Source organism: Typopeltis vanoorti, chromosome 7, assembly GCF_054136105.1.
Source record: "Typopeltis vanoorti isolate ZY-2024b chromosome 7, IOZ_Tvanoo_1.0, whole genome shotgun sequence".
In the NCBI taxonomy this organism is placed as follows: Eukaryota; Metazoa; Arthropoda; class Arachnida; order Uropygi; family Thelyphonidae; genus Typopeltis; species Typopeltis vanoorti.
The window spans coordinates 1,573,962-1,718,140 of record NC_143555.1 but is presented as its reverse complement, the minus strand read 5'-3'; the positions used below and the strand labels follow the sequence as shown (position 1 = coordinate 1,718,140).

General features: G+C 38.9%; 1 protein-coding gene across 1 annotated transcript; it reads right to left on the bottom strand.

Annotated features, from left to right (window-relative positions):
* Nucleotides 1–42,141: 42,141 nt before the first annotated feature.
* On the bottom strand, nucleotides 42,142–139,952 carry LOC150104444 (pituitary homeobox 2-like). Its single transcript, XM_090395620.1, has 3 exons — nucleotides 138,947–139,952; nucleotides 118,756–118,979; nucleotides 42,142–43,744 (listed from the first exon to the last, which is right to left on the bottom strand). Exons 1-3 carry the CDS (start codon nucleotides 139,215–139,217, stop codon nucleotides 43,196–43,198), a joined length of 1,044 nt encoding a protein of 347 aa, XP_090251746.1. The 5' UTR covers nucleotides 139,218–139,952; the 3' UTR covers nucleotides 42,142–43,195.
* Nucleotides 139,953–144,179: the final 4,227 nt, after the last annotated feature.

Here is a 144,179-nt window from a genome sequence, read left to right as displayed (position 1 = left end):
GGGAGCACGTGAGCCAAGTTTCGCTTCAGATAGCGCAATATTTTCAGGAATTTTTCTCCTGAAAATTTTCTACATTTTAATAAGATTGTCATTTTTATCTCATCAGATGGCTTTTTTAAAATGAAATGCAAATACAGTAGAAGGACCCTTCTGATGTTTGAGTAGACGACAGTTTTGAGTATTCGTCATCATCCCAACCCGAGTTCGAATAGAATTGTTTAAAAAAACTTGTCTTCTTTTGGAGATGCGATTAATTGCTGTTAGCGCAGTGGTACCCAAAGCTGACTTGACTTAATGAATCGATAAATGAGGCCGTGGTGAGCTTTTCTGTATACAACTTAATATTCCTATTATGACGGATACATATGTAAGAGACAGCGAAAGGACTAATCTTTTGTTCATAACCAATTAATATTGTTGTTGGATGTAATTTATTATTTTTATTTTCGATGTTAAGACATCTTTTCGTGAGTGTGGTGCAGGCAAAAGGGAAGATTAAGATGTAATTACTTGAGAACTGTAGAGGAATTCTATCTTTTTTTGCACGAACTCGGATTTATCACTTTAATTATAAGAAAAACTGCGCGCGTCATTAATGACATCCGGTGATAAAGAAACTCAAATAATGTCAAGAAAATAAGATTTTCTTAATTGTAATCTGTGGTCCTTAGGGACATCCTTGCCGTTCTGGACAAAATAATTTACTTAGCATGGGCACGTGTAATCAACTTTGTTGGAAAGTTTTGCGCTTAATGAAATTGATAAAAGAAATATTAATACCCTAAATGAAAAATAATTCCACACCTTCTCACAATAAATTGGTTTGAAGAAAAACTAAATTATAGACGCTATTTTTCTGTAGCGTCTTCATTTTCCTTGTAATTAAATTTTAAATATTTAATATCTGCACGGTGTAGAGAACAGAACAACGCGCATTAAAAATCACGCACACTCCACCCAACCACGTCTCCCCCTTTGCCGCCCCTCCCCAAATTACGACAAAGATACACGCAGCCATAAAGACAGTGAGGGAAGAAGAAGAAAAAAAAAAGAAGCGAATATTTACGTCAATGCTTAAACAAACTTGACTGGAGTCATTTCGTTTAGATTTTCATTTGTTTGACAGCTGATGACACATTTCCGGTTTTATGTGGCTTCAAGATTCATGACTTCCTTCATCGAAACAGACGTATATAAATAGTTGAAGTTATACTGATGCTATTTCTGTAACACTTGTTTTTTCTTACTACTTTCCCTCTGCTTTATTTCGTCATTAATTTTCTACCAATGTTCATTTGCAGAGAAAGAAAAAAAAAACTTAAAGAAATACTTAAAAGTAGAGTAACCTGTCAAAACTTTCGTTGCGGAACTTATGCGTTCCCTTGGAAGACGAGGTAGTTGCATTCTGCGGTTAACCGCACGGCGAACGAAACATAAACAGATTATTATTTACATTAAAGTGTAATCGGAAATGTGGAAGTGTTCGTAGAGCTCATTTGGGCCGCAGCACTTTGTAAGTAAACATAACGAAATGTTTGGTTATGTACTGTATAATAAGAAATACAATATTACATACGCACGCATCAGGGTATGCGCGCGCACGCACGCACGCACACATTCTTCATAAAATTAGATAAAAGCTAGTTTTGTTATTCAAGGAAATTTGACCATGCATTGCGCTAATTTGCATTCTTATCGAAACAACAACAACAAATGTTTGTTTTTTTTAATAAATATCAGAGAATGTGCATTCTGTTAACTAATTGTAAATCATAATTGATCAATCGTTTGTATCGATTTTTCTCTATACTATAAAAGTGGGAATGAAATGGACAAGATGACCATGAGGGGTCGCGCTCCTGTCAACTCCCGTGTCTACACCACATCCTCAACATTGCTATGGTAATCACCTTCTAACAAGCGCACTGCGTGGAACCGCAGTTAGGAAATAAGTTTCAAAAGAGGTAAACCGTGAGTAGACATATCGATACAAAATTAATAACGGAAAAAGCTCACGTACAAAGATTATTTAATAGTATAGTTTTCGCCTGCGTGTCACAGGCATCTTCAGTACATTAAGCTCAAATTAAACAATAACTGACAATTCCAAAAAGCGCCACCTAAGTAGCTGGTGTAAGATAACTAAAAAGGTCAATAACTTTCCTAAAATAAATAAAAATAAAAAATTAAAAAAATAAGTAAAAATAAATAAAAAAATCAATACAATAAAAAGTTAGGAAAGATTAACTGATTTGTAAAGTACTATCTCCCATAAAGGGGACAGACGTAAGCCGTCGGATCTGTTTAAGTTAGGAGAATGAAGTAGAGGTTCACATGCTTCTTTATAAAGGCGTTCCATGAGAAACTGACTTTTGTGAAGAACTTTTGTCTTTCTCCAATGAACTCTGTGTCTAGTGAAGATGACATGTTCTGCAAGTCCAGACTTTTCAGGTTTAAAGTATTCAATATAAGATTGGTGTTCTTATAGCCGAATAAAGGCAGATCTTCCCGTTTGTCCGAAATAAGATAATCCACAAGAGCACGGAATTTGGTAGACACCTGGATGATTAAGATGTGGAAGCTTGTCCTTAGGAGAAGTGAGAAAGGTGGAGATTTTTCTAAACGGTCGAAAGGCGAAAATGATACTATTAAATAATCTTTGTACGCGAGTTTTTTCCATTATTAATTTTGTATCGGCAGTTAGGAAATATTTCGCAAGTTTTAGTGTTCTGATTTTATCAATCGAACTCGGTTTAGAAAAATGGAATAACAAAATAAAGAAACCGAAAAGCTTTTTAAAAACTGGTCGGTATTCGTGAGAGAATGCACAAGAAAATATAAAAGACAAAGAAACAACAAGAAATGCCGAAAAGCTAACGTCTGCCATTATTTCTATTCTCCAATATGGTCTTCTGGTAAATGCAATAAGTGACGGAGTTGTATTTAAGGAAGAATTCCAAATGTTATTCCACACCACCACCACCGTGCCTACAGGAATTGGCAGATAAGGAACGCAAGCCAGGAACCCTTCCGTATAAATTCCATGACGTCATGGTACTCGCCGATTCTTGATAAGTTTTGGAACAGAATATCCAGCAATAAATCATAATAAGCAATAATATTTGAAAGGCTTCGATTTAGCGTACCGAAATTATAGAAATACAGGATGTTATAAATCCATCATTATTTCCTAGTCGCATAATTGAATACGAAACAGTTTCAAAACTGACCATAGAGCTTATAAAATACGTCGTCCTCATCGGATTTGCCTTTTGGTGTTTAAAAGACAAGAACTTTGTCCAGGAACCCATAGATTCGCCTGTTATTACTTCTGATTAGTTTTTGGAGTGGAAGTTGTTTCGAAAAAATTTTTTTCTAGTTCTCATCAACGACCAAAGGGAATCCCTTCAGTTCCTCCATAAGCTCTCTTGTCAGTTTTGAAACTCTTTTTTTTTGTTTCAAAACGGACAACGTTTCATATCGAAGGGTTTCATTTTGACCACGTGAGGTTCCCATCCATGGAATCGATATTCAAACCCCGAAATTATTAGGCACACACGAATTCATAGATTGCAAAAGTGAAAGATTTTAAAGTTGGTGGCTCTGCACTACAAGTTTTATAGAAATAAGATTTTGCGCGTATCTAATCTGTAATCAGAGGTTTCCATTGTGGTTTCCGTCTAGTCAGGAAAACGTTTTCTTATCGAAATTTTGAAGTAAACAAATTATAAATAAAATAAATTATAAATTGCCGGTGTGAGATCATTGCCGGACGCACTGGAGGCGTCTGAATTGGCTCGAGAAAGTTCCATGTTTGGATTATTCAAATATAATAAAAATTCCCAAAAAATAATAAATGAGTAAAAGATAGAAAAAAAAATAGACACCCTTTGTACTTTATCTTTCATGGTGAGTCGCATAAAATTATTAAAACGATTAATGATTTATTTAGTACATTATAAATCGGGCAGTACGATGTTAGCTAATTAAATTGAAATTATAATTATCCTTTTTTTTTTTTTTCCCCCGGAAAGTCCACTCTTTTCCTCTCTTGTGTTGTGGAAGAGAGTGTGCGCAGATGAGTCCATCGTTTTGCTTCTACAGCATCTTTGCTATCACGAGTTGAGAAACGTGTTTGCAATATATGTGAAGACATTCGCAAGCATTTACACATCACTGGGATCCCCACGCGCTGTCTGTTAATTGGGGAGCTGAAACGATGTCCACTCGGCCAACTATCATAGGAGGGATGTAGTCACTTGTATAAACGTATTTTCCTCTGGTTTGGTCTATTTTGTCTCTTTTTTCCCTGTACACACATTTTACCAGGAAAAATTAATTTATATGACATAGAGAAAATAAATATTCCCATTGATGGTAACATGCTGTTTCTTGTGATAGTATAATTAAGACCACATAAAGTAAAATTTGAAATATTTTAAAGCTCTTTCCATATTTATAATTTTTCACCATAAGTTAGTAAGCAGAAGATGCACCCACCTACTAGTATTAGATCTTTTTATCATTCCTCATACTATTTCAAGATTGCCATCTCCTGTTTGGGAGAGCCTAAAGTTTATTGAAATTAAGAAAAAGAGCTGTCGTTAACTTTATTCATTTAAATAACTGAAGTCATACATCAAGTTACAAAGGTACGCGTTTGAAAGTTTCATATAAAATGAGAGGAAGATTACAAAAGTCGGGTGCATTAATCGTTATTATGAATGATTTGATTCCAAGCTAAAATATAAAACTGTTTCGTTTGTTTTAGTTTTCACAAAATGAGCTGCAGGGAGGTCGTTTGCGAGAGGGGGTTGTTCTCAGTTTTTCCGCGTTCTTCAACTTACAGAACGAATGTTCGCTATTCCTGCGCAAACACCGGGGATTTTAAGAAGTCGCGAGTTGGGCATAACTGACCACTAGACAGCCACCCACCCGTGAACTATTACGGAGTTATTTGTAATCTGCAAGCATTTTTAACGTCTGCTAACGGAGGGAGGGAGGGAGGCAGTGAAGCCGACAACAGTGTACAATGGTAGACTGACGGTTTCATATTCGTAAAACTTCCATCTCGGCTTTTGTGGTTGGAAGGTGAGTGTGCCGCGTGAGTGGGCTGCCCAGCTGATATCCCTTGCAACAACACTGTTTTAAATTTTTTTTTTTTTTACGTATAATGATGGAATATTGCGGGGATTCATCGCTATAGCCTTGTCATTATAAGCTTTGCCGATTCTTCACTGGAGTAAATAAAGGAACGTGGATTTTACTATTTTATTAGTTTAAATAAAATTAGTTCCGACGTCAGGAATTCCGTTCTCCGTCTCCTAGCAGTGGCTGTCAGTTTTCGTCAATCCTAAAAAAGTTTGTGAAGTCATCATCATGTGGTTCACAATTCAGAATGTCAGTTTAGAAGTGTTAAAGTGAAACTTGGCATATCTTAAAATGAATTTCACTTTAAACCCAATTTGAAGACAGCGTTGTTGTCATCATCTTCTTGTGCATGCCAAATTTTTATCATCATCATCATCATCAAATTCCTGATGTGTACAGGATATGATAGTACTATATGAAAAACTTACATCTCTACTAACTTCCTATCTACAATTTTCCTCCAAATCAGTCTGTTACCTGTCAAGACTCCAACATTATCAGATCTTATATTTCTGTCTTCCAAAGCACTTTGTACCGTATCAATCCACTTCTATCTTGGCCCTGGGTCGTTCTCCTGCCAACCTGGCAGAGAACACTTGTTTTGCTAATCTTTCTTCGCCCATTCTGTTAGAGTGACCATACCACCTGAGATTAGCTCTGCTAACGCATTCTTGGATGCTGACAGTGTCAAGTTCTTTCCTACTATCCTCGTTTTTAATATGATATTGCCATTGATGCCATCTGTTTTCGCCTATAATCTTTCTCAGGACTCTCATATCTGCAGTCTCTAGCCTTTGGTCAAGTGTTTTATTTCTGACCCAGCTCTCAGATCCATAAGTTAAAACTGGTTTGAACACTGTCTCGTATACAGCTAATTTAGTGTTCCGACTAATTTCTCTCTTATTCCATATGAATTTATTCAGTTGACTTCCTACCATATCATCTTTGTTAATTCTGTTGTCTATTTTTAATTTACCATCTTCACTAAAATCGTGCCCAAGTAACTGAAATGTTTTACTTGTTCCATAAGTTCTCCATTCACAATGCAGTTGATATTTTCAATTCTTCTGCCTGTTTTCATTGCATTTGTCTTGTTATTACTGATCTTCATACCAAATCTATTAGAACAGTTATTCAATTCAGTCAGGGAATCATGCAGACTTGTAGCGGATTTATTTAGAAGTATAACATCATCCGCATAAAGTAAAGCGCTGAGATTAATATCTCCAATTTTGATCTCAAGTTTAATACCGCTTTGCTTCTATAAGGATCATAATGTGATCCTTACAGATAATGAATAACAGAGGAGATAAAGTACATCCATGTCTGACACAAGATTTAAATGAAACCATATTTCTGTATACTTTAATTCTAACTGCTGACTTACAACTCAAAGACTAAGTATTGCTTGATATACTGCCCCATTGACACCATACAACTGTAGCATGTTGAATAGCTTCTCTCTTGGCACCTTGTCATATGCCTTTTCCAGATCGACAAAATTCAAATACAGATCTTTGTTATTTTCCCATGATTTCTCAACTATTTGTCAAGTGAACATCTGATCCAGACAGCCTCTATTTGGCCTGAATCCAGCTTATTCCTCACCAAGTTTGCCTTCCACAATTCTTCTCAACCGTTTCTCAAGCATAAATCTTACCAGGAACACTCATTAGGGAAATACCTCTGTAATTCTCGCATTCATTTTTATTTCCCTTTTAATATATGGGTACTATGAGGGCTTGACTCGAATCATCTGGAATTCATCCCTCTGTCCAGGCCTACTGAATTATGTGAAGCCACTGTAAGATTTTTTTTTACCTCCATTCTTGAGCATTTCTGGTCGAATATCATTTACTCCTGCTGCCTTTCCACATTTCAAGCCTTTGATCGCATTTTTCTACTTCAAGTATGGATATGTATTCCTGACTGCTTGCCTATTGAGTGTTTTTTACCACTGTGCTATCACTGATTGTTTCATTTAGCAATTTTTCCAAGTAATTACTCTATACATTAAGGATATTTTTTCTCCATTTTTTGTGTTCCTTTTATCACCTCTAACTCCTTTTACAGCACTCTTTCCTCCATTTCTGAGCTTCTTCAACAACCTCCAGAATATCTTATCACCGACTTGATATTTATTTTCTTTTATTTTTACTTTACTTTTGTTTAACGAGTTTTACACAGTGTTTAGCATTCTTACATTCGTCTCTGTATGCTCTAAGAGCACAAGCTGACGTATTCGCAAGGGACTTTTGATGTAATTTATTCTTTTCCTTCCCTGCCTCTTTAACTTCCTGTGTCCACCATGGAGTTCTGATTTTTCTATCCTTTCAGAAACCTCACCTCATGCCTCTCGAGCTGAATCAATCGATGTTTTCTTCAGGATTTTCCACTGAATCGCCAAGGTTTTGCCTCTTCTTTTGAAGGTGTGGTTCCTTTTCTCAAAGTTTCATTTTTTTTTTCTCGAATAATGTTTGTGTATTTTCGTCTACAGTTCACATATGAGAGCTGCTCAACTTTTATTTTCTTTAGAACTTTCTTACATGTTATTCTTTTCAATATGAAATTCAATTTTATTCTGCTCAAGACTAAATAGTGATCACTTCCAATTTCAAATCCTCTGGACACTCTGCTATCCTGCACCTCGGAGAAAACATTACTATCAGCAATAACATAGTCAATGAGACTTTTCTTATTCCTTGCGTCTTCTCTCCATGTGAATTTGTGCACGTTTTTATGTTGGATCATGGTGTTAGTAATAACCAGTCCATGTCCTGAGTAGGAATCCAACAGGTTTGCCATTATTATTAGCTTTGCTTCTTTCTGCAAATTTTCCCAAAATATTTTTGTATGTCTTTTAGCTTCCACGTTTGATTTGCACACGTGTTTTACTAATCTTTCATATCCCATGAGCGATCATGCTCTCTATTTACATCAACTTTTTCTCTGCGCCAGCATAGCATATGTGCAAGCCACGATGTGTTCTGGGCAGGTCAGGAAAGTGAATTTCAAAAAATGTTAAAACATACTTAACATTGATAAGCTCCCAAAATTAAAAATAGAATAAACATTGGGAAAGTAATTTTTATTATACTGAAAATGTAACCGCACATAAAATACACATATCTCAGCTTCAATTAATTCACTTCGCCATGATAGCGTAAAACTTCCCTGGGCGTTAAGTTTCTTAATGTCATCGTGATTGGCTTGCGTAGTTCTTTGTAGTGTACGCTATGACATGTTTATGACTTAAAAGTCACGTGTTGTTGATCTATTACCTCGTTAACACTGCGTTACACTTCGTTAACGATTCATCTTTGATAGTGTGCTGGAGACTGAGTCCTGTGAGCTCGCGTACGATAGGAGAATCACGTGTGTTATTCTCTCATTGATGCCATCCGCTTACAAGTGAGAATTTCTGTACCTGGTTGACCAAGTAGTTAGCGTATCTACTATTCAACGAATAAGCTGCGGGTTCAAATCCCGTCGGAGGCATGTATGTTCGTTGTGTTTAGGTGGGAGATGAATTTCATCGGCGTCAGTTTATCCCCACATTTTGGAAGCTCGAAGTGGCTAAAAGTTACATGTTTGGTCTCTACAGCAAGCCTTTCTCATTATGGAAGCGATTAAAAAAAAACACGCATCATTGTTTCTTCGTATGAATGTAAGATAGGTTTACCAAAAAGCGATTTCTGCAGAATTTTGTTTAAAATCTAACTGAACACTGAGATCCATAAATTGAAACTACCATGAATGCAGTCTTGCTTTATTATTATAATAATTAAGCCTTCATGGAGTCCGAAGACCTATCCCGGGAGATCCAATCTGTCGTGCCTCTCCTTCGACCGATCAACACACAAAGCACTGGCAACCTATCCCACTCATTCACAGCTCTCTAGTCCTCACACCTCTACGACCTACACCTTTATTCATCTTCCAGGGATGACCCCATTGTTCTGGTCCCTCTAACCAAGTCCTGAAGCAGTTCTCTTTCATCTATCCTATAAAACCCTACAGGCAACTTAAACATTTCTATCATATCCCCTCTTTTTCTCCTATCAACCAACTTATGCAATTCACACACCTTCAATTTATAGGGAACATTTCACAGGCCACTCACTATCTTGGTCACTCGCCTCTGAATCCTCTACTCCACTTTCTCATCCCCAAGAAACCCAGGGGACCAGAAGTGAGCACAGTAATCAGGTGTGGGCGATTCAAGGCCTTATAATGAGGAATAACAACTTCCAACAACAACCACCACCACCACCACCCTGAATCTCTAGCTTCGTGTATTTGCTGGAGCACAGTGCCATCAATATGATACACGGCTGGTAATATGTTTTCCAAAAAATGCATAACTTTACATTTATCCACATTAAACTGACACCTATTAACTTTGACCCATACTGACAGCCTATTTAACTCTTCCTACAAGCTCTCCACATTGCCTTGATTAACTGTTACTCTACTTAATTTCGCATCATCAGCAAACAACTGAATATTTCCTTTCAGGTCATTTCCTACATTATTTAGGTACAAATTAAACAGAAATGGTTTCAGCACCAAATCTTGCGGCACACCACTAGTCACCTGTTTTTGCCTAGATATACCATTTCATATACCACTTTTTGATATCTGTCCAGCAGCCATCTCTCTTAACCAGTGTGATATCCATCCCCATTTGTTCTAATTTGCGTAACAGAGTTCCATGTGGTATTCTGTCAAATACTTTGCAAAAGCCAGCAAAATCATCTTGTAGCTATTTTCTTTATCCAATTCAGCTGTTATTTTATTATAAAAAGTTAGTAAATTAATAAGGAATGACCAACCCTTCACAAATTTATGTTGACCCTCATACAGCATCGTATTTTTATCTACCCATTCTTGAATTCTCTTTTTTACCAATTTTTCTAGTACTTTTACCACCACGCTAGAGATACTGATTGATCTAAAATTTAGTAATATAGTCTTACAAACTTCCCTTATGCAAGGGAATTATTTTACCCTCTTTCCACTCCTTTGGAACTCTGCCGAGCTGACGCTTAAAAAGCCTAGTCAGAAGCATTGCCCATTCTCGCAAAATCCACACCGATATCCCATCTAATCCCACAGTTGTATTTACATTGCGATTCTGTAATATCCTAAGAACTTCCAGTTGATTCCTATGTTCGCACATTAGCGTCTGTCATACAGGTTAAAGCAGTAACCTCACTAGGATGATATACACTTGCAAAGTGGTCACTCAATAACTCAACTATTTTATCTGCTTCTGTCCCCCCTCGTGACCATCACTGAATAAGGTTAATCTTCCATAGTCATTCTTCCTCTTCTTTCTTGCCACATAACGAAAGAACTTTGCGATTTCCTTTTGGTTAAATCGCAGATTTAACCAAAAGGAAATGTAGTCTTGAAATTTAACCTAGGTTCAATTCTTCTCATAATCTGATTTTGCCATCCTTCCCATGCTGGTCATCTTTCTTCTTATATACCCTCCACAGCATTTTCTTCTTCTGCACCTCGTTCGTAATGATATCCATTCATCCATCCCATCTAACTCCTGCATGATTAACCCTCCTTACATTAGGTATACAGTTTTCTTTACATGACCCTTATATCCCATGCACTACTAACGTCCTCACCCTGCAGTGTTTTATGGCATTGCGCAGATTTAAGCTTCTTTCTAAGCTTGTCATAATCACCTATCTTTTAGTTCCACATATACTCCTTCTTGATGGAATATTCCTCACGTTTTATAGTCTCCGAAGTTAAGACCGTATGGTCACTTTCACCAATCGTAGGCAAAATGGTCGCTTTGGTTATGGATAGCTCTTCTGATCATGTGATCAGGTCTAATACTCTCCCACTCCAAGTCCCCTCCATCACATGCTGACTTAAGTATCTCTCAGTAGGTGTATAAATTCCCTTTGATACCTGCCATATGCTCTTTCTTCCCTCCAGTCCATATCTCCATAGTTGAAGACCCCCAAAATAATCACCCGACCTGTACTCATTGTTCTAATCTGGCGATGCATGTCCTCCAGATCATCTGTGGAACTCCCTGGCCTACAGCAACAACAAACTGTATATTTTGTGGTACTGGTCTTAATCTCACACCAGATTGCTTCGAACGTACAACCATCCTCCTGCCTATCTCCTATTATTTTTGGCTGCAATTCATCATCTATCATCAGTAGTAATCCTCCCCCATCGTATCTTCTCCATTCTTCCTTAAAAATTCTAAACCCTTCACATTCTATCCTTGTAACTACATCGTCTGCTGTTAGCCAAGTCTCACTAGTGCCTCTATCTTTTGGCGAGGTTGCACTAACACGCGAGAAATCTTCTCCCTCTTGTTCCTGATACTTCTGGCATTAGGATATTAGAAACTGCAGCATCCCTTTATCCCCCCACCCCATCCACCTTTACTTTCTGAATTGACTATCCTATTCAATATTTTTGCTTGAGAGACTAGATTCCTCATTGGTCATTCTCACACTCAGTCGCTTCATGGGTACCTTCCCACAAACTCACTTGCTTCCACCTTAATTGCTTAGGTTTCCCTGAATTTGCACATCAGCATGCTCATTGGAAAAATCTCTCTCCAGAAACTCCTAACAACAAAAGCATTTGGATGCATTCATCAGTATTGTACAAATCTTTCATTCCGTCAAACAGTGACCACATATCCATAAATTCTACATCATTCCTTCTGCACAATCTACGTGTAGACTCATTGGCTACCAACGGCCTCCTCCTCAGTTCGCCTCTATCATAGCGTGGTAGGAGACTGACAATCTTCACCTGTTTTTGCATTGATGCTAGTTTTCGGTAGCTCTCTCATTCCATAAAAATGATTCGATTTGCTGCCAGTCATACTAGTTTGGCTTATTGTCATTTATTTTTATATTTAATTTGAAATTCACTAAAATTTGTGCTTTATTAGCTAAATGCGCTATTTTTGTTTGCGTAGGTTTATCCAAAGCTTGCATTTTATGCGAATCGTACTCATACAAGGTTGGAAACTTGAAGTGCATCAGATACCGTGGGTAAGCGATGATGTTTATTACTTTCCTACAGGTTTCTATAGATTTTTTTATTGCTAATTTTTATGTTATTAATTTGGAATGGCTTTATTAATTGTTTATTAATTTGGAATAGCTCAGTTAATTAAGAGGAGAATAAACACCTGCACAAAGAAATAAAGTTAACATCACTTTACTTTCTAATTCGCATAGATCAGAAAACATCACCACCCTGCTATTGGAGGCCTGAAGCGAGGGGGGGGGGTGAGGATGCCATGCCTACTCTTGGGAGTGATGATTCCCTTCAATGGTATCGTCAGAAATATATCATAATAAATGGTATCACCAAGCGTACTTGGGGACGAAACCTCCATTTCGAAGGTGCTAAAGACTGCCCACCAGGTAGCACGCGAGTCGGAACCTGTCAACAACTAGTCAGGCTTTCAGCAATTGTCATATTATACCGCTCATGTCGTGCCTGGAAGAAGTGTCCGAGTAGCGGTATGTGGGAAGCATTGTGGTGGTCTCGTTACGGCAAGGAGACTGATTGCTTATTTAATGGGCGTCAAGTCAAGTCAAATCAAATCAAATTGCTTCTCTCTGCATATCCCCAATCTTTCAACTTCGTAAAAAATGAAACGTATAACGAACAGTGATAGCGTGACTGAGATTAATGTACGAAACATGCTAAAAAATCACTTTTGCATTCACTTTACCAACCTCCGTGACATAAACGCCAAAATGATCTCCTCCATATCACTTACAGACCAGACCCCCCCCCCCCCTATTTCTGACAGAAACACAAAATTGAGCTGCACTGCAGTCCACTTTCATGATCATATTGCGTGCTCATTTTCTCTACAAAGTGACTTGTGTCTAAAGGAATCACCTGAGATCAGACCTTTCTTACTCGAGAATTCCAAATTTATAATCCTCTGTTTGTAACCTCAACCGGTTCATGATTTTCCTACCTCATTTAGTAACATTCGTCTCCTGCGTGTACTGCTCTCAAAATTCCAGCAACACTCTGACCTCTTCATGTTCTTATCCATAAAGATGCAATCCAAATAAATAGTGAAGTCAACTTCGTAGGTGACCTTAACGATTTCCATTCCAACTAGTTCCCCGTTTTCAACATCACTGACCAAGGTGAGCGAATGATATAAGCAATACCTTGAAGCAAGTGTCATACATCTATTTCCACGAATTCCTGACAACCCTCTTCTCTGTTTCAATATACTTAATTTATTTTTAGCCAGTTTTCTTCCAGGTATACATCTCTCTTCTCGGTAACTCGAATAACAATCTTGTGCGAGTTTCCTCTGCCACAGAATGCCTTCCTGTAGCCACTCCGAACCTCGTATCCTTTAGCACGATAAATGTACCAAATAGAATGACCTACACTACTTTTCCTTTCCGTGGTGTCACCCATATATCTGTTCTTAATGAGTCACTGAAATGATTTTCACCGGCATGAAGGCCTTCATTACCCATTCTATCCAAAATTCCGTCCATCTTCCAAACCATGGGAAGATAACCTTCGCATGTCCGATGCACTAAAAATCGACAAGCTGTAAGATGTACTAGCAGAAAGCTCCCCTCTTGTCCATGCCGAATTCCTGCCGTCTGGCTCCTTGAAAAGGCCATCGGATGTATAATCTCTCCACCTCTGCTTATATCATCTCCATCCGGATGACACAGTTGTTTTAGGTGCCATCTAGATCAAGCTAACTTCTTGGCATCACTATTCTTCACAGATAATAAAGGGGAATCTCCTCCTGCCATACCAAAAATTGAATGCCATATTCCTCTTGCAGTTTCTCGCCAAAAAGATAGAAGAAATAGAAGAATATTATATAGATTAGAGTACTTAAAGCGTTTTCCTGTGCCAATGGCATTTCTCCAATTGTACGCAAATGTTGGATATATGTATGGAATCAAGCGTATATCCAACCATTCTAAAAAGCAACATAATGATCTGCCATCAAACTGTCGACTGATCTCCGTCACCTAAATTCTCTATACAGTAAAGCAGATGTCATCAAACGTCAACGTTAATCGGCGGTCACCAAGTGACTTTTCGTTATTCACATTCACGGCTGATCTCGACTTATATCGCCCACCACTGGACAAATGATATGGAACGACTTGGAGAAATAAGTGCTCTTGACTTTGTCCAGAGCATTTGATGGTCTGGCATCGAGAGGCCTCCATTGCATCTTTCTGTGTATCTACCTGTCTCTGGTAGTTCATTCCACGGAATTATGGATGAACTCTCTTCGAACTTCTCCACAGACTCTGACCTGCGATGTTTGCCATATACATAAATGACCTATTACCGATCACCATAATCCTGTTCACATGCTCTTCATTCCTTCTACTCTTTCGATAAATATCACATCTCACGCTTAAAGTTCGTCTGCAGCCAGTCACGTAAACGCTGATCTCCATACCATCTTTCAGTGAGACAAAGATAACCTGGTCCTTCTCTGAGTGCTAACAAAAAGCAATCGCGCCATTTTTTAAAAAGGGATCTCAGGCCACCTCCACTTGTTCTTGGGCTGATCAAATCCTCCTTGGGCTGATTCGTAGCCTCTCTCTAGGCATAGAAACATCATATCAACATGTTTTCGTCCTTTAAAAAACAGACATTATTTTCCTGAAGAGCTACTTTTCATCTCTAGTTCCTCGCCCTACAAATCCCGATTCGTCCATTCTTAGAATACTCTTCACGTGTTTAGGGTGATGAACATAAAATCTCCCAAAAGTTCTTAACTGTGTGCAGAGGAGAGCGATTCGGCTGATCCTTCATTTACTGATTCACTTCACAGTCGCGCTGTTTCATTCTGCCTTTTTCACAATTACTTCCACAGTCACCGATCCACTGAAGTGACAACCAAGATTCCTTCGCTTTCTGTTGGACATCTTAAAGCAAGAGCAGCAGCTGCTTAATATTATTTTCCAGTCCAACTGCAAACGCATCAAACTTGTTTCTCTTCTTCCTAATAAATTCTGCCTACTTTATCTCTATCCTCCGAAAGAGCCTTCCTCACGAAGTGTTTCCCAAAAATCAACTACAATCTCGAACTCTTCGTAAAATCAACTACAAACTCGAACACGCAGTACCGATTTGATGTTGTTTTGCCCACCTCTCGATAAAACAGTGCGGATAGTGTGCAACTGTACCCTGCACCTGATTATGGCATCGATCTTCTTCCGGTACGTCCTTCGCTGTAATAAGTCTCTTACGCCATATGGGCACATTTCAAAATAAATTGGAACCCTTAGATATAATTTATAATTGCCATGAATTTCGTCTATTTTGTTTCAATACACTTTTTTTCTCCAGTGTACACGCTGAAATAGTTTCAAGATACACTCACTAAGGAAATTCGTCTAAGTCTCGCATTCAATTTTCAAGAACCCTACTCCATCTCGAATTCGATTGTTGACCAAGTTTTCCACATTATGCCTTTGTAGTCACTGCATAACTCAGTACCATTTTTCGACACTCATTTCAGCTCACTTATCTTCTGTCTCTTCCTGTTACCTTTCCCGCTTCCGGGTATTTAATGTTTCTTGCCCAAGTTCATGTATTCGAAGCAGCAATTCTGAATTTCATTCCTCCTGGAGATCATCTACCGCTGTGCCTTTTGTTATTATTTCCATAATTTCCTTACCTTTTAAGTTTTTATATCCCCTTTAAAGGGGCGGCTCGTGCATAGGCACTGTGGAACTGCGGCACCCCCAATTCTTCTCGATATATAAACATATTTATTTATATTTGCTTGTAATATTTAATTTTATCATCAACAATCCTATACAATTCTCTTACTTTCTATAAAAAATAATAAAAATCCATCTTGTAGCACTTAGGAGGGCGCTAGCAGCACTGTGTTTTCCACAGTGTCATATTGCTACGCGCGCAAGCATATGCACGTGATAGTGAGATGCGAGCTATTAGCGTAATACGGTACTGTCCGTCGCGCAGTTCCACTGTTGTTTATATGCAGTTTGCGCCAGTAGAAGAGTGTTCGTAGTGCTTATCGTGTTTACTCCGTCTCTTTAAAAATTTGGACATTACAATTAAAGACATTTGTTATAGTTTTTATTTTAGAACATTATTGGGGTTTGGATAATGGATTTTATTTTTAAGTAATTTTGAATTATACCAAACTGTATAATATTATCGATAATAAACAATATTGTTTAATTTTTTTAAAATTTTTACCATCAATTTGATATTTTATCCAAACATGTATATACACTGTACTTACAGTGTGTATGTGTATTTCGAAGGTTGTAGCACCCCCACGATTTCAAGCCACGAGCCGCCAATGTCCCCTTTATCATCTTTGATTATTTGTATTGTGCTCTTTCCTCCATTTATAATATTTTTCCCACCAAAATTTCCACTTTCATAGTGTTTTATTTTCTAGATTCTAACAAAAATTTTCACATGATTTTTGATCGCCACCTTAGTTTTTCTGCCATTTTTCTCTCTTGTTGGAAAGATGATGCTGATTTATCAGCTAGGAACTCTGATTTCTGTTCAATGACTTCTTGAAAATCTTCTCTCCACCTACTTTTTCTATTTCTGCAGGTCCCATGTTTCTTTGGATGATTCCATGAACTCTTTCTTCATTATTACTTGCTCTCTAAGGTGTTGTATCTTACTTTCAAACTCCGTTGCTCCCCTCTCCACAGAATAATGAGTTTGAAGTTGACACCTAAGAATAGTTGGAACTTTTAATCCTTCAAGACTTTGTACATATTTTCTTTTCAGTGGAATATTCATTTTAATCCTACTCAGCGCTAGATAATCATTTCCTGTTGCAAATTTACGTACACTCTTACATCCTGAACCAACTTGAAGACGTCCTTATCTGAAATAGCTTGACACTTTTTCTTATGCGTTTTATCTGTCTGCATGAACTGCACACATCTCTCTCCATTGAAGAATTCTATTCGGTATTTAATGAATTTCGTTTGTGCTTGAAAACAGGACAGTCGACCAGTAGAATACACGCAGTTTATAGACATATCTCCTTTTCTTCATTTTCTTAGTTGCTTTGGCCCTAATTCCAAACGACAATGCTTTCGTTAGATCCCACGTTATTTCTCGAAGAACGAGATCTGCTTTCTTCCTTTGTTTTTTAGGATTTTGAGAACTATCTTTTAGTTTTGTCAACAATTCTGTCTTCTAACTCAAAGATTTCTCATACTTTTTTTCTTACTGGCGTCTTTAGGGGAGCAATATGCACACGTCTCAGTTTGACACATCACTATTTGAAATTGAATAGTATACTTCCTTTTTTCTTATTTCTACTGTCTGTTTACATCTTCTTGCACTGATTTAGGTTCTCCGTGTTTTAGTAAACACCAGGCCTACATAACACTAGTTTCGTAAGCACGATGTTTCTATAAATCTTTCTTTCTTTCAGACCCACTTCTTTTCATCGACGATTCTCACGTTGTCTTCATTTTCTTTTACATTTCTTTAGCTTTTTCACGGTTTTTGAAGGAAATAGTTGTTTACTCGGGCTACGTTCCAGCGATATAATATTGGATTATACCATCGATATTTGCGTGTAGATTCAGCTTCATCGGCTAATTACCACATGGCAGATCCATCCTCCTCTGTTCGGCGTCGGAGTTGGACCCTAGTGATAGTGAGCACCACAGGAAGTTGAGGATTGCATACCGGGTCCGAATCCACAGTCGATTCTCAGAGGTGTTTTCGTGTTTCTACCATCTTTACTGTTATGTTTTTAAAGGTCGGAGTTATCAGGTGCAGCATCACATGACTCATCTGGTTAGTCTCGTGCACCGAGTGGGCAATTTACTAGTACATCCTGTTATCCATGGAAGTTGCTGCTGTTCGAAAGATAGGTGTCAAATTCTCCTTGCAACTATATAAAAGAAGTAAATAGATACTGAGGAACAGCGTGTACTCTATTACAATATTATGGAACGGCAAGGCATAAGTAGTTTTGGGCGTTGCGTGGTTTGTTGCGGATGTATCTTGCCCAGCATTGCTAGAAGGTGCTGAGAATGGTCAACCAGAAGACATCCATCAAAAGGCAGTCATATTACTGAAGATAGTTTGGTTATGTGACCGTCGAGGAATGATTCGTGTAAGTGGCTATTTTGCTCAGTGAAACCCTACTTCTATCGGAAAATGGCCGCTTGCCACAACACTAGTCTGGAAAAAGAATATATCGGAAAGAACGCACAGTGCGTCGCACCTGTGTCGATGTGGAATAGCACCTCGCCAAGTTCAACGCTTGTTACGTAAAACGCAAACAGTAGTTTTAGGTAGAGTTGACACGAAATACCCACCGGACACTTGAACTTCAAAAAAAAAATGACATAGTTCTACCGATCCTGTGTTTCAGCTATTCTTGCTGACATCAGAAATCATTGGATCTGTCGTGCAATGTGTCGCAGAACTTCAGATAGCAGTGATATGATGTGAGGTGTATCCTTGGCGTATAACATCTTGTGAGACTCGGGGGAGCGAATCGGAATGTGCATCAACCCACTCAGATATTCTTGCCGATGAGAAGATGCATCCCTTCGTGCTCGCACCTCATCCACCTGGTAACAGTTCCTTCCAGAAGGATGATGTGCCATGCCAAAGGCACATATGATTCTATATGTGACAGATCACATTATTGGAACTTGCACGAGAATGATCTCGGGATCACGTTCCGCTGCTCTACCGAGTCACCAGATCTAAGTTCTGTGAAGTGATTGCATGCAGGACGAGCTGCTGCTCTTCTGAGAGCTGAGATTTAATTTACCAGAAAAATACAAATGAGAGACCTTCCGTTTTTCGAAGGTTCATTTCTGTGCTTATTCAGAAGAACGTGCATCAAAATAATTGGATCAAATGAAAACCATACCGGAGTAGAGTTGAGATCCCGTATTTTCGAAGAGCATCTGTGATTACTTTCGGTCAGTCGTGATAATGGATGACATAATGAACTGGAACGTTGAAATGTTTTTTGTCTCAAAAGTGAAGCAATGCTGCTATTTATTCAGACTAATACATGTTTTTATCTCATTGGGTTTGTCGTTCACTGTTACTCAGTAGGTTTCTTTGATGTTAGTGAGGAAAACAGACTACGTGGTCATTAGAGTAAAGGGAATATGAAAGCAATGCAAAGAAAGGCGACACATCGCTTATGATATCGAGACGATGTTTCCAGTACTTCAATCATAGTTGATATTAGCCCAACATGTGAACCTTCGCTACTTTAAAGTGAAATAGTCGAGATATACACGCATATTATCCAAGCGTTATCTATTTTTTTTTTAAGCGAGGGAGTTGAGATGGACTTGCTATGAACAAATCCAGAGCCGATCATCACAGGTGTTCTACTTGCTTCTAAATCCGAATGCGTGTAACAAAAGAGTCAGTTTTTATAGATTGACCAGACAATTCAGTTAATTTGCAGAGAAGCACTGTCGTTAAGTGAAAAATGTGACCTCACTTTCCAGAAATCTGAACAATAATACCACAGAGATTCCGTCTATATATTTTCCTCGGCACTTCGTTTTTAATTAGTCACAGAATATGAATTATTGATGTAGCAAGCCAAATGTGTAACTTAGAAGAGTTCATATCATTGAATTGCTGAATGTTGTTAGAGAAATGTTTCTGATTCTCTAGCAAAAAAACACACTTAGTTTAGTTCACACTAAGGGAGACTATAGATCACCCGCTGAAGGAGTAAAATGAGACTGTGTTTTTACCGTTTTATGAAGTTTTGATATCGTTCTTCCGAGAATGCGTGTTTTTAAATCGATGACAAATTCGATTTCATATTTTCGCACAGATTGTTAAAAACAAATTTACGGTATTGAGTTCTGTCCCCATCAGACATTTATACATAGACTATTTGGAAAATCTTTTAGGCATATTAATACCAGAGAAGTGAAGCTTACATATGTACTGGATATGGTGTGTGTGAGAGAGATCAGAATCATCATTTCTATGTAAATAAATGTAAGCCTACAATTATCCAATTCGTTTTTAAGTTTATTGTGCATGGTGGCTAATATTTATTTTCAAGTATTTTTATGTGTATTTTTTATTATGGCCAGCATCATGCTGGAATGTATGCAGCGGCGATGCAAACTCTAAGTCTGAAAGTGGAATGTTGGGCAGGCACAGGTTGTAATAGGAATCAGGTGTTGGAGTAATGGGGTAATAATACTCAAATACAGCAGACGTGTACTTTTTCTAGGCATGTAATAAAAAGTTGGCAGGGATCCAAATGGACGGAGTTTTTGTGACCCAACTACGACGATGTATCGACCGACTGCAATCAGAAAAGAAGATAAAAATGTGGAGCAACGTTGCAGATAGGAGTAACCCTTCCCCGTACGCTAATGTCGAGCACAAACATCTTAATGATGGTAATCTGCATCACAAAACTTTCTCCTCTTTAGATAAATGAGATAAAATGGCTGATTAGTTCCGTCACGAAACACGCAGGAGGAGACTTTTGCGAATGATCACGTGACGAACATAACGAGATGTGCAGAAGGATGTAAAACGGAAGATGAGAGAATTTTTATATCTAGTTAAGGGATTGCTTACGCGCCATTCGACTTTATCGGAATACAAAACCGACTACAGACGCTGTCACAAGTGCTGCATCATTCACTCACTAAGTTTTGTACTCGTATTGTAATCACGTTCTACTTTTCCGAAATGCGCTCAGCAAAATACAAAACCACTTTTGAAATTTTAATGCCATCCTCGGAAGAAAAACGGAGTGGAGGTGTTCTTTTAATAAGAGTACACTGTCTTGTGCGTTAGGAACTGTTGCTCTCATATCGCGAAGTAAAAATGGTGGCGAACCAATATTTAAGTAATTGGCAAAATCTCAATCCTCTAAAGAAACAAACTCCTACTGAAGCAGTTCTGCAACATGTTGTTGTTGCCATCATTCGAGTTAGTCGTGTGGAGAGACAGGGCCATGAGAGGCGAGTTGGCGTTATTGAATGCTTGAGCTTCAAACGAGGAAAAAAAACACGTGTTTAAAACACGTGTTTTTGTAAAACACGTTTTTACAAAAATAAACTTTTGATTTTCATCATTATTAGGATTTTTGTTTACTACTGATTGTGTTCGGATTAAAAACCTTTCAGCGATGCCGATGTTATTGCAGCAGAGCATTGGATCTGGACACACCTCGTTTTGGAAAATCAGTCGCAGGCTCTGTGGTGTGACGTCTAGTTCTTAGTTAAATATTCTCGATCCACCACGTTTATTCGACGGATAAATTCAATCAACAGTATACTGTGTGCCAAATTCATTAAGAAAAGAAACCTGGAGCACCAGCGAGAAAGTCTCAAAAAGCCCTAATTTTTTTTTACCCGTCTTTTTAACCTCATCCTGCACAGTGGTCGAACTGTTTATTTGAATATATTCTTATGCAGCCCTTTCGGTCCAGTCACTCATCAGTGTGCGAAAGATTTGTAATGGGGATGTTGAAGAAGGACCCCTGATGACTTTCATTCAAATAAAAGAGATAAGATTATTCTTCCAGAAGTGACCCCCCTCCCCTTCACGTGCCTCTTTCGAGCAATTCAATTCAGTTCACTTCAGAATATCATCTTCTCTTTCGTTTTATAAGGTCTGCGGAGAAATTTGATTACCAATCGTGGCATGTTACGTACACGTCCTAAAAAAGGAGAGAATAAGTTCCTTCAATATCAGGATTTCCTGAATCTTCGATATACTCAGCTGAAATATCTGCTGTACGCTGGAATCTACAGAACAAACGAATGTGGTTAATGTATTAATGATGGAAATGTGGGTGTGGATGCTTGCTTGGAATATTAGTTATTATAGTAAGACTAGTTGTGTCCATAAGCTGACAGGTCATCTAAACAAAAGGTTTAGATGAACATACATCTGCCAGAACTTCAGTCCAACACGGTTACACTTAAGAGATTTACATACTCTGTTATGGTGATTTTTATGAGGGCTCTTTCAGTTAAAGGCAAGTTAGCCGGTCTCCTACTGTGATCGCAAGAATTTTTCCCTCCGTGAGCTCGGGTATGATTACAAAATTCAGTCGTTCGTTTTTATTTCTAACCACTCAGACAAGAATTGCAAACTTCGGTTATTACAGCAGTGTATTTGGTAATATGCTTGGGCGAAAAATAGGACTGTTTATTGAACTGGTTGCCCCAAGATTAAAGGAGAAGAACTATTGCAACATCAGTGTGAAACAGTGGCTTTTCAAGGATAAAGAATGGTAAGGTTTGATCATAAAGAATTGGTCCACCCTCTCGATAAGTGTAGACATGCCAGTGGTGTTTATCTGTGCTCATTAAGAGGGCAGACCGTTTTTTAATGTTACATTATTGTCCAAGCTTAGTTACCTAGGGCTACTCTCCCCTCCCATATCAAAGATCGTTACATAAGAAGAATAGAGGAATATGTTCGGCGTTAGCATGAACACTGCACGTAAACTGCTCAATTTAAAGCGATAGGTGGCATAAGCAGGTTACCCCATTGCCTGTGCTTTGTTGCAGACATGTTTCCACGGTAGCTGGATGTCGCCATTTTTCATCGCTACTTGCTTAATGATTTATTTCTGACTTCGTAATGCCCCCTAGTTTTGCACCCGGAATTTGAACCTTTTCGAGCACTTGCTGAAGAAGTCTCTTTCCCAGTATACAAGCAATGGGATGAAAGGGAATTGACATAAGCAGATTTGGTTAAATTGAGTGTGTGTGAAGCTCCTGTTTAGGCTTACGAAAACAGGCGCTGCCCATTCAGTAGCCCATGAGAAATGCATCGTCTGTGAGATGACGTTTGGAGAGAGGGAACATCGGTTAGCAAAATTCCCTCTTCTGGAGGGCATAAAATGTTTAGCCAAGTACCGGAAAGGTGAAAACAGTAAAGTCGGATTGACTTGTAATTTGCACAGAGTTAACATCTACACAGATGAGTGGTAACATCTTTATGGACAACGCACCCCATTCTTATCCCGTAATGCTTTGTGTCACCGGCCAAAGATTACGTCTGTGTATTATATCCATTCATTTTGTGTGCTTGCCAATTTTGCGAGAGGAAAAACGCTGCCCCATTCTTATAAAACTCGCCTTCAGTCGAAGAAAGGTTCCTGCTTTCCTACAAGTGATTCGAACTCGCGCGTTTCCAAAAGAAAACTGACATGCCTGGAATTGCGGTGAACCTCTGTAGATAGGATTTCAGGGAACAGAAAGAAGTTCTTTTATGGGCAGACACAAATTAAATGGAAAATCTAAGAAAACATAAGTCAGGTATGAAAAAAAAGAGACTACCCATCCAATTTCAAAGGTCGAAATCGGACCCCAAGAAAAAAAAAAGGAATTTATTGAGAAGGCCTCAGACTAGAGCCAATAAATACTTGGAAACGTGAATGAAGTAGCTTCGCTAAACTTAAAGACTTAAAAAAAAAACACACTCAAAGACTGCTTCCGTTTAACCGCTGCAGGGAACAGAAATGAAATCAAAAATTACAGCCCAATATCTATACTATCCACAATCTCAAAGGTTATCGAAATCCTGATAAAAAAAAAAAAACGCTTAAATAGCTATTTAAATACATCATCCTTTTACGCACTTAATCAATGTGGGTTTAGATCCGGATACAGTACTAAAATAAGCGCTATTCGAGTTTCTTAAAACGGTCTGTTTATAGTGGAATAAATGGAGGATTGCACACAGCAGCCGTTTTTCTCGATATATCTAAAGCGTTCGACTGTGTTCATCATGACCTATTGCTATTGAAAATGTGCAAATACGGCATTAGGGGAATTGCCAATGACTGGTTCAGATCCTGTCTGAATAATAGAAAACAGTGTACCAGCTATGATATATTTAAAAGCACAACAAACATAAAATACGGAGTCCCACAAGGGTCGGTACTAAGGTCCATCCTATTCATAATATATGTTAATGATCTATGTAAATACAAACGTTTTGGCCAAATGATATCCTTTGCTGACGATACAGCTTTAGCATACACCGAAACAACCCTTGAAAATCTTAAACAGGGGTGGGGAACCTTCTTAGTATCAAGGGCGAAAATTGCTAATTTATAAACTGACGCGGGCGACTGGTAAATTTTAACTCTTATATAGTGTTTGTAGTGTGCAATATATATCTTACCAGACGTATGACGATCATATTATGTGTAATATAGCTATTTTTGGTTTTGTATATTTAATTATTTAAATTATTTTAAAATTTTATTTACATGTACATACGAGTTCATCAGCAAAGGGGCGAATTGAAATAGACTCGCGGGTGAAATTTCGCCCGCGGGCGAGGGGTACCCCACCCCTGATGAAACATCGGATTAATGATATATTAAAAGTAAGTATGTGGTTTAGCAACAATGGGCTTAAAATTAATACCGAAAAAACGAGATCTACGTACTTCACATTAACAGACAAGTTGGACCAATATAACAATAAAAATTCAGGTTCATAATTAACAGAATATATTACGTTAAGAAATGTGTAAATTCAGCACTCTTAAGACATTTATACTATTTCTGGGTAAATTCCTCATTGCAATATGGCATCACCTGTTGGGGCGGAGACTATTATAACAATCTGATCCCATTAATAAGAATACAAAACAGAATAATTAGAGCCATAACTACTACCGACTTCGCACATTCAACCAACGATCTGTATGTCGTTCATAATATTCTACCACTACAGAAACTCTATCTCTACGGTGTTGTCTATTATACGTAAAAAGGAACGCTGAAAGTTTCTTGGCATGTAATGTAGATTATGGATTACGCTGTGGTCGAAACATGCTGATAGTACCCAAGGCAAACAAAGAAATTTTTCATAAATCTTTCGAGCACCTAGCGACAAGCAGCTGCGATAACCTCCCAAATGAAATCAAATCTATAACCTCAGAATATGCATTCAGAAAAAGATCGAGAAACTATCTCATGGGGTTAAACAACGTTGACATTTATTTTAAACGTATAGTATAAGAGATCAGTGGAACTCACCTATCATAGCCAATTAAGGCATTGATATACTAATTAGTTCATTCAATTAGGTATTCATATATTAACATGTACATCATCATTATAACCGGTAAGGTACCCCTCATAGATGCTGTCCCTGGACTCTCAGTGACTGTCTTTGAGCTAATCACTTCTCTAGTAACCAGTATGGCTACGGTCCTTGGTTACACATAAATACTTTATCACTAAAACCAGTGACTTATTATGAACTACGAAACCATTCGAAATATATGATACTTTACTTGCATATGAGAAAACGTTTTATTAACTATAATAAAATAATGGCCAAAATAAGTGTTAGTACCAATAGAATATGTTCGTAATACTTGAATTTGTATTCTATAATACTGTACGTTGAATTGTATTGTGAAATATTGTACACTGAATTATACAACTGGAATAGAATAATATCTTGTATACGTGATGTGAATAAACTGTTAAAAAAAACTTTTTAAGACGCGTTAGGAGGTGGAGAATACAGGCCAGGAGATCCACTTTGAACGTGGAGTGTTATTGATTTAACTGGTAGATTTTCAAACGGGAAAAGGTTGAGGCCTTCTCTTATATTTTGGCAACTGAATTGAAATCAAAGAGTTGATCTAGGATGACACGCTTTTCTTTCCCTCTTATGAATGGACCAGATATAGGCTTTCTATATTTAGCCCATTAGGAGTGGAGTAAGCAAGCCTATATTCAATCCTTTCCGTGGGGATATGAATGTCTGTAGAAAGGACATAATTAGGAGGTACTGTTGGAACAGAGTTTTTTGGTGTCATAACTTTTTCTTCAGACGCATGAACCTTCTTATGTTCCGACGAAAGACCAAAAGAATCATACAATAGAAGGTCATCATGCAGGAATTAGAGAAGAGAATGTTGCGAGGAGGTCAGCTTGCTGATGTCACGATAGCATTATCTAGTTGGCAGATAGGGTAGAAACATAGAAAGGTAGATGCGATTTTGAAACTGTGCCGAACTTCAATGTAGGTTAAGAATCGAGTAGTTTTATGTCGCAGTTACTCGGAATATGCAGTCTGTTTTTTTATCGCTTTAGTACACGATTTGGAATGAGGATCGAAGCAAGGCTGAGGGAGTATATTGTTTCTTTTAATTGCGTGCGTTCTTCTGGCTGGTCTGCCTCTTTTGTGAGTCGTTGCGTCCTGGATGGGATGGATTCGAACCCTTTAGTAAGGGCATCTTCGATAACGAGTGATGCAAGGAGGTTCCCACAACCTGAATAGTAAGTGAAAATCTGAATCAGTGCAGAACGAAAGCCGCAAGAAATAATGGATCAGAACAATAGAAACATAAAGTAGATGTCACCGTTCCGCTTTGGAGCCATGTTGTTGCTAAAGGTTGAGATAGTGAATTGCTGAAGTTCCTTAAGCAGTGAACTCATGCGTCTCCTCTCTTAAGTTATGCAGAGAGAGAAGACTATTGAAATAGGGAAAAAAGTTCCCTAGTATATTTTGGTAGGATGATTAGCGTTAGCTCTTGCTTACAACAAATTCTTCAGCATCAGTTCATCGTCCAATCGGACTGGTACTGGATACTGGGGGGGGGGGGTCCAACTATCTAATCAAGGTCAGTGGAATTGATAAAAGGAAGTCCGTTAAAGTTCTAGAGAGGAAAATAAACTCCTCACTGTTTGGATAAGTTAGATCACAAAATATCAGATTTCATCCTGATAGTCAATGAAAACTAAGGTGACAGAGATTTTCAGCATTTGGAGAGGGTTAGCGATAGCAAATAAATGTTTCAGAATGAGGTTCGGAAAGTTAGAGAAGACAATGAGGGGATTCTGAGTTTAGTATTTTCTGACATGGAATATCCGATTGACCAACTGCACCTTTCGAAGATAATCATATAGAGCGTGTGATTCCTTCCCCCAATCGAGATGTTGAGGTGGTGTAGCTAAGCAGTGGAATGTAAAGAGGTTTTTTGAAAATCGGTTAAACAGATGAGATCCGTATGTCAGAAGCGAACATTATTTCTAACTGCGTTTAGGCCAGTAATGTTGGTCAAGCGGATTTCTTTTGAAAACGCGCTGATATTATAATTATTTATTTTCATTTTCTGCCACTTCAGATTCTAATCCAGAGCTTTAAGTCTGAAAGTGGAGGCCCACTCGATCAGTTGTGTTTAGCGGAGCAATGCTGGTACGTGGCTCTCTTTTAGACATACAAAAGGCGTGCCGTCTTTTGTATGTATGTAGTTGGTTGCAATGTCTGTTGTGGCCGTGTTCTGAGGAGGAGGATAAGATCCTGCTCTTTATCAAAGTTGCAGTAATATTGTTCCCAATTGAAGCATAATGAAATGTTCAACGAAGAATTGGATAACGGAAATGCTTCAGAGATGTCTTGCTACACCCATAACTTTGTGTTATTAAATCACTTTATAGTCAAGGATCTAAAAATCTCTACCAGTGCACTGGACAAGTATTCTGTAAACATACAAAGTAGACAGTGTCTTTGAAGCTATGCAGAAACTGTTTATTTTTTAGCTTGTGCAATTCATGAAAACCCAATGGTAGAGGATCTCATGTATGGTTCTCGGTCTGTGTTGCTTTTTACGAATCCACCACTATGGCGAGTGGAAAGTTTTGCAAATCACTTTCTGACAGGAATGATGTTTTATTTTGATATTTAAAATTTCGATTTTTAGCGGTCTGCTGCTATGCATTCCATCAAATGTATGCGTTTAGGCTGCTGTTTATTCTAGAAACAAAATAAATCTCGAGTGTGTGTGTGTTTCCCGCTTGTGCTGAATGAAATCAATTAATCACCAATCTCTCACTTTTTCAAACCCTCAGTTATGGATTGTACACATCATGGCATGGAATATGAAATTATAACTCTTTGTTGATTACTTGGGTTTACTATTTGTCTAATTTATTATTTCAATTGGAAGTGCTCATTTTTAAGGTTTAGCCCATAAGTCTGTTTTGTCAACTAAAGTTATATTCTCATTCTGTGTATCCTTTTATATTTATTTCTTTTTCTTTCATTTCATCTTCCATTCGCTGTATGTGTTCTTTCTTATTTTATAATTTACTGAATTTATTTGCGATTATCTTTTTATTTTGCATTCTTTCCATTTTCGTATGCATCCTTTTGTTGAGGGATTTCATCTTCAACTGCTTATCTTCCACTTTCGCCTATTTTTCGCTTTCTTTTGTTCTTGGTCGCCACATCGCTTGAAAAAGGCCTAATTTACTATCGTTTGTTGATGATATTGAAAACGTGTCGCTTATTCGAAATATTAGTCAAACTGCGCGTGTTCATCCTTTCAGTATTAAGCATAATATATTCAGAGCTGGACAACTCGTGTCACGTAACACAAATTCACCATCGCTTTCGAAATAGATGCGATTGTTTGAGAAGTCCATGCGTTGAATTATCTTGTCCATTAGCTTATGCTCCTCTGTAATCCAAAATATTTTAATCGAAATTAATGAGTTCTGCATAATACGAAGAAGACTCTGGGAAAGTCCCCGCAATTTTATTTGTGAGTGCGGAGCCGAAAGCGCAGTGAAAAAAGAGTTAAATATAAGAAAAACTGAAGAAATGCGAATGCGTTTTTTTCCTTCTTTGTTAATCTAATAGCCACGTCTCATTTATGCAAAAGAGTACCACATGAGTTTGTTGACTCGTTTTTGTGAAAAAAGTCCAAATAAACAATTCGTGAAATTCACGAACTGCTATGCGTTTTCCAAAGACTGTTCGTAGCATACGTTCAGCTCCGAAGCATTAGCTCTTATCTACTAAAAGCGAAAATTAGTGTTGCCATGGAAATATCACATTACAATCGAAACTGTGCGGTGAGACCAAGAACAGAAGAATAAGAATATGGGAAAATAATTCTGAATATCTTCTCATGAAAGAACGTGCGGATCTCTCATTGGGCTGATTAATTATGGACCACAATCGACTCATTCGCCAATGATATCGCATCGCTTTGGCTTAACGGAGTTGTTTTATTCTATAATGAGAGAGTTAAACGTGCGGTATAACTGCTGATGAAAACTTTGACCCAGCCGACTGAGACAGGGAAAATTTGGTTAAACATAGCAAGAGTTTTGAAAGGTGCCACATCAGAAGGATACAATGCATGCCGACAGGGATGTTTTCAATGGGACCGTGATTAGTAACCATACATGCACTATTCGTTTAACTTCGCTGTAGCGTTGTTGAAATGTGTGCTTCGCATGGCTAGAATGATGTGATTGTAATCTTTTTTTTTTTTAGTCAAAGCTGAGATAACGTGCGGCACACAATAGGCCTTTTTTTTTTTTGCCAGGAGAGTGATTTTTATTCAAACAAAGCAACTTGCTTCCGCTGGCTCTGATTGTCTGTGTACTTATTCGATCTTACCCTTGTTTACCATAATTTGAGTGGTTAGTGTGAGTGGAGGGGAGAGAGCGAATAATAACCCCGTCAAAGGAGAGGAGTTGGAAAATGAATAGTGGTGTTGGGAGCATCGTTAGTCAAAAATGGAGAAATTACTGTTATAATAGTTAGCTGCAGAGGCGTTGTTCCTTTGACTTTTCTTTCTGTAAGCATGCCAGATTCGACTTCCCTTATTTCAGTCGATAACGGTGGTGCCCATTAACTGAAAAGAAAGACTGCTATTCAGATTCTGTCTAAGGCGTAAAAAAAGTCTATGAAGGCCTTTCAACTGAAGGTGTCATGAGTAGAAGGATTTTTCATCCCGCAAACGGCAAGAACAACACCATACACACTTGAGAGACACAGCACACTGGTCTCTTGCTTAGTTGGGTAGTAATTCCAAATAACGGCGGCAGTAGTCCCTTTGAAGCTCCAGCTTATCCTCTGTCTATAACTAAGCCAAGTTTTGTATTCATGGAAATGATGTCAAAGGCCTTTGATATTATTCTGCTGTTAAAGGTAAGCTGTAATAATGTGAGTTTAACTACCTAACAGCGTGAATAGTGTGTTTAGTTTTGATTCTGATGTGAATTAACTTCCGCTTAAGAAACTCTTTTACATCCACCTATCCTTAGAATATTGTTCACACATTTGAGGTGGTGCCCCTAAAATTCTTGCTGTCCTGAGGAGAAGGAGGAATTCAGCTCATATATAATTTTTTTTCCTCACACGGACGCAGTGCGTCAACTGTGTGTCTTTTCCATGTGAATTGACTTCATTACTACACGTGCAGTTAAAACAAGAGCAACCATCATCTCTTTACAGTGAAACTGCAAACTCATTGAACATGCTTCTCCTCTTCCTCATTTATTCCATCTACCTCTGCCCTTCTAAACTGCCTTCCTCGTGATGTGTTTCCCAACAATTCAACCTACAGCTCTTGAAGAAGAATATCAATAGTTTTTTTTTCTTTCTCAATTCTTATCTGCACCTCCCACACACAGCACTGATGTGCTATAGTTCTTGTACCTCTCGCGTGATGGATAAATAAATCAATAAATATAATTTATCAATCTGCAATATTTATATTGCCTTATAAAGACATTATATGAAGGAGAAAAAAATTTCTTTTATGTTTTTTGCGGAATAAACGATATTCTATGATTGTTGAAACGGTGGAAATAGTTGACTCATTATACTAACCAAGCTGGTTTATTTTGATATAGCTTATCAACACGTAGGATTTTATTTCGAATTATTTAAAGGACTCTTTTTGCTGTGATGGGAAAATTGATGGCATTTCATTGCCATAACTAATAGTAATGATAAAAACACAAAACGGTCTATAAATTATTGTCGGTGTCTTTACGCTGGTTCAGAACACAAGCTGATTTGAAATAGATTTAATTTAAAATAGGATGAAATTGAATATCATATGGAAAGGAAATTTTAAAAAGAATCAAAGACGAGCAGCTTTCAGAAGTGAACTGCAGACTCAAATATTATTCGAGAAAAAGAAATTAAAGAATTCAAAAACTAGCGAGCAGACCTCGGAGATTCAGTGGCAGATCCTGAAGAAAACATTGATTGATTGATTCACCCAGAGAGCCATGGGGTAAGGTCGCCTGGGAGGAAAAGAAGAAACAGGATCAAAAGTTCTTGGAAAGACTACAGGTGCTCTAAGAGAATAATAAAAAATGTAAGTCAGCTAAACAAATGTAATGGAAAGACTTCTTACAACGGAGACGAGAAATAAGAAAGGTGGCAAAATATTCTGAAGGCTATCGAAACATCTTAGAAATGAAGTAAAGATTACTGTAAAAGGAAACTGATTATAAAGATTCTAGATATCGGGAATATTTACTTTGTAAAGTTGCTAAATGAAACAAGCAGTGACAATACGGTAGAAAACATTCAAGAGGAATGTAATTGTAATCAGAAGTGCATATCAGTAATTGAGGTAGAAAAAGCCATCAAAATTGAAATGTGGAGACGGGAGGATATTCGACCGGCTATTGAGGTACGAAGGTTTTGCAGTGGCTACACTGCATGCTTATGGTCTAGGGAAATAAACCTGAAAGTGAAAATGACAGTGGATTTTCTGTAAGTGTTCCAGATAAGATTTACGCAAGAAATCTTAAACAAGCCGAGGTAAGGCGTACTAAACGTTGTCGGAATCAGACATTTGCTTTTTGATCAAACAGTGGATATAACAAGGATCCGGATTCAAGTTTTGTAGATCTGAAAAGAGTTAAGCTGTTCAAAATACTATGATTATATGGTGTAAATGGAACATTATATCAAATACATGGTCTGTATTTGAGTTGTAAGTTAATTGAAGGAGGTACCGTAAGATAGTTTGATGTTAAATGAGATGCAAGACGATGGTGCACATAATTATGTCCGTTATTCATCTATCGGGATCGAATTTGTGAAGGAAAGTGACCTTTAGATAATCAACTGATCTGTTTCCTTTGATGAAGATGACTTTATGCTGTTGGGGAATCCTACAGACTTGTGGATTTCGTTTACTAAACTGTAGAACTGCTTTAATAAATTCGGTATGAAAATAGGCAATAACATTTGAAAGCTTTAACTGTATCCTGAATGGAGAACCTGTGGAACAAGTAAAACATTTCAGCTACTTAGACACAATTTTAGTGAAGATGGTAAATTAAATATGGAATTAGTAAAACTGATAGGATAGGAAATCAAGTGAATAAATGTTTATGGATAAGAGAAATTTTTCAAAACATAAAACGTATGCAAGACAATGTCAAAAACCCATTTTAACTTATGATTCTGGGCACCTAGAAATAAAACAGTTGATCAAAGACTGGAGACCATAGATATAGTATAAGAAAGTTCAGGAGATGCCATCGATGAAGATATTAGTAAGAAACTTGGGAGTGAGAAATATGTGAGTAGAGCCAATCTCAGGGAGTTAAATAGAAGAGGAAAGGTTAGAAAACCGGTATTTGCTGCCAGAATGGCAAGAAAAAGAGCCAGAGAAAGACTAAGATATCTTGAACGAAACGAGTACAATTCTGTACTCGTTTTGTTTACTTCTTTGGGAGAGTTTCTTACATATATATCAGTTTAGTAACAGAAGACATTTATTGTATCAAAGTAGAATGGAATCGACTGCTCAAATAAGCCTCGCGTGGCACTTAGCAGATTTATCGTTAAAAACAAGGGCTGTGTTCGCCAAATGTTTGGCGTAAGATGCCTTGATATATAATAAATTGAGTAGATGTTCCTAACATTTATGAAGCTTTCTTTCTTGAAAGGGGCTGGTTCCGCACCCGATTTCCTGAAAACTTTATAAATACGGAATTTCATTTCTTTTCTGCCAAAGCACAGTTGGTCATCTTGTGCTTCTGGCTGGCTTTGAGGGATGAAAAATCCTTTACCTTCGCATTAGACAGGTCAATTCACCTTCTCTTGGAAAGCTTTGAAAGTTCTTAGATTCCCAGACGTGATTCGAACTCTCTAACCTTTTTAATTAAAAGGCATTGTCGATACTAATTGAGTTACGGAGGTTCCATCTCTGAAAGGTTTAAAGCTCATCCTCATAGCTTTAAACACAAAATGACACAATATCGTGAATAAACTATGTACGTAAATTAGTGCCGTGAATGGGCTGGTATATGATTTAGTATACATTATGATCATACCAGGTAGGCATTGAGTAGTTTCTGTTTAGACTTACATCTTTTTGGGTCGAAATCTTTAGGAGAAAAGTTGCGACGAGTAGTCAGATGCCAATCATCCCCTGTGTGATTTTGGGTTATGTTGATTCTTTGTTTTATCAGAGAATTTTTATTTTTTCACAAAAGGTCCGGTTCGCGACAGTGTTTCTATCTCTGATAATCGACTTTCTGACGTGCCCATAACTGTAATGAATCAGGGTGAACGTTTTGGAGAAGGGAAAGACATCATGATGCCTTAATTCACGAAAACGTCCATATGTTAAATGAAGTTGAGGTATGCGTTGAGCACATCGGAGCAGGAAGGATGTATGAAGCTCTTAATGTGTGGTGCGATGAGTTATGTAGCATTATCATACGATATCAGCTATGTTAGACGTGGTTGATTCAACTGCTGGGTCAATCATGCCTAACACAGCGTTTGGTTTTGTTCACACCTCTCAGCATTTATCCCCCCCCCCTTCATCAATATCTTTTAAACCATCCAAATTCTAATAGCGAGCAAGAAGTCGAAAATGGTCGCTCGTTTCTAAACCAAAATTCTGCAGCATTTATCAAGGCAGAGTTCGTCTTCATTTAGATGGGTTCCGAAACACGAGGAATGCATTCAGGGGGTGCTTAGTAATATGAAAAATAGATGGCTGAACGAGGACGATTTAGTCGGTTTATCAGTTATACGAAATTCATGAGAGAGAAGCGACTCTTCAACTGCGTTAGTTTAGAGGAAATTATTAAGTATTACTATATTTGTCGTTTTATTCGTCTTCGATGGATAGGAAACCTTCAAATTAGAGGCAGTTAATTTCGAAGAATTTGAGCAGAATGGTCTGTTCCATAGTAATTGTCCAGAGGCCGTGCTGATCATTTGAAGTGAGAAGAAGATAATAATTAGGTTTATTTTTAATCGCTGCTTCGAATCAAAGCAAATAATCCAGATCGCATTATGTTTAGTAATAAAAGTCGGAATTTCTTTAGGCACTGAAGGTAATTCGAGTATCTTAGTAGATCACGGAATATTAAATACAGAAACTAGTTCGCTGAAGAGAATTGCTTGGAAGCACACAGTTGCATCGCTGTGTATACTAGGGAATTGATACTTTTAAAGCAACCAACTGGGAATGTAAAATTCGTATGATAATATCTGGCCTCTGGTGGACGAATCCACTGCTGAAGCGGATATTTATAAGCAGGATTCCTTGTTCGTCTAAAACACATTTCATTCTGCTTGATGTCCAGACTTTCGAAACCAGAGTGGGGATTTTGTGGTAAGATTTATGTGAGTTAGATCGCGTAGAATTTTCCGAGTGTGTTTACTTGGAGCTAGATTCCGTCATTTAAACCAATCTAATGAAAAACGAGAGAAATTCTGATGATTTTGTTAGTGAGGTGCGAAAAATATCTTCTTTTAGTTTTCTAAATAACCGAAGGGTTATTTTGAAGAAGACTACAAGAGAAATTTTTGATGGTGTCAGGTATGGACATTTGACAATATTATAATTATCATTATAAAAAAAAAAGAGATAAACGATCGCGTGCATTACTTGTCAGGAAAATTTCGATAGTGAATGATCAGGTCGATGAGGTATTGAACTTCTCTTACGAGGAGTGCATTTACAGTGCATCATAACTATAGAGTGTGCACAGTTAACGGTGGGTTAGACTAGTGGAGGAAGTGGTAATGATATGGCCTTACTTAAAGAAATATTAAGAAAGTAAATGATTCTTTAAGGGATATTTCCATACGACTTAGAGAATGAAAGAGTTGATAATACAAGTGGTAGTGACGTTGTCGGATTGCGTGGCTCGAGAGGAATTAGAGATGGATCAGTAATTGGTTAATACCATTCCCTTCTGTTGACAGCATTCATTTGCCTCGGGAGGGAGAACAATTCGCTTTGTTTGCCATTCCACCCTCTTTCTCTGAGAGTATAAAGAGGACTAAGAAGTGTTAAATGGATGACTTTGTTTGATGCAAAATTGTTAACACAGAGGAGTATCTTGCATAATTAAGGTAACTTTATCCACTGAAATGTTTGCAGCCCTTTTGTTGGTGCTTACAGAACGGAGTTTTTCTTTTCTTATTCTTCAAAGCGATTCGTTATCAAAAATTATGCCACTTATTCGCGTAAGCCCAGTATATAATGTCTTTCTGCAGTGTATGATTGTACAGAAGAAAGGAAAATGCTGCCCGCATCACCCGCACGATCTCGACCAGTGCCTTCTTTTACCTGCTTCATCTTAAAAAAACGAATAATTTAAGAAATGGGGAAAGTAATGAGAACTGGTTTGGTAGGTTCGTTGGAATTATGCCCTAAAAAATTGAGGCTACGAAATCAGCATGTTATGCCCATTTCTCGTTGATTTGTATTGTGGGACGAAAAACCCTACGACCTCCGCCTGACACCCGCTAACTCGACTGTCCCTGGTCCTGAAGAAGCTGGAGGTTGGCTGCTCTTTAGAAGAGGCGACTTCTTCTTTTAATCGTTGGAAATAAATCTCCCTTCTGAAATTAGAATCATAATGGTGGCAACGGTAGTACGACTCGCTGACACACACAATTAGTCTCCTGCAGAGCTCATAAGATTTTTCTCCCCAGAAAACTCCGCCTTTTCATCCCCCGAAGCAGTCATAAGAATATTCAGTTCATACACAGTTGCATGGCCTCACTGCCATTCCAAACACCACTTCTTGTTAAGCAGTAATAAGGTGTGGTGTCGTTAAGTATGCGCTTGTGAAATGTTGCCAACGTCCCGTTTTCTCATTTCATCGCATTTTTTTCGCTGAAATAAACGACGTATTTTACCAGCCGGAGTAATTTCAGTCACGCTTACTAGAGGGCGCTGATGATCTCTCCATGACTGAAGTGTCGCATAATGCAATCTTTTGTTTGTCTTTTAACTTTGTTAGAAGGATGTGTTGTACACTTGAAACAAAGTTGAACTTTCATAATATTTATATATATACACACACGAAATTTAATAACAATACTGCAAGAGTAAACAATAAAATCACAACTTAATTCATTCTCAATATTTATTAATTTGAGGCGTATAAGTGTTCGGATAGACAAGTCATTCTAAATGCGGTAATTACTTACTAGGCGTAATTTTCTCTTTGCTGTAGTTAGCAGTTTTTTTTAAAAATATTTTCAGCAAGTTCATTCAATCATGAAAGACAGTTCCCTTAGAAAATATACCTTTTGTACACAATCATTCCGTCGTAAATATTCTGATAAGGTTTATGTTTATATTTGTGCAAGAAGACTGTCGTGTTGCACGCGCTGTGAACATTTCATTATATCGGTAAAAACAATTTATACACAATGTATTTATTTTAGACATTTGTCGGCAGCCATCAACCATTGTGTAGATGTGATGATAAAAGACTGAATGCCCCACGTATAATGGAAACACGAGACTGAGAGCTCTACTCAGTTTATGCTTTCAATTGCGAGTTTTATGAAATCGCTCATTGGAATAACAAATATTTCCAAATGAATTTTTTTATTTATATCAGAAGCTTGGTGTATTTTAAATCAACAGCTCAGACGGAGAATTCTTAGATCAGGAAGAGTTGCCTTCGAAGAGCATAGGACAAAACGAACCATCATGTTTAATGTTATATATGGTCTTAATAAGACTTCGCCTACCCCTGAAACCATCCGCAGTATAGAGCGCAGGGCACCTACAATCTTTGCGTCATCCCCTAAGAAGAACAATCGTTCATCTCGGGCTTATATTTAATTCTCCGAATATTCTGCTTAATGATGCGATGACTTCTATCCCGTAATGATATTTGCGCACGGAATCGACGTATTTTCTCGTTTGTGGCTGAGATTATTCTGGCAGTGGATGTAGGCGACTCCGCCTAAGGGTACAAAATATCGGTATCACTAAATTACGGTTAAAGTGAAAAGAAGCGAGGAGATTTTACACAAAGCTATTTAAATGATAACGAAGATCATCGTGCACAACAATTAGCTGGAGCCAGGATGGCATCATTTTTAAAATGGTTTTAAACCTTTTAGTAAGTGAGAGTGAAATGTCAGTTAATAGACACTCGTGGCCGAGTGTCATTCGTGGTAATTTGATTTTTGTGATGCCCCATCTGAGCACTATCGCTTTAAGTTGTGCTTAGGATAGTTGTATACCCAGTTTCACTGTAAATAATTATATTAAAATGACAAACAAAAATCGCATTAAAGATGGAATTGGAGGCCAATTTAAAAATAGAAAATGTAAATATAATTTTAATTATTAATTAAATGCATATGCTTGAAAATCTGACAGCTAAAATTTAAGTAAGTTCTGTTTCGAGATATTTTGCGTGGGGTTACTAACCCTTTTCGTGTTTGCATGCGAACATACATAAAATACGACGCTCCTGTGCGATATTGGAATTAATTTATTCGCAAGCATGTGGCAAAGAGAGCTTCCTTTCGATTGTTTACATATCTGGTAAGCTCGTTAAAAACAGCATATACTAGATGGAAATACGTTTATATCCAGCGAAATAAAAAAGCAATTGTAAGTGTTAAGAAGTAGTCATGTTTCAAATATTTTATTTTCCCAGATCGAAAAGTTGACAGGGAATACTTTTTACTGGAATGGGCTTCATCCCCGACCCCTATCCGAGGGACAGTTCAAGAAGTTTATTAATGCAGCACATCGCAAGTGGCTCGAGACCAAAATTACAGCTCATCTTGGACTGCAACAATTTAAACAAATTTCGAAGGCCACATACTGAAAATTCGCTTCCTTTCCAAATGCCAGTGGAGCATGCGAGGCCATTGAAAGCGACTTTCGCTTATCCACGTTTCCACCTCTCTCTCAAATCCAAATGGCCCCGGTGTAACATCACCCAAATACAATGCTGACTTGCATTTCTACTCTCCCCCAACTCTTGCACGGATGACCTCGTCAAGAATTGCTCGCCTGTGGTCTTTCACCAGAAAGAAAGCAACAGAATTCCAAAGTAACTTCGACACCAAAAAGTCATCTAGTATTGAAGAAATCTTCGTCCTGTGTTGTCCTAAAACTGCTTTTAATTCTGGAGCACATTTCATCATCTTCTGTTCGAATTAAAAGGGGCGTAAGTCAACAACTACTGTCCAACTGACCTGATTTCAGTCATCTCGAAATTGTTGTCTTCAGCTGGACGTAGCAGCTAATTATTGACTAGAAATACCGCTTGATCACAGCTGAACTTCTCGCCTTCGCCACCAACCGCTGGCCAGAAGCCATAGATAATCTGGAGAAACTTGCGAGGCTTCTGTTGACGTTTCTACGATATTTAATGGTGTCTGCTAAGGAAACGACTACTCTATGGCGTGCCCCCTATCCTATGTAATTGGGTCGCCAGCTTTCTTCCTCTCTGGCCACTCACTACTTGTCAGATGGATTTCTTTCCTCAGATTTTCATTAGGGAGGGGGGGGGGTACCCCAGGGCTCTAGATAAATGATTTCTCACTGATTTCAGTTCTAATAAGAACTGAATCAATAGCTTTGCTAATAAAATAATCGTGCATTTCATTCTTCTTCCATCTGCAATTCCCTAAACCTTCAGCAGTTCAAAAAAGATAATGGGAAGAATTTCTTTCAAATTATTTGTTTGGTTATTGGAAAGTTAATTTTATTATTAATAAAACAGCGGAAAAACATTTTATCTAACTTAAATTTTTTAGAGGAATTAAAACAAATATCTCATATCGGTGATCAGAAGGTAAGTCTAAGACACCTAAGTGAACGGATGGTAAAAGCTTGACTTCACTATGCTAGTTACTTTTATTTTTTTTTTTGTATAGGTAATTCCATTTGTGATTTAGGAATCGTCCTTCCCCTCCCTCTGATTATATAGGAGCTGAGCTATTTTTATGTGATCCTGCTTACAAAAAGATGAACTGTGGCTCATATAAATAATGAATAATCTAGGAAGCCGCTGCTCCAGAGATATGACATCCCACCTAAAGGCATTCAACCTGTAAGTTGACGACCGACCATCTTATACATTCGGCCATGTCCGAGAAGGTCAGCAAGAAGTACTGCATTAATATAACCACTGAGAATGGCTATTTCTTGAACCGTGCATATTACTTATTTTGCGCATCACAGTCTTATGTGATTGCTTGATTTGGCTGGACTAGAAATGCTGCTATAACCAAACTTGGAACTCTCTAAACTACTAGCGAGGCCTCTAGTAACTAAGTAGGGTGCTCTTACTGCGTGAAATGAACATTTATTTACAGCTTCTGTTTTCCACATCTCAGATTGAGTTAATTGCGGTGAGACAAGAATTACCCTTCAGTATCAGTCACACTGTTTAGTGGACAGTCAGCGAAATTCCGTGCTAGAAACATGTGACCATGTATACATAACTTCGGGAAGAAAGGCTACGCCTATCGATTGAATGATATTATATTTTAAAAATAAAAATATTTTAATTATTTTTGTTTTACCATTGCTTAGCCTGCGTTACTTCGCCCGCTCAAACGACTACAATCGTTTTCCATCGCTGTGTTTTCACACTGTTGAGATATTCAAACCTACAAACGGAGAAAGTTAGTGGGCACGATTGCTCTCCCAAACGTAGTGAAATAGTTTGAAGCACACTTGTAATTACAAAATTGAAATGCGCGTTACTAAATATCGATGAGAATTCAATGTAAAATATTTGAATGCTTCACGAACGGACACATATACGCCACCGATCAAAATGCTGAACTTCAGTTTTACGGCATTAAGGAAGGTGTCTGTCAAAGCCGCTGATTCTCTGGCTTCTGATAGTTGAGATAATCGATGTTATTTGACTCAAATACCGAAACTTTGGAAATTTCCAGTACTGTAAGGTGCACTATACACGTCACCAGATGTTTGTGTGTTATCATGACCTGTAACAGTGCGATGCGCATTTATTTTAAGGTTGATAAATGGAGACAATAAATTGCCACGAAACTCCAGAACGTTCAGTAATTTCCAAACAAGCCCCTGAAATAGTTAAAAGGTTTACGAGTTTCCAGAGAAAATATCGCGGCAGAAACATCAGTTCTGCGATGACAGATTTCAGGAAGACGTCGAACTAACTTTCTCAGGCATCTCGATTGAGCGATAGTTTATGAAGCAAAGTTCGCGCTATGCGACAGAATAAATCTTGAGGGATTATTGCGAGAATAAGGTGTACTGGAGGATGGAAATGATCTAAGGTGCTAGTCGTGTCGATTAAAGTTGATCGATGCATTCAGTCTTGGTTTAAGTTAGATAATCCAGAAATTTTAATCAGGATCGTAAAATTAAATTTCAGACAAAAAGTGACTTAAGAAGTGTGCTTATGCATTTTGTGAAACAGATCAAGATTGCCCTAATATAAATGAATACGTTATTAAGTGAGCCAGAAGACAAAAGTCTTTTTCTGTCTTCTCCACAAAACGCGACTATTTTTTTAAAAAGGTAAAAATTCTCCGTAAAACAAATCCTAGTGGTATTTGCAGTACTTACTTTTTAACAAGTTGCTGGGGCTCACTTTAGTTAATGAAAGGCTGATCGTATTACCAACACATGCGCGCAACCTTTCGTATACAATACAAAGATTACCCGTTGAGTGGCGCTGCTATCTCCCGGAATATGCAGAACTGTGTGAAACACGACAAAGAGTATCTGAAAGTTAATTCAAGTAAAAAGATTATTTTTGAATCGTGTAAGGAGAGAAATTTAGATTGTAAATGTTTTATTTCACAGATACGAAAAGCATAATTTTTAGTGCGCTTTTATAAATCAGTCCGACAATTGGCTTAATTGCAGAGAGAGATTCTCATTGCGGGCATCTACTGCTGGTGAGGATAAATTTTACCCAATGGAACTCTTTTTGTTTTGTTTTTATTTGGTATGTCCATAGCGTTTCAAGGTGCATTCATTTTTTTTTTTTTTTTTTTGGAAGACAAAAACTGAATAAAATAAGTTGACCCGCAGCAATCGGTTTTGATTCAAAACCAACACCTGATGTTATTTAGAATTGAATCTGTGTCGTGAAATGGATTTTGCCTCCAGAATAGTTCACTATTTTAGAGATAAAAAAAATAAAATGCGTAGAAATCTTACACCCGCCCAAAGAAGCCGTAGGATTCTTCCATTGAAGACTGAATACATGTGGAATTGGTGCTTAAAACCCGTTTATTTATTGGACTACATAAAAATAAATCTAAATGGTGTCAGTGTCTATTAACAAGTCCGAGAATGATTTATGATCGTTATGTTAGGGAGCCTCGGCATTGCGTTAGAAATCAATAAAAATAATTACGCAGAATACTAATACATATGAGACGAGTAAAATCCGATGTATGCACAACGTCCTCTGAATCTGCGTGAAATGCTTTCTATAGGCGGGATTTCAGAGAAGAAAACAGTTCGCCAACTATTTTGATGGAATTGCAACTCATTTCAATGAGAAACTTCAGATATTTATGCCTCTTACGAGTTGGGTTAATTCTTTCTTTTGCTTATAAAAACTGATTAAATGCTGAGCCTTTCAGATGAAGTGAGTATCTTGATTCCGGAAAGTGGATAAGCATTGAAGGCGCTAATTAATTTCGTACTTCCTTCAAAATTTTACACGGATCCTAATTATCGCTTTTGTGGCATGTTTTCGGAAATTTCAGACGCCATCTGTTACATTAGGAATACTATTAGCTCGTAAGTGAAGTAGAAATGCGAATGCCTTCTCCTCACCAACCGCAGCTTTGAATGAATCTCGCGTGTTGGGTTTGTGTGGCCGAGTAGAAATGATTTCTTGTGAGAAATAGCCAGGAGTGATTCTATTTGTCATAATATATATTACACACATGTACACTGTGAACATTGCATTGACAAAGGAGCAGTGCTTTGACAAACATAACACTGTAATAACTCATACCTTTCACCAGAACAAAATTTACAGAAATAAACTAAACATGGCGCCCGCTCAGATATATACACACATACGAAATATGTAAATGTATATATACCAGATATGCATGTGTACATACAGAATATATTACATACTAAAATGTGGGATTAGAGACATCAGGAGAAGACTTTCCTCCTCTAAATCCATTTGACATATAAATACACCGAGTCACCTACAACCACAGAATGCCATTTAGGAACGATAGAATTCACCACGGTGCTTGTCCATCCACAGTGGAGAATGTCAGTTCATCCACTTCCATAAACACGGTTCATCGTTCTGGTTTTATATGATGGCCAGCACAGCACTGATGTGTTCTGGCGCTTTCTTCATCGCGAATCTGCTGCATATTCCTCCGCCTCTTTGTAGAGTTCTTCATTCTTCTGCTGGTCTTTCTAGTCGAACTATATTGCTTGCATCATCGGGTTATTTGGTATCTTAAAGTAGAATATATAATCTATATTTTATGTATATATGGCACCTTATTGACTTTGTACATGACTGCCGATCTGGTTTTTCATAAGTTCTGTGCTCATATGCGAGTTGCAGTTCATTCCGTGTTTCGTTGGGAGAGGGTAAGGGGGGGTGAAATTAATGCTCGTTCTCATTGGATGAAGCACGCTCTGTACATTTGGATTCTTTTCTTTAGGATCGCAGACTCATTATTGCGCTAACTTCGGCTGCTTCAGTTGCTACCGAGCGACGTTAGGATACTCGAAGTGGTCCCCCTCGTCGTGTCGGATTACTAAATACAAAGTCACGTGGTTTATACATACACAAAAAAGGTTACGGTTTGCTCATCCAGCTTTTCTTTTTTTTTTTTTTTTACTGATTTTTTTTCTCTTTTTTTTGGGGGGGAGGAGGTTTCTGTAAGCACCCTTCAATATGGGGGTTGCACGGATTCCTTAGGAACCTCTTCTAAACCGTCGACCTGTCGACGGTAGCGTACTGACACGGGGAAAGTGTCGGTGTCTGTCGAGGTGACATCGGAGCATAAGTTCCAAAGCTGGCTGCGGTGTGCTGCTTCGCCTTCAGTCGGAGCGATGCGATGCTTGACGTCATAGTGGAACACTGCTCCCGATACACATAGGGCGGGGTCGGCGTTGCATATGGGCACGGTGGTGCCGGGTTGCTCAGGGTGTTTACGGGCATGTTGACGTTCGGCATGATGCTCGAGCTGGTGATGCCGGGCGACGACGTGTTGAAACAACTCATCCCTTGGCTGGGAACCACCGACGTCAGGGGATTCACGTTCACCGAGTTGAGACCGGGCCACGGGAAGCTCTTCGCTCCGAGGGGACTCGGCACCTTGGAGGCCCAGTTGTTGTACGACGAGTAGCCGGAGTAAAGACTGTCGTCGAACGGCTGCATCAGTCCGTTGAACTGAGTGCTGAAACCATTCTTCAGTTCCGCCGCAGCGTTGCGCTCCCGTTTCCTCCACTTGGCCCTTCGGTTCTTGAACCAGACCTGTGCAAAGAAAGAAAAAGAGCATTATCGATTTTTGTAGCGTCTGAACGTAGAAGAAAACGCGAATTTTGCGACGTATTTATGTCAAGATAGCATTACAGCATTTGGAGACACACAACTGGATGGCCAACCTGGGAAATGGTAGAAATAGGGGAGGAATTTGCCAGGGGAACTGGAAGACAAAAAATAAAGGAGAACGTATCACCACCTCGTACATAAAAGGATATCGATCGGCGTGTCACCCGGAAAACTTCTTTCGAAAATAGATCTGTTCGAACGGAATTCGCAGAACTTGATGAGATCTCGAGTAATAACGTAATTCCGTCGCTTCTTTCGTCTCAAATAACAAAATGCCGGATCTTTAAAATTCAAACAGATTAGCATATTCGAACACCCCTCCGTGCATCGGTTTTTCTGCGACCTGGCCAATCCTGATCTCGTTTACTCGGTCTGTTTAGCAGGCGCTAAGCAATGAAGGAGATATCAACGGAACTGTTATTTCGTCAAAAGAATTCTTTTCGGATATTTATTTATTGCGAATAAAGGAACTTATTAAATCGAAGATGGGGGAGGACGCCTGCACATCAAAGAAAAACGAACTTTGTTTGAATAAGAAAGAGAAACACAGAGGAAAAAAAAAAAGAGCGGTCTTAATGAGAAAACTACGAAATTTCAGCTCCTTGTTTATCTCTTGCGGTAGCTCGTGCAGCGGTTTGGTGCGCGTGCAAAATAAATCATTTAGGGGAAGCTCTTTGTAGTGCACTTTTGCAGCGTTCTCGTGAATAACAATATGTTAGTGAAATGGCATCTTTAAGTATGCATTACAACCGAGAGGGATAAAAGTAAACGAGTACAATGCATCACAGCTGGTTAAACTATCGGGTTTTGTGTCGCCCAAACACCATATTGCTATCTTATTATGCATTACACAGCCACCGGGGAAGCAGCCCATTTCTCAACGTTCACTTTTATTACTGTTTAAAATTTTACAGCGGACATACTCGTTGAGGAGAAGAGCGAGAGAAAAAAACGACGCAAGAGCGAGGCGGCACCTTCGAGTGTTCGATAAAATATTATTAGTGCGTGATTAATATTCGCTTTGTGAATGATTTAACAGATGTGGGCCGCTCGCTCTTTTTTTGTTCGATATTATTATTTCTCTTGGCGACTTCGGCTAGCGTTTGAATTATGCTATATTTCACCTGTGAACGGAGCCGCGAGGAAATTGAAGCCGCCACATATTGTTTCGGTGTCATATTGTGGCACGTGGGGGAGACGTGCTAATGAATTTATGCGGTAATTTCATGACGAGGCAGGTTTACCACGGATAATACTCCGTTTCTCACTCACTCCGTTTGCTCTAGTAAATTATGATTATGGGAAGTCTGTTTCCCAATGCGAGCGATAAAAACGATGCGTTTAATTTAACTGGATCGCTCCTCAGATCGACAGAATTAAATTACATGATTTAATGCGAAAACTTGGGGAAAAAAAAAAAAATCCACCGTCTGTCACCGCCGAAATCCGTTTGACAGTAAGTTAGATGCGTCGAAACCAATTAAAAAAGAAATCTTCCTCACCCAACTATCTCGCTTTACAAAATGATAAAGATTGTGACAATGCCTGCGATGCGATTAGAATTGGCATTTGCGAGTCGACTTTTTCTTAAAACTGCCCTTCGAGTATAGTTTCACCAACAGTAATCCCGCTGCTTCTGAAAGTATCGTATTGAATGATTATATGAGGCAAAAGGTACCGAATGTTGTCTCCGCTTACTGCCTGGAGTTCAACCTGTTTCTGTTGTCCAAGCATCACGCCTGAAGCTGAGAGCAAAACGGGCATTTTCCCAGTTATTTACAACTGAACTGCAGGCGTCTTCCGAGTTCAGATAATGGCCTTCCGAGAATAGAAATGATCGCGCATTTTTAATAATCTTTTAGGAAAAACAGGTGGAGTCATTTGGAAGGTCAACAGCGTGGCAGAGCACTAATGACTGATTTTTTAATTCAAACGCGCCTATTTTAAACGGATATTCCTTTCATATTTTTTGTTCTTGGGAAAATTACGTCACAAGCTAATTTTGTCTCTTCGCACGTTTGAAATGGTGCACTGAATCCTAAATGCTATTCATTTAATTGGTGATCTGTCTCTCCGAATTACTCGCCCACAGATCTTACGAAAGATGCCTATTTCAGATAATCGTGTACGGCCGGTCAAATCAATTAATACTCCAACTTCTCGTAGTCCTCCTTTTTCGGAAGAGTATGCCATACTGTTTTTACCCAAGGATTAAAAGGAACTGTTCCAAAATCACACCAGAAGGTTCTTTTCCAAGCTTGGTTGCTCACTTGTTAACAACCTCTCTGGCGTGTTGTTAATTTCGATCCATTACTGAGCTAGATGCCCTTACATTTGTTAATTAGCACTTGCTTTTTCAAGTTTGGAGATTTAAAATAATGAAACTGGGACGTGGAATATAACAAAAGCTTTATTTTAGGATTTCTGAGAAGCTACACTTGAAGGATGCTGATATGACACGAAAATGTTACGCAGTCCGTCGAATATATATAAAGATGAAATGTATACTGTGGTTCGTTAGTTGAATAAACAAACATTCCTTTGGCAAATGATCGGAGACTGTGGCCTGTTTAGCTGAATGAAATTTAGCGGGAAATTACTAAGGTGAAAAAAAAAGTTTGCCATCTTTTGTCGACTTTCTTAGCACCCTGGTTTCCGTTTGTGACATGACTAAGCGACGCAAATGAAATTTTCCAAACATATATTTTAAGAGATGAGGAATAAGCAAACAGTTTTTATCCTAAATTAAAAAAAATAAAATAAACGCGTGATATTACCTGCGTCATAAAAATCATCTCGCTTTTGCCATCGGATTATTTTATTCCCATTTCATTTTGAGAGTTCGAACTGCAGGCTGATTTAAGCCATTAAACAAACAAATTCCGCTTCGTACTTTATTGATTCTCGAAAGAGTGCGACATAATAAGGGTGCAGGAGAAGTTGGTGAGAGGTAAGAAAGCTGGTATTAAACGATAAATCTTTAAGCCTAATTTAAAGTCATTAAAGCCTAGTACGGCTGATTTAATGAATTGGAGTGCAGGAAACAGACAGAGTTCTCATAATGAATACCAAGAGTGAAGGCGAAAGAAGGGAAAAAAAAGGATCATTTCTAAATTACTAGTGCTTTGCAAGTGTGGCTTTTGGTTCACTAGTAGTGATAATCTGGTTTTGTGGATGCCACAAGACTTTAACAAAAAAGCGCAATCATTTAACTTGGAGACGGTTTCTTTCTCGTTCGCATAAAAACAATTTTAAGTGATCTGTGAATTTTAATCTAATATGCGCATATTGCGTCGATTTGACACGCGGATAAGGAAGTTACGTGTAAGAGTACAAGAAGCAAAATTGTCACTTTTAGTTCGAGGGTTGAAATTTTGCAGCGCCAAATTGGTTGGCGTATTCCAATTCACATTACCATGATGGTTAATTTTTTTTTTTTTTGGGGGGGGGGGAGAGGCTCTCTTCTCCAGATAGCTGTTTTTTTTATCATAGAGTTAGCTCAGGATGAGATAAAATATGAGCTGCATCTCATCATAGAAACAAGCAGTTTTCTCATGAATTAGGACACACAAAGTCATCGTTCATAGTTTTTATTACTGCCTCACTTGAGATACAAGCAAACCAATATCGTCTTGAATGAGCTGTTCAAAGAAATTACGCATTATCGCTGGTCGACTTTTTTTTTTAAAGCGTATATTCAAAACTTGCTTGGCAAACATTTACTGGATTTTTTGTTGTGTGTCTTGCGCATCCTAAATATGTAATGTTAGCAAGCTTGCATGACTGCCTGTAACATGAAAAACAAGATTTCTTTCGTGTCGAAAAAACAGATCAGCTTTTTCTCTACCTTATACTTCATCATTCGATGGTACCTCTTGCACGCAATTCTTTGTTTGATCATGGATGTGCCGAGATATGAAAGATAAAAACACTCTTGTTGTAACGAGCAACGTTACGGTCATATTTTCCACGCGTCTAGTTCCTTCATCACTTTAATAGTTACACGTGCCTGTTGATCAGTAGCTCGAGAATGCTCATCATAATTAAGCCTTTCACCCAATCAAAAATAAAATCAGCTATATTATGACGCTGATTTCACAAAATTGGCAACGTAGGCTTCTTCTAGAAACTTAATTCTGTCTGCAAATAAAGTCCGGAAAAAATGTTTGGAAGCATTTCATTAATCAAATGAGCCTTACGGAGATAGGTTATGTGTTTGTTACGAGATTTTCCACGTCATGTGAAAGAATATCGTGAAACAAAAATCAAGTTTTTTTTTTTTTTTGTTTATCAGTAATCTCCTAACGATAAAGCCCATGGAGATGTTTTCCAACAATACTAACATGACAATGTTGCACTGCTCGATATTTCCGAACATCCACCACCAGTTTCTCGACTACTCATCTTAAGGATCTTTTGCAATAGGACGACATATGCAGTTACTGCTATCACATTTCTCCAAAAATCAATTTTATGATATTCCGGTGTATAAACAATCAAGTTCTCTTTAAGGAGGGGGGGGGGTTGCTTCTTTTCGCGTAAGAGTGATACGACCCATCTTCAAAAATGAATGGTAAACACTGAGCGACTCTAACCGAGCTAATGGCTTGCGAACACCTTTTAATCTTATGCAAACCAGCCTTGCCGTTCTGTGCTCTTCTCTCGTGTGGAGAAGTATACTCAGGATGCCTTCTTAATGACTCTCCCATCTCGTAGTATTTAAGAGTATTATTTTGCCGATTTTTACCCTCAAACCCGAATGCAAGTTAATCTATGAAGTATAACAATAGAAACCATTTTGCTGGTTATTTATTATACCAAAGGACTGTTTATATGTCAGTAGTGTGGTTTATAAAACACTCACTTTATTGAAATCTCTTACACAACTGTCTCCATGAGTCATCCAAACACATTGCTTAAGTAATTTCCCAGCATGCAAAGCTTACAAGAATTAAAAACTTCACGCGAGTTACTTGGAAGCGATTTCTACGCCAGCTCTTGCGCATCCCACATTGGAGTAGATGTTTTGAAATTCTTTAGGTGCAGAAATCTCGACGCGAATTCTCCGAGGATTACATTTAATTATGCGTGAAAGGGTTTGTTTGTTCCTGACCAGACGCAAAATCACGCATTCTCTTCCATCGCTTTGAAGTTGTGGGCTCGATCAGCTTTACTCTGAATTGAGGTTCGTTCTTACCAATTGCGCTTATTAATCCCTTCTCAAGTGTTTGGCCAACAAAGGTCTGTTACGCAAATTAAGCGAACCGATTTTATTCAATAGAGCCGCTTTGGTTTTCTTGCTGCGTTGTGGGATGAGTTTCATCAAATCTCCATTGTGCTATCAAACCGACTGTTTCGATTACTGGGAAGAATTCCACAAGTCGCCCTGCTTAGTGCAGAAGAACGAACTATTTCTGCTTACTAAATCTCGCAGAATAGCAGGAGGTAAAGTAATAAAACTCATCGCGTTAAAATAGGGGAGGGACATCACTGAATTAACTTCACGTAATTATCAAATGACTGTTTCAGTAATAGCTTTTCATCCTCCGCAAGAGACTGGAATCAGTGGTTGAAAAGTATAAACACGAATTTTATGTGAAGGAACCATCTTTGTACCCAAACCTCATGGCCATGTAGAAATGTTTTCTCAACCTCGTGCAGACCAAAACAACAATAAAATTAAATTCCGTATTCATTTGTTAACTGAACTGACTGTGTATTAATTTCTTACGTTGGAATCCAGCTTTATCAATAAATCCTACTAGGAGGGTACGTTTCTCTTTTTTTGTGAGGGATTTCTTTCAAATATGTAAATTCACAGCAATGAAGAAACCTACTACCAACATTGCAGGAGTACAAAATGTTACAGCACGATTCTAATTCTTCGCTTTTTATTACGTTAAGACTTTTATCCACTACTTGATCAGTAACCTAGTGTCACATGGATTTTTGCGAGGTGCAGATGATTTTCATTGCCTAATGTAACACCGGCCTTGTCTGAAGTGACAATATTTAGTATCCAGAGCAAGATCGCATATCTGAGCCTTTCCCTCCCCAGAGTTCTTGTGTTATAGGGAGCCCAACCGCTTGGTGGTTGGATTAGTCAGAAAAATTTAATTCCATAAACCGCCTACTTTTTTTTTTAACATGCTAAAGGAAGCACATATTTTGGAATGTAATGATTTTAATGGCTGCTTCTGTTGAACTGATGGGGGAGATATTTATTAATATCAACCGCATACCGCATAAGTCGAACCGTTAGCGGATAACGAGCCTATTGATTATTTTATAGAAGTAAAGGATGTTGCCTTTTGGGAACATCATGCAACAAGATGTTGTAGGGGGGGTTAGTTGAGTGGAGGGACCAGCAGATGTTCGCGTTATTCTATGGGCATAGTCTATGAGAAAGTGGTTAGAGTGAAGACGATGAACTGGACTCTATCAATTCAGGTGTTCTCCCCCAAATGTGAGAAGAGCATTCTAAGGCTGGACAAATTTCGAATTTGTGTCTTCACCTGGAACAGGCCAAGAATTGTGTACGATGTGCTTACGGCAGGTAAGGCTGCGGGAATAATTTATCGTAAGACAAATCCGATCTTTACTGTTGATAATGTTCAGGTATCTAGTCAAGGGAAGTGTAGTAAGATCTTTCTCACGAGAAAGAAAAAGAATTTGTGTTTTGGAAGCTTAAGCTCAACGTATAAGAAAACTTTGAAACATTGCATGGCTTGTCGAATGAAGTAATGTCGACTGCGTCAACAAAAGTATAGATGGCATTTTGAATTCAGTAAGACAAAATCATGTATTGTGTAGGAGGACGTGGCAAAAATGCGGTATGGCACACAGTGGAGAGAACGACTGGAGAGAACAGCGATCACTCTTGGAACTGTTACGGGCGCTTGTTCTAGTTTCTCTATCCGGATGCATGCGGTTTGGACTAGAAAATCCACCAACTGGTCAAATTGGAAGGAACCCTTGCGGCGAAGAAATTGGCAGCCATTGCTGACATTTTTGGTGAGCTTTTATACGGAATGGGTTGAACAGCGTGTAAATGATATAATAAGGCATTTGGAAGGGAGAGGACAGTACAGAACACGCTAGACTTGGAATTTAAGCTGCATTCAAGATTAATTTCTTGCAAAAGAGTAGAATTGATGCAGTGTGAGGTGATCTGCCTCTGTTATCGATTTAGACGATCAGCTTTATGATTTAATTGTACCATGTCTGCAAGAGCGAAGTTTTACTTCGAGTTGATTCGAATTCTAATAAATTCCACACACTGAGTGGGAGATTAACAAAAGAGCTCCTCGCTTAACCTTTGTCACACTTTCATAAACCGTACTCGTCGAAGTTTCGGACAATACCATCGGTAAGGTCTACTTTCTCATCTGAAGTAGTTTCTTGCGGAAGACTAGAACGATGTGTGCGAGGCAAAATCACAAAAAAATTTTTCTTTACACCATCAGTTAATTCTTGATAAGGTTATTAAAAATAATACAATTTTGAATAGTTTTGCATTCATCCTGAAATGGCGCGTGTGACGCTCTCTACAAGTAGATGTAAACAGTGTGTGAAATACTTTCCCAACGGTCGCCATTGATTAGTACACAAGGCGAGTACCAAACAGGATTAACTTTGCAGTGGATTCCCATTTCGCGCTAAGTATGGGAAGAGGTATTTCACATAAGAAATGTAATAATTTTTACTCTGCAGGTCTCAGTGAAGCCAGTTTACAAATCGTCAAAGAAAGCCGAACTGGAGGTGCACTTCATGCAAATTAGGCGACGAAGTCCAGCTCAATGTTTAATTTCTTCATCCCAAAACAGATGACGCGTGCATTCCACACATCAGTAATGTGAACAATATCTTCGCGGCCGAATTAACGAACTAAAAACAGATCCGATAATGACTTTAGAAGTTTGAGAAATTCAAAACTTAACTAGAAAACGTAAATTTGGACCGGTGTGGAAAAAAAAAAATATTAATGAAATAGTGGACGTCAGTCTCTTCATCCAAAGGCAAATAAATTCAAATCTAGAAAAAAATTTCTTCCCTTGATTCACGTGAAGATTAACCTTTATTTTATATGCAAGTTTCTTTTCTATTTCATGATAATTTAATGCCAATGCTATTGAGGCTGTGTCTCTTGCTTCTAGTGGGTCGAGAATCAAGGCAGTGCATGTAATGATGAAATCAGGGACGAGACAAATGATTAAAAGGACACTGGAATATTAGTAATTCTTGGTCTATATGACTATTTCAAACATATCTGAGTGAACAGAAATCTTAGACGTCTACAGTTTGTGAAGAGATATAAGCAAGAAGTACACTACAAATATCTGAGTGAAAGAAGGGCGCAAACTTTTCATAAAAAGAAACGATACATCCGAAATTTGGAGGATCAGTTGCGCTAAAGATCTCTGTAACCAAAGAGTGTGCTGAAACTGACTTACAAACAATAACGACTGATGGAAATACCAACAAGTATGATAACGTTTACCATATATTTATGAAACTGTCACAATCTAGTAGAGTTAAGGAAATTCTTAGTATCTAAATACTCGAAAAAAATGTGATTATAACAAACCTGAAAGTGTAATCGTATGTATTCAAAATTGTTTCTTTTAATAATATCGGTAATCTAAACACAATTTGACCTTTTGGGGTATCTATAAGTTCTGGCATGGCAAACCCGAGATACCCAAGCTATACCTGATCTCACTTCGTATATCATATCTGGAGATTGGTCTTCTACTCTCTCTTACTCCCCCCCCCCCCAGTGCTATTAGAGCAATTCGAGGGCGTGACGCTTTCCTCTCAAACTGCAGTATCTACTAAAAAAGGTAAGCCTAGTTATCTTAAGGTGGCAATCTTAAGATAACGATAGGTATTTACTTGGATACCTTATCGTATGCTAGTCACTTGACATAGGGAAACACATGTTGCTTTCAACGACATCCAAACAGGACAGAAAACATGGGAAACGACCGCAAATTTGAAAAGGTCAAGAAACACGTGGTGAAATATGCTGCATGGAACGAAAATATTGAAATTGTAGTTCTTACAGGAAAAAAAGAAACAGCCTAACTACAATATCATATAGAGTGGAGTGCACAAACAAATACATGCAAAAGCTGGTGTAATGATTTGGATCCGTAAATCAATTAAAGCAAAAATAACTCATTATACATACTGGAAGTGCGATTAAAATTAAATAAAGAAAATTTAACGCTTGTTGGAGTGTATGCCCTTGAAAAAAAAGAAGAAAATGATTACTTTTACAAAGAGTTACAAGGAATATATGAAAAATTAAATAAAACAGACAATATAATTATAGCCAGAGATCTTAATGCCAGAATAGGAATGAAAAAATTAACAATAATATACAAAAATTTGGAGAACCAACAGTAAACAAAGATGGAAAGAGACTCAGTGATCATACAATATATAATAATTTAAAAATAATGAATACATTTTACAAACATAAAAATATACACAAATATACGTGGTGCGCAATAGGGCAAAATCAATATTTAGAGCAAATGAAAAGAGCAGCAAACCTTTTCTTGACGTTAAAGTTAGAAGAGAGCTAGAAATTGACACAGATCACTATTTAGTACAGGCAAAACTAAAATTTCCACCAAACTGGCTACAAAATAAACTGCAGAAACATAATACAATTACAAAGTAAGACTACTAAATGATTCAAGTATAAGAAATTTATACCAGCAGAGGATTAATAACTACTTAGACATTGAGGAAGAATGGAATAATATAAAAATGTATCGCATCCGCAGCATATGAAAGTCTAGGAACACAGAACAAATATCATAAAAATAAAAAAAATACATATATGGGACAATGAAATAAAAAGCTGGCTAAGTAGGAAAAAAACAAGATGAAATTGAATATAAAAAAGACGAGCAATAGCTAAAAGAGAGATAGAGAAAGCTGGGAAAAATTTGTATCATATCTAGAAAATGACATTTACAAAATAAGACCCAATGCGTACAAAATACTGAAACACAGGAATGCAAATATAAATTGTGAAGTACATGTAAAAGAATTCTTGGATTACTTTCAAAAATAATTACACCAGAAACTTACAAAATATCTTAAATGATATGATAACAATGAAAGAATTAAAGGACGACCTAAATAAAATAAAAAATGGCAAATCAGCAGGAGAAGATGGATAAACTCCGAACTGTATAAATTTGCTGGAAAAAATTTCATCAAAGATTATTAAAATTTTAAAATAAAATATATACAAATGGACAAATACCAATAGAATGAAATGCAAGCATAGTACTACTTATATTTTAAAAAAAAGAGGATAAAACTAAACCTGCTAACTACAGAGCTATTAGTTTATTGAATACTTAATGAAAAACTAAAAATATTATTAGAATGTTAAAATGGATTTAAAAAAGGACGCTCTACGATGGATGCAGCTTTCTGTTTAAAACTACTTACAGAAAAAAGAAGAGAATTTAATTTGGAAACTCATCTTTTGTTTATAGATTACGAAAAAGTAAAAAGAATAAATATACCTAATATTTTACTACATGCAATGTTGATTATATATAAAGATAATGAAAAGATGTCTGAAAAACAATCTATAAACCAAGGAGTAAGACAGGGTTTCTCTCTGTCTCCAACACTTTAATATAAATATTGAAATGAAATATTAATACAGTGGAACATCTTAAACAATCAAGGTATAGAAATTTCCCGAAATAACAAAATAAATACGCTATTATTTGCAGAAGATCGGATAAGGAAGACAAAGAGCAATATATAACTTAAACATTAATAGTAGAACAGTTTGGAATGAAAAAATCCATAGATAAAACAAACAATGACATTTTGTGGACTAACTCCAGTTAGAAGCAAAACAGTTATTAATAATAAAATATTAGAACAGCTAATTACTTTGTTATCTTGGATGTGAAAGATCATATGAAGGAGAAAAAGACAAAATTAAAAACTTCAAAATGTTTACAGATTATAGCCCTTATAAATAAATAGAACACTCAACCCAAATATAGTACAAAAAGAAACACGCTTGAAAATATACAATACTTGGGCAGTGAAATTTGGGCAATAAATAAAGAATAAAGCAAATGAAATGAGATTTATGAGAAGAACTGCAAAATACACATTATTAAATCAAAAAGGGAACGAAGACATTTTAAAAGAACTGAAAACTAAACAATTATAAACAAAAATGGATTGAACATTTAAAGCAAATGGCCGACATCCTAAACAAATACTGAAAGAGAAGGCAGGGTAGACCTCAGAAATGGATAATGAGACCGGATCAGACCAATATGGTCTATACCCGTAATTAGTGTTATGATGATAACTCGCAGTATTTAACAGAGTACAACTTGATAGAGGAAGTGGAGAGGGTTGTAGATGAGATGGAAATTGACAAAGTTCATGTGAGTGGGGGATTGCCGGAGAATTGTAATTCCTTTCAAGATTCTATGGATTTATTTTGCTATACATGGAAAAACATCGAAAGATACATTAATGTTCTCACGAGATAATTCGCTGGTAAGTATATCGTGAGTAGATTGAGGAAAAACTGTGAAGCAACGGTTTCAGCTAAAAATCTGGAGGATCACTTTCCAATCGGTATTAAGCTATAATCGCAGGTAGAACCAACATACGTACAATACAATAGAAAGCATCTATGCATTATTCAACTATTATTAAACAAAATTTAACACTGCCTCTCTTGGAAATAAAGGATGAAAAATCGTGCTATGTTGCACTAATTTACAAAAATAGTTAAATCCTGGACTAAACAGGAGAAGGCGTGATATGGAATTAGAGATTAAGTGTATAAGAAAGTTAAAAAGAATACCCAAACAATCAAAATCGAATACATATTGATTAAACTTAAAACGAATACTCCAGGAATGAATTCTTGAAATGCTAACGCCTTCGAATTTTAGCCGACGAAATCATTCTGTCGGTCATCACAAGCCGTCGAAGGAATGTTAAGCCAAACTAGTGAATTACATCCTCAAAAGAATTGAAAACTGCATGTTTCGCTTTTGAAAATGAAACCGAAAGTGTCACAATTAGTCTAAAAACAACTAAAACACCAAGATACGATCGCATTAATAATATCTGCACTGTCAAAGAATTATGTTAGATGTACATCATAGAATCATTTTTCTACATTTTTAACCATCACTAATAGTACCGGTTTATGTAAAGGGAAACAAAATAATTTTAAACCGAGACCAATTTCTCTTCTCGGTTTTAGTGACAATTACGCTAACGAACTTGTTGGATAAAAACAGCTTTCTTTCGAAGTATCAATTTGAGTTCGGATACCCAGTTTCTAGTCATCTGCGGAGGTATAAATTAACCTTAGCAGATTTTTTTAGATCTACATAATCCGTTGCAATTGATAACGAAATTGCAAGTAATAGGAATACGATATGCTCCACAATTGGTTTAAAATTATTTAAATACTAGATCTCAAAATGTAGAAACAAACAACAGATTGTATCGAGGATCTGTTCTAGCACCTCTTTTATTAGCATCATCGAGAAGAAAATAGTAAAATAAACGTTTTTCCGGATGATACCGTCCTAATTTTCTCTTCGCACACGGCCGTAGAAATGTAACAACTTGGTTCGCTCGCATCCAAAATGAAAATGATTTATACTAACGTATGAAATGCAGTCCGTAAAATGAACTTCATGTAATTATTCCTACACGAATTATAGAGCGAATTTAAATTACCGCTGTTTGGAATGAGAAAAACTTATTTTGTGATTAGACTGTAATTTATCATATTAAGTGTAGACATCACTAATACTATAATCAGAGTTATGTTAAGAAGACTAATACATGAACAGTGTGTTAACATAATTTAGAATTCCATCCTGTAGTGTGCGTTGCGCATTAGAGGATGGAATTCTAAGTTGAGGAGGAACCTTAGCATACTACGTTCAAATCTCTAGTTACAGCAGAATGGAGATTTTGCGATGTAAGGTACGTGTACCATATTTAATATGTTCCCTCTTAGATATTCATACGTTTGCATGCTATCGTTATTTGTAAATATTAAATTAAACAATACAGCAGCGACATTGCACTACACAAAGTTAGTGCAGTTGGACTCTTTCCTTTGTCTAGTAACATTATTTGTTGGCCTGGTTTAACCGAGTGGTCAGTGTGTCCGCTCTCGAACCAAGTACGAATCCCGTTGTCGCATGGATGTTCGTAATGGTCTTTAAGTTGGAAATGAATTTCATAGCCTGGTGTTCGAACACTCCCCTGCTTATTGGAGACCTGAAGTGACTTGAAAACAGTTCCATGTTTGGCCTTTTCAGCAGCTTTCCCCGACTATGTAAGAAATCAAGAAAAGTTTCTTAGCCCACTCACGGTGCTACTGTAGCTATGAGGGAAAGTTGTGATAATCACCGAAGGAATTGACATGTCTTCTTATATATCCTAAAAGAAAAGAAATATTGCAATTTGACGAAACACGGAGATTCAAGGATTTTAAGATATAACCAGAAGAAAGAACATATCAGTTGCTTTAATATCATTTGTGTTGTAGCTGTTTATCACAACTTTTCAGCTCTCCCCTCGTATATGCTTACAATTCCTAATTGGGAGTCATAGAAAGAACATGGCTAGCCCTTAGGGTACAGGTATGATTTTATGATTAGGAAAGAACCCTTCAAAATATCCTGAACATATTACAGACACCACGTTGGTCTTTTTTTTTGCAATAATGATAGAAATTCAAATTGTACAACCTGCTATGCTCAGCGTTAGTCCTCTCCTCGACGGCACTCAATCAAGCCTACATTCAGCACATCACATAAAAGAGAGAGAGAGAGAGAAAACTATGGTAACCTGTTACTCTTGCACTGGTTTCATCGAGGATAGTAGAGAAGACAACACGCTGGTGTTGTCTTCGTTGAACACGGGTTTACTGAATAGCATTTGATAGCTGTGGTGTACTTTGCGGTCTCCCATCTTTTGCAATTCAATCGCTGATTCCTTCTCTTCAACTTTCTCCACCCACGGTTGTGTGCTTTGACGCACTATCTTTGCTTTTCTACATCAAAATATCATCCACAGTTTGCTGATGAGATCACACTCCAAACCTCTTTTCATTTGACCAACATCGTAGTGTCCCATAGCCGATGTCGTGGTGCTCTGATCTCCTTCGCATTCTGTCCTAGGCAGAGAAAAATTTTAGTGCTGTCTTATATCTCGCAAGAAAGATCTCCCTTTTGACTCATCGTGATTCACATTTGTTTTTGCGCTGACTTGCATCGTTCTCTGTCACAAGCGAATCGCACGCATCCATACCTCCCCGATTTCCGAAATACTTGGTGTGTCCTCCTTCCGTTCCGGACACCGCTCTTTACGTGTGCAACTTACGACACGATGTGAATCCCATGTTCATCCACTCTCGGAGGATTGGGTGCATCGGGAATCTCAATGTTTGAAGCTTGTTGAAACACGAGCAGCTGCTATGCTGGTCAACACCTAAATACTGAACTAACTTCTCATCTTGCTCTTTTCCTCAAAACAGCTCTCTTCGCGTTGCTATCGCTAACCTCCTGATGGTGTCTTCCTCGTTACTTGCACAAGGCGTTGTTGTGTTATAAGCTTGACGATCTCTCGTGTGTGCTGAATTGAATTGTCAATAATCTTCATTTTGGTTGTAGATTATTGACAAAAATATTTGTTCTAATTCAAAGAATTATTTCCGTTTCGGTATGAATCGACCTTTGTTTTTCGAAAACAGCGTGCAGTATTGTGCTGGGAGAATGAATGGTGTCGCTATACAGACTGCTGTTTCATGATTGCGCAATATTACCAAACGGCACTTAGGCTATCATTGGATGATTGCGTTGTCAGAAAATGTTTTTTTTTAGCTTTAGGATTTGATTGTCAACTGGTTTCCGTGTACATATTTCAGTGCTGGCATTCATAATGATTGTCACTTTTGAAACAGTGGAAAAGGGGAGGGTGTTCCTACGAACAATCTCTCCTTTTACGCTATTATTTCTCTGAAGAATACCGCTTAGAGAAAGTTTGGAGCGAGCAAATAAACGAAATCGAGGAGCAGCCCGCAATTTAAAGTCATCTGCTCGTGCATCGAACTGAACCCGTGCGGGATTAGTAAGGAGAACTAACATTGCTTTCAGTTTCAGCAGTGGCGGCATGTTTATTGTCACGCGCATTTTTTCCCTTTCTGTCCGGCATTAGCAAGTGACGCTCTCGGTCAAAAATCGACTTCCCGTCAAGCACATTTTTACGCTGACTAATGGGATGGAATGTGCAAGCGAAGCCCTCTTAACACAACGAGGACTGACGCACTCACCAATACAAAGGATTTCTTTCCGTCAGAATTAGCCATATTTACTCTCAACGAGACAGCCGAGGATCGTTTGCGTCTCATTTCCACTCGCACTGCCGAGTCTTTTGCTTGTGCAAGATTGCGACAGGGCGGCTGTTCTTAAACACACAGCGCTGGTCCTCGGCTGCATATTCATGCAAAGGTTACATTAATCAATTTGTCGGCGATGTGCTGGTCCATGACACGCACACTGACACCAATACGGCGAAACCTAATCCCTCTTTCTTTCCTTCTCCCCGTCGTTCCGTGACAGATTTCCAAGTACTCCGGAAAAGCGAACATATTCTCGGAATAACCGTTTTAAGCAACGCATATTTTACATCGGGATTTTTAAACTAGTAGACGCACATGCGCAGAACTTGTTGATTTAGCAGGAGAGAGATTTATAAAATGTAGAAGGGTTTGAAGCAACATTAACGTGGCATAATCGGAATGGAAACGAGTGCACCCTTAAGAGGAAAATGTCCGTTTGTTTCTTAATGTACGTCAAGAGGATTACGCTGAAAATTCTTCCGAAGAGGTTTATAGAAATGTTGAGATCACCTTAAGAAAAACCCCGCGTAGCGCAAGCTCCATTCCCCACTAATATTAATTTGCTGATGAAGCGAATTCCATCTCGATGGTGAAGAACGGAAAACGAATCCAAAGTGTCAGTTTCTTCTGCAACACGACAAATTAGCGGAAGCGAATTGTGAGGAACCCCACTTCCTTGTAATTAATCCACGCGAGATGAGGGCGAATTAGCCTTGTAGCATCGCTTACACCCTGTAAGAGAACGCGAACCTCAGAATGGTGGCGGCAGCCGCTGCTTTCAGCCAGATAAAAGAAAACCGAAAATCCGTAATTATAGAAACTAAATTTGGGAGAAATTATTGATCCGGGGTGCTTTATAAGCGAGCGCCGTAAGTCGATGTTTTTATCATTTTTCCTTCTGATCCCGTGCTCTAATGTAGATAAAAGGGTGAGGTATTGACGGAGCCACACATGCTCGCTTTAGTATGACATCAGGACGAAGAAGAAACGGCCAGGCCTCGAGATAAAAGCAACTAATGCTCTGAGCCGCTGACGCTGTATAAGCGCGTGCACGAATGCTAAGAGAAGGAGACCTATTTATCATGATGGGGACGATGTCATGCCTGAGATGTGTCGAGAAGGCTCTTCGTGTTAAGTCGTCCTCTGACGGGACTCTTGGCTTCCGGATTGGGTAATAATCGTCATAAAGACCAGGCGTCTTTTAGTTTAATGAGGTTTTAAGACCTTTTTCTTCACTCTCCTGTCTGTCATTTATACTGTTGTGGCTAAAGGGAAACACGTTTTTAGAGAGGATTTAAAGTATTTGTGATCCGCCTCGATGCGGAAGTTGCGAAAAAATGTCCTCCAAAGAAATTATCACTCTCGCGAGCCATAAATATTAAACACGGATAAGTTAGTGCAGCAACAATGCCATCTGCCGGTGACAAATGGATTTTACTCAGCAGGACGCAGTTTGCACTGAAAAAGAGCGATGTGCAGTAGATCACCGCGGATCGTCACCATCTTTTGTTCAATCACTCCGCAAAGAGATATTAATTATCTCTGGTCCTTAGCGCCCAGCTGCTTTCCGAGTCACCAGCTGATTCGCGAAATTCTACCGAATATTTTATTGAGAACTGCAAGGCAAACATTAAACAGATTCAAATCACTTTCTTTCAAGGTACCTCCCATCCGCTGGAGCTCGACGTCTTATTTGGATCATTGAAAAGTTCCTCCCCCCAGCTTTTGGTATTTTACAAGTTCACAGTAACGACATCAATGCAACATATTCCATTTGTCTGTCCGTTGGCATATAACTCCTCTCTGGCTGCACTGAATCATATAGCATTGGAGAATCTCCGGGTCATCGCTATTTTTCTCGAATTATTTTGCTACCAAAATTGATTCCAGACAGTCACCAAAAACGTCGAGCTTTGTAATAGCGTTCTCCTACAATTGAATCACACCCGTTATCAAACCAACTGAAATGATCCCATCGAAATAACAGGATAAATTGCATTAAATCTTTTATTGTGATATTTCCTGACATATCTGTGAGCAACTTTTTCTGTACTGTGCGGCGGACAAGGGAGGGAGCAAAAGTTCGAGCGCATTTATGAAATGTCTGCCAGTTTGGCCAATGCAAATGGTCCGGTTGAAACAACTTCGTAGATCTTAAATATTCTATTCATTCCGATTTGAATTATTAATCTAATCCTATAGTTTATGAAAATCACTTATTCGATTCAAACTGAAACGGATTGAAAATATTTGTACAACTCCAGTTTGGTTAAATTCTGTCCAGCCAAAGCGACGGCGTAACGACATTCCTTGCAGTGGTTCTTAACCTGGGGGCGTTGTAAACGCTGAGGGGGGGGGGCGGTATGCATTATAATACTAATATAAAAGCAAACAATTCTGTATTTAATCTAGCATCCCTATTTATATTGTATGTGTGGCAATACTGTTCAAATTTGTTCGCTACTTATTTTTTAGAATTTTTACATTGAAAGTAATTGGGCTACTTTTCGGTCTGAATTTTCTACGTTGAAAATCATTCATTTGGACTATTATAATGAGTGAAAACAGAATGCGTTGTCAATATTCAAGTGAATATTTAAAATATGGAGTTATTCCATCTATAAATAATGAGCTCAAAAACTTTCTCAAACGAAGCCTTCAAGAACAAAGCAAAAAAGGATACGGAGTACTTTTGCGAATAAAGACTAAATTTAAAAATCGTCCTGGACTTAACGGGTTGGACAAAGTTGTGTCTTACAAAATTAATTGCCAAATGTGGAAAGCCACAACACTATTGGCGAAACTGCAATCTTACCAGCTATAAATGAAGTTTTAGATACGACGATTGGCCCAGGTAAAAGCAATATGACATCGTCAATTCCTCTCAGCAATAGTTGAGTATTGACGAAATAGACATTGAAAACACTCCGTGATTATTTACAAGCCAGAATTTTCTTTGCGCCTCGATTTGACAATTTTACGTGACAACGAAGCTTTGTGAATGGCCTACGTGCGTTATATAAATACTAATGAATAAATTATTGAAGAGTTTCTATTTGCTGAAAACTGACACAAACGGTTCTACAATTTCTAAGGTTGTTCGAGACTTTTTAATACTAAAAACATTCCTCTCCCAAATATTATTGCGTGTGCAACAGCTGATGGAGCACCAGCTATGATTGGTCGTCACAGTGGATTTGTAGCACATTTAAAAGAAGCAGTTCCAAATATCTTGACAATTCTCTGCATTCTTCATAGACAGCTCTTAGCGGTAGACTACAAAAGACTTTGGATGATGTTATTAAAGCAGTGAATAAAATAAAATCCCGCTCATTGAATACCGTATTTTTCGGGTATTCAATGACTACCATGAAAACGAAGAAGAATTTGGGCTCTCAAATGGAAACTGTTTGCAACGCTTTGATTATCACTACGATACTGTTTTGGAAAAACGTGACGATAACGTGTAATAAAAGGGAAAAGGTGGATATTGCATATCTTTCCGATATTTTCATCAAATTGCAGGGAAGTAACATGACTCTTATCGAAGTAAAGGGAATTATAAATGCTTTTATCAGTGAATTAACATTCTACAAGAAGACCATTGCAAGACGAGATTTTCTGAAGTTCCCAAATAATAGATGGTGATTTAATATTAAGTATTGATTTGGATTGTTCTTGTTCCCATCTTCTGACACTGAAAGAAGACTTTATGATCAGATTCAAAGACTTTGATGAGCTTAAAATATCCGATTGGGTCATAAATCCATTTCTTTCTGATGCCACGTCTGTTCATCCAAATTTGTTTGAAGAATTTATTGACTTAAAAATGATTTTGAAGCTCAAATACATACATTTTCAACAGCATGAATATGAAAGATTCTGGCAAACATGCAATGCAAATATCCTCAGCTTTGGCAAGAAATAAAATTGTTGCTCATTTCTTTTCCTTCTTCATACTTGATCGAGAAAGGATTCAGCGTCATGTTGCAATTGTTAGCTAAGCAGTGAAAGAGGAGACTTCGAACCTGATATTGAAAAATTAGCAGGATCTCAGCAGGCTCGGGGTAATCATTAATGCTTTGCTTATTAAATACAGTAAAGTTACATTTTTTGAGTAAAAATTAATGACTGATACAAATCAGTTCAAATATATTGATGATAATTTAGGTTTGTCTAATAAATATTATAATTAACCTAGTGTAAAATTGAAAATGGGACGCCAGCAAAAAAAAAATGTTAAAAACCACTGCTCAAGTGTGTCTCATTCACAACTACGGGAAAAACTATGAACCTGCGAGTTCAAATCCCTTCATGGTGGATAGATGCTTGCGAATGAATTTTTAACTTTCCTGCATACCTTATGTTTTTGGTGATTTGTAGTTGGGATTCTAATTTTTTTTTTTTATGTCGAAATTATATCCGACACGTTTTGGTGCTGCAGATGTTTCGATTGAAATGGATGGAGAAGGATTCGAATACGAAGAAAAACCTTTCTGAGACAGATTCCGCGAATAATTTCCTTATGGTGGGATAAAACAAAAGGCACCTGAAAAGGCTTTGGTTCAATTGATTCATAATAAACGATTTTGTCAGGCAGAAATGACATAGAAACGCTCTCTCCCCCATTCTCCGGTTAACAATCATAGGAAGGATCCGAGCCAATGATTCTTATATATTTAAATGACGCTTACCAGAGTTGTTTTTAAAAGTGGATGCAATGTTCACATTTAAGAATATTCAGTAATTACTTGGGGGGTTTCCGGAGGTTCATATCAAATGCAAAACACCATGATCAGTGGATCATATTTGGGGATAATTCAAGACTGCTAAATTTACTCTGAGCAAAAACTAAGCAGCATCTCTGCTTTTTTAACCTGCAAGCCGTGGATTTCAATTGATTGCATCGCTTGCTAAATCCCATATTTCGTTCCTTTAACGTGGTTGAAATGAAGATTGACAACTTTTGTGAGTCGGATAACCCTAAATAGCTAAAATTAGTAAATTTACCTTTTTCCAGGGATTATATTTACTTAATATACACGAATCCATTGAGTATCATAAACATACGGATGAAACTTTTACAGAGTTCAATGCACGCTGATTTCCAATTTGGGGAACAACCCAGATTAACCAAATACTGTTGCAATCAGCATTCCAGCTATGTCCATTAACCCCAAAATTGTTAAGTGAAAAGCAAGTTGAAAATGTGTTTAAATTCTTTTTTTTTTTTTTTTCCCGGAAAAGCCTTGCTAGACTGAGAAGAATAAAAATCACGTAACAAGTACAAAATTACATTTACGAGTGGCCTTCCTCGTCATATAAACGAGTATTGCTGCGCACAATTAAAGTATGGCGTTTAATGATAAGCATTACAATAACCAATGTAAGTTAAGTTGCAGCTTCAAAATGTCTTTATTTTTCAGATAGTTGGAACAGTGTTTTCATCTATTTATTTCCGTAATAAATTGTTGCCTTCCTTGACAGACTTTTTTTTGTTTTTTAAACTTCTTGTATTCGAGAAAGAGAAATAAAGGAGACCATCTCGGTGCATATTACTTTGGAAGATTCTCGGCAGAGCGGGCCGCTCGGCTTTGATGCCACGCGAAGGCAGCAAAATACATCTGCATACTAATTTAATGAAGAAGTCAAGAGCGTCGAAGAAATGTGTAAACAAAGCGGCACTCGTCTTCGAACTGCTTTTATCTCACTATCAGAACGAAGAAAAATAAATTTAATTACCGTTTTATAATTATTTCCTATTTCATCAAGGGCGCGCCAGATACGTTGATCAGATTTTTATTGCTTGCACTAATTAACATTTTAAACTCATTCACGTGTTCGGGGAGAGGGTGGGGCGAATCGTGTTCGAGGCAGTTTCTTACATGACAGCGCTGCAAACCGGCTTCGTCTTAATGGAAGAGCAGCGCAGTTGTCTTTATTTTGCGCAACATTCCCCGAAAACTAAAGAACGCACGAGCTGCGGCCTGGCCTCATCTGCATATCGCACGTGAGCGCTTCAAAACCGAGCGAGACATGCAGCCCCAAAATGCGAGTTTCCGTCTCCCTTTTCGCTCCGAATGAGCCAACCCCGGAGGATCCCGGATGTCACTTTATCTGCGATACCTTGCAGGTTCTGAAGATCAATGATTTACGGCATTTTCGATAGACAGCGTAAACTCGCACTCTCTCTGTGCGTACGGGGTGGCTATAAATCTCTTGTTGACCGCGGCGGTTGGACTCCCAATCCACAAACAAAATATTTTCGCAGTTAGATGAACTCGCATTTCTTTTTTCATCCTTTGATGAGGTTACAGACGATAAGGAGGCGGCGCTAATTTACGAAGCTCGCCTTTTTTATTTATAAGCTTCTGTTTTGTTTCTTTGCAACCGCGATATTTATGACGGAGAAAAGGGCAGAGTTTATAGTCCGAAGACAGATTTACGCCACCTGCACTGCTCGGATGTCTCAATGGAAAACAAATTATGGCCTGATAATTACTTCTGCATTCTCGACGCTCGTTTCCATGGAGAAAAACGGCAAAGACTTAATTGAACGAAGTGGGCAGAACACCTGTATTGACCTTAGGAGACTGCATTTCAATTACGATGCCGAAACTATTTTCCTACAATCGGCTTTTGGGTAGTAGTCAAAAATAGAAGAAAATGTTCTAAAAGAAGAGACAATTTTTTTCTAACAAAAATAAACAAATTTTACTGGAATAAAAGCAAGAGCATTTCCAACGCACCCCCCCCCCCCGTGGTGTGTGTGCACCGAAATTCAAGGAATTGTTACAAAGTATTTTTCCCTGCTTAAACAAAACCAAGTTGGGATTCGTATACCCATCGTGTTGCGTACGCCGACATGTTAATAAAAACTAAATTATTCGTAATGATGGATTTAAAAATACTAACAAACAGCAAGTTAAAGAAATCTCTTCGAACATATTGCTTTCTTTTGAAACTGTTGGCGAAAGAAGTTAAAACAGCCAAGGTCTTAAATAACAAGAAAACTCGAGTGTTTCCATGTAAAATGTATTTTTTAGGAAGGAGTGAATGCTTTTTGTTAGCTGGTGTTGCACCAATTTTCGAAGGCTCAGAAATATAGGATAACATGAGTTAAATTGCTTTCCCAAACAGCAGTGCAAACCCGACTTGTTGTGGTTATTATGCAAGTACTTAAAGAGGCTGGCGGATCTCAATCGCTTAAAACGTGGCATCAAGCAAATTTATGTAAATTTCTTAGCTAAGAGTAATATATTACTGTAGTGATAAAGTGTACGGACTGTTGCAAGCTTGTGAAGCACATTTTGACTTCAAACTGTTTCTAAACAGGTCCACCTGTACAAATGAAATTTTGCATTCTTGGCCACCAAAATGTTATGAAGGCAGCTCATTCAAAAACACAACATTGGTTCGCAATCTTTTAAGGTGTCGAGGAAACATCTTTATGTAGCAGAGTAACGGTTGATTCTTATCGGTTCGCACCTTAAGGTGCAAGTGCTGCTTCCCCTGAATATCATTTGAAAACACGGACGAGTACAAATAGAAATGCAATGCAAACACTTTTATTTCATGAAAAATTGCTTCTCATTCGGTGTACCTGAAGCGCTTGTGTTTTTCAGCATCTCCTCTTACTTGAGCCTTCGTTCGAGGGGGGCGCGGTGGATCGTACATAAAAGATTACCACCTAAAGGCAGACTCTTAATTCTCGAGTGACGTCAGCATATATTTCAATCGGCGTTTACTTTCGCACAGCAGGCCCGATTTTTTCGTAACGCTCGCTGTTTTGCCAATCACACTTGGCCCGTCTTTCCCCTCGTATCATCGCACGTGCTACCTGTAATTTTGTCATCCGAGCGTTCGAAAATGAGCCGCCCCCACGGTAGGAGTCAGGCTAATGATTTCATCCGCCGTTAGTGGTCAGAGTCGAAGTGCCGCATGGTCGTGATTTACTGGCGGGAGTCCATTATTTATTGTTCCACACCCGCTGGGCTGCGAAGCCGTTAGCGCTTCCTCCTCGGGCTGTGACCCCACTCCCTTCGCACGATATATCACTGCCGTTTGGGGGCTGTCACCGGAGGCCCTTTTGTTTTGGGCAAAACAGTCAGTGGACCATTTTATGGAAGCGCTCAGGTAATGGAATTAACACTTTTCAGGGGGCGGGTAGGGAGCGATATTGTGGTGCATGCAACAGGGTTTTCCTGATCACCCTCTCCGGACATTTTATTAAGCAAACAGAAGTTTCCGTGTGTGGATTTGAAGCGATGCATTCGTTCGTACTTCGGATTTCGAAGAGCGGTGCAGCAAAAATGCGGCCTTAATTAGAGATTTGTGTTCCGCTTTCGAACCTGATGATTTCGCTCGTGCGATCGATTGGTTTTGTTCCATCTTTGAGGTATCGACTTGTGTCTCCTTCAAGCGGAAACCTTGCACGCGAGGATCTGTCTGTCTGTCTGTAATTACCTTTATCGGCAGAAGTAATTGCGACACTGAGAAGATTGCTTTTGTCAACAGCGCCCGCATATGGACAGTTAGTGAACCCTCAGTCGGGTGGACGCCACGCTTTAAAACCCTCAACTCGTTTCTGCAAAAAGGAAATAGCGGCGTCTTAGCATTCTTTCTTTCTGTTCACTTTCTTAAATGACGAGAGCATGCACATCATATGAGAGCCGAAGTCGAAGGCAACCCTTTATTGGGTTGCATTTACATTGGATCATACAAGTTGTCATCGCGTTGCAAGGTATCCTCCCCCCCCCCCCCTTTCGCCCAACAATTTGCGTGTTGTGAGATTTCTTTTGTGAAATCGGGCCCTTTTCTATCTTTTTTTTTTTCTTAAAAGAGCGATTGGTAGCACGAGTATTAATTTTTTTTTTCCTTCATTCCTTAGGGAGATGGGGACCACATCGAAAACGCAATATCCCCTTGTGCTGATTGAACCACCGACATTTTCCGAACGAGCAGGTTCAAGCGTGCGCCAATGCAAACGCCTGCGTAATATTCCATCGCCGAAACAATATGCCCAAGCGAGTGTCTGCAGCCATCTCAGACATTTCAGGGGTCTTTTGTCATCTCGGCAACTTTGTCAGTGTGTCTAGTGTCCAAATCTTCGGCTGGATCCCAGAGGACATTACGACCAGATTACGTCAGACCCTGACCTCTTGAATATAACTCCTCGCCGTCCTAAAGTTTCCGATAATCCTACTGCGCGAACTTACGGCCCACCGCCGGGGACGAGTTGTAATTATCCCCTGTCGAGAACTGTGTGTTCGTCGACCGTGATCCCGGCACCGTAGGCGTCATACGGGTGGAGTGCAGCAGCCAGGGCGTGCGCCGTAGGGTTGGCCGTTGATGCGAGCCTTCAGAGTAGCGAACCTTGCGAGAAAATATTAACTTTTGATTGGAGCTGACGTGTATGCGTGATAAATGCAGCCTCGGCAGCCCGCGTTATTGTCTTGTGCCCGGTGATTCCCGCCTGATCTAGGCAGATGCCGTGCACCAGTAACGCACCACGTGCCGCAGGCCGCGGGGGAGCTTGCGGAGACAAACTCACTGCCCACTCCGCGACATCGTAACGTCTTTCTCATTTGGCGTCCTCGACATAATAGCTCTGCTATGGCGCCTTGCTCGTTACGGAACAGTCTGCGAAGACGGCTTTGCTTTGCAAACTGTCCCCCATACTGTCGAGCGCTCCTGCCGAGGATGTTATTGAAACGCCGACACCCGAATCGGCCGGCCAGATAAATATGGCAATAAAATCATCGCCTTATCAGGACCAGCATCAGATGTGCGTAAACCTGCAGAACCGACGTTATCAGAGGCCCTTCCGTAGCGGGGGGGGAAGGGGGGGATCTCTCGGGGCAGGAAGGCAACAGACGTGTCAACACCGATAACGACCGATGGCAAGGTGGTCGAGTAAGGTCGATTACGGAACAACCTGTGGTGTCAGATTCCCAGCTAGGTACGAAGGATGCCCTGCTCTGCTCGTGCCGTAAAAAGTTCCCTTTTATTACGGCCTGTTCACTGAATCCGAAAGTAAAGCGGAGAGAAAATTGGAAAAGTTTAGTAAATCCTAGAATTTGAACGACTCGGCGGGCATCACCGCATTTACAGACAAGGTCGGCTTCACTTTCATTTAATATATTATGGAAAGCAGCATCTGCTTTTGTCTCGGCTGCCCTTCAGCTCAATTCTTTAATTGCATAAGAAAAGCGCTTATTAAGGGGCAGGAAAAGCTACCGAATAGCGCTTCATAACAAGAGCCGTCTGTATCTCCCCAACACCCGAACGACAGAGTTATTTGGCTCTTTCTTCACCAGCCACTACCAAGATTACGACCATCGCGCTGCGCTAAAAATACGAAGGTGAATACTGAAATGAGGGGGTGAAGAAGGTGGCTCAATAGCAGGAATTACAAATCGAAAAAGGATTCGAGACTTCATCGGATCAGTTATTTTGGTACTCTGTGGAAGTCAAGCATCGTCGCAAAGATGGAAACATGAAGATTTCCACCAGTATTTGATGAGAAAGCGATTAGAACATCATAAAGAAATGGACGCAAGGTGGGATCTGAACGGGGACTTGCATTTGTTATGATGGCGCTGACAGCTACTCCAATCTGATACCGAGGGCTAACACAGGAGGACCCAACTGAGAAATAAAACAATTCATCCAACGCATGATTAACAATAAACTTTCTTTCCAAAATGAAATGTCGCGCATACGAGCAACGTTCTTGCTCATCAGCTAATGATGTCGTCTGAGCAATTCAGGTATAGGCTTTTTCTGTCCTGTTCCTGCTCTGCAGATGAGGTTGATCTTTCCATCTTAATCTTGGACGTCCATGGTCTCTTCTTCCTGTAGGTTTATATTCTAGTGTGGGGATCCTATTGTTATTCACCCTTTCCATGTGGTGCAGCCAATTTTGCTGATATTCTTCTACGATGTTCTTTGTATCTAATCGTTCTCTTATTTCTGTGTTTTTCTTTTTATCTAATCTAGTGAGTCCCAGGAGAGGTCTTAGAAACTTCATCTGTTCTGTTTCTTTGTTCGACTTCTTGGTAATTATGCAAGAGTCGTGTCTTCAGTTGCTCAGCACCTGAATAACTTAAACAACCTTGTTTTCACAAAGTCTGCCACGGCTCTAATAAGCACAGCAAGCGAGTTGAAGTAATGATAAAGTGTTTTATTATCATTCATCCAACGAACTTGTGTCAGATCATGCTTTAGTCGCAGAGGTGTATACAGGAATTGAAAACCAAACGTTTACTTTTTTTTTTCAATGACCAGTACAATATTTACCGCTACGGAAAGAGCGATAGAATTACGTTTTAAAAATATTCCTAACACGCAGTAGGCTTCCCCCATGGCACATACACGAATGGTTGGATATTTTGCCATCGAACAATAAATAATGCTATAAATATATTTACTCGTTCAAACCAAATACACTTAATTTTTTGATTCTTCGGGAGAAACAACGTAAGTCGCATTTTCTAGCAGAAACGTTTCATTCCAGATTCGCTTCTATAAAATTAAGAGAACATGCATTCTGTTTTGTACCCGATGTCTGACGAGGCAAAAATTTCCACACACGCATCCCCCTCCCCTGCCTTCCTCCCAAGTGACGGGAACTGTCACTATCGCTTTGTATCAAGCAGCACCAATTTTCCGAGTTCATCTCGCACCCCGGCTCATAATTGAAGTATTTTTTGCCACCTCGTCCAGGTATCTGCAAGAGTAACGTAAAATCTAAGCCCATATGCGATGCAACATGAAAAAAAAAATATCCGTTGCTTAGGACGTCCGTGCCGAAAGAATATTTGCCTAAGAAAGATATCCAGTCGGGTTTAAAGCAAAAGGTTTCAAATTCATCGTGTGGAAGAGACATTTAAAGAATGGAAATACTTCTCTGAATTTTGTGAACGAGTCCAAAAATAATTTTTAAAAATACGAGGTCCGCTTGTTTCATAAAAAATGACATTTCTATTGTCGTCTGTTCTATGCAAAGTTGATTACCTTTTAAAAGAATTGATCAGGACATCAACATCCCATACTTTTTGTTTTATCAGATGCAAAACTGAACTCCATCAAGGGCGAGACATTTCCAAAAACAATTTTATATAATACTTGATATCCATTTAAAGTCAAGCTAGAAAAACAGGTTCTTTTAATTTCGGGAAAATGAATTGCTCTTCTCAGAGTCGTTTATGAGATTTCATCCATAAGAGTGGAAGTTGGGTCTGCTGTTAGGTGTTTGTCTTTAAGCAGGAGATGAATTTCGATGTGAGACCGCTTCCCCGTTTAGTTTGTAGTTTACACTGTAGAAATACAAAAAATCCTTAGCCCGCCTACGGTACAAAATGTATTATACGTTTACTAATAACCTTTGGCGGACTGGAGCCACATCAAAAAAGTATCTATTCTTTTGTACTATAAAAACTCTCTTTGGGGCAAAGGAAATTGTAAACTACAGTCTTATTTGAGATCCGTGTGAGTAAAATTTCGCTTCAAGGTGCCCGAGGTGTTTGAGTTCCACAAAGGCCTTAATCACGTGATTCTGGGACACCAGTATTTTTCAAAGGCCATGCACAAACGTAAAGAAAACAAAAGATGCATTTGCGGAAGTAGCAACCGTGGCAGAAATAAGATACGAGCGAAGTTTAAAGAGAGCATTCAGGTTCTACCCGTTTTCCTTCATTGACCACAGCCTAAGGATAGTCGATCAGTCGAATGTCTTCTCAAACCAGTGATTACCAAAAAGCAATAATTATCTCATGTTTAATAGAAATGCTGTCAAATGAAATTTCTTTGTCAATCAAAACTGCTGGCCTGGCGCAATTCCTCTCAGTTTTGTATTTGACCACCGCATTTTCGGTAGAAGATGAAACGGGCCCCTCCCTCCCCCACCCCACGCACGCATAAAACGATAACTTAAAGAACGGGTTGGGCGAAGTCAGATTTTCTAAGTTCCATCGTTTCAAATTTATTCGTTACAGACACGAAGAAGAAAAAAATCAGCAAGGAAACCCTCGTGCGAATAGTTGAAGAAAATTAAAAGTTAGTAAAGTCTCTACAAATACCATAAGTATAGATAATTTGACTGAGATACGTTTAAATAATCCACGAATTTGTTTCTCCGTTTCGCGTTCCTGATTAAGGCGTCATAATTTGCTACCCTGACAGTAATGGGCTTACTACCCTTCCTGCGAACACGCTCAAGTTAAACAAAGTGAGGTAATTATACTGCGCGTGACACTCTCCCAATATTGTTCGCACCTTAAGACGAGACGAGAACGAACGGATGGCGAAGTAATGAGACTCGGGGCGATTAAACTTTTTTTTTATTTTTTCCCTGAAAATAAACATTTATGAGATCAGTGTGGGGTATACATTACGAAGTCCCGTGAAAAGAGTGTCGCGCTGCTGCGCGAACAGACACGCTACGGAGGAGCGGGTGGTTGCAACGCGATATTAACGCCTTCTACGCTGCATCATTAATAGTTCATTAGTAATAGTTTCCTGTAGCGGATCGCATGTTAACGAGACACGCTAACTACTGAAACAATGTCCGTCTTACGAAACACTGACGAATACAATAAGAACAACCGCACACTTTTCGATGATACTCAATCACGCCACTAATCCTGCAGAAATCTCTTTTTTTTTTTTTGGAAGATGAAGTTTTATGCTAAGAGTAAGGAGACAACTTGTGGGTAGTAGTAAATGATATAAAATGCTGCCGTTGATTTGAATAGAAATTAAAAAAAAATGCGGTTAGTAGGAAATTGGTTAGCTTGTTCTAAACATGGCGTACAACAACATTAGCTTAAATTTACGGTCGGTTTTTTTTTATTTTATTCGTGTGTACACGGGGCAGGTTTGCCTGCTTGTGGGATGAAAAACCCCAGATAAACTAAGGGGGGGGGGGCCCTGCTGTCCATGCCCAAGACCGGCTAACTTGGCTGAGGAAGCTCCTCACGTCGTCGACGGGAATCGAACCCAGGACACTCCTTCCCCAGACATAGGGTTGCGAAGCGCGGACTACGGTCAGTTACATGGGCCGAAACGCATCCCCTACTTCATTATTTTCAACAAAACGAATTGCGTGTTTTTTTACAATTTAAGAAAGAACTTTGCTGTAGCGCACCGACATCTTGGAACTCTCTTAAGAAGTTTAATAGGAATGTGAGCATGATGCTGCTAAGAACAACCGACTGCCTCAGGATCGCCGATGCTCTGTGTAGCTTATTACAGGGCGAAATGATTGCACATCCTTCGGTTGCCTTTCGGAGGCAAAGCAGGCCTTATGGCTTAAGCATGAACTCACATGCGTGCGTTTCTGCTTAAAGGAATCAGCGAGATGAAGATGACCCCAATTTCGGACATTCTGAGTCAACATGTTCCATCTTCGAAACAGGGCTGCAACCCAACCCGCGTGTTGCTACGAAAATAATTCGCCATGCGCGACCGTTCCGAGTTTCACAATTTTGGAAAATTTGAGAGTCACGCGAATGATCTCCGAGTTATTTTAAAAATCGAAATCGTCGCTGGCCAACTAATTTGAAAGTAAACAGCGGCTTAAGGGTTGAAACGTGAATAGAACTTAACTGCACTATCAGGGATACTCACGTTTAATTTAAGTTTTTGTTCGGTAGAAGTGCCACGGGTGGATGGCGTTGCTTTGTATTGTCTCGTCTTCATTTTTCGTCCAACATCACGCTTGATTTCCGCATTGCAAACAGCTTCAAAAAATTCATTTTTTGATATTAAATCCAAAAAAGCTTCGAAGCTTCCCCGCCCTCACATCAGATGATTACGGAATATAACCAACTCTTTACGACTGCCTTGCTCAAACTGACTTTTCACCTTTACTTAATTAAACTCAGAATAGGCGATTCCAAAAGGCGAATGCTGAGGAATTAGTTGGAAAACTCCGTTAGTATCCTTGCCATAAACCCGACTGAGTCCGTTCTGAAAAAAAAAAAAAAAAAAAGCAGGGATTCGTCATCAATTTCTGAGTCTCTTGCTAATGAAGATGGCGTCTTTGATCGAGGCTCACTGTGTCGTCTGCTGCTAAGAAATAATTTTGGAGGTCACTCAACTTGTGAAACTAAGCAATAAATTTGTTTGTCTTCTACTTAACCTGTGTGAAGGGAATCAATAAAAGCGAAAGAGCCACAAATGCTTTTCCCTTATGCTATTTGCAGAAGTAAAAAATAGAAATGTTTACATCCACGAGTATTTAAAAAAAACGAAACGCGCTCCCAAGGATGCTAGTTGCAATGGAGAAGTACAAACAGGCGTAACGTTAACACATACTATTTGGATTACAAGACCATTGGTTTAATACACAAATATAGAAAAACGTCTACTAGTTTCGCTAGCGATAACTGACTAGCTTTGTCAAGACAAGCAGGTAAAAAAACAACAACAAAGGAATGCAGAAACGGTTAACAACAGTTAGACAAAGAAAATAACTTCCATCAAGGTGTAATGTTAATAAGACAAAAAAAGCGTGGAAGGATAAAAGGTATTTTCTGTCTATTCTGGTTCATTCCACGCCATCACTGAGTCAGAATGGATAGCAGAGGTATTAATCTTTAACTGGAAATAAAAATCAATTTTTTTTTGTCGAACTCTTGTTTTAAAATATTGATGCAATATAGAAATATCACTTGAAAGAAATAGGAACAGACTTTCAGAAGGCCTTCGACAGCACAAAATATTAAATAAATTAGATCACGTACTTAAGATTATAAAAATGATTTACACCAAACACGAAATGCAGCTGTTTAACTCTGAGGCTTCTGAAGTGAAAATAAATAGGGAAGTTAGACAAAGTTGTATCCTTTCACCAAATCTGTTTATTATCTGTAGCGAGACAGCGATGAAAAAGATTGAAAAACAAAAAATAGGAATTGGTATCAATGGTATAAAATACAACAATCTTAGATACGCTGATGATGCCATTCTAATAGCAGAAAACAGAAACAAATTAATCAAATTACTGCAGCTACTAATTGCAGAAGGTAAAGAGTTTGGATTAGATATAACCAACTTTATGAAAATCTCAAAAGAAAGCAGATCCGAGCCAGAAATATTCATAAACAATATGAAAATTGAACGTACAACGGAACACAAATATTTAGGCACCTACTTTACTGCAGATGGAAAGCAAGATAAAGAAATAAAAATAAGAACAGCCATAGCTAAAGATGCATTCTGGAAAAATAAAGATCTGCTCAGAAGTTCTGTGAGTATCGAGACGAAGAAAAGAATGATAAGAACATTAGTGTGGCCAATTTTCACATACGGAAATGAGACCTGGATGTTCAAGAAGAGAGTAAGGCAACAGAGAATAAGGCCTTTGGAATGTGGTGCTACAGAAGAACCTTGAAAATCTCATGGACAGAACCTGTGACCACATAATCTTTATTACAGGAAATGATTCGGAGAAAGATGAGATTAGGAGGACATGTCGAGAGGTTCACCAGGACAAAGTATACTAAAAATTATGGGAAAAGGAGCAAGAGGCAAAAAACGAAGGACATGGCTTGAAGATACAAGATCACGTGACTATGCAGAAACAAAAAAGAAAGCCACCAACGGAGAGAACATGTGCTGAATCCTCTCACTGAGGAAGCTACATGACGATGTGATAGGAAATATCTGCGAAAATATGATTTCTGAACGCCCCCATAAATTGGAAATTGTTGCTTTTTATTTTCTCGTCTTTTATACCGCTAATGTGTCAGTTCAGCATACCAACAACATCGATGAACAGGACAGAACTTACTTCTTCTCTCTATTAAAGCGAATTCCTTGGATCATTTCCTTCCCACTTTTCATAAATAAACGAAGTGCATATATTTCAACTCCCACAAAACGGTGGGAGGAAAGGTTGCTTTACTCGTAAGGCTAAAGCAACCAAGATGACGATGCCAGTGTTTGTTTTGTGGGAGGAACGCGTCCAGATGCTAGACGTGATTCGCATCCACGTCTTTCCAACCAAATAACATTCGTCACCTTTACCTTCTACGGTTGTTGAATTGTTTATCGACTTACAACACATCGGAGAATAACTCGAATTATGTCCGAGGAATTTTGACGAGGGTCACGAAGAGATGGAACAAAATAATTTTGGGTACTCTGTTCATTACTGTTTTATACAGCGTTTAGTAGCATAGATGCGTGTGTGTGTGGGGGGGGGGGGGGGAGTACGATGTGCTTGTAGATCACAGCAACAAGAATAATAATAGGTGTTGACTAGCAAACATACATGCCAGTCCGTCTGCCAAATTCAGTACACCTGAAATTTGTAAACGGTGGACTCTTGGAAACCACTACACATGGGCTAGCATGGAAATTCATCGTAAATGATCAAGTAAAAAAAGAACTCGACATTTCCCTGAAACATATCGCGCTGTCAAAACGTCGATTCCTGCGTCTTTCTACGACCTCGAACTTTTGAATGATCAAGCTTTCCACTTGTATTCGTTCGCTGACAAGAAAGAGAGTCAAATCACGTTTACCATGTTCTGCCATTTAATACGACCCATCAAGTCAGTATTGGGTTGACCCCGGAAGGGACAACGTCTGTCTAATAAACATCTCAGCGAATGCTTCAGAAGTCGGATGGTAGTGCGTTAAACAAGTTTAGAAAATACTGAACTGCTCTTATGCTGTCGGCATTAAACAAATATCCCCCCCCCCCCCTCGAGGTTGTGTGTTCCGCATCACGAAAACCGACATCGCATCAGCCCTCTAAGTGCCTGCACGACTATATGAATGCATAATAATGAAAGTTATTTTAATGAAATCAGTTGAAATAATAAACTCTTTGTAAGTTTAGAAAGATCTTTATTATCACTGGATAGAGGGAAAATCTACCGATTAACTCACCAGGAGTACGAGGAGAATTCCAGCGCTTGCACAAATGCGATTTTTTTTTTTTTTACATTTTGAAAATTAGGAAGTAGAGTTTAAGAATTAAATCGTGTAACTATTTCAGTCCATTAGGAAACGGCTGCATTCGGCTTAATATAGTCATATTTTAAGGAAAGTAAGAGCACAGCGATCGCTTATGACTCAAACATGTAAAGAACGTGAGAACTGAGAATGTTAGCTGGCCTTCGTTACAACCAAACGGAGTCTTATCCTTGCTATTCAACGAAACATAGCGAACTGCTTTAAAAAAAAAAAAAACGGGGGGGGGGGGGGAGTTTGACAGAACGAATGCTGCGTTGCCGTGAATTACTGTACCAATGCACGCAGATCTCGCGTGCCAGGTCAGCGTTGGCCTGTCGCAAGTTTCCATTATTGTTATTCGTTTAGGTAAACACTTCACGCAGATAAGCGATCTTTCTGTTTTCGAATTTACGGCCGAAGCAACAATACGAGATTCGAACCCAGGTCTTCCCAGCTGAAGGTCGATATCGAATGCGCTACGGAAGCTCGGGGAGGATACGTGTTCTCTATACTTTATCCCAATTGTCATAAAAAGAAGGTATACTGCGAATTATCAACTAATTCGTAGTCGGGGAAACAAGAAACGTCCCCAACAAAATGAAATGAACCAAGCGGACAGTTTTGTTGGACTCCAGAAATAAGACTGAGAGAAAACGAAACTTCAGTGCCTAAAAAGAACTCTACGTTTATATCGCAGGAGCTTCCAAATTGTTACTGATTATAAACAAGAAACATTGAAAGAGGAACCTCTTTCAATCCTTCCCTTTCATAAATGAATCCCTTTGTTAGTAGGAATTTCTGCATGTCCGTGCCTCACCACGTTCGTATTTTATAGTAACCAGCATGACTACGACCCTTGGTTACACGCATTGTACAGTTCCTTTCAATCTATTTTCTGTTCTTTATTCCCACGTTATTTCTTCAACTGTCAATCTCCTGTCTACAATACCACTTGAACTGTAATAGTAGGATGAGTTTTACTATCTACTATTGTTCTAAATACGTGTTGCATTGGTCAGTGTTAATAAAATTTCAATTTATAGATAGTTTTAATTCAGCTGGTTGCCCGTCCTGTTCTAAACCCCCTTCATCGCGGTGCGTTTTCACGGGTTCGGACTGTTTCTTTGCTTGTGGAATTAAAAAATAAATAAATCCTCCCTATGAGAGATGCTACTTTACTTTCAGTTAAAAGCACTTCTCAAGTTTTTCTTCGTGTCCAAGACAGCATTTGGGCCCGGGCCTTTCCATCCACGTGGCTGAAGAAATAGCGGTCATATGATTCCGAATCGCGTTAGCTTTAAGAAAGAACAGCAATTATTATAATCTCACTTGAAACCACTGAAGGAATTTGTTTCGTTCCTTTTCCGTGCGAAAATGACAATAGAAAGAAAAAGGCTTAAAATCTGTTTGATCTTCAAGTGATGCATTTCAGATGAAAGGCGCGCAAAAAAGAAATGAGCGAAAGTAAATAATTTAAAGAGCAATATGAAGGTGAGGTTTGAATGACTAGTCTGACTCCTTGACCTTAACGGAGCTTGCACAAAGACACAGATTCCTAATGAAGCAAGTAGCCTCTTTTTCGATAGAGGGTATACGATATGTCATGGTGTTGTCGTCCAGTTGATCATTCACCTTAATATGCAAATAGGAATATATTTCATGCCTAATGAACGTAATTTGGCTGCAACGAAATCCTTCGAAGTAGTATGTTTATTTCGATTTAAATGAAAATCAAACATCCTCTGAGTGCTTTTGTTGTGTTATGTGCGAACAGACAGGGCCAGTAAAGCGATCAGAAGACGTAAGTGCTTCTTGAAACAGACAACGATTATCATGAAAATGATGACGCCGGTCAGGAGGGCTAACCAGAGCTGAAAAGAAGAATAGTTATGTAAAATGAATATGAACAAGGCTAATGAGGCCCCCAAAAAGTTGAAGGAAGCTCTATAACGTGAAGTGCTGTTTTGGATTGGGCTAATAGGAACGTCTTGTGTTATTAATTAGATTTAACGTTTCAAATCACCACACTTTTCAATGTCTACGTCGAATGAAAAAAATTTTAATTCAGAACTGGTAATAACTCGAGTCCAATTTTGGTTCTAATAATTCTTAAAATAAAAGTAGTGAGTGATTCGCGGTAACTGAATGAATGATAACATCCCCCTGACATTTGAAGAAGGAATCAACCAGCAGTTGGGTTAAAATAAAAACGCATTTAAATGTAGCGTTATTGGAAGAGAAGGTTGCATTTCATGGAACAAACATCACCTTTAAAAGTACGATGAATAGGAAGTACACAGCAAATACAGAAATAATGCTAAATACTTACTCAAACAACAAGTAATGCATGAAAGTAATATAAGAAAATGTTTTACTAATCTTTGAGAGTCAAGATAGGATAAATCTGTTACAAAGACTGAAGAAATACAAGTGATAATATGAATATAGTAGCGATGCAATACCAGAAGATAATACAACAAGTGATAATACAGACTGATGAGATTTTTAACCCCAATATAAAGAACGGAAAAGGGGATAGCGAACTGTAACGAAGGGCCAAAAGCCATACTGGTTACTTGGGGATTTAAATTCAGGCGATTCATTTACAAGACAAGTATAGACTTGAGGCATAATATGCATCGCTAAAACTGTTATAATATAGTTTCTAAAATAAAAAAGATAAGTCAACCTCATTCAGTGCTGATCTTTCACAAAATGCTCTGAGGTTGTGGACTATTTCTTTCGAACAAGAAGCTTCGGTAATTTGCGTGAGTATTCAAAGATTTCGCCAATTATTCGCCGATTTATAAGGATGTCAAAGTAGAAAAACAAAAGAAATAGCTACCGCGAATAATATTTAAAATGAATCGTCTGTGTATGGAGGTGAAGAACCCACCTTACAATTGCGTAATTATTCTGTTCTTACGGAAATAAAAACACAAAAGCTGAACGTCACAGAAAGTGCCGAGGGGGACGAATTCATTTTTATACACTAATAAATACCTTGAAACAGTATTTGCATTTTATCGATCTAAGGAAAGCACGCCACAGAATACATTTAAGAAATATGCTTAAGACACGAAGAACACGTGGCAAAAATATCCGTATGCCTGTTTTCGTCAAGCGCACTGCAGAGATGACCTTTTAACCCAAAGACTGCAATGATTCGAAGTTTTCAAGAGGACACAGTGGGGGGGGGGGCATATTTCTAGCGCCTTTCTGTGATTGAACACTCTGAAACAAAAGTGCACCCCCCCACTGGAAAATCATCCCAGCAACACTAATATTACCGATTTTAACGGATGACAGTTTAGTTCTTGCTTTCCGCGGAAGTGGGCCATATCACCACCGATCTAAAATGGTACGGAGTGAAGCGATAATATGTTACATTATCAGTAGAAAGTTTTCTATCGATGAATAAATTCATTGAGATTCTAATTTGAAAAGAAATACTAAGATATCACATGGAAAATCTTATCCTTGAACATTAATTGATGCAGAAAGAATTAAGACGTTCCCCCCCCATCAGATTATGCACATAAAAGGAAACAGAATAATAATTCAGAGAGATCCCCTCACAAAAGGGAAAACTCATAGAAAAAGACATAAAATATCTTTTTTAAGATATTAAAAAAAATCGCGAGACAGGAAGATCATACACAAAAGTAAATATTTTCTTAGCCATTACAATACTCACATTTCTTTAATTAAGAAGATTGTAAATGTAGCAATGCAATCTATAAAGTTCCCTCCCCCCCCCAAAGAAAGAAGAATATTTTCTGAAGAGTTTTAGAGTGGATGAAACATTTTTTGAGAAGTGGAACGCCGAAATAAGTAATATCCAAGGGGGGGGGGGTGTTTAGCTCATGTCACAGATCTCCTTAGGTTGGGTGTCAAGAACTTGACATATTAAAAGGAAAGAAACGACAGCGCCTGTTAGCCAACAAGCAAGTTGATGTGTTTCTTGCCCAAAAACTGAAAGTTGCATTTGCAAAGGCAATTCGTGAGGAGAATCCTCTATGGGTGGGCTGAACATGCAGTAAGATTACAGGACGCCAAAATCTGTTGAAAAAAAATTTAAATACAGGACGATAATTACAGATCGATTGTGTCCTAAACAAGAGGTGCCAATAACCCAAGACTGTGCATTGAAATATTTCACATCCGAACGTTTATAAGTGTTAGCCTAAACGAGTCGTAAACGAAACATAATCGTGCTGTCGGTTTTATTTATTCTCTGCAAAAAGACAAGTAATGATTTAACAGAGCGAGTGAATGCATACTCGCGAGATACTTTCGAAGGCAGCAATCGCATTACGTCATTGGTCATGTCATCAGATGTATAAGCGATACTTAATGCCATCTGAGCAGCGGTCCACGGTGGCACATGCGTTGCGTGCTTGCTCGTCGAGTGGAGAGACCTGGGTTCAAATCCACTCGGGAGGATTTAGGAATTTTTCCGCGCTTCTCCCATTCGACGCTAAGTTAGTCGGTCTTAGGCCGTGGACGTGAGGTTTTTCTCCGGGTACTCCGGTTTCTCCTCACGCACAGACAAACCGACCCTGGAACACACGGAATGCAGACAAGTACACACCTTGAAAATTCAATCCACCGTTTTTCGGTGGATTGAATTTCCAAGGAACTACTCCCGGGGGTAGAGGGGGGATATCCTCCCTCCTTATATTTTTAAAGCAATTATCTTTCCACACTTAATTGTTGGAAAAACGGTATCTAAAATAAATTTTTTAGATTCAATTCTTCTATCATCACCCCAACTGAACCAGCCGTTTACGGAGTTAACAAAAAATCCGGCTTTCACTATAGAAAAATATTTAGGAATTTTTTAGTTTGTTGACGAGCCGACAGATGGAGGTGCAGTGATCGCTCAGTAAGCGTGATGGTAGAGGAAAGAAGTGCCTTATCGAAACGCTGCCCCGTGCAACAGCCAATTTGTTTGCAATTAAGGAAACGGGTTCGCCACACAAGTAAAAAGTACTGAAAATGGAAATTGATTCGTTTTAATAAAAAGATGACCTTGAACAGTACCGGCAGAGTGGACAACCTCTTCTAACTTACCGAGGTTGGGAAGGAGTGAAGAGATTCAAACATCCATTCCACAATCGATTCCTGCAACGATATCGTCATCGCCAGAGTGCAGTCCGTCACTGCTTGTTTGAGGCACGAAAAGCAGTTTTTGTGGTCTCCAAAGCACCTTCTTTGTTATTGCTTACCCACATTTCATACCGGAAGTGCCTTAAAAATCCACTCCCTCATAATTTTCTACAATTTTGAGGAGACTCAAAATCCTCTTCTCAAACTAATAAAGTTCTACCACACTCTGATATTTACTCGCATGTGTGAATCTCTCTCTCTCGCTTTACATGTTCGGATACTTGAACCTGCGCCAACCATACGGCCGCATTGTTTTTAATTCAAGCAAGATATGAGCGGTGTTCTTCCTATTATACATACGGAAGGGAATCATTTATTGTGATACGAGATAAAGCCAAGAGGCGCGGATGAATTAATGCATCATGCCGATAAATAATTGGGGGAATGAAAGAAATGTGATTAACCTGTTAAAATCTTAAAGTTATGTAAGGTTTGATTTCCATTTCACTTAGCTGAAAACACTTTTTACACCTTCTGACATGCACGGAGAGGTAGACATTTTTTTTCCAGCTAAGTGTTTGCATCCAAACTTAGGGACTGTATTTGAAGTGAGAAAAATATCTGAAATGTAGTCGAGATAATAATTACTAAAAACTCCATCGATGAAGGGCAAACGTTGCTTGTCTTGACACTTAAAAGTCAGAATCGTCCAGTGACCCCTAATCCGAACAGAAGCTCGCTTTGGATTATCGGTGGGATGGAATAAGTGATGATGATTCAGAAAAAAGTGTAGGAGGAAGGGCATGGAAAGCAATCAAGTTTTTCACTGCTGATTTAAATGGCCTGTGCCACGAAAAATTTGCAATGATATAAAGAAGGATAAACACACTCGCTGAAGATGAAAAAAAAGCGAACGAACGAATAAGGATTACACATAACAGTGGAAAAGTGATGTGATCCAGTTTTATTTTTTTTATAATCGTGCAGCAGTAGGCTAATAATTCGAGATTTAGCATAATCTGGGCAACACCATTTCGTTGCTCGATGCGACCTCACACCAACGCTTCAAAAATGTGCACTTTCGGTGTCTAGCGGAGAGGTACCAGATTAGCTGACCATTCGTACCTTAATCCTACCACATACCTTCTGTGGCTGGATTAACATAAAAAAAGCTTCATAAGAAAAGCTGTAAGCATAGTGAAAGACTCTTCGTTTGGATTCAGAAGAAAACTCTCTTTTGTATACATTTGAGGAAGTGGGAATAGAAAGATTCGAATTTCGAGTTGTTTTACGCTGCCTTCTTAAAAGCAACAGCTGATCAGGAAACTCTTTAGAGAATGCAGGGAATATTGAGTATCTAAGTTCGGTCTGTTTTCTGAAATTGCAGCGATTGAGGACGGTGCCGAAATGTATTTAAAAGATCACTTTATATAATGATACAAATAATGCGATGGAAGCTGCGAATAGTAAGGAAGATCTTGGGAGATATGAGTGAGGACGTAGAATTGGAGAATGCACTCATTAAGAAGGTATTCCGCAACACGGAGGAAGGATATCTCGAGGCAAAGATTGATGAATAAGCAGGTATTCATTTGCACCGCCTTAAGAAGGAACATCTCGCACAAGGTTCAAATAGCATGCACATGTTGCGCGTGGATCTTGTAGGAAAATCTACTTTATTCAGAAATTCACCAATTTCACGGCCTAGGGATGGCAAACAGATGCTTTCATCATTTTTTAAGTGAATACGGACTCACTAGATTCGGCTGATGAACAGAGGCGAAGGAGTCTTCATTATGTCTGATTACCGACCTTGTTCTTGTAGCTTTTATACGTTGCATTGCATGCAGACTTGCTACCGAAGCAGTTTTGAAGTCGGTGAGGAAAACAGAAACCACCCCAATCTCGTTACCAGTCTCATTTTAAACGAGAACTCATGGAAGAGAAGGCAGCAAGAAAATTCTATTGGAAATATTAGTCGAATTGACCTCTGAAGGTAGCAAACAAACCAGAAGGCAAATTTGAAGGATTGATAAACGCTGTTTGGATTCATTTCTCCGAATCTCGTGAAGATAGATAAAAAACACGTTTATTTTCGTCCTATAAAGTTGCTACAGGAAAACAAAAAATGGAAAATGCGATCGAGTAAGAAACAGAGAAATTCGCGTCAAGAAATATTGGCCACAGACAGAATGTAAAGCAAATAAACGTGCGAGGATCGGAGAAAGAAATTTCAGAGAGTGACTGCATTTCGGAATCCACGATTGCATCGCATAACACGTGGAATTGAGGAAAACCCGAGGGAGGAAAACCGAGAAGATCATCCGGTAATCGCATAAATAGCAAACATTCTTTCTTGGTCGCATGCCGAGGAAGAGAGAAAGATTTAGTTTCGGAAAGAGAGAACAATAAAATAAAGAACGGCAAAGGGAGGGTGTAAAACACTTCGTGGAGGGATTTCGATTATAGAATAAAAAAATGATTTGTGGAAGGGGAAAATAGAAGAGGAAAGTCCAACTCATTAACTACGACAAACCACCAGCTGTGGATCTTGCTCCCTAATAAATTAGCAGGGTCGGTTTTGGTCTACGAAAACGATGGGTCGCATGTGTAATACGGAATGGTTTCTCACAGTCATATTCGTGTTAGGACGAAGCATGTATTGCGCGGGATGTTAGTGGGGACGGGAGATGACGGACTCTCCCACTCGGAGCATCAAATATACGCCGCGAGATACATGAATTAACAATCAGAAATGAATAGCGAAAAGCAAACAAAAAACAGCTGCTATAAGAGATTACACATTTTTGGAATTACCAAGAAATGTAAACAACCGGTGCAATTATTTTGATTTGCTTAGATTGAGAATACTAAGCACCAAAGTAAGTAACACGATTGTAAAGAAAACCAGAAGAGACTCTTGGATTCACGATGTGTAACAGACATTTTACTCCGCATGAGTGACGTAAAAGTGGCACGGTAGCTCATGCGTTAGGTGCTTGATCGTTGAGTGGAGAGAGAGGGTTTTTTCCTCCGGGTACTCCGGTTTCTCCTCACTCGCAGACAAACCGACCACAGACAAGTGCACATCCGTGAAAATTCAATACGCACGTTTTTGATGTGATGAATTTCCAAGGAACCATCCCTGATGGTAGAGGGGAAATATCCCCTTCTTATTACATTTTAAAGCAAATATTTTCCCATTTTTTGCTAAAATAATTTGCTTCATCTTTTTCAAAATGAAATTTCCAGTTTCTTTGCTTGTATTACTCTTTGCGCGATCATTTTTAAATAACAAGAAGAAAAAACTCGTTTCATTAGAGGCTAAGAGACAGAGTTATTCAAACTGAAGCCGAACAGAACGCAAAACACTTTGAGAGGAAATAAATCTGCCATAAAGAGAAAACAAAAACGTTAACTTTAGTATGTGGAAATTCTTAACAAATTAGCCTTCAGTAGTCAAGAGATCTTCGAGATAATTGTAAAATAGTTTTGTGGACAGGAAGAGTCGCTTTCCCAATTCGAAACTGGATATCTAGAGAAGTCAGCAAATCTCTCATTGGTGGGCTGCTTCAACAAAACAGAAGCATTCAATCGATACTCACAGTGAATCTTGTTTGAGCTGAGAGAGGAGAACAGATGCGCTAAACCAAAGCAGGGGAAGAGCGAAAGCGTGTATTAGAAATACCTGCAATAAAATATCATTCTGAAATAAAATACTCATTTATGAATGATAATAATACCAGTAAACAGACCTTTAAGTTTTGACAGATACTCACAGTACGGATCATTCAAGTTAAGTCTGATTTTTATTTTAAGAAGTGAAAACGTCATTTTGCGTTGGAATATACCACGCGATGTTCATGTTTGCAGGTGCAATAGGAACAGGCAAATGCCACAGTGTTTTCTGTGTGCAGTTTGCAGAGGAAAGAAGTCCTTAAATATACAAACAAAAGCATTAATTGTGCTTCTTTTAAAGGGTAAACTAAGTCGATGGATTTCAACATTAAACAGAAATCTTCGTTTCAATTGTATTTTGAAATATTTCACATTTTACTGAGCGAAAATTATTTCAAATATTGGAAGGCTTCAGTTTCGTGATGAAGACATCTTCGAGTTATTTGTGCCCCCAACGCAATATGGGAGCGCCAGCCAAGTATTGCCGTGCACAATTATGACGCCGCGCTAAGTAGCTTGATTGAAGGAGGAGCCGTCATCCCTCCTTCAAGACGCTGCGCAGCTTCCCAAGGACATCAACTTATGTCGAAAGTTAGTCCACTAAACTTTAGAAACTCGCGTAAAATTTAGTCAAGTAGGATGCGCAAACTTCCTCCGGCTGTCAGGTGCGAGACAGGTGTATTCCTGCAGAAAATCCAGAACAGCATCAGTGTTCCGCTTCAAGCCACAGGATAATGAGGATTCGACAAACCTCTTTGTGAAAAGCAGCGGCGGGTGAGGGCACGCAGAACTATTTCCTTCTCGAAGTAGTTAGAAGTTTCACCAATACTCCAGCGCTAAGAACGAACTGTTACGTCTTAAGACCGACCAGAATCTACAATCAATTGGTTAAAAGCAGAAACGCACATATTTTGAGGCAAAATCACATCCCGACGGATCGCAGCTCTTCACCGATGAAGAGTGTGGTAAGTCCCGTCTGAAGATCCGCTGCACTGAAAACGCCTTCCTTCGCTACGCATTAGCTCGTGTTTTTATTTTCTCTTTCTGTGTTGAGGTGTACCTCGCGTAATGAACGCACCAAATAAGAAATGAACAAATACCCCCCGCACATTTTCTAATATCCCCCGAAAGCGGTTGCACACTCAAGTCAAGCTTCACTCCCATCGCTGAACTTTCTTTTGAAATTCTCATCCCACCGAAAAGACTACGCTGTCATCCGTCTTACGTTAGGATTACGTCTCTGCATTAAAACCCTTAACTAGGTAAACGTTAAAAGCAGCTCAATGTTTTATAGAAATACCAAAACTGATTAATTTAAAGTAAAAGCACGAGATTTATGCGAGATTGCATTCCTCATCCCACATTCAATGCTATCAGTGATCGTCTCTTGATGTTATTGTCGGATGATTATCTCCAATTACGTCCATTCAACAAAACAAAACTTCGTTCAATTCGTTAATATCGAACCCACAAGTAAACGAAAAACATCGGCAAATCACCGCTCACATATTGCCCACCGTCAGTACAGTTGCGTATCACGATTAGCATATCGGAATATTGCTTAGAAAAAAGACTGGGAGCTCTCTTATTGTCAACCGTTTATGTATAGATCATGTTCTTGAAGCTGTATAATTAATCGGAAGGTTATCCGAGAAAATAACGTGCGATTGGAACAAGCAAGTATTGGAAGAGAAGCGTCTGGTTGAAAGGGAATATCAGTTAAAAGGTTTTTCTCATATGGGTGACTGTTTGTAACGAATTGTTTATAGTTCTGTTTTCTTATACGAACGTTTTAATGCTTATCCGTGTGTGAAGTCTCTCAAAATGGAGGAACCTGGTGCGATTCGCATTTAGATTTCTACGCTAATCGAACCTCCTCATATACAAGTTTCGCCTCTTTCGGTGGCACATGCATTTGCGGCAGTGTCTCGCACTAGGAAGGCATGTTTCGCATGCCAACAGGCGAACGATAATTCCGGTAAATGGCCTGATCATCACGTCTCCCAGGGCAGGTGCTTCGAGATGAGGCGGCATCGTTCGGATCCCCCATAAGACTGATGAGATCGTCCGCACCTTCACCTTCTAAAGACGAATTAGAGCCACACCAAGAAATATTATTAACAGTAGGATTTTTTTTGTTTGTTTCTCGTTCCGATTTCCCGGATTTAGTTGGATAACCGTCAATTCCTTTTAACCACTGTAGTGAACTGCGACGCAACCCCCACGTCATTTTAATTTTTCTACTAATAATTCTGTTTTCTCATGCATCGCCTTCGGAAAAAGTAAACATCGGTGCGGAATACAGTTCTTTGCGGTTGCCCTTCTGTCAGTCAACCCTGCTTCCACCTGTTTTGCGACCAGGGAGTGCAACAACTGACACGCCATTCCAACATGATTCCACAACCAAATAAGTGGCCAGCCCACGATTGGATCATAAAATGCCATGTTCTATAAACCAAAGTGTCTCTGCAAGCGACTTTAGGCCTCCGGTAGCAGGGAGGTGATCTCAACAGCGAGGAAATATCTGAAAATATCCATGGGACTTGAAATCATATCCTTGGTTGTTGCAAGCCATCGTATATTTTTTTATTTTACGATGAATGTCTTGCAATCAAGTTATTTCTGAGTTTAAAGAGTAGAATTCAAAGACGTTGCTTTATGCACGGGAAGCTACAACAAGAATGAGAAATTGCAAATCGAAAATTGCAAAATATTTTTACCGACGTTTCTGTAACCGTGTTCGAATTTCTTATTCGTTCAATAATATAACACTTCGCTTCTTTTTTCTGAATAAAATAGTTTACTGTTGTGTTCGAAACTGGAATCCCGCAATGAGTTCCAATTGATTCTCCTGGCAAAGAAGACCGTTTTTTTTCTGAGGGAATGGCGTACGAAGGATTTTCTAAAAGTCCTGATCTTTGTCAAGGGTCTAACTTTGGATTTCTGCTAGAAATAAATCCATTTTCTTTAAAGAAGGACCACGTCTCGCACGTGCGTAAACCATTGCGCAAAGTGAAAACAAGCCATTCTGAGTTATTCTCGTTAAGCAATCTCAGCTGAAAATTGTTCGCTGTTTTTAAATGCTCGCTTGCCCAACGAGAATTCCCCATCTCATCGATCCGCTGCATTTAGCAGACACCTCTTCGTCAGTTCTAGTTGGTCACTCATCGCGCCTACAAATGGCTCAACCCCGGATAACTGACATTTGAAACCGGCGACATATTAATGGCGTTCTGGTAAGAGTACGATAATCGAATGGTTTCTATTCAATTACTTATTTAAATGCAGTCATTCCGAACATAATGCACCCGATTGTTTTAGCGATGAGTCTGGTTTTTAGTATGAGTGTAAATTCGCTCATGCTTCTGGTAAATTCGAGTTTTCAAACAGACATTCTAAGTCTAGCATGTCTGTTTGAAAACGCAAATTTACCAGAAGTCTGTCACTCAACTTTAATTATAGAATGTAAGAAATAAATTTTAATTCTCACAATAATAGATAAACATCTCTTTTATCACAGCGCCCTATCACACATCATTACAGAGTGGGTCCAGCTAGCCAAACAGGCTCTGTTGGATGCATGCATGAATATCAGTGACCCCTCTTAATCCGATGAGAGATGCATCATTTACCTCAAACATCTTACACAACACGTCGTGGAGGAGGGTTTTAAGTATTGAAGCTTTAGTATTATCAGATAAACGTATAATTTAAAAAATATCATTTATTTATATTTACTGGTAATATTTAATTTAAACATCAACAATCCTATACAATTCTCTTATTTTGTATAAAAAATAATAAAAATTCCATCTTGTAGCACTTAGGAGAACGCTATCGGCACTGTGTTTACCACAGTGTCATATTGCTACGCACGCAAGCATATACACGTCATAGTGAGATGCGAGTTATTAGCGTAATGCGGCACTGTCCGTCGCACAGTTCCACTGTTGTTTATATGCAGTTTGCGCCAGTAGTAGAGCATTCGTAGTGCTTATCGTGTTTACTCCGTCTCTTTAAATATTTGGACATTTGTTATAGTTTTTATTTTCGAACATTATTGAGGTCATTCACAATTATGACCTCAGAAATGCAACGTCAAGAAATAAGTTCTGTGACAGTAAGTGAACTGCAAAAACTTAAATTTTTGTAGGAAAAAATAACATTTCTAAGTAGCACTATGAATCAGGATAAGTTCAATGCACTTACGATGATTTCAACGGAAAATAAATTCTTCAACAGCCATACAAATATCAAGGAGAAAGTTATTGACCTTTTCGCTCGAAACAAAACAAGAAGAATGGATTTTGTTTTTAAGTAATTTTGAATTATAGTAAACTATAATTTTATCGATAATAAACAAAAAAAATTAAATATTTATTATAATTTTGATATTTTATCCAAGCACGTATACACTGTATTTACAGTGTGTATGTACATTTCGAAAGTTGCAGCATCCCCACGATTTCAAGCCACGAGCCGCCACTGAGAATCGTACATGGCTGTTGAAAGCGAAAACGTCTATTGATTGGAACTTCTGTTTCTGGGCGGCTGAGATTCACAAAATAACTCACTGAATCCTGGTGTAATTTGCTTTGCATTGCAATACTGTTGCCGCCACTTTCCAGTGACGTATGTGTTCAAATACGTAGAGCATTTCTTACGATGCCAGGCGTATTGCAAACTTCGCTGCAATGATTTCTGCATACAACACTCTGAATATACAAGTCTTTGTTTTTATGCCACCAATCCTGCTTATCGAACTCCTGAAGTGGCTTGAAAGAGTGTCCCGTGTGGAGCGAGATCATCTGCCTTCCCCAATCCACAGTATTAAAAGGACTGCAGATTCACAATGTTTCATGCGGTGATTCAGATTCACAGAAAAACCGTTTTGAGTCAAATAAATTGCTGTCTAGTTTTGGTGCGATTGTTTTTTATACAAATAATTCTCTATGCTTATTGTTTGCTGCGTTAAATTAGTGCTACGAGGGCATCTCATGAGGTGCCCTCGTAGCACTAATTTAAATATCATAAGGAATACGACAGTTTTTCCTACTGAGCTAAAACACTTCTCGGTGAAATAGACGTTATTGGAGAAGTGCTGGAGGACACTTTCACCGAGCCTATGATAAGGAACGAAACCCCTTTTCCTGTCAATCCCAGAAGGGTGAATAGCATTCCGACTGACTTCAGTTCCTGAACTATCCGAACTTAACGGAAATAATTTAACGTCGCGCTGACTGCATTTTGTTTCCCACAGAAGAGCCGGATTTTGCTTTAATCCGACAATAATTCGCCTAGATTTTCAAAATTGCATTCGAACACGAATCTTCTTCTCTCGCAGCTCCTTGGCCAGCAAGAGTAATCAGCAGTGATCGTCTTTGATTGCAGTTGTTTAGTAATTAGCAACTTCGTGTAAGTGGACTCGCTCTAAACCTTCAGAGAGTTTTGAAGTCGCGAGTTTTCGACCAATCTCAATATTTTCCCGAATGCGTGTCATTGCCTCTGATGGCAATCTCATTTCGATGCGGTGCCTTCCAAACTGTGGGAAAATCGCCTAAATTCGTCCAACAGATCGAGCTAATAGAAAAGTGATTCACTTCAGCGCGCCCAAGTCCCTCTGTGCGTAAATATAAATATTAAAGCAACTGGTCGTGCAAGTTATTACTGAAAAGGACAACAAAGGATGCTACACTTCGTTTGAGAATATGGAATTCGAGCAGGCCTTTTTTTTAGCGAATAGTTTTTTATTATTATTATTATTATTTGTAGCGATGCGTTTGTTAAATATCGACTACACTAGTTTCTCTCAAAGAGCGACAAGACGAAGAGCAAAAAAAGCGCTTGTAAAATATGGACGAGCATTGAGAAAATGAATGCGTTATCTACTCCACTAGCGATATTTACAAGAAATTATTATTGCGTGCCATTCGCAGAGAAAGTCCCATAAAACGAAGTGACTAACACACTCAAGGCTTATTTTGGAGATGATGTATGAAAGGGCTTCGACTCGCAGTTTAAGATGTAAATCATTAACAGTTCTTGGAAGGGAAGGCGAAGAAAACCTTAAAGAACGAGATGGTTTCAGATGTGCGGCGAACACTTTAATGCTATTGTGCGACGTCTTATTAGGCTCCTTAGCACGGGGAAGTGTTCGGGGGTGGGGACGTGTACTTTGGAAACAAAACTCTCAGTAAGCAACAATTTCATGCGCAGGATGACAAGATGTGCCGGGGGGGGGAAGGATGTACTTGTCGCTCGTGATACTTAGTGTGGGGAAGGGGGGGGGGGAAGCTATCATAAGCGGGCAGGCGGGCTGAGTTGTGAAAATTTCCGCAGAGAGTGACGGCCTATTACTGCATCCTAATGGAGAGATGATAGGCGGGAGGGTGTAGTGAAGCGAGCAATCATCGGTCGTGCTTCACTGGTAGCATGATGAGCACTTCGCGAGGGTCTGCGGGAGGGAATAATTGCGAGAAAATGCGTCAGAGGAGGACATTTTCCTGCCCGACAGCGGTCTATTCTAATGATACATGGCGAGCCTTGTCTACGTCGACATGTCACTCTGTCTCGCACACGCCGAGTCGCGCATTCAATCTGCACCGAGAGCGCCTCCGAGGTGGGTGTGCATATTTGTCATCGCCCTCCCTTCCTTCGCGAAAGGTGTATCGACGCCGGTTTTTATTTATTCGGTGGTATTCAGCTGTCGTCGGCCATCACGGAGTTTTGTGAACTATTAGAAGTCCGCAGTCCCCTGGGGGACATCCGATCGGAAGTAGGCAAGGTTAAAAGAAATTTCGATTCCTATTACACCGCTGCTGAAATAATGGATTTGGCAGTGGCGGCGCAACCCTCCTGAGGTTCGATTCGATGAGCACGTTTTGATGTCCAGCGACCGAGGGATGCGTTGCGTTTGTGTGCGGAAATTCGTGCGACGTTGCTGCAGTTGTCACGGGAGGTGTAGGCAGATTTATGGCTGTCATCTATTGAGAAACGGTAGAAACTCCGGACCGCTATAAAGTCATAAATCTCAGATAAGAAGAACCTAATTGAGGAATACAAGCAAGACAAGGCCGTATATCATGGAGATATATGTGGCGATGAGCGCTGACAGAGCCTGCTCTATAACGGCTACTCGCAGAGCCACATGGGCGCCTACAGGACTATTTGGATAAAAAAGGTCTGTCTTCTATCGCATCTGCAGTCTAGATAAGCCCCCTAATGTGGAATCAAAGCGAGGGATATCTTGAGGAATGATTCTGCCACGGTCTGTCACAACACCTACTTGCAGAGCGCGCTTCACCTGAAACTCGAATCAAACACAGAATTCGACGCGCGCATTTATTAAATTAAAGCTTGCTATCGGCGGACAGCTTCCATAACGCGCCCTCCCTCCCTTCCCTTTTTTAATTAGACGCCCTTTCTTATTCATCAGTTAGCGGCAGCAGCTGATGATGAGCGAATGCAGCGAGCCATCACACGCCACAGGAAACGCACGATGAGGTAGCTTTGTGTTCACACGTTTCCTTAGAGAAGCCACCAATGGCGTCTTTCTTTGCCGGCGCATGCTAGCGCCTTACCTTAGGCGCCCACCATCTGTAAACAGAGCTTACCGTCAGGAAATTCGCCGTGGTAGTGGAGCAGTTCGCGTTGGCGAAGAATGCATTTTTCTGGACCGACGTGCATTCATCAATACGCACTTTTCACGAGTCACTTATAAAAATTCCACATTATGAAGGGGAGATCAGTCTGAAATGATGTTGCTTCTGACCAATGAAAAGTGGGGGGGGGGGAATGTACGCGGTAGTTGTGCCAAAACGAATACAGTTCCATACAATGTCGCGTACACTAAAAATATTCTGTACATTCATTGCACAGATTAGTTTAAAAACTCCAAATAGGAATTTCCGAATTGTAGAAAGAACCTTCCAGATTATTATATATATACCCCCAGGAATCAAGACAAAGGAGGTAATAGTAAGATGCATTGATCGGTAGTTACCTGATAATTAAATTCACTACAGATCTACAACAGTGATCACTCTGTGTGTGTGTTTGTGCGCGCGCGCGCGAGAGAGAGAGATGAGTGCATCACAATGAACACAGTGGCAGATTTTATCGTTTTTAAGAGATTTTACAGATCTGATTAGGCGGTCCACCACCCCATCATGATCCTGTTGGTAGCTTCAAGCTAAAAGAGCAGCGCGAAGGAAACGACAACGCACACTGTCCGTACTTAGTTTGTTGGCAGAATTCGATGCCAATTAGCAGTTGGCATTCAAGAAGTAAATTGAGACATTTTCTTACGCTTCTCTGTTGTTTCTTTAAAAATCATACTTGGACGCTTGAAGTAGCTTCGAACTTGTTCAAGCACCGTAATTTATTCTTTTATTTTTTTGAGTCGTATGTAAAATACTCAACATTTCCTGATGGGTAATGTCAGGTTCTTACAACCGAATACGTCTTTGGGAATGTCCGTTGGGTGAAAACGTACGAAATGTGACATTCACCGCACGTCGAGAAACGTTTTTCAAAATAAATTCCTTGAGCAGCTCTAAATTCTTATATTTGCTTTCCTTTCGAGTGTTTTTAAACCAAATGGTGGACATTTCATTCGAAGGTGAGGAGGAGGAATACGAATACCCTTTTGGACTACAATTAATGTAGCTGATAATTCGGATATCTGAAGTACAGATGAAGATTTGCAAGGTGCATTATGCAAATTGTAGGGGGGGGATTTGAAAGAAAACGGGTTGGATTGACCACAGCGTTAAGACTTTTGGAGGAGCAAAAACAATAGGACAAATTCATTCAATGAAGTACTTTGAAAAAATTAAGATAATAAGACTTGAATGCATAATCCCTATTTATATTTTTAATGTATATCCCATCACCAAACATTCCCCCCCCCTCCCCTGGCTCCTTTACAATCTACTGATTACTTATGATTCCGCATTCGCTTCCTTGAGGCATACGCAAACAGTATGTCGACTAAGAAAAACTCCATGCGATATACCAAATGCCATGACGACTGCTTCCTCTCGCACATAAGAATGTGAATTACGGTAGTTCAAAATCAGACGTCACTGAGTACGTGTTTCAAGTGGTGTGCCATATGGTGGAGGGGGGGTGCAATGAGATGAAACTGTCCACAAATCATTCCTCTGTTCATTTCTAAAACTAATCAAAGTTGAACGAAAGAAAACAGAGAAGAACTTATCTAAGTTTGTCAGAGGGCGTGTGTGATTCCTGTTCCAGGAACGACTGTCCTGTTCACAGGTTGCAGTCCGAAACGGAAATCCTTGATGTGTAGATTTTTAATAAATTTCGACATGTGCATAGTTATGATTTTTGGTAAATTTTACTAATATTTACATTTTACTGCCAATGTTCTGCGCCCCATTTTTGAATATGGATGGCACGATAACTTTTGTTACTGGATAATCCAAGGATTTCCGTTTCGCACAGCAACCTGTGAACAGGACAGTCGTTCCTGGAACAGGAATCACACACGCCCTCTGACAAACTTAGATAAGTTCTTCTCTGTTTTCTTTCGTTCAACTTTGATTAGTTTTAGAAATGAACAGAGGAATGATTTGTGGGCAGTTTCATCTCATTGCACACAAATCCCTTTCCCCCATATGGCTCACCACTTCGTACTCAGTGACGTCTGATTTTGAACTACCGTAATTCACATTCTTGCGTGTGAGAGGAGGAAAACGTCAGGCATCTGGTATATCACTTGGAGTTTTTCTTTGTCGACATAATTTTTGAAAGGCAGTGTAAGTGAGAAAGTTTTTTTTTTCTTTTTTAAATGAGTAATATTCCGAAGACAAACGCCGATAGCGAGAAATGTCCGATATATTCTTATCTTGTTTTCTATATTTCCATTCTATTTTTTTTTTCTCGTCCACGCATGCTTTATAGAAATAAACGTTGAAACTGGGAGGACGCCTCCGTGTAATACTAGTATGTGCGTGTGCGTAAAGCAGTCGCCATTTGTGGTTTCAAAAAGTGGGTAGTTTTTCGGTTACTCTTCTTCGAAACAGAAAATATAAAAATGCACTCACCTACACTCTTCTACCCCTCCTCGTGCATACTTTGAAGGCCACTGCATTCCTTCATTAAATTCATCTGTTAGGTTTGGGATCCTGCGAGAAAGAAATTTCGCCCTGCGGAGTTTAACTTCTTTTGACAAATATTGGGAAACGGTGACCTCATGTCGGAATCGCATTTCACTTGGCTCTGTGACATTTAGTTGTAAAGGGGAACTCGGGGAGAGCCTAATTAATTCAACCTCTTTGCAGACTGAGAGAAAACCGTAAATCAACGACGTGGGAAATCCAAGAAACATTCCCGACTCGATGATAATCCCTCAAGTATCTTCAGAAGGAACTTCTGGGTTTTCCACGCAGATGCGAGTCTCTCTGCTGCCCAGGTCAAAGTATCCTGTGGACTGTTCAAAATGTGTCGAGAGAATTTTGAGGGATGAATTGAATTCAACATCTGCTCAATAAGGGGTCGTTGGCATAATTAATTTAGGATCAGTGAGGGAAAGGGAGTAAAAACTTTTCCCCTAATGAACTTCTCTACCTCTCGTACGATGACTTGCGGTTATACGGTACTGACACGTATCCCTCTTTCTCTGTTCGTTAATCCCAGCACTGGAAGTGTTGCTTACTCATCATGGTCCAAGATTAAGCTTCTCTGCATAATTTTATCCCACGCGTCTGCCTCCCCATTTACAAACATCAACCCCCCGCAATCCCCTCAGGGACGTGGCCGGAAGATAGTTTCCATTACTGTGGCCAGTTTTGCTATTTCGAACCCAGCAGGAGGTGCGATGGAACGAGGGTGTTCAAAGGGGTTTAGCCACTTCCTCCCAGCCACACTCGTAGAACTCCATGGTGGCTTTCTGAGCGTCTTAGGCGAACCACCAGTGGGTATTACGTGAAAGCGCCTGTCTATCCCCGATTTCAATTCGTGTTTGTCATTAAAGGGAAAAAATTCCGGAATTCATACTGAAGTGTTGACAATAAACAGAAGAAAAAATCAGTCGAAAAAAAAAAATGCGCACGTAGGGGGGGGGGGTCAGCTCACATTAAGTCAGCGACGAGCAACCTGTGAGGGGAGCCACGAGCTAACTTCTCGAACAAGAAATTAAAAAGTAGTGGCGCGTCATCATCTTTGGATGACACGCGCGTTGTACGTAATGATACAGCCAGCTGTCGGTGAAAACACCCACACAAATATTAGTTCTTAAGACTGTTTACCCTTTTCTATAAACGTGGAAAATGTGCTTGCATTCCTCCCACCACACACACTGATTAGAAAATCTTAGTAGATGAGTATCGCAAGCGGTTGTTGTTTTGAAACTTGACTCGAAGTAAAGGTGGCCACGAGGTCACCGTATTATGTCAACTTCCTCCGTTGGTCTGCTTTTCGGAAAGAAAAACTCCGTCATCTCCGTATGACTCCGGCTAACACTCACCTTCAGATGAAGAGACCTAAAGTTCTTCGCGTTCTACACGGAATTTCAACCCAAATCTTTCCAGCTAAAGGTCATTGTCCATACTGACTAAATTACTTACTGAGGTTCCCTCGTAAGCGGGAATCTGATACTGACCCTCTGTAACCCAACCGCATTATGAATCCGAACGGAACCACGCAACTTCCACGTATTTGACATGCTGTAACATCCTAATTCCAATGTTATTGTTACAGTTTGGCGTGGAGGGATTTGCGGCACACAATCGTGTGTCGCACATTAATAATTAAATATTTTAATTAAAAATTTAAGCATTAATAATTTGGCTAGCCAAATCTTTCCATTACAAGCTAAGCGAACGATTCTTTTATGAGAGAAAAATTACAAATTTGGGAACTTGAGGAGCATGCTACTGAACTCTCTTCGCTTCTCACGCATCTTTGGTTTTCTTTTCAGTAAGAAACGAAGCTCCACTTTGCTTTACGAGATTCGCTTAATATTCGTTTGGTAAATTTAGGAACGTCACCCATCCCGATTGTTTTTGATTGAATTATTTTGGAAAACAGTTCAAGAATTCTCCAGCAGTTTACATTCCCATCGAAATTTTTCTGCAATTCATGTCTCGAACTTTTCCATCTCCCTCTGCATTAATCCACCCAAATCCCAGGGCTCCTCTCGACTTTCTCTGGCCATCCTCGCATCAAACGATTGTTTTGCTAACCTTTCCTCTCCCATTTTAATTCACGTGACCACCACAGTAGATTATCCCTGCTCACCGATTGAACGCGAGCCGAGATAATCAACTTGAATTCAAGAATCAACTTCTTTAATGCCAGTTTCTCTCCTAATATCTTCATTTTCAATATGATTCTGCCATTAATGCCATCTGTTCACTCCCCTAATTTTCTTATAACTTATGTGTGGTCTCCGGGTTTTGATCAAATATTTTATTTCTCACCTATAAGTTAAACCTGGTTTTTACACGCTCTTGTATACCGTTGATTTCTCTTTTATTCGTCCAGGTCACCGTCATCCCAACCTTGTCTGTTTTCATATCTGCCATCCTCACTAAAATTGCGTCTAAATAGCCGAAGTGTTTTACTTATTGTTGTTACCCATCGAGAATGCAGTAGAAGTTTATCGTCCTGCCTACTTGCATACTTTTGGTCTTTTTATTGATGATTTTCATGCCAAATTGTTATTACAAAAGTTCTTTAATTTAAAGACCCCTGGAGACATATCGCTGGAGTATATCATCATCATCCACATTAAGTGAAAAGCTGATTTTCATATAAGGTTTAATGCACCTTATTTTCATAATCTGATCCATAAAGATGCAGTGGAGTTGTGTGCACCCATGTCTTACTCCACATTCATTCCACTGTACTTCATGCCGTTCTAAATTGCAAATTATTACTCAAATATTCACCATGAATTCCATTTATAATTGTAGCGTTTGGAAAGGCTTTTTTCTACGTATCTTTTTTATTTCTGATTTGTCTTTCCCGTTTTCCTAACATCATATTTCTTAGCTTCTTCTCAACATGAATCTTATCTGAAACAATCAGTAGAGAAATTCCTCTGTGATTCTCACATTCACTTTTGTTTCCCTTTTTATCGATGGATACTATAAGAGCTCCACTCCCATGATCCGGAATTCAATCCTGTGACTTAATTATGTGGCTCAAACATCATCTTATCCACCTGCCTTGACACATTCAGGATTTGATGCTTTTTCTACCTAAAGTATATTTACTTCTCGTTGCCTTCCTCTTGAATATTGTCTACCAGTTCTTACTTCAGTTAGCAACCTCTCCTAGTAATTACTTTATAAATCTAGGAAATCCTTATCTTCATTTTTTATATCACCTTTATCTTTTGATTCCTTGTACTGCGCCCTTTATTCTCATTTTCAAGTGCCTCAATCATCTTGCCACCTTTCGTCTTTTCTAGAACTACCTCTAACTTCTCTTCAACATGAAGTTGGACGTTTCTATCCTTGCATAGACCTGCATCCACCTTTTCTTCGGAATCGGCCTCTGACACTCGCGTTCGGTTCATGTTTTCAAACAGTCATTTTTCCTAAATAATATTTGTACCGTTCGGTCCGCAATTTCCCTCTAAACGCTCCTCAACCTTAATTCTTTTAAACATTTCCTTTCAATATGTTATTCATTTTTATCGCACTTGAAACGAAATGATCACTTTCTATTTCAAATCCCCTTCATACTCTCTTGTATGGTGAGTCGCGTGATGATACTACTAGGAATGATAAGATAGTCGAGATATTTTTCTTGTTCTTCCCTCGAAGCTCATTTGTACACATGTTGAAACATGGTGATGACTAGTTTTTGTCCTGAACAGAAATGAAAGTTGCTTCCATTATTATTAGCTTTGATCTTTCTTCAAATTTTCTCAAATCTGTGTATCTGATATTTATTTCCTATTCTGCTGCTTAGCTCCCCAACAAGGACCAATTTTTTCCTTTCTTGTTGCGTCAGTTACTTTCTTTAATGACTCAAAAATTCTTTTTCTTTATAACATCTTCTGTGGTATCCACAGAAGGTTCTATGTATACAAATAAGTTATTGTTCAATTCGACATTTTGAGGTTTGTCTCCTAGACTCTACTTTAAACTGCCTACCGATCATGAAGTTCATTCTTCGTATTTAGTGTTAAATACTATAGAGATATTCTTTCCTTTCTCTGATCATTATTTCATAAATATATTACTTGCTACTTAGAATAATGTCTCCTGTTTTTGTTTCCTATACCAATTATGTGGCACTTCTCTAATTCGTCTGCCTGATCCACTTCTTTTCGGTTGATGCTTCTTATGCGATGGTATATATTCTGCTGAAGTCGAGTTTTCACTTTCCTCTGGTTCCTTGACGAAAATAGCGGGACCTTGTTTAACCAGACAAAAATTTAATTTTTCAGGCTTAACTCAATACAGAAAACAATTCGGTTGGCTGTGATTCAAACTGTTCAGCCAATCCTCATTCGTTCAGTGGACACTTGCTGACTGTTCACCAGGCGAAGGTGAGGAGTGGTGATTAGGCTGGAAGCCTCATTCTATTCTCCGAATTTCTTAAAGCTATTTGGAGATCTCCCAGTTAATAAGGTTTGACCCTTTGGAGACCCTAAATTATCTCAACATAAAATAGTGGCGTTAGCTTTTATGGCTGACATGATTTTTTTTGGAACTAAATTCCCTCTTAACCGAAGAAAGAATTCGAAGTGTAACCTGTTCTGCGAGGACTGGAATATGGGTTGCTCGCCACCTGTTTCGATGTGTAATGCATTCGTTCAACGTATGGAGAAATTAATGGAGCAGCTTGATTTGAAAAACGAAACGAGTAATGATGCATGCTGCTGTATGGGCCAGCTACATTCTTTGAATCATGCACGCTGCATATCTACACTGCTCAGCGAGGTTATTGCAGCATGGGAAATCCAAATTGTTATTACGCCACTCCTGGTTTTTTGCGAACGATTTAGACGTGCTTTTAAAGTGAATGTGTTTAGGTGCGAGATTAGTTATGTCACCTGCTGTCTTCCTTGCCACGTTACTCAATGCAAGACTGAAGCATTATGGAAGAAAACCACGCCCGTTCGTCACAGAAGGGGTTCTCGATTTTCAACCACGGTGCTGACATGCTGTTAAGGTTCCATGCCTTTAGTGGGTAGGAAGAATAAATATGCGTAAAACGTCTTGCAAGTTAACAAGATAAGCATGTTGTCCATGTAAACTGTAATCAGAAAGGTAACCGGAATGCTTTTATTGCAATTACCCGCATTAAAATAATTATTGATCCGTTTTTACTCTGATCACGCAATTTTATGTCTCAGTATTCCGATGCAGTGTCTCATCCGGGCCTTGCAACTTAATAAACAAAACGTATGAATTTAATTAAGAAATGTTTTGTGCGTGTATTTTAAATTTCAACGCGAATTTTACTTAATAAAAACCTTCGCAGTGGCCTGATAGAAATTAGCGAACCCGCTGTATATCTTCGTTAATTCTTTTTAAAATATTCACGAACCTGCGTTCATTTTTCGATGAAACAACAAAAAAGGGGAAGAAAAAACGAAATCGCGGTTTATATTTCTAATGTAAAACAGTTTACAGGGAGACACCTGGTAGCAGATTTAGAAGTGCCACGAAAATCAGTTAAGCCTGTTTTTATGTTAATTTTCAATGTTCCTTCGCTTTTTTTTTGTTTGTAATTAGGAGAACATAAGAAAAACTATGAGAGAAATAAATAAAGGCAGGAAAAGATTAATTTTCTTGGCACATTTAATTTATTCTAGTCATGAGTATTGCTACCTAAAAAATAATTTAAATTACTCGCAGATAAAGGGACGACAACATTTTTCTTGGGACCTTTTTCGCAGCTGCAAATTAAAACGCAAAAACTGAGACAAGAACAATTAAAGGCGTACACAAGAATAAATTAATTAGGAATGGACGAGAATTAGCTGATCGCAAAATCTGTTCTCGGGTTTTTTAAACATTCGGTTACTGCCTACAAATAACAATGAATCGAGGATATCCAATTAAGATATTATTTCGCAACAGATTCCAAAAGAGAAAATGAAACCAGATTATTTCATAATTAAAAAAAAAAAAGACTCGTCTTCTACAGCTGGTGGTTTAAACACACGATTAATCAGCTACGCAGAAGAGATTCAATGTACCAAGCACTTAGTGTTAATCTGTTGGCGATGGCGTCTACAATTAATTTCATTAACAAAAGCAATACTCCGAGTAAAGTGCGCAATTAAAATCGTCAATTCTGCGTTAACTCTTCTTCGATTCAAACGAATACATTTCTGCACACACACACACACACACACACACACAAAGAGCTGAATGGACAGAACGAGAAAGAAATGGGAAGACTTAATAGTGTTGTTTCGCCAAACAGAAATTTGGGAACTCTTCTGTTGCCATGGCAGCAATTAACCCTTCCGTGCAGCGACTGTTTTGTTGCAAAAGTAACTGGGAGTCGCTTCGAAATGAATTACGAAATTTATAATGGGGTGGGGGAGGGGTTTCTTCTTGATATTTCTAATTTTTATGACGCCCGATGAGGCAGTTCAAAAATGAAATTTATATTTATGCCCAATCACTTTGTTAGAAGATGGTTTACTTACTTAACGAAGGCATGAGGAGGGATTCGTTAGTATTTCGCTTTTCCTTAATACACCTGACACGCATACAAGTGACGAGTGGGTTAGCATCCCAACAACATGTTTGGCAGTTTAAGACAAAGTGCATAAAACTTTTGTAGTAGTTGAAACTATGTCCAAACTATCCACACAATCAACATTATGGATAGTTTCAAGTTCCATAGAAATCTTAATACGGTATAAGATGAGTAATTGTTTCTTGGCGCATTTCTTTGCCAGTGAATTACTAAAATGCAAGTCTAGACAGAAAACAGTGGAAGTAAGTAAATTCATTGGCAAAGAAATGCGCCAAGAAACAGTTTCTCTGCTCGATTATTTTGTCAGATTTACTGAAAATCTAAGTAATGTAAAAACACGCATATTTCAGTTAAACTGCTCAAAGAATTAATAACTTTCCTCCCACTTCTGAAAACGAAATCAAAAGTGTTATATCAAGTCTAAAAACAACTGGAAATTCACCAAACGACGGCTTTACAACATTGTCAAAAATTATTGGATTTACATTATGGAAACTTATTCTCCTTGTTTTGGCTTGTCAGTAATGACTGGAACGTTTCCATTGCATTTTATGACAGTAGTAGTACCCATTTATAAAAAGGGAAGCAAATCTTGAAAAAAGAAAAAATTTATAGACCAGTCTCTCTTCTTTGATTTTTGAAAATATTAGAGAAACTGGTTAAAATTAGGCTGGTGAAAGTGTTTTGGATAAAAATAACTTCATTTCAAAAGCAATTTGGATTCAGTACAAACGTTTAGCACTTGAATGCCTTTTTAAGCTCTACAAACCCAGTTTAGATCCTCTAACTTACCTACGGTAAATGATTAGGCAGAGGAAGGTTGTGAGATGAGGAAGAAGCTGTTTGAGAATTCAGCTTGGATTAGTAGCCTTTGGAAAACACCATGAAATTCTCAAACGAAGAATGCCTTAAAATAAAAATATTCGACAGTTGTGTACTTCCAATCAGAACAGATGGAAGGGAAACATGAGCTTTGACTAGTAAACTGACCGACAAGTTGATTCAAGAGAAATACTCGGATCAGAGCTCAGACCGAGAAAACATTGCAACAACCATTAAACGATTGAAATGCAATGGGCAGGTCATTGCAAGAAGCATCACTTAAAAATGGACCTTTAAAGATGAAATCGGAATGGTTTTTCAGAGATGGTAAGAGAACAACAGGAAGACCAAAGAGAAGTTGGGCTCATCTCTGCCATTGAGATGAGCTCAAGTCTTGACAGAATGGAGGACTTTGGGGAACGCCTTGGGGCAGCAGTGGAAAATAGCTTGAAGGAGGAGATGATCATAAAATAATTTCAACGTTTTCCCTAGATCTATTTAAAGTCTCTGACCCAGCACCGCCATGAAATTTAATAAGAAATTTCGAAATCATATGAATTACTGCCTTAAATGGGTTTAAAGTTATTTGATTGCAGATCTCAAACTGGAAAAATAGGTGACAGATCGAGCAGTTTCCCTAAGAAAGAACAGCTGTGAAAATCGGAATGGAATTAGTGTTCCTGCAAAGGTTTCTGTAAAATATTGATAAAGAAGATTAAAATGAAATAGCGAATATATTAAGGCATGAGCAAGTTGGTTTCAGAACAGGTGGGAGTACTGTTCGTCACTTTTACTTTAAGTAAAGCATTTGATAGTATGGCTAATTATTAAGAGTTACGAAATTCCCGACAAATATGTGAGAATAATCAAAGAAATGTATAAAGGGAGTCAACGTTGTGTTATTGCAAAGCAAACATTCGAGAAGATTGAGATAAGGTCTGGTGTAAGGCACGGTTATGTAATGCCTGGTTTACTGTTTAACATGGTCATTACAATACAATGATATACGAAAAATCGGAAGAAGTAAAAAAAAAAACAGCTGAAATGGTTGGTCTTGAAAGAAACGACCAAAACAAAAGTGCTAAACTAAACAGAAAATGCCACAAAGGGATCAAAATCAAACAGCGTGCTGTAGAAAAAAGTTAAGAATTTTACATACTTGGGAGCAAACGTAGATACTGATTATACTGACAAAAATATAATGCAAAGACTGACACAAGCTAATACTGCATTGAGACTCATAATATATGGAAGTCTTCGAAATGCCATAATAAAGTTCATCAATAGAAATGTTCAAGAGGTATTATTATATGGATCAGAAACGTGGAAGCTGACCAAAAACAGTAAGCTAAATTAAATAGTTTTCAAATCCGCGTAAAATATTAAAAATATTTTGGCCCCAACGTATGGCAAATGACTTACATAAGCTGACTGAGCAAAAAACATCACTGATGAAATAAAAAAAAAAACGCACACTGAGAATGGACAGCAGAGTACTTCCTAGAGTGGTTTCGATGTGGATCCCAGAAGGAAAAAGATTTAAATGAATCTCCGAATAGGTGGCTCAAGACATAAGTATCGGTAAGGAACGGATCTCAGCCTTATGTGCCACGAAGTAATAAGAGTATTGGCACTTTTGCACGTCAGATTGTGGTAGGTTACCAAATGAACCAAGCAACAAATAAATCGAAAGCGGATGCCGGTCTCAATTTTCCCTCCACACACGGCCAAAGGAACGCAAACCGTGGTGAATTCCCATCTTTTAAATGAAACAAAGTGGCTCACTCAAATAATTTCAATGTATAGAATTGCATGGAACTAGAAAAACGGCCTGACAACTTAAAGTTGGAAAGAGCACATCCGCGATATCACAGAGTGAGTAACGGTTCTGTTAAGCAGATTTTACTATTTCAAGAGATTCTTAAAAATTATAATCTGCTCGATACAAGACTCGCAACAAGATGGACTGCTAAAATTAAGGTAATCCAAATCTTAACGAGAAACAAATACAAGGATACTGCAATGTGTAATCAATACACCACACACTAAACATACTACCCCTTAGATATTTATACGCCTATAGGGTACTGCTATCGATAAAATAACGACAATGAATACGTAAATATCAAATTCCTTAGTAGACAGACGGGCCGAAAATATACAGTTTTCCTCGTGCAAATAAAGAAGCAACACACAAACATTACACTTATTTAGCGCCAAAAGTATTCAACACACCACCTTTCACAATAAGAAATGAAACTAACCCAAACAAATACAAAACTCTACTCAAAGAATATTTATTTTTACACGAATACGGAAACTCTGTTTAAAAGAATTGCATAAATTATTCGATTTAAGTTTCGGGCGGATTGGTTTTGTTCAGAGATCCATATTATTATGTCAAATGTAAATAGTGCTGTGTAACTACTTTATCAAAAACTAAATTAACTTTGTGTAGCGCAACACCTTTCTGCATAGAGTAGCACATTACGCCTCTCTGTACTTTGTGTGTGCATGACGACGACTTGTTATCACGGTCTTAACTGTATGCATATCGTAATCTGGACGAGCTGTTGCTTTTAGGTTACACACGATTATTAAAAATTGTGTAATTTTTGTTACGAAATTTAGAACAAACGATTGTATGATTAAAAAGAAATAAAAGAAATGCCGAAGTTGTTTCTTTTTTGCACCACGCGTCTGAGTAGATGGAATTTAAGACAAACTCCTCATACGGTGCGATCGTTCATTATCGCAACAACTGAACAAGCAGCCTTCCTCGGAATACGCACTGTGCACATTGGTATTATTTTACGTGCTCCGCACAGCGCTAGTACTTTGTACGTACACAAAGTTCTCGTGCAGTTTATGGAACAGCGAGTAGTTTGTGGGTTAAGTATTCGAGAAAAATAATTTGGTGAATACACACACGGCTCGATTAAAACCAAAATTGAAATCCAAAAATTGTAATTGGGGTTGTCAGCACCTAAAATCCTAAATTGGTGTGACAGTAAAATATTGGAAATGTACAAAAGTGTAAAAAAAATAAATTACTGCACAATATAAAGGTAAATTGACTTTATAAGCAACCTAATACAAAGAACTTGCTAAAGCTGTGGATATTTCTACTTTCATGCGTGGTAAAACTGATATGACTTGGTGGACACAATGCTAAAGGTAATATCGAGTATCGCTACCATTACGTAATCTGGCATTAGGACGAAATGAGCCTACTGCAGCAAACTAGGAGATTCCTATCACGGTTGCTATGGTTACCCAATCGCTCTCTGCGATTACTGTCTGCAAATATCTAAAAGTTACTAAGTGTAGGTAAAAGTGCTACACAATTGCCACGAGTGTTGACACTGGGATGGAAGTGAAAATAATAAAAAAAAAAAAAAAAAAAGCATTTGCAGACGAGACGATTCTTCCACCCACTTTGTTGTGTAGTCTGTTGAAACACGAAAAATTCATTCACAACAACAAACTGCTTTCTTCCCCTCAGATGTTAAATCTTTTTCGCTCAATGTAAGCCTGTTGTCGAAAAGAAATTAAACTTTACTATTGACAACAAGTTGGCTGATGGTCACACATTCATTCATTCATGTTGGATCTGCTTGGAGTAATACGTAAGGAAATAATTGCTGACGGTACCATAAAAGGGTTTATTTCGTCAGAGCATTCCTGTGTGGTAATTAACAGTTTGATCTTAGAGTCATGCGTATTTGGTTTTGTTTAATTTTGGTGCTTCAAACGATCTCTTTTGGAGAGAGAGAAAAGTGTGTCGTAGAGTTTTTGTAAGGATTCCAAATATGAAATTCGAGTCAAGTTATTTCAGCCATAGTATCAAGGTGACCTGCGTACGAACGGATAAAATGATTTTTGTAAGTGCTTGCAAGAAGTTCTGTTGTAGGTCCATATGGGCATAAAAGAAATGGAGTGATAGATGTATTGAAGTTTGTTTAAAACATAAATTGAGAATTGCAAACAAACACTTTTATGGAAAAAGGAAAATTAAAGGAAAAAAGCAAGATATACTTGATCTCTGCCGATGGTGCGCATACTAATCAAATAATAGATTTTATTAGGATCAATCAGAGATGTCGAAACGGAATAACAAATGCAAAGGTTATGCCAAGTGCCGACTATGGATCAGACCACAGGCTTGTGAGAATTACAATAAAGTTAAAAAAGATAACCGATTTTGAACATTCGAGTGGAATACAGATGAGCTAAATAACAGTAACACCAAGACTTCATTTCAGAATAATATAGCGCGCTACATCGAAAACAAAGAAGACCACAACAAATCGATCAAGATAAAAGAAGCAATATACTGACTGCATCAGGAAAATGTATTGGAAAAACAGAGTGAATTAAAAAAAAAACACATGGATGACTGAAGAGATACTAGAACTAATGGATAAAAGAGGAACCTGAAAAATAACTCCAATGGAAATGAAGAATATAAAAGACTAGATAGACAAATAAAAATAAATGTAATGAAGATAAACATAGAGGGATCAATTATAACTGCTTAGAAGTAGAAGAATTAGATAAATAAAATAAAATTGTAGTCTTGCATTCAAAAATAAAATTTCTTAATAACCAAAAGAAAATAAGCATTATAATAACAGTTCAAAGATAAGAGACAAAGAATGGTATTATAAATCCAGATGGAAAGAATACATAACAGAAATGTATAATGACAACAGGTGTGGCAAACCTACGATCAGCGTTCATTCAAAAAATCCAGGGGGTACTTAAAAAAGAAAGAAAGAGCAAGCGCGATAAAAGAGCTAGCTAATGGCAAAATGTGATGGAATATCACCCGAGTTAATAAAAGATAGGGAAAAGGAACAGATTTTTTAATAGAAATAATAAAGAATATATATGAGACAGGCATATATATTCTTTATTATTTCTATTTGCATTCCGACACCAAAAAAAGAATAATTCAGCAGAATGTCAAGATTTTAGAACAATTAGTATCATATTCCACACTTCAAAAATATTATTGAAAATTATAATAATAAAAAAACAATGTTTTCTAGAAACAAATGTCATAAGTGAACAACAAAAAGGATTCGTGATAGGAAAAAGTACAATTAATGCCGTTTATGAATTGAAAACTATTATTGAAGGATGAATAGAAATAAATAATAACATCTCAGCTTTTTAGACTTTGAAAAAAATTATTTGACGCAGTAAGTCATGAAAAGTCAATAGAAATATTAAGACATTCAAATTGATACGAAAGATCTCAGAATAATAATAGAATTATACTGGAATCAGAAGCAAATTATAAACGACATTCATGAAACAACAGATATCAAAAGAGGAGTGAGACAAGGGTGGATAATATCCCGTATACTTTCTCATATATGAAGAAACGGAAATGGGAATAAAAGAAATGGCATTCGAATTAACAGTGTTAGGTTTGCTGATGATTTGGTGCTCATAGCAAAATCAAAAGGAATTACAAAATATGGTTGAAATGCTAACCAAACAGAGCCAGAATTATGACTGAGTATTAAATACAGGTAAAACTAAGTATATGGTAATAAGCAAAAAACAGCAACAAAACAAAATTTAAGAGTATCAACAGAATTCGTTCAAAATGTAAAGGTTTATAATTATTTCGGAGTAATGATTACAGAAGATAGAACAACAGTTATGGAAATAAAATCAAGAATATCTAACTCAAAAGAAGCATTTTGGAACATGAATTACTAATGACCTCTGGAATAAATAAACAGACTAAAATAAGAATAATAAAATCCTATGTATGGTCCATATTGAATTATGGATGTGAGATGTGGATATATATGCAAAATCCATAAACAAGAAATTGCAGGCCTTTGAGATGTGGTGCTATAAGAGAGCATGGAAGATTTCTTGGAAGGAGAAGAAAAAAAACTATTGAAGTTGGTGGTAAACCGTAACAGAGCTGGTGGAAGACATCAAAGAAAAAGTGCAAGATGGCAGGACACGTATTAAGAGGATCTGCAGGGAAAATTAGAGGAAGAACTTCTTGGGTGGATGATGTAAAGAAATGGATGGCTTACAAGAGCTATTACGAGATCAAAAGATTGACAGAGGATCGGACACTGCGGCGTACCATGATTGACTGGAGAAGCTACTTAAGAAGTGCTTGCATTTAGCAAAACGCACTTCAAAACAGGAACTAACTATATATATATATATATATATAGATAGATAGAGAGAGTTTTTTTCAATCCAATGTATTTTTCAACTCTATCTGGACATCATTAGTGTACGGATCTATTAACCCATCCAGCAATATCACTGAGCAGCGGTGCCATTTGATTATAGGAATCTGGGTTCAAATCTCGTTTAGCCTAACGCGAATCTTAACACAGACTTTTCAGCTGCTAGCAAAAGTTACTCGTTTTCATATTGTGAAAAATCGAGGCTCCGTAAAAACGGACTAGGCGAGAGATGGCAAGGTGTAGCAGGAATGCAGATGATGGATACAGCACACACTTCTCTTCTTTTAACCCTTTTTATAGCCACTTCGGACTGTAGATTTCTCCCAATTCTCTCCATCTGTTTCTATCATGAGCTTGTTGGTGCCAAAGAGTTCCAATTGTGTTTCTTATATCATCTGACTATCTTCTTTTTTCAGGTCTTCCAGCTGATCTTTAACGTTCATATGGTAAACCATCACTACAGTAAACGTTTTGCCCATGTATTGTCCTTGAATCTTGCGATGTGTCCCGCCCATTTCTTTCGAAGTATGTTTTCTCCAATATCTAAACATTTTGTTTTAGCTCTTATTTCTTCATTTCATCTCTGAGTCTTATGTTTGGCAGACGTCTTTTCATTCTTCTTTATGTTTTCATCTATTATTTTATTTTTGAGTGGCCAGGTTTCTGCTCCGTATGTCATAACAGGCAATACCCATTGGTTGAACAGCCTTGCTCTGTTCTTAGTACGCTACAAATATAATTATCGGTCACCTCACAGCATTAAGTTTTTATAGAGACGAGTCACTGAACCTAAAGGGAAGACTTTCTGGAATGTTAATAGAACTGCCCTGATGATATTTGGAGCAAGATGGTCGAATGTTCGACTTTTCCACCGTTGAAATAACACGAGTTCCAACAGTGGAGGCCAAAAGTAAGGTGCCTGTGTGTGATGAGCGAGTTGGAGTTTTATTCCATTAGCTGTAACAAACTGATTGTGTATTGAAAATTATTTTTCGAGGTTTCACTGAAGCCTTTCCACATTGTCAAATGTTGGAGAATAAGAATATATTGCCACTTATAACTATAATAAATTATCTGAAGATATAGTCTTTATATCCAGGTTATATATTGAAAAAAAAAAACATTGAGGAATTATCATGAAATTAAATGAAGCATATTTCTAATAAACAACGTAAGCGTTAGCAGATGAAACAATAATCATGCCCATAAAAATTCATGTAACCCTAATAATCATGAATATACACAAGCCAACATCCAACTATACACTCTTCCTAACCTCAATGCGCGTGACAAAATTTACAACACCCCATGTTGTAAATTTTGTCACGCATTTTTCTCGTCCTATATTGGATCACTGTGCTATGTATTAATAAGATATGGTAATTATATATTTTACTCACTTCTAATATTCTGCGTATCGTATTTGTGCTGTGGATTAGTGTGTGTCAATAAAATCCAGTTCAATTATTTCTTTAAAGTTAACAGCAGCATAACTTTGGCATCGAAATCAAGTTCTCACGAGCTTGATTTTTCCAAAATATCGCCCGAGGAAGAGCTTTATCTTGACTAACAGAACACGAAGGCCGAACAAATATATCTGGGACAGAACTCTTTGTAGGGAAATTAAAGTCATTTGAGAGTTAGTCTTCCGAGTACAATTTGCTTACGAGTTTCTTTTTTTTTTTACTCCCACCCACGAAATGTAAACTATAGTACATGGGTACGGCGCGTGAACCAGATTTGTTTTTCTTTTTTCCTGCTTTTATGAAGTTTATATTTTGTGTTTTTAATGGATTACAACAATAGTCCGGAAACCCTGCTCGAGACACCAAACATCAAACTTTCAGGCAGCCAATAAGCGGAACGTTAGTGTCACATTTAAAGGCAATCACAAAAATCCTTGTTTACGGCAGGATTCGGACCTGCAGTCTATAGGTTGAAGAGTGGGTACTTCAACCACTTTGTCAACCTGGCCGGCAAACTGCATGCGCCCATTCTGACGGTCTCCTTGCATCTCCGATATATTTGTTCGGTAATGGGACTTGTCACATTCAAGTTGATGTATCGAAGGTTTCTTGAAATCGTTTTTCATGGTGAGAAGGAAGTCCAGATCAATTCATTGGAGAAATGATCTGTAAGAAGCTACGTTTATGGTCTGTTTTTGGGAAAGAAATTCTACAAGATTCTCCTCGTGTTAAAAAAACGACGAAGATTCCATTGACCTTGCTCTCCTCGGCTGAGGGGGACCAAGAGCAGACACTTGTAACGTTTAATACGTTTGTGTGGCTGTCTTAAGTTTACAGCTGAGATTGACTTACGTATACACACAAACCACCTTCAATATTTTTATTTTGCAGTGCAATGGGAGAGAAAAAAGTGCTCCGACACTCGCTCAACACTCAGTCACTGTTGCCGTGATATGACGCTGATAACTTTACAACAGCGCTTCCCAAACTGTGGGCTGCGGCCCTCTTGGGAGCCGTAGGTTTTGTTGAGGGGGGCCGTGAAATCATGAAAACAAATTTAAAATGTTTTAAGACTAAGTAGATTTTTTTTTATCTTAAAAGAAAAGTATTCAATTTTTATTATTTCTTTTTTGTTATTTTTTTTATTTTAATGGAAAAAAATCACACATTGGTGTTCGTTCACAAATTTTGCTTGCTGCGTATTTCGGCGCTTAATGAATATTAGTAAATATATGCTTATTCATATAAGTTTCGTTTCAAAGCAGAAATCTAAGAAATGCAGTTTAAAATATTTCACCTGATATTGACTTTTTTGTGTAACAGTATTGAAGCACATCCATCACATTAAATTGTCATTAAACTTCTTTTGTGTTTTTAATTCTTTCTTTATTACTAATCATTTTAAATTTCATGTGCTCGTACTGCAAATGTACAATAACAATCTATCTATCTATATAAAAATACGAGATAATGTGCCATGTGTATGTAAGATGCTAAAAATGTAATATTTGCATTTGATTTTTGGAATATTCGATGCGTATGTTTTGTATTGAATATAAATACAATAAATTTTATAATAATATATGTCTATATTACGATTGTTTTTCGAGGGGGCCGTGAAATATTTTAATTTTTCCAAAGGGGGACCTGACATCCAGAAGTCTGGGAAGCACTGCTTTACAAGGTTGCCGCTTCGACACTGTTAAGAGTTTTCCCTACAAGAGGTTCTGTCCCGAATAGCAATCTCCTGAATGGCTTAACTCCCATGTGAAACTTGCATCTGAGTATATACGATGTCCGAGTTGTATGGTGTTTCCATCAATTGCTGTTTAAAATTATGGCATACGTTTTATTGGAAACCTTGGCGTAACATTTTTACGGTTTCCTATTGATGACGTCCACGTGTAGTGTTTTATTTCGCGGTCACTTTTGAAACTTATGTCTGCAAAGTGGAAAAAAAAACTTCACCTACGGGCCCTGATGATGGCGTCGTCCTACAGTTTATGGCATGGCCAGGTTTTCATCCACGATCAGGTGAATCAGATTTTTTTTCTTTTCCACATCATTCCCATGTTCTCATTTAGCCTGACGCGAGGGTTTTCACAAGATCAATGTTTTATAGATTCGGAGTACATTTTTGGATTTCGCAATGCACTAGTGAGCGGTTTGCTTTTGCATTGCATACGACAACCGAATACACGCCGGGAAAGTTTGCTGAAATTTCAAAAATGTCGATGGCGTATGAAATGACAAATCTCCGGGCTTTTGATTCAGCTTCATTAACTGGACTATACTCTTTTACGTAGTCGTTCAAGATAGATATTAAAGATATTGAGCTTCTCTTACATAACACAAGCGTATCAAATACGAAATTGAGTGAAAATTTACTATCACAGTAACATCATCATTTGGCGAATATAGTTATCCTAAAATTTGTCAGCGTCGAAATATAGCATAATAGAACACCGCTTTATCCATCGATGAAGATGACTTTGGTCTACCATCTGAGTGGTCAACTTTTCTCGTCTCGTGCTGTCTTGTAGTAGGGAATTTACCGCAATGTTTCACAACGCCTCTCTTGTCGAGGGGTGGTGTGAAGTGCGAAAAATTCTTTAAGCATGTTGTGGCCATTCTCCGAGAACAACGCGGTCAATGCCATCTAAAAGCTTCAATCGCTATTGCAGTCGCAAGCAGGCCACGCACTCATTCGAAAGTATGTTGAACAAGTCTTCAGGGGAGGTTGTTGGCGGAAAGCGGCGCGTACAATAAACCAAGTACCTGAGAGATTATCCATGGGAAAGAAAACTGATTAAGCGAGAGTGCATCTACATCAGGTAGTTGTTGATTGGAAGCAGAGGCCGCATTCCGCTTTGAACTAGCAGTTGCTATGACACTTCACTCTTTGCAGAGATGTCAAAATCTCAAGTGGAGACATTCACATGAACCACAGAAAAATGATACTTGGATAGCTTTGATAAGGGACTGCAATATGTCAGACTCGGATCACAGAGGGAAAAGGGCAAAGTAAGAATTAAAACTAGAAAAATCTTATTGCGGACATTCTACACAACTTTACTTTTCAAAACAAACCATTCTGCCCTTCGCACAATTTTCTCGAATCAACAAATCTTCATAAGGATTTTCGGCCAAATTCTTTTAAAGGCTCCCTCTCATTGTTCAACTGGAATCGGACCAATATCTTCCAACTGATGAGCATCGTCGCTATCGACTTCACTTTGCAGGCATGAATGAAACTTCCAGTTATTCTCCCCCCCCCCCCTGCTTTGTGGTAAGATTAAAGCCTTTATATTATTATATAAAAAGGCTTAGTTAAATAGGAAGAGTTCTGATTTGTGCGAAACAGGGTTAGATGAAAATCCGAAATATGTGCTTGTTGCTGAAATCAATTCTCGTTATAAGACGACGACCTGTAACTGACCTTTCCTTTAAATTAAATTCCCGTTTTGCAAAGAAGAACAAAATGGTAACAAATTTCCCCGCATGATGGAAATCTTCAAGTTTCTAACAAACTTTCTGAATCATTGCCTATGAAAATGAAAGAAGCAACCTGCAATATCACGACTGTTGTTTCAGTTTTATTGAGAAATGACATAAGAATAAATCGTGTTATACAAAAGGATGAGACTTAACCCGTGGGTGTGTTGAGGACTGGATAATCCGCGAAAATCTGAGAGATTAAATACGACCTTTCTTCTTCTTAGTCATCTCGGACCTCTGGTAAACAGGGTAGCGGTTGTGACACACCAAGCGATGACCCTCTAGTGGATGCTTGCTCGAATTGCTGAACAAATGCAAGGTGTTAATTCGCAGGAATTCTTGAGTAACGGACGTCATGGGAGGACTTTGGCAAGAACATAGAAAATAAATATGAAGAAGGTGGCAAGAAATTCTGGAAGGTGTTGAAAAAGCTCAGAAATTGAGAAAAGAGTGCTGTAAAAGGAGTTAGAGATGACAAAGGTGACATGAAAACGGGAGAAAAAGATATCTTTGAAGTATGGAGTAATTACTTCGAAAAATTGCTAAATGAAGCAAACAGTGATAGCACAGTGGTAAAGAACACTCAACAGGCATACAGTCAGGAATACATATCCATACTTGAAGAAGAAAAGGCCATCAAGGGCTTGAAATGTGGAAAGGCAGCTGGAGTAGATAATATTCGACCAGAAATGCTCAAGCATGGAGGTATAAAAGTCTTACAGTGGCTGCACTGCATAGTTCAGAATGCCTGGACAGAGGGACGAATTCTCGATGATTGGAGTAGAGCTCTCATAGTACTCATATATAAAAAGGGAAATAAAACTGAATGTGAGAATTACAGAGGTATATCCTTACTGAGTGTTCCTGGTAAAATATATACAAGTATACTTGAGAAACGGTTGAGAAGAATTGTGGAAGGAAAGCTTGGTGAAGAACAAGCCGGATTCAGGCCAAATAGAGGCTGTCAGGATCAGATTATCACTTTACGACAAATAGTCGAGAAAGCATGGGAATATAACAAAGATCTCTATTTGAGTTTTGTAGATCTGGAAAAGACATATGATAGGGTGCCAAGAGAGAAGCTATTCAATACGCTACAATTATATGGTGTCGATGGGGCATTATATCAAGCAATACGTAGTCTTTATTTGAGTTGTAAATCAGCAGTTAGAATTGAAGGAAGTACAGGAAGATGGTTTAATGTTAAATCTGGTGTGAGACAAGGATGTACATTATGTCCCTCTGTTATTCATTACCTATATGGATCACATTATGAAGGAATGTGGTACTAAAATTGATATCAAAATTGGAGATGTTAACGTCAGCTCTTTGCTTTATGCAGACGATGTTATACTTCTAAATAAATCCACTAGAAGTCTGCAAGATTCCCTGACTAAATTGAATAACTGTTGTAATATGGTATGAAGTTGAGTAATAACAAAACAATGAAAATAGGAAGAAGCATTGAAAATGTCAACTGTGTTGTGAATGGAGAACCTATAGAACAAGTGAAACATTTCAGCTACTTAGGCACGATTTTTAATGCAGATGGTAAATTAAATATGGAAATAGACAACCGAATCAACAAAGCTGGTATGGTAGGAAGTCCAATGAATAAATTCATATAAAATAAGAGAGAAATTAGTCGGAATACTAAATTAGCTGTATACAAGACAGTGTTCAAACCAGTTTTAACTTATGGATCTGAGAGCTGGGTCAGAAGTAAAACACTTGACCAAAGACTAGAGACTGCAGATATAAGTCCTGAGAAAGATTAGATGCATGAACAGGTGATATGAATAGTAATATCAGATTAAAAACGAGGATATTAGAAAATAACTTGACATTGGCAGCATCTAGGAATGCATTAGCAGAGCTAATCTCAGGTGGTATGGTCATTTAAACAGAATGGGCGAGGAAAGATTAGCAAAACAAGTGTTCTCTGCAAGGTTAGCAGGGAGAAAGACCTAGAGGAAGACCAAGATATAGGTGGATTGATACGGTACAAAGTGCCTTAGACGATAGAAATATAAGATCTGATAATGTTGGAGTCCTGACAGGTAACAGACTGATTCGGAGGAAAATTGTAGATAGGAAGTTAGTAATGATGTAAGTTTTTCATGTAGTACTATCACATCCCGTTCACCCTCCTTAATGGGGTCAGGAATTTGATGATGGTAATTCTTAGGAGAAATGTTTGAAATATGTGAATTAGCTTCATTCACACACGGTTGTTTGTGAAGGAAGTTAACGGGGAAGATTTTTGAATGGCAAATACGATTTCTGGAAAAGTATAAACTGATAACGTACAAGTATAAAAAAAGGGGGTATTTCTGTTGGTGGCACACTTAAGTCTGCACCTGAATAGTTTTCTTCATCGCGCAGAAGCAAGAAACTGACTTTGCGTCTTCGGTTTTACAACTTAAAACTAAAAAAATCTAATTTTTCTTTAAATAAATATCACGCTGAGGGGGAAATACGTCGCTCACCATAACGTGAATGAAGGGCAATAAAAACCCAACAAAATTAGCATTTCGTGGTTTCATTTTTGAGTGCTCGCTTCTACGAATTTATTTGAAAATTGCAGTCGAACATCTCAACGAATGGTTTTGATCCTGCGTTATTTGGCGAAATTCCTGATGCACTTTGCACTCTAAAATGATCTCTTCAGAATTGCTACTTTAAGTAGTGTGATTAGTTAAAGATGCTTATCACGCATGTACGACTATTTTGGTCTGGTGTTGTACTAGTTTGGTTTTTTTAAATCGTTAGAAGAGTAGAGAGACGATTGAACATGTTAATGTTTTGCTGCGCGTACGAAATAATTATAACAAGTCAAGAGAGAGAGAGGATATTTAATGATAGTGAATAAAAGCCAAACTGATTGAAGTGGGGAAGGTTAAGGCGGAACAAAATTATTTTATGCAGGCTTTTTTCCCCCCACAATGGCAACAGTCAGTAAACTAAATAAATACGCACTCACCTGGTGATTTTTTTTTATTTTTTAGATTAAAAAACAAACAAGGTCATATTCAAGTGTCGAACTGGCAGAATGGAAACGTATCATGTCCGAACTGGTGCAATCAAAACAAATAAGACAAAATGATGGGCAAGATTCTTCTATGCAAAACTACAAAACAATGTTCAGGCATGAGTCATCAAAAATAGGATTAGCTAGAGGAATCAACACAAAATACTAAGATAATCTTCTTGAATGGTAGCCAATATCACGTGGACAATACCAGAATGGGCAAGTGGACAATGAAACGTATTTATGGCTATGGTTCCTGCTAAAGAAAAAGTTGGAGAATTTTGCAAGGGAGAAGGTAGCTGACAAAAATAAAGTTTGTCCTTGTTGGGGATCGAAGCAGAATACCAGGAAACGAACTTCAGATAGAGCAAGGTTGGAGGAAAAATTGGAAAATGGTCTAATAATAACGGTTGAGTAGCTGCCCTGCTGGGTTTTTGTTCAGGAAATTTGGCAGGTCACATAAAGGTGCGCACAAATTCACACGGAGAAAGGATGATTGAACTTGGAAGTGATCGCCGTTTAGTTTCGAGCAGGGCGAAATTGAAATCGCATTGAAAATACAAGTGGATAAGAAAGTTCTAAAAGAATCAAATTCGAGTAGCTTTTAAAGGTGAGCTGAAGACTCAAATACACAAACAATGAAATCACATTGAAAATGCAAGTGGAGAAGAAAGTTTGATTTGTAATGAAGGATTTCATTACAAATGAAATGCTTCATTATTACAAGTGTGTTTTGGACTTTTCTCAAATTGTTTGCAAGCAGAATGTGGGGAAAAAAGTTCATCAAACAAAACGGCAAGGACTTAAAGAAGAATCAAAAAGTCATCTTTTAATTGCTCTTAAATAAAGAAATCCTGCATAGACTGAAGCGCAGCGGGATGGTATGCGTCGCACGTGGTCTCATGCAACAAAACGTAAAGCAAACATCACGGAATTATCCCGTGCAGAGAGGGAAAAGCGTGGCAAACACAACTTACGCGAACTCGGGCTTCTGTGAGGTTAGTCCACATGGCGATTTCCTCCCTTGTTGACATGTCCGGATACCTGTTCCTGGCGAAAGTGGCTTCCAGCTCCTGCAGTTGCTGGCTCGTGAAGTGCGTTCTTTGTCTCCGCTGGCGTTTCTTCTTTTTCGGGTCGTCATCTCCAGAGTTGTCGGGGCTCTCCGCAACTGCATTCGAAGACTGTTTGTCACTCGTAGAATCTGCGGAGAATGCAGTCGGTTAGCAAGAAAACAAACAAACAAACAGAAGAGCATTCATCGTATGTCTTCAATGGAAATACATTCCTCCCAAACACCCCTACGTTATACTTACCCAGTGACACAAATTAATTTATCGTATCAAGTAAAAATTAAAAGTTAATTTTAATGAGTATCAGCTTAAAACTACAGAAAATATCAAGATTATCTAATTTTTACATAAATCTTTATTGTGTGCCATTTATCGCAATATTTTAAATACCGGGGGGGGGGGGCTTGAAAGTTCTGATAAACACCTACAACAAAATGGTATTAAAGCAATTGATATAACCACAAGAAAGAACAGAGTAGACTACTAGCAGAGTTATGAAGGTAACTGATGTTCTTATATCCTCGTATGTTCTTTCGTGTGGTTATGTCAGTTGCTTTAATATCACTTTTGTTCTAGGTGTTTATAAGAACTTTTCAGAACCCCCCCCTGGACTTGCTGATTTTATAGAACAGTTTACAATTATTCAATTTGATTTCAGATTTCCAGAGGATTGGAGTAGAGCTCCTCCCATAGAACTCATCTTCGAATAACTGTCGTCATGAACAATAATCCGAATTTCAATTTAAACCAAATCATCTTTCACGAAAAATACTCTTTTAGCCAAAACAACTGTTCGTATCAAAATGGAATAACGCATTAAAAAAAACAAAAACGATCTAGCTCATGAAAAAATTTAAGGCTAACAATGGGATCGAAAGAATAAGAACACTGCAAATGTCAGGATGTCCGTTTAGAATGTAACTTGGCTTGTGCGAACAAAGAATAAATGCCAAAAAATCACGCTCGTCTCAAAGGGTACGTCTGCATCTACCCGAGATGTGGAAATAACATGCAGCTTATAAAAAGGGGATCAGCTTTACAAAGGAAGAATGGAAACATTTCTTAATAAAATACATTTGGTGGAAAGAATGCCATTGGCTTAATGCGAAGGAAGTTAAAAAAGTGCTAAGGCTGGTTCTAATGGCAAAATGAATACAATAGATTACAAAAAATCCAGAAATAAATCAACCTCGTGTTTCCATTATTTTCAAGGATAGCAAGCATATTTTCCTTTTTTTTTTTATCGTTCGGCTCTGCAAGCAATAACAAAATCGATTGGAGACATCGACAGGCGTATTGCAATTGCAGAATGAAGGTGAAACATCCTTAAGAAAATATTCTTCAGGGAAGGTATAACTACTTGCTTTGCTAAGGAGTAGAATACAGAAATCAAAAAGAATAGTTTTTTCAACTGAACAAAGAAGGCCCCCCCGTAATATGGTCTATTCAGACAGATCCATAAACAGCTTTTGAATGATGGTTGGTGGCGATTATCCACTGCAATTGATATAACCTAAACAAATGGCTCAGCACTTCGTGAATCGTTTTGAGTTTCATAAGAATCTCAAACAACCAGAAGAAGCGTAGGTGAAATGATCCCCCCCCCCTGAAGAGATGGACACTTCCCAATGGAAAAATATCGCAATGAAATCGACTTAAGAAGGATGAATTACAATAACTGCCCTATTATTAAGATATCGTTGTGGAGAGATAGATAGATGGAGTAAACGCTGATTGAAGTTCAGGGATTAATTATGCTTCACCTTCAGAGATTAAGACGAGATTAGAAAGCTTTCCCTCTCTTTACGGGAAAAATGCGAGAGCATTTCCATCTTTCGATGTCAGGAGAAAATCCGTTAACACTTTCATTGCCAAGCTGAAAATTGGAATTTCGTGTGGTGGCCAAATTTGTGTTTATTTTTTTATTTAGTTAGCGACGTCAACGCGATAACGCGTGATCCGCCGTTTGGTGAGAACTCGCATCGCGCGATAGGCAATGAACGTGTTAAGGGGAGGTAGGTGGGGCGATGTTTTGCTGTGTGGCAGATCTCGTCACGAAAATTACTACTCTACCACACGGTCGTGTTATTTCTCAAGAGAGACTTCTCACCCGAAAGCAGAATGTTTCGGCACCCACGAAGGCTTTGTGCACACGATCCTAAATCCTGAGATATTGACTGAAGATCCTCTTAATATCCATTAACACGTTTAGCCACACACGACTCAGAGCAGGCGAAACAGGAAAGTGAAATCCACGTGGATTAGAAAAGAAATTAATCCAAAACATATTTTCAACAAAAGTGTTGAGCAAATCAAGTGCAAGAATGAGAGGACTGAATTAACAACGGGGGGGGGGGACTGAATTAACAACGGACTATCAGGAAACAGAGTGGGTCACTGTACGAATCGAAAATACGATAGGAATCGTGTCACACGGAATGATGCGATTATTGAAGAAAGAATCGACCATATAATGTGAGAGAGAAAGAGAGAGGTACTTTTTCCTTCCGAATGACTTACGTGAGAAGAGATTGCAACAAATAATGGAAGGGACTTGATGGAACTTTCACTCCGCCTGGGTGGTACACCAAATATAACTGAAGTGTGATTATGCGCCACCATCCATGCTCACACTCCCAGCGATTACTATCGAAACTTTATTTTTTTTTTATTGTCATCCATCTGACAAACTTCCCACTCAATGCACCACTCGGACTTCACCGTTCTCTACGACAGGATCTTTCCATTCCTTGAACTTCTTAAAATTCGGTAATCTCCTCAACCCTCCTTGTGTGACAGCATGAAAACATTACTTGACTGTCTTTTCGAACTCAACAAACTGAATTGTGGGATAATTCTTTGAACAGATCTTTTTCTCTATTTCTACTGGAACCTCAGGTTTTCCTTCTCACAAATCATCGGATCCAGCACGGAATTTATCGACGCCCGCCTCATGGCCTGAGTTCAACGTGAACAACCAGCTTATCAATCCTGGGGCCTCATTGTCACCCACATACGCCCATCGGTTGATAGGCCGAACTGACTGTTCTTGCTATGACTGATCAGAGAAAGAATTGGTCGGAACGCTTCCGTGATTATATTTGACACGACTCATCGAAAACATTAAACTGTCCTCGATAGTGGAAGAAGCCGCCACCACGTAAGCGAGATTTCTAACTTATTCGCTCTTCATTTAAGAGAGTGCAGGGTTCGAATAACACCAGGTGAACTGCTGTCCTGTGAAGGTCTTTGAAAGCTTGAAGTTCATGTTTGGTCTCCAGAGCAGAATTTCCGAAAATCGGTACTGATTGGGTGCAAATAGATTGAAGATGTTGGGACCAGATCGTTAGATAGATGACCGAGAACGATTATTATAACTAAATTGAAATAATTGAAACCAGGAATAAAAGTTTGTAACGAATTCTTGTAAACGCGAGTCATTAAGAAACATGGAGCTTATTTTCTTTTTGTGTGTGAATTGTTTCAAGCCAAGGATGCACTTAAAGTGGGAGGGAGAGCTACAGATGGTATTATTGACAACTGTTTTGTGTTGATGGGAATGACTATCGAGAAAACTGTCTCAGAATTTGCATTAAATAGTGTAGTAGGAAGAATCGCACGCACATTTTTCGTTGATTATTCTTTCTCTTTACGCCCTGTCATTGCGAGCCCACTTTTGTTCGTTTTTAAGCCACCTCTTTCCAAGTGCGCAGTTGAAAATGAATTTTTGTATTTTGCGAGGTTTCGCTTTTATGTTTATCGTGTCTTGCCAAGATCGTGATTTGCTGTTATCCGTGAAATGCTGACCAACAACCGCAATAAAAGCTCCCCGAACGTACATAACATTAAGGTAAAGCGTCTTCGATCAGCATCTCGAACCCTCGTGTTGGCGAGCATAAGCCGGCGTGCCTCCACGGCCCCTTCCCCACATAAACAGTCATTGTGTGTATAGCCCACTGGAGAACTGTTGTGGTGTAGCGGAGGTCTCGGCTCCTGGATAAAGCGCTGGCTAAAGGGAGGCCATTAGAGATGGTATCAACAATACGGAGCTCAATCTAAGATGTTTTATACTTAATGACCCGCTTCGTTTTAGGAACCGCAGTAATTGAAGCAGGACGAGCGCAGAGGTTTCGATCGGAATTGATTTCTCGGTGTCCAGTTAATATTCAGCCCGCTTTATCCGATGCGTCACTCGCCACAGCTTATCTCCGCTTTACAAGAAACACACAAACATTAACATGCGCCCCGAATATTTTCGCGCAACTCGACCTAATGGAGGTAGATTCCGTTCGCTGTTTATGGCGATACTAAAGCGAATGCATTTCGAGTCAAACGGCGTAGACATCTCCGAACAGGACACTCCTGGAAATGTCTATTCTCGGCGTCTGTGATTTAAAGGGCATTCCCGTAAGGACATCTACTTTTGAAAAATTCATTGAGATCGGCAGAAGCGGATGAAAAAGAGAAATTAAAGAAACAGAGGCTCGCACGCAATATTTATATGCGACTGACAATAATACAGATAACTGCCTCTGTTACCGTTTTTTTTTTTTTTTTTTTTTTGGAATCTCATCCATGCACGATTTTAAACCTGTAGTCGTGGATGGAGATAAATATCAAATAATTCGGAATCCTAGTTTAGATAACAAGTAAGGAATTTTTGAACACCACAACGCATTTTGAACTCCAAAATGCGTTGTGGTGTTCTTGCACAACTGAAGTTAATTTAAAAAAACAACAAAAGGACTCGAAACCCATCGAGTGAGCCAGCTAATTCAGAAGCGGATGGGATTGCACGAAGCCTTCGTTTGTAACCAAGGCGTGCAATAGCCAAAATTCGTTCGATTTCCGAATAATATTTTGGAGCCGCCCCCCAAATGGTAACATGTTTTCCCAGATCAGCGCAGAAAACAATTGCTCGACTTGTTTACGAAGTGCTGTCGGCAAGAAAACATTTAAAGACCGCGTGGCTCGCTAAGTAGCATTCTTTTATCTCCGAATTACTCGTTCATATTTACGGGCAGCTGCCGAAGAAAGTTTCGCCTGCACTCGTTCATCAGCACATCAATTACTTGACAAGAGTGGAACGGTTCCGGTCCGCGTGCGCCCGCTTGTCAAGCGCAAGTCTGACGGATGCTTTCCAAGAGAAAAACTTTCACAGCCATAAAGTTTGAAGTATTAAATGGAGAAAATTAGTTTCCGCTGTCATCTGGGTGGGCAGGAGAGTAAGCGGCATTATTCTCTCGCACGGGTGTGGAATAAACACAAACATTTGATCAAAATTATTCTCTCATCCGGCCCCCTCCTCCCTCCCTCCCTTCGCTACAACTTCTTCCGCCTAACAAAACACAAATTCATTCCAAGTCGCATTCCTCGTGCAATTTGAATCTAACATTTGTTTAGTTATTGGTGGCGAGCTGATGAAGTTACTGCTGTATTCACCTCCCCCCCCCCTCCCATCGCCATTCTTGGATGCCAAGTGTACGTTGCTTTTCCCCATTTTTAATACCTCTTCAAACTCCAGAGAATTTTAATTATTAGAAGTCGCGTTTCGTTCGCCATTTTTCGCACCCATCGGCGGTCTTCGACAAACGCATAAGAGGTTCGAGTTGTGTCACATGTAGGAGCCAAATCGAACACAAAATCGATCTAATACAGCTTCCCAGTGATGATTAATTCTGTAATTCTCTTCATAGAAATCTAAACAAACCATTTCCTTTCACTCGAATCAAATCTTCGGAGGTCATTAATCTGTTCAGTAGAGTGCGTTTCTGAGAAGTAATTTATGACATCATCTTATGTCCGCTCTATGTCATTATTTCGTTAGTTTACCGGTCTCTGAGATCACAGCAATGTGGAACGGCAGGTCCATTTGTTCCATTGGTGCCGATTTCCCACTTTAGTTACACGAAGAATTGCAGAGTAAAAATAGAAAAAAACAAACTGAATTATGAAGTAATTATCGGTTTGACACAGAAGACGTGGGAACCAGAAGCCGTTAAGATCGCTGTTTTTATTTATCATAAGAACAGGCAAAGATATTGAAGCCTTACAGTATGGTAAAACATTGATAAGTTTCATTTTAAGCGTTAGCCAATAAAATTATTTTATATTATGTTTAACAGTTAATTATTTCTGCTTTTGACCGCTAATTATAAAGGAGGATTTATTATACTGACATTCCTGCCGAGTCATTGAGGTTTATACGATTTACAGGACGAGAGAGAATACTGTCGATCTGAACGAAAAGAAACAACCACAGCAGTAATAAATAATAAAGAAAGACATTTGAAAATGGCTTGTTGAGTTCACGACAGTAAAAGGGTTCGTCATTTACCTGGATGGACTCGTTAGGATGAAAGCCAGTTACGTGCGAGCGAGAACCAGTCGAAGAGAGAGATCCCTGTTGTTCGCATTGTTCTTTTCATCCTAATAATATCCTCGCACTTTTCTCTCTCTCACGCAGCGCCACTGGGTTTTCTACGCCTCACAACCGAGGGCTAAAGGCAGATCAGATTGAAGCAGGATAGATGGATCCTCTCGGATGCAGTTATCAGCCTTCGTGCGTTTCTCCAAGCTCTATGATCATGTAACTGGGGAATAGCAGATTCCCTCCATTCTCCGAAGCAGCGCAGGCAAAAAAGGCAACATCCATTCCCCCTATTCTACATGATTCGAGGAGGCCTCAGACTCGCTTCGCCGCGCTCCCTCACCGCCAGGTAGGCGTGCAGCCATTCTCGTGTCAATTTCCATTTGAATATGCTACCAGCCGAGCACCATATGTAGGTCTAAAGGTTGGCGAACACACGCTGCGCGCTGATATTAAGTCTTTTGGCAGCTGCCGCTTAGACTAGTGTCTGAGGCATTGTGTGAAGCTGGCCGATACACGATTTCTCAGCACGACACTCGGTTCCGCCATTAAACGCTGATACTCGTAATGTAAGCAGATATTACAGACGCCTTGCTTCATAACTGTCTCCTCGTACCAAGTTTAAGAGAGCTGCGTCCTTAGTGGGAGAGGAAAAGGAGGAGACGTTTTTTGTCTGCAGACTCACATTTTCTGGCGGGGGGGATGGAGAAAAACGGATTGACATCCCCTTAACATTTCTACTACATTAGCAGACAACTGCCTCTAAGAGCAAAAAATGTAACACATGAGAACTTATATTGTGCGCACCCTCACCCGTAAAAAATAAACAGGTACCACGCAAGATGCTGAGTCACACCGGAATTTGTTAACATCAACGCTATCCTCGCGGTTCAATGATCCCCCCCCCCAATGAGAATTTGATCCTTAGTTCTAATTCAATAATAATATTTTCATTTTCTTAAGAAGAAGGCTTCGTTTCAGTTTAGTAACAACACCCAAACAATAAGCATTGAAACTTTTGAATAAAGAAAACGATCTTTTCGTCAAAAAAAGAAGGAAGGAAACGATGAAGGGAGGATGATAGTAAGAAAGAACAGCTTGCGGAAGGAGACCAAAGTGAGGGTGAATGAAATAAAATGGTAAACTGGCCGAGAAAGAACCGAAAGGGTGTTGACGGATGGCATCTCCAAAAGGGTGGTGAAGCAGACGCGGTGACAGACTGCGGTGCTGCCAAGGGAGCGCTTAAAACCGAGAAATATCCACAGGGGCGGAAGGATGGGAAACAGCACACGGGAAATAAATCTATTTAGCTGTAGAGGAGAGCGATAAGAAATAGTCCCAGAAGAGGTGTTTGTGCTTCTCCTGCAGAAGAAGCTTTGGAAGCAGCAGACTAGGAAAAGACGGCTGGAATGTGAAAGGAGCTGATCTCAGAATAGGCTTGTAAGAAAATACGTCATTTTCTATCGGGCGAAGACCGAATTGCATTTTTTTTCCTTGCGTGTCATTGCTGCCCGTGAACTGTTCTTCTACAGCACGCTCAGTAGCACGGGTAGGCGGCTACTGGTTAATAGTTCTACCCTACAGAAGAAATATTGGGTATTTTATCCAATATGTCAGTTCCCAATAAGCTCCCAAATGTCTCACACCGGATGACAAAAATCATTTTCCACTTGGAAATGATCATCGTTTCAACGACTTCTACATTACACGTCTATCAAGTTGGGTTATTCGGAATTATGGCCGATTCAGCTACGTCAGTGTGTGTAATGACGTGTGTTCTCCGGTCTGTTTGTCCAAGTAACTCGGGATGATAAACGCAGGGCATCGGTCAGGTGACGTCAGTAACACCTTGACGGAATCTCGCACTACAGAAACAGTCGAAGTTGAACCGACGAATCCAAAGTAAAATTATGAATGCGAAGCCACAAGATGTGTGTGTGTACAGTTGGGGAATGTTTATTAGTCCGATTGATAAAGATTTCTTTTGACAAATAATTCACTTTCCATAGGTCTTCGTCGTAATTTGAATAATTAAATTTCTACACCAAAAACGAGGATTATAAAAGCAGATTTATATTCATTCTGTTTAGGAAAAGAAAAAGTTAAAATGTAATACTGAAGTCCACAGCCCAACTCAAATCATTTTTATGCGGTTTCTTTATGTCGTGATAAAATGCAACGCCGCCTCCTCCTCCCCCCCACTCTTCTCGGGTTCATTTTTCATCAAAATAAAATAATATCGATCTGTTAAATTGGAGACTTGCAGCAGGAAATTCAAAGCAAGGTTACATCAGTTAAAAAAGATGAATGTCTTTGAAGCAAAAAGCAAACTCGTTTCTCTTGGATTGCTGCCGATTGAAACCAATCCACAGACATTCGCTATTTTCAGCGACAAACTTGTATTTATTCAACCCAACAATTTCTAAAAAATAATTATGATGCTAATTTCGAGAGCACCGCAAATAAAACGCCACACGAACCTTAATTCGCTTGAAGTTCCCTGTTGTCATCTACCGGACGGTTTAAATAACCGGTGAAATATCAAAATAATCTTATTAAGATTATTTTGATAGCAGCTTAGATTTTGTCGGTTTGACTACAGCGAGAGACAATCGCTCACAAATAAACAGAAGAAAAAATAAAAACGATTTTCTATGAAAATAACTGGAAGAAGCACGTTTCGATTGTCAAACACGAAATGAAGGGCTCATCTTTCACTTTGGGGGAGATGAGGGGGGGGGTTACATCTTTGCTGATAATGATGGAACGAAAATTCACTGCTGAAATGAAATCAAAGACGAAAACAAAAATCATTTACAATTCGACCAGAAACAAAAACAATGAAGATTTGGAAGTAAATTTAAAGAATTAACGGATTACTGCAGTTAAGCCGAGTATTAAGTAATCTGAGAAGCAGGTTAATACTCTGACGCAAAATAAAAAAATAAAAAATAAAATAAAAAAAATAAAAATAAAGCCATTGCGTAATTTGGTGAACAAAACTCAAACTATCGACAAAATACTTCAATCGTGTTGGTTATTACGATGGCAGCAATTTCTTATCACGACTCTGCAGAATCGAACTCTGATTACGAGCACTCACTTCGTCCCCGATTACCAAATCAATCTTTGAACAACAACAAAATGCACAATCGAATATTCGACCTATTCCACTGCTACATCCAGAGGATGTAGCAGTGGAATAGGTCGAATATATACTACATCCTCTGGATGTAGTATATATTCGATGGAATAGGTCGGATTGAATGGAATAGGTCGAATATATACTACACCCTCTGGATGTAGCAGTAGAATTTGGGTGTTCTTGTGGATGGAAGTTGCGACATACTGAAATATTTGGCCGTTTCTGCGGTCGAAGTTATTTCTGCGAAACCGGGGGGGGGGGTGCTTATTTCTACAAAATTAGAAACTGCCTACGTTCAGAAAGACAACTTGTAAATATGGTTTTCCTTCGGAATATTCTGCAGAAGTAAAATCGAAGAGGATTCGACTCCAGCTATAAGAAGACTGAAAATGTGAACCCCGTGGACTGAAGGGAAAATCACTGCCATTCAACAGTCTTATTTCTATTTCATTACAGTTCACGTTTTGAAAGGGATTCTGGGAAAATATTAAGGCCATCCTATTCTACAACGCAGTCATCCAAGAAACGAATTTCTTTACAAAATCAGAATTCTAACCGCAAGTGAAGAATAACTTCGATGATATTTGGAATTACGGCCGAGGCAACTAAACCTTGGAGGGTCATTTGTATCATGTCCGCTGAAGTGCGTGTGGTCTTCGGCCAGTTTTCTTGCTTTGATCGACGAGAGCATCCCGTTTGGCCATAAAATAGGATTCACTGAAGGTTTTGCACGTTTGCAGGTCATCGCTGTTCGCAAGGGAATGCTGACGAAACTGATTATTAACCACACGAACCACAGGTCACAAAACTCCTAACTTAAATTTCCAGCTCAAGTGGTTGAGAAGAAAGAAGGAATCCATCAACAAATTTCTTTTCAGCACTCCTTGGCATAGAGATGGCAGAAGGAAGGCGAGAGTGGATCCAATAAAGTTTGGATTAACAACTCGAGAGTGGATTAACAACTCGAGATTTTGGATTAGCAACTCGAGATTTTGGATTAGCAACTCGAGAGTGGATCCAATAAAGTTTGGATTAACAACTCGAGAGTGGATTAACAACTCGAGATTTTGGATTAACAACTCGAGAGTGGATCCAATAAAGTTTGGATTAACAACTCGTCCATCAAAGTATTGATGTTGGCTGAGTTGTTGCTGTGTGTGTTTGTGTATATATGGGATTTGCCATCCCAGGTCAACAATTAGAGACACCGTACTGAGATGGAAGCGCATGGAGTCAACTGCGAGTGCTACCGCAGTGGATGACCCACCACCCTCACTGAACGTGCCCGTAGGGCGCTACGAGGGATAATATGTAAAACCTGCCATTCGTAGACTGGCACTTTGAGTAACGAGTTCCGGGCATCGACTGGAACACGGATCTGCACAAAAACATTCAGAACCGAAGCTCACACCATGAGTTTCCATTGTGGGACTGCCATCTGCAAGCTTCCCATTACCCAATTAACATGCAACATCATCTTCAGTGCAAAGAGCAAGTACAGTGGGACGTGTTTACTTGGGAAGTTGTTACCGAGCGACGAGTCACGCCACATCCTCTACCGAGCATATGCAAATATGTGGGTGTGGCGGATGCCCGGTGAACGTCTCTTGCCAGAGTGAATAACCCCAACTATGAAATTCAGAGGCAGTGGTGTGGTCCTGGTTTGGCCTCAAACCTCTGTGGTGCCACGAACATTGAACTCCGAGAGGTATTTGAACATTCTGGACAATGCAATGCTCACTGCTGAGTGGGATTTCTGTGGAACTGAGCATGTCTCTTTCAGCAAGGCAGTGCACCGTGCCATAAGGCTGCTGCGTTGTTTTGTGGAAATGAACGTCACCACACTTCACAGTGCCCTGATCTCAACGCTACTGAACATATGTGGAATGAACTGGAGCATACGGTGAGGTCAGGGACATCCGCCCAACAACAGTCCACGACCTGATGCCAGCAGCAAGAATGGTCCAAAATTGCCATTGATCGCTATCGTACGCTTGTGGGAAGTACGCCCTGTAGGATTGCTGTGCACTCATCGCAGCGAAAGAAGGACCTACATCTTATGAAGATGTGCGCCGTGGCTGGTTGTCCCTCACACTATGGTTTCCGTTGACTCTTTTTCCAAGCAGTGTATGGCGCGTATGAGAAAGAGATTGGTCACCTATTAGGCATATTGCAGTCTTCCGAATACACTCAAGAATTCTTAGGACAGTTTTATTTTAACAATAGAACCAGAAGAATATTCTGTTGAGCAGAAGAAAAGTGAACGAAAAAAGAATAGTAAGTTCTTAGGGAGTATTTGGCGTGTGCATTGTTTAGCTTATCCATTGTCTAGACAAGGAGCTTGTGGTTGAAACCCTGCCGTAGGTGTTTGCGAGCGTCTTTGGTGGGAGATGAATTTCATTGCTCAGTGCGAGACCACCGCCACGGTTATTAAAGACTTGGAGTGGTCGGAAAAATTCCTGCTTAGTGTCTAGAGCAGGGGTTCCAGACCGTGTGAAAAAACAAAAATCCTTAATCTATGCACGGTTCAAATGCAGTCATACGTTTACAGTCTCTAGTGAGTGGCCATCTCTAAGTTTTTTGGAGGCTGAGGACGTGGTCTTATGTTTGTGTCAGGCAGGGCCGCGCCGTGCGGTTGTGCAGATTGTTCCCCGCACAAGAGCGCTTGAAGATGAGGGGCGCCATTTCACCACGGGAAATAATAAAAAAAACATATATAAATTTATTCTAATTTTAAATTAACTTTTAAAATAAATTTTTTCTTCGCGATTTTAGACACGATAATAACTTCAATCATTCATACTCTTAAAACAACATAACGAGGACTTTAGAGTTATAAGAGACATTAGCAAATTAAAAGATTGGAGCGATGAAGATTTAATGAAACATTGTAAAGATTTGCACTTAAAACTGAGCGACAATCAAGATTCCGACAATCGCGATATTGATGGTATGACTTTATTTGAGGAATTAAAAACGTTGCAATGTTTTATTAAAAAAGAGTCGGCTCCTCAGGATGTTTTAAATTATTTATACGAAAATAAATTAACCGACACGTTTCCAAATACTGCGATTGTGATGCGTATTTATTTAACATTACCAACATCCGTAGCATCAGGGGAAAGAAGTTTTTCAAAACTGAAACTAATAAATAATTATTTGCGGTCAACAATGTCTGGAGAGCGTCTAATGGATTTATCAATTATATCAATTGAAAATAATATTATGGATTCATTAGACATTAAAGATATTACTAAAAATTTTGTGGCGGCTAAAGCAAAAATGATAAATATGTAAAAAATCTACATTTACCCTAATTGTTATATAGTTAAAAGCATATCTCCAAATTATCTTTGTTATGTAATAATTCTTTTTATATTAAAATAAAAGTAATTTTTGTATGTGTGTGTGTGTGTGTGTGTGTGTGTGTGTGTGTGTGTGTGTGTGTGTGTATATATATATATATATATATATATATATATATTCTGTTGTATTTATATATTAAGGAATAAACATTTTTTAAAAATTTTTATTATTGAAAATTCCTTATTAATGAATTTTAGTAATTACAATGTTCTACTATTGTTAAATAAAATTTATTTTATGTATGCGTATAAACCTTTTGTACTTTTAAAAAAGTAAAATTTTTCATGGAAAAACTTATTTTATGGGGCGCTGAAAACGTTTTGCACAAGGGCGCCTCCTATCCACGGCGCGGCACTGGTGTCAGGATAAGCTAGACTTGAACCACAAAAGAGAAAACCGATCTTGATCAGAAAAGTAAGGGGGATGAAAGAGGATCCTTCCGGTCTTGCAGTAATAAGACAGAACTGCGGGTTGATGAATGAATGAAATGAAAATCAGAAACAACCCCCGAGACACAAAGAGTATCACCTGAATATTTAAGCACCAACTGCTATTATTGAAAATTAAAAAGAAAGTATCTCGGTCCAAAAAGATGTAAAAATTTAAATCGAAGATCACTCGAACCTCACACACAAACATTGACAGTTTGCTGTAAGCGGGGAGATTGAGAATGTTCTCAAAAGATCTTCCTCCTCACTAATGTGGTATATAACCGGCTCTCAGCCTCCCCCCCCCCCTCCGCATTTTTCTGCTGTGTAGATGTCCTTTTTTGTGATCAAATATTATTTGTAACGCTGCTTTTTGGGTTTTGCATGCCCATTTTTCCAAATGTTGAAAATTTAATCTGAATGACGACATTAATTCGATCCCCCCTTAAATCTAGGAAAAACAAAAATCTGTTGAAGGGGTGTCGGTGGAGGATTCACATTAACTCATCGAAGTTATCCCAAATGAGCTTTCATTCTCAAAGAGTGAAATTTGGCGAGAAAAAAAAATGCTATCTGTCAGTGATTGCCCTAACTTAGGAACTGCACTGATAACGCAAGAATATTTATATCTCTACATAAATATTAGTACGAGACAACTTCACTTGTCTAGAGACTGCTTGGTTATATTCACAGCATTACGCATCAACATTTGAAAGCGCGATACAGATTGGAATTTGCGATAATCGGGTTTCTTTCTTTTGTTTGACGCCCATCTTTCCTCATCTGGAGATTCTTTAATAAACAGGGTGATCCTACTTGTGTAATTTCTTTTTCCATTAGAAAAAGGTGGACACTTAATGCAGTAATTTCTGAAAACACCATTCAATCGCACGAATTTCAGATTTCAAGCACGTTGGAAAGAAGTTGAAAAATTAAAATAGATACCCAGTATTAGCAAAAAGGGTCGTCAGTATGCGTTTTTGTTTTAGATATTTCGTGGAAGAGTAGACTCATAACGATATTTTAGCCAAATATTTTAATTTTATCGAAAAAGGCGACCGATAGTTTTAGGACTTCACGAGCGAACGCAGAAATTCAGACCGACTGTTTGTGTAATCGAGTTCGCTTACCAGTGGAAGTAATTTGCGCCTCGCGTTGAAGAGACAACTGAGACTCATAATTCCTTACAAATGCCGATAGCATGAGGAAAGCGCAAGCCGGTGACAGTTCACCACATTTATTCACGTTTACCTTTAGATCAGCAATGAAATAAGGAAGAAAAAAGTCGAAGTGAAAACAGATTTTTAAAAAAAATGCGAAATTTAGTGGCATGTGAATCTGACGCGTGTAAGTCTGCGGCACATTAGGCTTAGGAGATGTAAACATGGAACTTTCAAGACATTTCTTCAGACCCCCATTAAGTGGGAGGTGTCTCACACCGGGCGATGGAAACCATCTATGGGCTTGTCATAAACATTTACGCTCCACTGTGGGATTCGAATCGATGACCGACTGGTTTAGAGTGCCACGATCTGGAAAGACATTTTGCAATTAATGTCATCCGCTCGCCCATCATTAGAAGAATGAACTTAATGAAACGCATTTAATGAGTCACGGAAGAAAAAATGCTTTCATTCTCATTCTTTTAACACGAACGCACGAGAGTTTTGGCATGCCTTCTAAATGGGCAGCGGGCAGGTATCCCAGACCATTGATTGTAAGGAAGGGTTTGTGTTTGCGATCTTAGTGAACATGCTGAAAATCGCGTTCATCAACGAAACAGAACCCCCTCTTCCCCCAGTAGGAAGGAAGGTTTGCTTTTGCTGTGGTGAAAACAATAATTAGAAATTCCCACTACACCCATCTGGCTTCTGTATTCATTCGCAATTACGGACTGCAATTTCCTGCTTTTTTATGGATCGGATCACTTAAAAGTGCGGCCATTTTTGTTTGCATTTGCAGCCGCAACCGGAAGAGTGGAAACGGAAAGATATTCGATTGAATCACAGGTGCACGAAGCAAGGAATAACTAACACTAAACCATATTTGCCAATGATGGTCTACAAGAACCCTCTTCTTTAAGGAGGATGTTTCTGGAGAAATAAGACGTTGTATTTGAGTGTACCAGGTCTTTGTCATCCCAATGCTGCAATCAAGGCAGGAAATATCCTTTTCTTCCTTCATTATCATTAGCGCTGACATTTGGTGAACAAACACGCCGGGAAAGCGTCCGCCATACCGAAAAACGGACAGCTAATCATAGTCGCATTTCGCTTCTCACTCAACAGTTCATTACAACTGCACTTCAAACAAAGACCAAATTAAAACTACGTCAAGAAGATTGGTCAAAAATGCGACAGAAATGGGGATGAGGACAGACGGGTGGATTGAGATTGTCCACAGATGGCATTAAAACACTTCGCACGAAAAGACCTCGCCTAGCAGATAACGCAAGAAGATGTGCGCAGTTAAATTTATGATGCCTGCGTACAAGTGACATCGCCAGAAATCATCCCTCTCCCGTTATCAGGGAGAAGATTTACACCCCTCGTATATACATGACGTAGCCCAGTTGTAAGTAGCTGACTGATGTGTGCTTCGACCCACAACGAACACGTTCCCTTGGTCGAAACTGAATAAAATCAGGGGAATCAGCGAAATAGTAAACAAAACGATGTGCACTCAGTGTGTCTAAAGTGATGAGGACTCACCTCTTTCAGAAGGCGAAAGAGCAAGTCATTACACTTACAATGGCTGACTCCTCCCCCCCCCCAAAAAAAGATAAAGGTTTATGGGAAAGTATTAAATCAACTCGACAAAATTACGCAAGTCATGCGACTGGAAAGAGAATTTTGATGCATGAATTCCACATCGAAACTTTAAGCCATTTTTAGTAAGTAAATAACCAGCACCAAGCACTTTGTGCACATTCACTGAATGCGGAAACAATCTCTCCGTATAAAAATAAAAATAAAAGCTCGCCAGTTTGATTAGATGAGCGAGTGGAAAGTATTTGCTGTTCCTAACGGGCACGCTGTTGGTTAGAATGCAAGCTCAGGCAGAAATGTTTGCGAATATACTCGAGGTTGGTGGGGAACTTCCAAGGCTGTTCTCCAGAGCAAGAGAAACGGAGTGCCCGACCCTCCTCACACCATCACGGTACTCATGTGCCGTACGTTCAACATGTAGTTCAAGGGGTTTAAATGTTAAGCCTTTTATACTTTTAATTAAGCGATGAGGAAAATAGAATCCTGAAAATGAGCAAACAGACGAGAAATATTCGACATAGGAACAAGACAATAACAAAGCAGAACATGCCCACCCATCGTTTTTGGCGAAATAATGAAAATCGAGAAGGTCCCCCCCAAATATTTTTTTTTTTTGACTGATTCTGAATAGCCCGCAATATTTTTGCAGCGAAAGTGTACGCATCATCGCCATGTTTATTCGGATCTCTCATTGCTTAATTTATCACAAGACGTTTGAATGATGTACGGCTAATTTTGAGGGAAACTTGTGCCATAGCCCTATAAATTATCTGCACGTCAACAAGGAAAAGTATTATTTATTGAATATACTGACAGACATTTCAGAGTGAAACTAACAAACTGCCATCACTGGCTTAAACAAGTTTTTTTTTTTTTTTTTTTTACAAGATAAAATGCAAACCATTGAATTACTCAAATCGGTACGGGCAGGGGGATGTTCAATCCCTAATAGCGTTATGCTTTCACTGAAGAAAAAACTAATCATAAAAGTGATTGTAAAATAACCATCCAAAACTTAATTTATAACATCATAAGTAACCACTCGATGCCGCATCTATCCAATGATGTTTAGTATATTATAAATCAAGTTTTTGTATGATAATGTCAATCATAATTATTTATGCAATTTATTTTACACTTATGACTAACCTTTTCTTCCGTGAATAAACAAACACACGTAACCACAGTAATGAGTTTTAATAAGTCAATATTTCATCATTACTTATTACTGTGGTTTGTTTAGTCGTGAATACTCCATGGATTACATTACACACTATTTCTTGAGTGAAAGCATAACTCGATTAGCGATTTAACATTACGCTGCTCGTACTATTTTGAATAATTCAATTGTTTGCATTCTACTTTGTAAAATAAAAAAAACCTCTTGTTTAAGCCATTGATAGTTTGTTAGTTTCAAACTGAAATATTTGGCAGTATATTCAACAAATAACACCTTCCCTTGTGTTTACGTGTAGATAAGTTATGATGTGCAAGCAGGTGAACGTTTTTGGTCAATTCTGAATTTCCTTGCTAAGATACTCTGTGGAACCTTTCTTGTCCTAATCTTATTTACGAGACGCTTTACAGACAAAGCATTCTCATAATAATAATACCAGTTTAGTAACAGCAACCTTCGCTGGCTAGTTCTTGACCATTAACAACACGATTGGCTCTTCACTCCCAACGCGCCTCCCCATAATTTTTGCTTTACCGCTGACTTGAATTAGCGATCCACTCGATACTGTTTAAAAATCACTTTCCCTCCCCCCAAAATGGGAGATTTTGATCGGAAAGCATTATGTTAGCCATTGAGGTCCCCGAGTCCATTCGGATGTCTTCAACAAGGCAGAATTAAGCGTGTGTATGCCAATATTACATACTTCTGACTGGCGTGGTAAAAGCACGATGCTGTAACCATTCTGAAACGGGGTGGGGGGGAACAGAACTGCCACATGAGAACAGTCGACTTATCTTCGTTGGCAAAAAAAACAAACATTAAGAGTATCAGGAATGTTTGTCGCCATTTCAGTGCAGCACGGACTTAACGCGAATTATTTTTTCCCATTTATCCCATAAAAGTAAAATAAATCTGTTATTCTATCGTGCCCCCAAATACTTTAGAATTTATTACGCATACGGAATATTAAGTGAAAAGGAACCGGCTTATTTCCGTATGTTTCATCCTAGCAGGAAACAGAATGAATTAAACAATGGTCTTTCTGTTATTAATTAACAATGATTTAGCTTCGCAATAAATAAAAGTAAAATAAATACTCCCGCTTTATGTATGGTATTCACAGTTCAAATTAAGCTAATTGTACACGCATGCAATTACAAATTTACCTCAACAGTGCATCAGTGACAATTGTTACCTGAGGAGCAGACGAATTGCTGCTGCTCTTATTATTCGACAATGGATTGTGCACTCCATTTTTTTTTTTTTTTTGTCTTCATAGGTGGATTCGACTTAAAGAACACACGCAACGGTGCATTATTTATGTTCGCAGTTATTCAACGTCATGATTTTAAGAACGGCAATTGCCACAGTCGTACCAAGTGTCAGTTATTTTGAAAGTATGGCTTCCACTGGCCCCAAAACTCCACAGCAGTGGACGTTAATGACTACTGCATTACAGCTTCACGAAATGCAATTATTTCTGCTTGGTTCTCTTATCCGGATGCGAAATAATAAACACCACGTCCTTTCCCCAGCGAGAATAATTAAATAAAAACAATAATTTGCACTACTCGCAGTAGTTGTAGCTTGTCCTACGTGCGCATGCACTTCAGGCCTACGCCGTAGGAACATTTCGGGAGGGGGGAGGAAAAGTGATCGAGAAAGGGAGTCGGCATCAACTTGCCCTTACTTTTTATTCTGTTCTTGGGTGGAAGAAGTCCCTCATTCTGACGCAACCATCTCTGTTGCCCTTCATCAACTGTCTCCCCATTTTAACGCAGACAGCGTGAGTTGGCTCACCCCAATGATTCCACGTACTGTCTTATCGTAACATTTGTTAGGTGTACGGTCTAAAACCGCAGAAAAAGGTCACACCGGGGAAAATTAAATTTGAATTAACATTCCTTTAGTTGCGAACACTTTTTTTTTTTTTTTTTAAACCTTTGGTGTTTATTGTCTCGCCCACCCCGCTTTCAGCTTAAGAGGAAAAATATCCTGTTTGTCTCCACTAAAACTCTTTCAAGAGAATTTTATCCTTCAAACACTGCGAAGTATCCACTTCTGGTGAATCTTGGCGTGGAAGAAGCATCGAAATCTTAAACACGGGGTGTTGGGTTGTTGTTCAGCTAAGCAAGGCATGGCGGAAACTTCCCACTCAGACAGCGAAAGACAGAAATTGCAAAAATGTTTATCTTGCTCACTACCTTACAATACGAGCAACAAACGCCAGCACTGCAATTGATGCGGTGAGAAAAGCAAGAAAATCTCGAGTCCTCAGTGTTTTCAACATCACTGTTGTAACAGCGATCGCATCCATTTGTATTCATCGAATCCGCTTTCATCGGTTTGTGTGCTCGTCACACAACGTTGGTGAAAGGCTCCCCGCATTTGCAGACCCCCCTTAAAAGTCAAACATCTTAGTTTGAACAAGTCGGCGATTAAAGCGAACATTGGAATGTCTACTTGAAGGGATGGAGTGAGGCCAACATCGTCTCGCATTCCGGAATGCGTTCGCCTTCTTGAATCGTGGCGAGAAGTCCCTGCCTTTAACTGCAAGAAGCCTAAACTTAAAGGAATTGACGGCAAATAGTAATTTGAAGCACGCGTTGGTGCTTCATTTTTCTCTCTCCTTCCCACCGTGCTCTCATCTTTCACTTTGGCGAAGGAAAGCCAACCCCGAGACGTGTGTTAGATCGCTGGCGCTTTTGGTTTGATCGGAAGGACCCTCCCAAGGAAACGCGGGTTCAAATCCATTTACGACATTAAAAATAATCAACACAGAAATGCAAACACGCACGCAAAGCAATAATGAAAGAGAAAGAAGGCGTTGCCATGACAACTTACCTCTCTTCTTGTGGTCAGACAGGCCTTGGATGGCGGTGGAACTGGCAGTGGAAGTCTCCACCGCTGACCTCTGATTTAAACCCGCGTGGTGCACGGGACCGTGCAAGGGCACAGGAGGCGGTTGCACCGACACAGGTACTGGCCCAAGCGGTCCCATCGGGATGTGGGACGCAGCAGCCACGGTCATGGCGGCATCGACAGTGATGTGGTGCGGTGAGCCGACCCCGGCTACCAGATCTTGAAGACAGAGGGATTCGTTTAATGAGTCCATCTATCAATTACGCCGGATTAGAAGTCGTCGGAATGAGTGGCTCCCACCTAAGCCCGTGATGTCGGCTGGGGCTTACGGGCGAGCGCTCTACGTAATCTCGCCTGCCGATCAGTCGGGATTTGAATCAGAGACAGCCGGGATACATCAGCGTTAGTTCCGCGGTGCCGAGGGCGGCGATCTTAGGGGGCGAAAGAGATTCTGAAAATCGGTTCTCAAGTCCTTTTGTCGGCCCGCCCGTAACTGCGGACGCAATCACTGCCGTGGCGAGGAAGATAATAACATACGCGCGATGGCCGGTCTCACGTAGCAGCGTGTTGTACAGTCACGCGCTTTGTCTAAATCCTCCGACGGAGCCCTATTTGGCCGTACGGTCTCTTTAGTTCGTTAGCCAGGCAGGCAGCGAGCTTCGGTTTGTTCCCTCGACTCCACCTTCTCGGCGAATCCTCTGACGTCATCCGCCTCCGTGGTCAACGGACCATCCCACCGTACGGCGCGTCGTGGAGCGGCGGCTTATCAGCGACGAGGTATGGCAGCCGGGGGGCGGCCTCTGCACGTCGTATTCTCCGTCCCTCGCGGGAAGATGGTCAGGGTTGCTGTCGCTGGATTGCCGCGATCGCATTGAAAATCCATCGCCAGCTACGGAGGAAGACGGGATGGAGGAAGAACGCCATCGTCAGGTAAATGGGCATCCCTTCATAATGCACTCCGAACGTGTTTACATTTTAAACAGACGGATCGGCGCTCCTCTTTCGTAACTTGAGTGCGACTCGTTCTCCCGGCTTTTGTTTTGCTTGTTTATTACCGTTATCGATTGTCGCAACGCACAAATATTCCTATATTAGCCCGTAGAAGTCTTTCTTCTCCCCTCCATAGCAACTTCGCTATGAACAGCAGTAAGTGTGGGTGTGACGTCATTCAGGCGTCTGCCAGACAGACGGACATGTTTGTCTGTGCGCTTCGAGAGTGGATCCGGTTCGAGTCTCACTTCCTTCGTGTGGCGAGCGAAAGACAGGAGAATTTAACGATAAATAACGAGATTAAGTTTCTCGTGCGCTTCTCAAACAGCTGCTAATTAGAAGTGTTTCACTTCCTTTCTTAGAAAAGCTTTAATGGCTCGCTAAAGACGTGTGGCTTTTCAATTAAGCGGATTCGTTCAAGTCAAGGTTTTTGCCAGTCCCGAATAATTAATATTAAGCGGATTAACAGAATATTAGAGCTACTTTTCTCTCTCTCTTCTTACCTTCGTAGCATTTCATTCATAAACAGCAGAAACGATGTTGTGCCTTTAAAGTCAAGGGAAAACTTTTTAAACTGCGCTTCAAAGTAACAAAGCGACCTCTACAGGACACTTGCGGCACTAACCGACACTTCGAATTAAAGCTATTATTATTTGAAAATAACAACGGCTTTAATTCGTGAAGTGTCGGTTAGTGCGTGATTTTAATTCTCAATTGAATTAAATTCCATTCCTTTCGGGTTTCGTGCCTTGCCTGCCATCCGCAGTGGCTCGAAATACGAATTCGAAGCTGGTAATAAATGCGATAAACAACAGAGAACAGTTTTAAAAGATTTACTTCGAGGGAACTGCTGAGAGAAATTCACTTCCTCTTCTTGGTTCTTATTCAAGATCGCAACGAATAAATCGATGCGGTCATAAGAATTTTGCCCAGCTCTTAAAAAAAAAAAAAAACTACTTTAAATTCAGAACCGTGAAAAACAGCGCCCTCTATAAAAATCCCTAATTGTAATTATCGCAAATGTGGGAAGGGGGGGGGGTTAACCGTTCTCAAAATCTTCAATCCTACAACCAAAATATCTTTTGCGTCACTCAAGCGCAAATTCTAAAATCTCAATTAGAAATATTGAATTTTTCTCGGAGTTTTCTTCGCTGCATCGATCAGTTTGAGCAGAAGACTGCAATGGCGGCAGAAACAGTCCGAAACAAGCGAAGTGGTTGGAAGAAAAAGCGGCTCTCAAGATCACTTATAAATCCGTATGGAGTTTTTTTTTTTTTTTTTTTTTTAATGAATATGGGGTTTGGATGTATACGAAAACCGAGTAGTGTCGTTATTATGGACCTCCCACACCGCGAATAAATAGCTTAATAGAAGCAGGGAACAGTCTAATAATAAATATCCTGGTGATGGTTCAAAAAACTGATTAACTAAATTCAGCAGATCGAAGCGTTCATTTATGGAATTAGAAATTTTTCATTCTGATCGAAGCAATTATTTCAAAATTAATTAACAAATGTGTTGATTGTTCCAAAGTTTCATTGTTTATTAACGCCATTAAAAAGTCATTGTGACGCAATGCTATTGAAATCCAAACAATGAGAAACGAACAAGACAATGTTCTGGTTAACAATTGTGATGCTGCGTCCATTTAAACAAAGAAATTCCTGTGCAGAAGATGATTAGTGTATTTAGAGATGAGGGTTCGCGACTCAATATTATTGCAAACTGAATCGCCCTTTTCACGATGAAAAGAAATTAGTAAAACAAGCGAAGATTGACATCAACGTTGAAAAACAGAAAATCGTTTCTAAGGGAAATTGCCAAAGAACTCGCCATCAAACTGAAAACTGATTTACAAACCAAAACGGGTTTCACATTTTTGCAAAAACACTCGCAACACTGCAGCGTGCTTTACAGAAGGCTGGTTTTGGAGGGACACCAAAGACGGAGTAGAGCAGTGCTTGCATTCCAGGGATGCAAGCGCGTCTCGAGCTGTTTCCCTATTCTGCTTCCGCACTCATAAATCAAACAACAAAATTGCAAATAATGAAACGCCACGAATTTTAAGCAATCCCTATCCAAATCGGATTCAGATTCTATGTTGCTTCGTTTTTCAAAAATTAAATAAAAGATATCGATGTGCTTACTGCACTGGCTTCGTCTAAACGATATTTTGACGCTGTTCAAGATAGGAAATATCTAGTGAGCATGCGTAAACATTTTTTTTTTTTTTTTTTTTTAAATTTTAATGGGAATGTTTTCGAACACTGTGTGAACAACACTTGAAGAAAGGGGGCGCACTGAAATAGAAGAAAATTTCGAGAAACGCCGAAATATTTTGAGGAAAACAAAAGAGAAAGAAGAAAAAAACTTGTTTAGTTTTACAAGCAGAAGCGTCGGTGGAAACAAAGTAATAACGGCAGAGGGCACGCGGCGACATGTTTGTCACGGCTAAAGTGGTAAAAGAACAGCAACTGCCGCAACCTGAAACGCGTCTTTTCCCCAGTGGAGGAGGGGATGGATGTGACATTTGCCGCGCGCCAATACTTGGTCCAATATGTCTTAAGTCTCTTAGACGGGCGGGAGGGAGTCTCGCCTGTCTCAGCAGACGCTTGCTACAGAGCGGCGCGTGCTTGTTTTCGAAGTAAAAAAAAAAAAAAAAAAAAAAAAAAAACATTCCGCCACCAAAATATCTTCGCTGCTCGCTTTTCTACTTGGTAGATTTTGTTTCGTTGTTTCGTTGATCGTTATGTTTTTCTTCGGTTTTGTTTTCGAAGAGAATCGGATTGAGAAAAGCAGTTCGCTCTTCAAGAATTAATGCGAATTCTCCCTCACCAAAATGCGTTTGAAAACATCTCGTTTTGTGTCATGTCCACCCACGAACCAACAGATCCTCTTGAATCTCTTCTTCTGGATGATTTTCCCAGCAATCAGAAATGCGGCTGATGTACACGAATAAAGAAAGGTATTGACAGGAATTGTAGCAATCAGGCGTTCATCAGAAAGAAATTATTAAATCATAAATTTGAATATTTTTCATGATCGCCAATCAACGATCATAACTTAAGACCGCTGCTGTCTGAAAGCTGTGACAATTACCCGCTCATTCATTGTTTACCCAACGATGGATTTTGCACTTAATAAATCAGAACAATTGAAAGGCCAGTGAAGATCGTCTGTCATTGATCCAGTAAGTGGACCATGTTTTGCGGATAAGTTCCGTCCTTCATCACGAGTATCCAATGCACTGCCGGATAGACTGTTGGGTTCATCTGCAGCTGACACCACCATCATAAAAGCACTTTTCAGAATATTAAAAGAAACAAACCAGCCGATGAACACTTGCAGTTGGCACACATGAGAAGCCCTCTTCAGGATTTTAATACGTTCAGAGTTGAATAAAAGCGATTATAACGTTGTGGTTAGCCCATCCGCTTTCTATTCAAATCCCGCTGTGGATGTTGGCGAATATCATTAGGTAGAAGACGAAGTTCACTGCTCCAAACGCATTTGACGAAACACAAAAAGGAACGCGCGTATTTTCTATTGGCTGGAAATCTGCATCATTTCTGAATATTGGCACTCATTACAATACATCGGTGGATGAGCAGTTTTCTTCTTTTTTTTTTCCCATCGCGGCAGTGGAGAGATGACGGGTGTGCGTTTTGTCACGGATAATTTCGATACTGAAAAAAAAAAAAAGTATATTTCATGTTGAAAAAAAAGGAGTTTTTAATAAAGTGTGCGCTCAGTAGCAGAAAGATTTACATCTAATTTAAGTTTCTCAATAGGCGTTAGCTCATAATCTCAGTTCGTCACTTAATAAAATTGTTCTTTTCGCAAAAAAAGTAATCTTCTAAAATAGCAGGTATTAGAAGGCAGTAAAAGTGCGGTAAAAACTAATTTTTGACGTTGCGTCATGAATAAAAGAAAAGAAAAAGCGACGAAGTTCTCCTCCCACATGACAGGCTGCTCGAGATCAAAAGAAACGCGATTTTCTTACTTATGAATCCGCCCCCCCCCTCCTATCCCCTCCATGCAGAACTCGATTACCTCGGTTATGCTGTATTTGTAAAGAGCCCGTTTTTGTGATATGATTCTTATTCTGCTGCTCATAATAAATGCAGTTTTTTTCTTTTCTGCACTGTATTGCGCGATTGTTGCAGATCTCAGATATTGTTGACGTCACACGTCTATTAAAAACGAGTTAATTGTTGATTAACTT

Bases quoted from the DNA above. Each gene is read 5' to 3' on its own strand.
- LOC150104444 (XM_090395620.1), bottom strand. From the start codon at position 139,217: ATGGACTCATTAAACGAATCCCTCTGTCTTCAAGATCTGGTAGCCGGG. The intron at 118,980-138,946 runs GTAAGTTGTCAT...CATTCTCCGCAG, and splicing joins GTCTGACCACAAGAAGAGAG to ATTCTACGAGTGACAAACAG. The intron at 43,745-118,755 runs GTAAGTTGTGTT...TTCTTTGCACAG, and splicing joins TCACAGAAGCCCGAGTTCGC to GTCTGGTTCAAGAACCGAAG.